Below are 144179 nucleotides of genomic sequence, written 5' to 3'. Positions count from 1 at the left end.
CAAATTAATACCGGAGTAGAAGGATGCAGTATACTAATATCTACTATAACTAAAGTGTACATATATTCACTATTAACACAATATATATTTCACTTACTTACGTTCAAACGTTCACTGACATTTTTGGTTCCCAGTTGCTTGCAATCGGTTTCATTATAGTCAAAGACCACGGTACAAGCTTGAAAGAGCACCTGATTTTTCATTATGGTACCTTTATAAGAAAGGTATTATTAAAAATAGTGATCATTTACAATTTTAATTTTTACTGGAATGCTATGCTATATCAATTACATACCCGATAAGCTCATAGAAAACACAAGAGCAAAAACGATGGGTTCTATATAAAACATATTGAATATTTTGTGCCATTCCAATTTTTTCAGGCGTTCCAAACCAACATTTTTTACAATTTCCACCATTTTTAAACTGTGATTTATATATATATGTTATTATTTATATATTTATATATTTATTTAAAATATAAATTCTTTTAAAGATCAGGAACTAAACTTATTATTCTCACTTTAAATGCTTATAACATTTGTTCTATTTGTTTTAATGGTTTAATTGATTTATATATTACATATATCTTTATTGCATTTTATAAAATTCAATTTATTTAATTTGTCAAAAATTAGTCCCGTGCTGACACGTAACGGACTCTGGTAATTTATTCATTCCGATTGAAGTTCCACTCACGAATAGTTTGTGCTTCTACTGAAACGCACATAACCGTCAAAAATCACAACTATTGAATAACTAACTTCATTGTGTTCTCTATCGGCGCAAAGATCGTCTATTGAAGTACGTATATATACATTATTTTATCTGTTCGGATGTGAGTATGAAATTAATATATGTTTGTTATGGATTCACTAGTGCGGCAAATCAATAATTATTTGCATTAATTTTTTTACATTTAAGTATTTATTTGTTTTTATTCACAATCGTTTGTATATATTTTAATACAAAAAGTTATAGTTTTCTATGAATCTCAGCTGAAATGAAAGCTGAGCTCTGTTGTTACTTTGAACCGTGTCTCTTCGACACTAGTTGTAGACTAAAAGAGCTGTTGGATTTTATGTTGATATAATTTATCTTTTTTTAAACATTTTTGGGGAATAACCAGAAGTGTAATTCAATACCAGTTGGTATGTTTACCAATTTAAAAATTATTTATAAATTTAATATTTGATAAAGATATTCAGTTAAAAACCAAAATAATTGTTTACGCATTAACCATAAATAAACAGATAAACAGAAGATAATAATGTTTAAAAAAATATTTTGGAATAACTCCCAGATGTTAATGATGATTACTTTTATGATCACAAAACCTAACACTTATAACTTATAACATCAATGAAACATATTAAAAGTCAATGAGTATACATACATTATTATAATTTTTGTTTAAAGATTTTATATATATATAACAGAATCTAAGCCTACCATTAATTATATAGCTTGTTTGGCTTTTTCTAGTAATGGAAATTAATAGTTATCTAATAAGATATTACTAGATATTATCTTATTATCGATAAGATCTATATATATTATCTATAAGATACCAATCCTTAACCATCACTTTGAAATAGACTTCTGAATCTATCATCACTGAATTTTAAATTTCACCTTATTTGTCTCTATTTTTAACACAGATTTTTTCTAGAACATGCTGTTTAAGAATCTATTGTTTTATGCTATATCAACAGAATAACAAAAATTATTAAGATATGCTCGTATACTGGCTAGTTTTCTAGAATATAAAAATTTGTGACATCATATTATCTTAAGTCTTAATAAAATCTCTTCTCAATTAATTACTCCGAACAGTATTCAGATATTCAATCAGATATTGTTTTCTATTTGGTACCTAATTTGTTTTATCTAAAAACATTAATATGTCATAAGCCAACTAAAAGCGTAAACTAAACTTAAAGCTCTGAATCTACTTGTGATTAAGAAGAAATAGAATTAATATTATATTCCTTCTAAATCCAAAACTATCACATTGCACTAGACTCCGAGATGATTTTGACTTACTCCACAATTTTGTTATTTAACTCCGACTAAAACTTCTTATCTCTTATCTCTTATCAATAGTTCACATGTCGTAATCGACATAATCAGTAAGATATATCAAGACCTTTAAAGAAATACTGACAACTTGAGAATAATATCCCAACAACTATTTTCACCACAGAATACTAAAGGTATCATTCCGTTGATATTGAAAACAATCCGTGATGTTAAATACTAGCTGATATATGCTACTAATAAATTACATAGGTTAATATATGTTATAATTAATGTATGTTATTTATAATATAGGTTAGGTTAGGTTGAAGTGGTAATCTTCTACACCAAATTCCACTAGAGCTCGAATAATGGCTCGTTCTGACATCACGTGGCGTTGTCCATACCCAGACCAAAACATATACAAAAGAAGTGCAGTGATTAGCGTACAAACAACGCTAAATATACTAACCTCTCAAGCCTATAAACTTAACCACGTCCCTAATTTGATAGGATGACAGGTCAATAAAAAATGGTACCCCAAAGATTTTTATCTTCTATCGGCCAAAGATCCACACTGATAAAGAATGTGAATCACGGATTCCTTCTCTTCTTCAATACAAAAATTGCCATAAATGTTGTTATGGAGTAGATCAAATCTTATGAGATGACATGTCTTCCTTGTCCGCAGTAACCTATCAGCACCAAGACTGTAGTGATGTTGGTTAGTAGGTGTAATTAGTATTGATGAAAATTGGAAAGCTGGATAGATGTAGACACCGCATCCACATACAGAAACTGCGTAGTTGTTTACAGGTTACTTTAAACCAATCAATCTAATCTTAGAATCCCAATGTAAAATGTTCGTAACAACTTTAAACTTTTAGTTTTTATTATTATAATTATTTATTTTTCAAAAAGCGTTTTTAAATTTTGTTTATATAAATATTTTTTTTATCTATCTTAAGCCAATGTTTCTACAGCATTCATAATATTGTTTTGGGAATCATCGAGTTATCTGACTATTCTCGTCTAGAATATTATAAGATTTCTTTTATAAATCTGATATAAAATAAAATCACTTATAATTATCTTATATTATTTCAAACTGACCTCATCGATAAAATGCTTAAAGGGATACAATCTTACGAATATGATCAGTCAAATATTTGCAAATATGACCTATTTTAACAATTTTTTTTAAATACTTTGTAACATATATCCCTTCTAAAAGAGTTAATTTTTTTACTCATATAATTAAATGATGATCTCACGTATTAAATTAATAACCTGTACCAATTTTTTTTGTGGTGTAGATTAATTTAATTTAAAATTAATCATATAATTGTTAATAATTATGTATTTAAAAATTGTATGTACTACAATATCACTAATATAATAGGCAATAGGGTTATATTTGCTTTCTACATTGCAGACAGTTTATATATTAACCATGGGCTCTTTCACTTTGTCAATACTCACTGTCTCTCGAAGAAAACAAACAAGACGCACTATAAATTTTAATAATTTTTTAAACAAATTTTGGGTAGTTCGTAAAAAAATTAGGTAAAATACATATTAAAAATTAATTTCACAGAGCAATAAAAATACAATGACTTGCATGTTTTTTTTTAGATTTTAGATGATCAAAATAGTATACCTAAAATGTCTGGCAGTGCCATCCAAATTTATTTAAATTTCGTTTAATTGGAATAAAATTACTTATTAATTTAGTAAACATCAATTTCTGGATTAAGGTATAATAATTTGATAATTATTAATAATATATTACTAATTTTTTTAAAGATATGTTGTGATTATGTTGTTTGACATATTGAATGATTACTCATCTGTCATTAAAACATACTAAAAGCGATTATATCAAAATTATATCAAAATTTTATTATAGATAGATATATAAATAGAATCTAAAACATTGATATATTTATAAATATTATGGCTGACTTATACGAGTTGGTGTCAATCGGGACCGGTGTTCTAATTTGTTATTGGACTTGTTAGTTTCTCACTGGAAATGTGAAATGATTTCATTATTTCTGTGGACCTACTTAAATCTTTCTATTTAAAGTTAATGGGTGTAAACGTAAATTTAGTCGGGTTAGTGTTGTATTAAGTACACAATTTAAAATTTAAGCTAAATATAATGGTTTGACTTCTAATTTTTCAGCTAAATTAACGGAAAATAGCATCCCAAAACAATATTTTGAGGATAATCTTTAAAAGTAAGTTATATTAAAATAATGGTATGAATAGTAATCAAATTTTTAGGTTATTCAAAATACGTGATTGAAAAATCTTTTAAAACTCGTATCCACGTTCTAACACATGAAAAATTGAATAAAAAAACATAAAATTATTATAAATTTTATAATAGTGAATTAGACCATCTTAAATATTTTAGAATTAAAAAAATTTTAATATTTATAAATATATCTATAAAATCAAAAATGTGATTATAATTATAGAACGTTTCTCTACAGAACGTATAGAAAGGTTCTCTATAAAATGTATAGAAAGGTTCTCTATAAAATGTATAGAAAGATTCTCTATAGGACATATAGAAAGGTTCTCTACAGAACGTACAGAAAGGTTCTCTACAGAACGTATAACGTAAAAACGTAAAAAAAAATTAATGTTCATAAATACATCTATAAAATCAAAAATGTGATTATAATTATAGAAAGGTTCTCTATATAATGTATAAAAAGGTTCTCTACAGAACGTATAGAATGATTCTCTGCAGAACGTATAGAAAAGTTCTCTACGGAACGAATAGATAGCTTCTCTATAGAACGTATGGAAAAATTTTCTATAGAACGTATAGAAAGGTTCTCTACAGAACGTATAAAATGATTCTCTGCAGAACGTATAGAAAAGTTTTCTATAGAACATATAAAAAGGTTTTCTATAGAACGTATAAAAAGATTCTCTACAGAATGTATAGAAAGGTTCTCTATAGAATTCATAGAAATATAGAATTCATAGAAAGATTCTTTAAAATTGAAAAAACGTAGTGTTTAAATAAAATTCGTTGCAGAAAAGCCTTCGCTAAAATGGAGTTTGTAATAGAGAAGTAAGATATATAAGAATTATATATCAGGTTATTTAAAAACTCATTATTTGAATAGAATAAAACTTATTTTAACTTTAAATGAATTTCGAATTTCGTGCTTTACAAAAACTTGAAATCACATTTTAATTAGCACGTGACATGTGTTTCTAATAACCTGACAAAAAAAAATTTAACAATCGAAATTTGGATTAAAATAAAACAAAAAACAAAATATTAATTAAATTAAAAACATTTATTCAAAAAAAAAGTAATTTTATTTCTAATAATTCTAGTAATCTAAAATAATTAAGTTGATATCGTTTCGTAATGCGCAGGAAAGCTTTGTTGTTTACGCAAAATTAAGCTGAAAATAAATTTTTTTTATTGAAAATTATTCAAATATTTTAAATAAATTTAACAAAATAATAGCACTTAAATACTTACAGTAAAAATGCAATTGCTAAAATAAACATAAAAGCGCTGATTAAATTGAAAAAGCCTGGAAAAGTTGCCAATGTGATGCTATAAATAATTGTGTAAATGGGGGAAGCTACAAATGGTACTAAAGACTGCAAAACACTATTTAAAGCAAAAATTTTGCCTAAAATTAAAAATAAAATTTAATTAATTTTATAATCAAATGTATCATTTCATAATAAATTTTTTTAAAAATGTGAATATATTTATCATTAGCTTAGAGAGGTAGGTAGGTAGGTTGAAGTAGCGGCCTTGTTTACCAAGAAAGCCCACTTGAGCACAAATAATGGCCCGTTGTGGTACCACAAGGAAAAAGCGATGTTCGTATATAGACAAGGTGATCAGTATACAACCAAAGCCCAGCAGAGAGAAAGGCTCTTTAAATGGTGAACCTCTATAACATTTTGTTAGAGAAAAGAGGCCCAAAGGTCTTTCTTCCATGGGCCAAAGGTCTTTCTTCCATATTATTCTTCCAGAATAATATTTACAGTATTAAAATGCAAAACTCACCTAATTCCTCTGCTGGTACGACTGATGCGAGTATCGTCCTACACATTGGATTAGCCATAGATTTGAGTGCCCCAAACCCGATTGCTAAATAAATTTGTAGATTGCTTAAGGCAAATGCTTTCATGAAGCTACTGCCGACTTGACTTAGAAATGCTAATATACCAATTGTAATGACTGACAGTTGTAGGCACTAAAAATATTTGTAATTAAAAAATTAATATCTATATTTAATTTAAACTTAAATAAAGCTTTTGAAAGTATATTTTAAATAGAAAGATTTTAAACAATAGTGAATTTTATTTTAATTTATCGCGGAAAAGTTTAACTTTTCTGTAATAATAATGTAACGAACTATAGTTAAGATAATAAATATATGCATAAATATAAAGACTCTATAAAAACAATAGTACCAAATTCTAAGAACAATAACTATAATCAGTTTATTCAATTTTCAATTTCTTTCTAACATTCTCGTAATACAGCAAGTGAACTTGTTAATGAACATTTCCGACTAAAAATTGGTAAAGAATAACCGTCACAGTGACCATACCTGATAAGGGTAAGTTATGGAATATAGCAAGGCGTTAATCGGTCCATGCAGTTTTCTTCTTTCAAACGTTTAATCTTTTTAGAACACGGACCTTGTAAGATATAATAGCCAGATTTTCAATAAAAAATGGTATACTACTCCCTGATTACGACCGTATGCAAAACTGTTATCAGAGATATATCACAAAACCCTTTTTTGCTTCTAATTTGGAACGTGTATAACTTTCTGAGCTCGTGAATTAAATCAACGGTTATATATTCGTCATTTAAAATTCATACAACAGATACGGCAATTATTTTTTAATCCGGGGCAGAATACATATTATCATAGTTATCATAGTCAGACTTAAAAACCTGATGCATACTGGATAAAGAAAAATTAATCCGATTTTTAAATGCATGCTGACCATAATTTATTATGGTTTGATTATCAAGACCAAATCAGGGATAGGTTCTGGTCTTATTAAAATTATAATTATGATGCCTATTTTTATAATTATAATAACCTGAACAATATAATTCAGTTCAGAATCTTAATTTTAGTACTATTTTCCAGATACGTTTAGTTTGAAAGTATTATCTTTACTTTAAATTCGATAAGATTTGAGTTCAAACCCTAGTACTTGTTGTCTACAAAATTATTTAGGAATAATAAAATCTAAAAAATATTTGGAAAAACTACTGGTTGTTTAGAAATTTAAAAAAACAGTCATTTGCTTAGCCATACAATTAATTCAATTAATCAAAAGTAATGTTTTGTTATTGTATTTCACTACTGTTCCAAACTTTTCTAATTAAAATTAAACTAAACTTAAATATTGTAATATTGTACATACTTTTCGTAAGAACCAAATACCCAGTAGATTACCCAAAATTGGTACTAAAATACTGATGGTTTCATACATTGTAAATTCTTTAACAGTCCAATGAAACTGTTCCCTTATAAAAAGATAAAAAACTGTAGTCGAACCTCCTGTAATTAATATTTAACATTTTTAATATGCAAGTTATAATTATAAACATAAAAAATACTTTATGTTATTTACCCACTACAAATACTGTTATCTGCAAACAGCAAATCGTTAACCATATAATGCCGAGATTATTGAAAGGTCTTTCTTTAAAACATGTTGTCCACATATCTTTAAAATGGCTTAATTCAAACAGTTTGTTTGTATTTGATTCGTGAGCTGTATTATCTTCCGTCCTTTCAACTATAGGCTGTGCTTGGCGCAAGTTTAAACTCTCTGGTATAAAGATTAAGAGAATTACAGTAGCAAAAGCAATGGAGCTAGCCGATACTGTAAAAACAATAGTTGAATTAGTCGCTTCGTATAAAAATCCGGCAGTAAAAGAGCCCAACATTAATCCAATATATATAGCAGCTTCATATATTGTCATACTGTAAATATATACATAAAATAATCATATTAATATTATAGAAATTTACTAACCGATAGGGCCTTTCTTCCGCTGTGGAAACGTCAGAAATGAAACAAATTGCCGCCACATTGTAAGTTACACTGCCTCCTAAAATTGAATGCGGCAAAACTGCTAATAGATAATACCAAGGGCTAAGTAACGACATTGTTGATATATAACAAACAATTGCTATTACCGCATAATACAGAGTATACCCTTATGATGAAATATAAGTTTTAAATAGTAAATATAAATATTAAAATATGTTTAATACCTGTGAATGCAGTTACCAGTAAAGGTTTTCGACCAAAACGATCGGACCATGATCCTATGAAAGAACCACATAAAGCTGGCACAATACATTCTATGACAGTTGTTGTCATAAATATTCGTGCTGCGTATGGTTGAACAATTGTTTCAATTTGCTAATAAATATATATATAAAATGTAATTTTTATAAATTCAATATTAATAATAATTATATATTATATATATAATAATTATATATAAAGTAATTTATTTCGTAGGAAAAATTTTATTTTCTAAGGTTATCAAATTTTTATAATATGGCGTTAACGTCCTTCATAGACACATTGACTAGTTGCTTACACTTCCCATTATATATTTTAGATATTTAAAAAACGTTAATAATTAAAATTTAAGTTTATTATGAAAAATAGATTAAATCTGATGAGTTTCTAATATAAGATGACAATAAAAGGTACTATCTACTTATCCTCCTACTGGCTTATATCAAAACAAGACATGCATAAAGAATATGTATGTCCAAACGTCACATCCGCTTTAAAGCAGGAATGACGTACTATAAACTCAAACAGACTTATCTCGTACTACTATATTAGAAGTGATCATGACTTAACGTGAAGTTGGGAATCTTCTAAGTAAGATCGCTAGACGTTTCTCTAGTGTATCATTTTAGTAGTTCCGTCTTTTGGTTTATATACAGATTTTGATGAAAAAATTTATAAAGGACAAGCTAATTGCACAATTAAAGTCTACAAAATTATATCATTAACTACATGTCTTCTACTTAATTTCAGGAATTATTTTCATCGTCTCTAGTATGACTTATCAGACTTTGGCTTACTAATAGCAACAGCGTGTCATATCAGTCCATCAACTGTATCGACTAGAATTTCCAGACAAAAAGATTTAACTATTCGAAATGTAATGTATTTAGTTATTGCTTATAACCAGCCAAAATAATTGATGTTAAAACTCTTATTTGTTTACGATTATTTCACGTAATACTTGGGGATGTACTAAGACAAATTTTAACTATAAAAAAAATAAAATACATATTCCGTAACACTGAGATTTTTGTTAATGATGTTAATTGATGGCTGGCGGTATTTTTTGCCATGATGAGAAGATAATACTTAAACCACTGGTATTTTAAATCAATATTATTCTGGAATTATTGTAATTACTAATATTTTTAATTAAACTGAATTATATATTTTTTAAACATATATATATGAATATATATATATAAATTAATAGTATGTCAATAAAACTAATTGTTTATAAAAAATTAGATTTTATCAATACTAACTACTTACACCTGTAATATAATTGCTTCAATTTATTGTTATTTTAATAGATGAAGATTATACGTGATAAATTATACACAATTTTCTACATTAATCGCAACGTTTTTATTATTCATTTGGATAAATAATTTCTAGCCTAAATTTTCAACTACGCTTAAAGCTAAAATATACTAAAAAATAATTACTTTTTGCCTTTATCAGTATCAAATTTTTTTCTTTGAAATGCATTGGAAGTATACGCATGATACGAGGGCAGTTTGATAAGTCAGTGACTTTTTGAATTTCCCGCGCAGTTACTCCAACAAAGTTAATGCAACAGTGCTGCCGTCAGCTGTAATCTACCAGTGGGCAACTTTCAACGTCGTTCAGTTGGTGTTTGATAGCCGTTCAAAGCAGACAACCTAGTGAATTTTTACGAAAAAGTGAATTTCGTGTGCTGATTAAGCATTCACGAATTGGGATACGAACTGCTACCCCATCCAGCATATTCTCCAGATTTAGCCCCCTGCGACTATTTTCTGATTCCAAACCTAAAGAAATGGCTGGGCCGTAAGAGATTTGAGTCGAATGAAGAAGTCATTATCGAAACAAACGCATATTTTGAGACCTTTGAGAAAACCTATTATATGGAGGTAATAAGAAAATTAGAAAAACGCTGGACTAAATGTATCGAGCTAAAAGGTGATTATGTAGAAAAATAAAATGTTTATTTGCCGAAAAATTTTGTTTTATTCAAAAAGTCACTGACTTATCAAACCGTCCTCGTACAAAATTAGTACATACAAACAAAATCATAAAATGGCATTAATTATTATTATAATTTATCATTATAAATAATAAAAATAAACACAAAGTTCTTAATGTAGCCTATTACAAAAAAAAAATTATTGGAAGTGCTTCACACGATAAACCGAAGAACCGCATCGCTTTCATTGTCCATCCTTCTTCCCCCATTTATACCTATGATGCTTTAAGCGCTTACTCCAATTACTTGATATAACATACAGTCGGTCGAACTTATAGCTCTTTAAAAGTGGCCACTGACTATTAGGTGGTGGTTGAAGAAAAGGTATGTAACTATAGTATAAGATATCTTGAACGATGAAGTGATCATATTAATAATCCAGCCACTTGCCTTTTAGATGTAGATTTTATACTTTAAGTGATAAGTACTTAGATTAGATTAGATTATGTTGGCAGACCAAAAAGGCCACGCATAAACCATTAAGGCCCATCGCCTTATATCCTAAGTGCATCACTTAGGATATGCGTTTCATTAGCAAATTTTATAAGGATTCCAACAGAAACCTCAGGTATGTGCTCCAGTCCTGTAAAACTGACAGCCCCCAAATAATTTTGACAAGTTCTCGAGAGAGCCGGGCAATTACATAGATAGTACTTAATAACAAATGAATTTATTTTAAATTAATTATGATTAATTTAAAGTTATTCATTATTTCATATATTAGTTATCATTTTCACTTATTATTATTTGTAGATTACAAGTAAAAAATAAAAAATAATAAAAAAATAATTACATGTTATTACTTTTTTTATTTTTCGCTGTTTTATTGCCAAAAAAACATAAAATTATCTCAGTTCTTAAAAGTTATCAAAGCAAATAAATATTTATTTTATCAAAGCGGAAATAAGTCAAAGAAGTTCAATGTTATGTGAAAGATGCTCATATCTAGATCACAAATATTAATTATTTTTATATCATCATATTTGTTTTTTATGTAAATATACATATTATCATTTTTCTATACTAAATCTATGTAATTATAAAGGTAAATATAAACATACTTAATATATTTTTGTACGAAATCATAATATAATGTGAAAGCTAAGCGAATGCATTGCCAGAAAAACCTTCAAATGAAATCTATAGATTTCACTTACAGGTCAGAAAAGATATCACAAATGCAGAGAAAAATAACCAACGCAGCAGGACCAGGCTGAAGATACTGGGAAGCACTGGTAAAAAAAATGCAACCATCTTTCAAGCGGAAATATACGCGATAGATAGATGCGCCAGTTTCAACCTTGAACGTAACTAATGGAACCGTAAAATCACAATACTGACTGACAGCCAGCTAGCTATAATGGCATTCATATCCTACCAGGTAACATCCAAACTAGTATGGAAGTGCATTGATAAGCTGAACATACTCGGCTGGAACAATTAGGTACACCTAATATGGATTAGGGGACATACTGGTATTCAAGGCAATAATATTGCAGATAAACTTGCAACTCACAATCTAAAATGCAGTTAGGGACTTATAATCTAAAACGCTTTAAAGAATGCATAGCACAATCAAAAAATAACCTAAGAATTATTACGGGATTATTGACCGGTCACTGTAGAATGAATAATCACCTATCGAAATTAGGAATTCAATCCAGCTAAGACTGCAAATACTGTAGAGAAGAAAGAGAAACAGCATACCATGTGCTTGGGGAGTGCCCGGCACTGATGCACAAGCGGAAGAAACACATAGGAGGGTATTTTATGGATCATTAGGATTCAAGACTAGGAAATATATAGGCTCTATACTGTTTTTCATTAAAGAAATCGGGCTTGGAGAAACACTCTAACCAGTGTAAGGGAAACAATAGATCTTTTTTTCAAAGATCTATTGTAGAAACTTGTAGAACCTTAGCAGGTAAATAAATAATCAAGTATTTCTTCATCAGTATACCTGATTTGCTTTTCACAAGAAATAGATTTTTAAGATAACACATTGTTAAACTGATCATCGGTAAGAATAAACAATCTGTTATCTTAATTTGACAGTATGGATCTTGTTTCTATCTCTATGACTCTTGTGAGATATGTTTTAGTAAAACGAGAAATAATCGCTTATTAGAAAAACAATGCAAGGATATCTGTTAATCTGTCACTAGAACCAACTAGTCAAATAGGTGAGGAAATTAGGTATGATATTTTAGATGTCCTTAGTATTTCAGCTGTATTTTATATTTCGAATCATTAAATTAACTTCTGTTTAAGTCATATCTATGAATGTATATTAAGCAGTCTTTCAATTTTAATTCATATAAAAGTCATATTTTTAATATATACGAAACTTTACGAAAATACTCATTTTTAGAATGTCGGTGCGATATATCCACATGCATATTCTCATGAAGTCTGTCGTTTTTGTGATTATTTCTAATATCAAAACAGATTAAGTATTATTAAAATGGACTTCTAATGTAGAATTTAACTATCACAAAACGAATTGTTTGTATAATAGCACTCGATCACTATCAAAGGCACAAATAACCCAAATGTTTAGATTTCACATCGTATGTACACAAACTCTCTAAAATGTTTGTGATATATATGTAAATTAGTGTGATATGGTTTAATTTGTTAAATATTATAATATACTTTATGTAGTGTTAAAAAAAAAATTATAAAATTATTTTATATACAATACCTTTGTATGTTCACTTGCATTTTTGGTTGAAAGCAGTTTGCAATCGGTATCATTATATAAAAATACAGCTGTGCATGTCTGATAAATAATTTGGTTTTTTAAAATTGTCGCTAGAAGCAAAAAATATCAATATTACAATAATTTTATAAAATACTTTGAAATACTAACATGACAAATTATATGCAAACAGCAATATTAATACCATTGGCTCTATCAAGTAAAACTTTAAACGGCTCCATCTAAATGTATGAACCTCGTCTGTAGAATCTTCCACTTCTGAATCGCTATGTGCATCTCCATTAGCATTTGAATTGGAGGAGGTATTACTTTGTTGGTCATCTGTATCAGTTTCTTCGACATCACTTTCTTCTAAATCTTTTGTTGAATTTTTTGCTATTAGAGTCGTACGTTCATTGGGACTATCAAACATTTTTAAATAAACTTAGCGCTCGATATATTAAAACGAATGAAACACTTACTATAACTGAACTAAATCATTTCATAGAAAATTCTTTATGCAAACTGAAACCGAAGTGATACTTTATCGTCAATAAATGTCGCCTGACTCATTTCAGAGTGACTCAAGCCAACACAAGCAAATATGTTGAGCTACTGATGGCATCTTTAAAAACAAATAAGATATTCAGTCAAGACTTCCTTATGGTTTCTTATAAAATAAGAATATTGCGAATATGACAAACGTACAGCCCCTCAAAGTCTCTATGTAATCTTATTTTATGATTGTTTGCTAATATTAAAAAAAATGTTATTCTTTTTAACGCAACGTGGGGACTCACATCAGAGCTCAATAAATTGTCAACGACTGAAGAAAATGTGTAGTAATTTTCTGGGTACTTTTTTGCCATTTTTTTTTATAGGGGCAAAAAAAAAAGATACAAAAATTATTTAACATTACATTAATAATACATTAGTTTTGAATTTTACATATATTTTTATATTTTATACATTTTATTTTTATAAAATATATATTGTTGCCACTCCACTAAAGTTGTATTCGACAAAATTCCATAAAAATTTTTCTTATGGTGTTCTATTAGGCTAATTACTAGCCTAATTGGTCAATTACTACAAACTATTACTATAGTAATATCTAAAAATTGCTAAAGTTCTCTTTTAGTTACGATTTCTCTCTTTATATCTTTATATATAAGTAGTTATATAAAATAGCGTATAAAAGTATATATAATAGAAGTACATAGAAGTAGTTTTCCTTTGCAAAACATCTCGCATCATCTACGCAATAATCCTTATTTTCAGTAGTATTGTTGTTGTTTTCAACAGCAATGGACTTATAATTAAATTTATAATTAATTAATAATTGAGTTTAAAATTTTCTTTGCAGTAGTGTTGTTGTCATTTTTTTAACCCCTCATGAGTTAACTGGTTTTTCGATGAAGGTTGTTGGCGATTATTAGTCACTCGAGCCTCTATCTAACCGCTCTTAGGCAAGGTTTTGTTGTTTCTGTACATCAAGAAACATGAATGGATTTCAAGTCGTGTTAGTGAGTTAGGTTGTGGTGTGGAGGTAGGTAAAAGAAGGAAATCCTCTTAGATTATCTTAAGTAGTATAAAATTAAACTAGTTAAAGCTTAATTGTTCCAAATCAATTTAATGTTTATATGTATGTAATTCATGTTTATGTTGAGTCTTTTCCGAGTTAGTACATCTAGGCACTTTTACTCTTTAATAGCTGGGGGGTTTCTGCAGAGTCCCACCATTCTCACTAACAAATTTATGTATTCCTTAAAAACTTCATGATTATTCGATGACTGTTGTAAGATCTACGGCTAGAGATTATTCTGAGATTAGATAGTACTAAGTAGAGCAGCCTATCAGTTTTGGCGAATAGCTTCATATATGTAATTAGAGAATATAATTTTAATTCTATTTTAATAATAGAATATTATTTACAGCATAATATAGTTAAATTCAACGATATGCTAAGCGCTTTTAGAAACAGCTGATTATACGTGTCATAGCTACAGATCCTGGTCACTCCATCTAACAGCAAGAAGATTATCTATTTGTTTACAATAATGTCTCATATGCAAAGAGAGTTTTATTTTTTATATGGTTAAATAGTCTAATAATAAAGTCGCAGAATTGATGTGACAAGTTAAAAAAGTACTTAAGTTAACAATTTTCACATTAGGGTTATGAAATTACAGCAAATCTTAAGTCAAAACAATGTTTCTTTTTTTTTCTAAATTGTTTTATAACACAATAGCATTAATAATGATATTGGTAATATTAGCTTGAACTCTAGTACCGTCAGTGCAGCTGATTCCAACTTGAAAAAACTTTGAAGCTGAAGAGTTTTTATGTAAACTAATAGAGAAAGAAGTACTCTCTGTCAACAAACATCAACAAATCTCTTTAACATCTTACAAATGATATATGTATGTTACTATATGTTAAGTTCGAAATTGTGAGCCTTGAGACTGACTCACGACAAGTAAAAATCACGCTCCATAAGTCCCTTATAATGCCTGTCATGCTTAAACAAAAAACAAAAGATAAGTAGATATTAGGACCATTCTATAAGATATATTTCGAAAGGTTTATAGCCCCGTATAGTTTGATAATGAGTATTGAATTAAAAGGAACGATGAGCTGAATTAAGCTGAACCGCAAATTTGATATAGTTAAGCTTTTTAATTAATTATTGTTTGAACAATAAACAAAACTGATGACAAGGTATTAGGAGCATTATAGAAAAAAATTTTTCAAAAGACATAGTGTCCCGAACCTTTGGCAACGAACTTCGAATTAAATGCAACAATCAACTAATAAGTTACACCGCAAAATTGTATAGTTAAGCGTTTTAAGACTAAGTAGCTTTACTGATTTGTAGGTGTCTGCTAATCGAGGAAAATGTTCTAACTGGAAAAGTGTTTGGTTCGGTACCCGCTAGTAGAAAACGCGGTAGAGACCGGCAAACTGCTGATGGGCTGAGTGACGGAGACTACTAGACGTGTTCAGGAACGAAAAACATCTTTAAAGGACAACTAAATGAGTTACTAGTAGTTTAGGTTGGAGTGGCGGCGTTATATCCAACGCTCACTTAAGCTCAAATAAGTAAATAAATAAGTAACACTGAATTAGCGTTTGCACATACGTAGGCTAGAGGTTAGCATATGAGCAATGTAAAAGGCACGACTTCCCCATTACCAACCTGACAATTTCATAAACATGGCTAAGTCTCTAATTATGCTAAGTCCCTAATTCTTATAACATCTCGGTAAGGGCGGTAAGAAAAAGGGTTCCGAAGATTTCAGATCGTCTCCTAGCCAAAGATGGACATTGACACACGAGGTGTACACAGTGTACTCTTTATCCGCAGAGCCACAACCTCGACAAAACACATTACAAGGTGGACCCAGTTTCGTGCATGACTTCCTATTACGCAGTGACTCGTCGGCACTGATACCGTAGTTGGCAAATTACGCGTTGGTTAAAGCAGATGTGGCCTAGGTTATTCTAGAAAACTGACAACAGGATGCGTCTACCCAATATTACTTGAAATTCTCAGATATTTTTATTTAATTACTAGTTAAGTGTTGCAAGTGCGACGCCAATATCTGAGAAGTGTAACCGAGAAGTGTTTGTCAGGGAGCAGAGTGCCTACCTTGGTAAGTTCGTCTGCCCTTCAATTACCCGAGATATCCCTTTGTGCAGGAAACCATGTGAGTTGAACATTGACATAACTAGCCATCTCATTAATGTATGCCCGGCATTCTCAAACTATTAGAGATTTGACTGCAGAATAAGTAATAACAAAATAAACAAACTAATTTATATTAAAGTAATTTTATTGAAACGTTCAACGTTCAATTTTAAAAGAAAAGATACTTACTTTCATGCAACAAATTTGTTATAGTTTATTACATAAATAATTTTAAATACTTCTCTGTGATATTATATTTTGGGCATTAGAACTTTTATAATTAACCATATCGATAATAGATGGTTAAACTTAACAAATACTATAATATTCTGTGAAATCCACAAATTCAGATTTTATTATTTTTAATATCCAATTAATATTTTTGCACATTTCTTTTTTTTTTTTTTTTGTTTTAACAATTACAACAATTTCAACAACAAAAGTCAATACTTTATATAGCACGAATAAATAGTAACTGAAGCTTTGCTTTAAATGTAAAATTTAAAATATATTTGCTAATATATCTACGTTAAAAATATTTAATTTCGAAAACAATTCTATCTCGCATTATATCATAGAAATAAATATATATGTAGGAAACATAAATATAACTTAAAATTTAAAATAAATCTAAATAAAAATAAATAAAATTAAACTAAAATACATTATTGTGCAGTTAAAGAGTTATGAAATGAATTTATAACAATTAAAATATTTTTTATTTTTGTTTTAGTTGTTATTTGTTGAATTGCATGAATTCTTTTAACTTAAAATTAGAATATAGTCGAGTTAAAAGTTATTTCAACTCTATATGTTAGATATCTAATTCGAATGCTGAAAACGTAAAAACTCATCAGATGTGCTGTGATAAATGTTTTTTTTTTGTTTATTATAACTGTCCTTGTTGATAAAACTGGCATATATTGCCTCTTTGGGATGCCAATAGCTTTCTTTATTGCTTAAGCAACAGCATCTGTAGCACATTCTTCTTCGACAGTGATGTACATACCCTCTTCCTCGTATGCAGAATCATGCTTAGCTAAGATTCTTAAGAGAGGACGTAATTTAAGCCACCATTGTGCTTTAGGAATACGTTGCCTAAAATTAGAAAAAATCATTATTTAAAAAAAAAGAAACAAAAAAGCATTTCTTATAATTACTCGAAATTAGTTTCAGCAATTAAATCTGCCAATGGAGTGAATCTATATTGACGACGTACAATACCGAGCAGGCAAGCAGAATCGTTAGTTTCACATTTAATTGTACCATCAGGTCTAGTATTCTTTTTGAATTGATCAATTATCCAATCAACACATTTAGCTGCCATTTTTGTGCCCATATTACGATCAAATGGTGTTGGTGAGCCACCTTGTTGCATATGACCTATACAAATATAGAAATTAGTTATTAAAGCTAAACAATTAAAGAAAAATTTTTGAGAGACATACCTAAAATATTCATACGGCAAGAGAATAATCCTTTGCCCTCTTCTGAATATAAGCGGTGTATAAAATCGGTGTTATAATTCTCAGATGCTTTCTCATTGCGCAAGATAAGACCACGTTGTACACCTTCTGCCATTTTTGAGGCCATATGATAAACATCCTGCTGCAAATCTTTAATAGAGAACTTCTCTTCATAAATATAGGCAGCATCAGCACCACCAGCCAAACCAGCTAATGTTGCCAAGTAACCACAATAGCCACCCATAGTTTCAATAACAAAAACGCGACGTTTAGTACCCTGTGCAGATTGACGTATACGATCACAAATTTCAGTGATTTCATTTAAGCCAGTATCACAACCAAGTGAGAACTCAGTGCCAGGAACATTATTCGAAATTGTTGATGGTATAACAACTAATGGTATACAAAACTCTGGATAATTGGCACGTTGATCAGAAATTTGTCCAAGTGCATGATATGATTCAAAGCCACCAATAACAAGCAAACCCTGAATTCTAAATTCTTTAAGACGAGCAGCAATTTGCTTAAATTTGCCTTCTGGGAGTGTACGTTTCGTACCAAGAAAAGCACCACCTTGTCCTACCCAACCAGTTACATCGGACCTAAAATATATTAATATTAATAATAAAAGAAATAATTTATATTAGAGAATAATCTACCAGCCCATTTCTTTAATATTGCCAGCAATTAAACCTTCAATGCCATCATGTATGCCAAATACTGTGTCACCACGATAAATGCAATTACGCACAAAACTACGTACAGCAGCATTCATACCACATGCTGGAGCACCAATATGCATAACGGCAAGACGATAACCTTCCTATATTTCAAATTAATATTAGTTAAAATATGACTAAATTATATATAATAATATAATGAACTTACCACTCCTCTACCTTCAGCATCAAATGATTCCTTTGGTGGCTTCAAACGAGTCAACATTTTGTAAGTTTCCAAATTACGTTCAAAAGAGCGGCCACGCAATTTTACAGCCAATTCCCAATTCTTTTCAGCCATGGCTGCAGCAACAGCTTTTGTACGTTCAACACACTCCATTAGTGGTACACGTACAGCTTGATTACCATCCAACGAAACGACAACTGGTACAGTATCAGGTGTGGCTTCCATAAGCGCTAAAGTAGCTTCAGCACCCATACGACAACCCTAAGATAATTAAAAAACATGTTTAATTAAATATTTTTATTGCTTTTTTTATGTGCATATCTTAGTTTATTTACCAAAACACGATCAAATGCGCTAGGGTTACCACCACGTTGTACATGACCCAAAACAGTGATACGAGTATCTTGTTGTAATCTATCCACCACAACTTTCTTCACATCTTCAGCTGTAATAGGTTTACCTTCACGATCGATAGCACCTTCAGCGACGATAATAATATTTAAGCGTTGACCTGCATTACGCTCCTGTTTATTTTATTTTATAAAGATTAAAAAATGTATTTAATTTTATTAATATATTTATTATTTATTTTTTTTTGTTTATTAATATAAACATATATATGTAACAATTTTAAGCTTCATTATTTCATTTTTTTGCAATACATTTTTTTTAAACATAAATCCTGTGTTATATTCACTATAAGTTTAAAGAATATTTAAAAATCGAAACTTTTTCTATAATAAAATCGGTATTATTAGTACTAACTAATTATGTTAAGTACGAAACCTTGATCAGGGTCTTTTAATCTATATGTGTGATTCACAAGAGTAATTTATATCAATTATCTATATGGTGAAGATATTGTTATGTACGAATTTCTTTAACTTAATACCCTTATTAAATAAAAAAAAACCCATTAAATAATTACGAGTTACTCTTGCATGGTTATTATATATATGTATGTATGTATGTATATAGTTGACTACATTAAAAATAGTGAATTAATTACGAAATGTAATAAATTACTGGACTTTAAATAGAAAGCTAAACTGATAAATACACAATACATAATATAGATAATGATTACTAAAGATATTTTAATTATTATTAATTATTACATATTTGTAAAATGGGTGCACTGGGGAATGGGTATGATATAAAAATTCATTTGTGAATGGATTTGTTTACAATAAGAGCTTAATAATAATAAATGTAAATGAGAGGCATTTAAACTATTTGAAAAAAATTATTGCTCAGTACTAGCTGGCAGCTCTATATGAAACCAGCATTGTATTCAAGATATATTAGATATGGGTTCCGGGTGACTATGAGAGCAAACTGCAATATCAGACTAATTAGCCAGATGGTAAATTAATCTTAAACTAGGCACAGACGAAAGTCCAAAAATTCATTTAAGTGACCAACAGGTCTCGAATAAATAAAGAATCTAGACAAATAAAGCCAAATATAGCCGAAACTCCTAAAGTGAATATCTATAATATTATAACTTGTATAACCGATATCTTACTATTTGGCAAGCATGGCATCAACCTAGAGGTACCCACTCATGAATGCTATAAAAGTTGTGTGAAAGAGTAAGGAGACGAAACAGTAAAATACTTCTTCCGTAGATGCCCAGTTTTGGTTACTAGTAGAGCGGGTATAATTTTAATTAGGAAATTAAATACATTTTGTACTTTATTAGGGTTATTACTTAAAGTTTTATTAGTAAGGACAGTGAAGATACCACAATGGAACCTCAGTGTCTAAGCGAGTTGGTTAACTTGACCGACTGCCAAAATAAAACCTAACCTATAGCTATAGCTATATACGGCATTTCACGGTATTGGTGCTCATAGATCAATATCTCACTACCACAAAGGCATATTATAAAATTTGATCTGTACTCTAACGGTTTTTATTGGAATTGCGGATGAGGAGGAAACTATACACCACCTCATGTAGAAGGTGGTGTTATTTTCTAAGAAAAGTTTAAAATTCTTTGGAGCCCCATTTTACACTGACCGGACAAAACTGTCAGTCTTTAAAATTAAGAACATAGTCAAGATTGAACACTTAGCTGGCTGTGTCCCTTTTACTTTAATGGGAAATAACCACCCGACAATTTCAATGGAAACGTTATATGTTGGACGTTTCGGACTATTACCTTTAAGGTGGTCTGTATCTCAGCCGTAATATTACAACAGGTTAATATTTGTGCTGAAGTGAGCTTTGGTATACAAGTCTACCACTTTGATCTAACATATTCTAACATATGATAAACATAATTTTGTATATATCAATTTATATACTTATCTATCCTACATCAAAGAAATTTGTTTTGTTTTTTCGAAAAAAATTTCATTCAGACTCAACCAGGTTTGACTTCAATAAAATTTTTTTATATAAATTTAATATAATATCCATTCGATATTGGAAATATAAAAAATAATTATAGTGAAATGCAGTAATGGTTTTTCGGGTATTAAAGGATATATCAGTTCGATTGAAAATATGTATTTTAAGCATAAAATTGTATTAGTTTGCCCATATGAATCTCATTTTTAAAACATAGGTATATACCACAACATTTTATTAAAAATATATTTATAATTTCTACAGTTTTTACTCTATTTCGGACTCTATAAATGCTTGCAAAAAATGAAACAACGACTCAAATTTTAAAGTTTCATAAAAAGATGGAGAAATAATAAATTTGCATAAATGAGATTGTGTATCGGTAGAATAATGTAAGCTGAGAGTTTTATGTTAAACCAATTAATGTATGTCTCGTTTAGCAATGATTTTTAACAGAACTAAAAATATAAATAATTACAACTATATGAATGACTTATATGTATATATAGTGTATGATTTTTATACAATGAGTAAGAAATTACAAATGATATATTTATTATTATGTATATACTTTGTATATAAGACCATATGATAAAAATGAAAATATAGAAGCGAAAATATATAATTGAATACAATGAATGACAACAGACAATATATGCTCTGAAAGATGTATGAAATCAATAAATGAATGTTGCTCTATAACTGATTTTCCAGAATACACCTATTGTCAATAAGTCGTTAAAACTTAGCAAATATATATCGTACGATTTTATAGACTTACGATATATTTAAAAATTTTAATAACTTTTGAACTTTTACTATAGAATTACAAAATCAAAAATAAAGTGTTATCATGCATCGAAAAGCTAAAATAATATCAAATGAAATGACTACAACACCATTATGACACCAATTTTTTATATATATATATAAGGAACAAGATAAATCCAAAAATATTTAATTATTAATTATTAAATCGAAATCATATTTACATACAATATTTGCCAATTATGTTAATTGCTTTGAGATCTGATAAAGAGCATTAGAAACCATAAATTTTGTTTTTTTTTTTGTGTTTTGAAATACAAATATAAAGAAAAAAATTAAATATATATAACCCATAAGCTTTAGAACAACTATATTGCTCAATATATGTTAATTAGATTTTCTATATAATTAAATATTTAAATTAACGTTTAAATAAATGCACAATATTAATTATTTTAAAGTAAAGAGAGACTGCATTCTGACCTGCAGTAGTTTTTTGCACAACTTATCGGGCCAATTAATGGCGGCAGGACATTCGGGTATAAACATAAAATCAGCCTCACTGGCTAAAGCTGCTGCAATACCTAAGTAACTAAAATTATAAAAACATTAAATATTTAACATTAAAAACATTTAAGTGGAAAATTAGCACACAGTTGAAGAGTTGCTATGTAGCTAAAGTATATGTACGTTAGATTACCAAATACAAAAAAAAATTTTAGATAAACACTAGATATATAGATAGATTACGAAACGATAGATAGAAAATTAGAAACAAAACAAAAGAATGTTAAAAACGTATACAAATATACACAATACTGGTATATAAAACATATACATATATAGATATTACCTTGGGGTAATTTGGTAAAAGAAATATTTATATATAGGATCCCTATTAACGGCTATATGAAAATCGAAACACTATATCACAATTATACGAAAACACTGTATTACAGAATATTTGTAATCTTTTAATGATCATACAAATGAGTGCGAATAGACGATTTTTGTGTAAACTTGAGTGCGACGAAGATGATTTTTGTGTTCAATGATGATTTCAGCTGAAAAACTGAAAATAATTAAAGTCAGCATATAAAAGCAAATACAATACATTTTAAAAAAGGCAGCCAATGATGTAAAAAAAAAATCTCACTTAATTATAAAATTATATTTTACTATAACCAATTTAAAATAATGAATTTTTTTTTAAATTTTGTGAATTCCGTTTCTTCTTGCCTGACTTAATTGCTGACAAATTCTTTCGGGCCAATCGGTTTTAGGTGGAGCTTCAGGTATAAAAATATAATCAGCTTCACTTGATAAACCAGCTACAAGAGCCAAATAACTGTAAAAAACAAGCATTTTTAATTTAACAATTCAAATCATATATAAAAATTGGCAACTTTAAAACGGGACATATTCCTTTAAGTAAAAAAAATTAAATAAAAAATGTTTTGTTTAAATATTTTTTTTTAAGTTTTTCGTAAATTATACAGAGTAACTTCGACTCATACGACATAATTTTGGAAAATTATACCTCAGTCAAAGAAGCGAGTGAGAACAATCATGTTAGGGAAAGAAGATAGATAGGATACCAAAAAAATGTTCACTTGAAAAAATATTTAGTCAAGATACGATCTAACATCTTAAAAACTTTTCAAGTCAATAACTTAAGTTATACATCAGTTTTTAGTCCATTCTACATACTTTTATATGATGTCTACAATATCGTTCTAATTAAATGGGTTCGAAAGCTAAGCTGACATTATATTGCATTATATTGCATTATAAAAAAATTAGGCAATTTAATATAAAATAATTTATATAAATACAATAATATATATTAAAATAATAAAATATACTCTAATCATTTTTTATACAGTTCTTTTAAAAGTATGATTTTCTATTATTTCAAACTCCATTAGGAGCTTAAGGACTCAACAAAAGTTTTCCAAGAATTTCTATTTCGTGCTATTTATCATAATTCATTAAACGATTTACAAGTTTCATGAAGTATTGTTTTCCTCTAGGTTATTTTAGGTCTGCCTGTATGTCGTATTTTTTGAGAATTCTGGGTTAACGCAGTGTGCGTGATGTCATCATAGAATTTAAGTAATATATATTTTCGTTTTCATATATCATCGTCTATATATATTTGGCCTGTAAGTCTCCAATAGTATGATTAGTTTTCGATTATTTTTGCAAAAGACCTCATTTATCTCAAAACTTTTTATTTTTTGTTCAATTTTCCATATAATAGTAGTAGTTGTAACTTCCTGGGGCCTGCTTAGGAAGTGCCATTGGGAGGTATAAAAAGTTACTTGGGTGTCGCTTGTGAAGTGTGGTTCGAGGGCGTAGACCCAACTGTTCTTGGAGACAATATATAAATTAAATTTGGTGAACAATTTTCACTAAAGAATTTTTCTTCTAGTAAGCATAATTTTCTTGCAATCATCCTTTGAAGCTAAATACCTAATTCTATTTTCTTTAAGCGGTTCGAGTGTTTTCAATTATTTGGAAGTATACGATCCAAATTCTCGAATTCGAATGAAATCGATCTGTTTGAGCACCATAAAACTCAAATACTTTGAAGCACTACTTAACACTAATAAGTTGTAACAAATTAGTGCAATTTTTGTTAAAAAAACTGTTATACATAAGCAGCAGAAAAAAACTTAATTAACCAGAAATTAAAAGAAAAATATAAGCATCACAACAAAAAAGTAGTGGACTAAAAACTGATATATAACCTAAGTTGTTATAATGAAATGCTTTTGAAGGGTTCGAAGACTATTCGTTTTTCAAGGTAGATTTTTTTGGCACTCTATATCTATACCGACAATGCACCTTACCCTTATGTACATTTCTTCCCTCGTTTCTTTAATCCAAGGTTTATACCGTAAGGTATGTATGTAGCTTGAATCGGAAATACTCTGCAGAGAAACTGTTTACTTCTGAAGCCTAGTTTGAAAGAAACACTTGCATACAACAAATATATATATAAAACAAGAGCTAAGTAACTAAATTTAGTTTAAAAACAAACTGGTCTATACCTCAGGGCTACTCATTATCACTACTATGCAGTTTTCATCGTTTAATTGTTCGGAAGTATAACAAATCAAGCACGCTTTCCCTACGTACTGAGAAACTACTCGAACTATAACAACAAAGCCAAATTTTTTCAAAGCAAAGTATACTCTCAATAATTCGAACACTTTTCGAATTATTCGGACTTTGCAGTAGTCGAAACATTTATCGTCACTGTAATCTTTAGATATAAAGCATAGAAAATCCTGCCTCAAAACTTTTTTACTTGATAATAATTTAATTTACTATTTATTTTATAAGTTTATTAATATTTTATCAAATAATTTCCTACTTTAGCTAATAATATAGAGTTATGTTTGTATGTTTTTTCAAAGTTCGTTTGCAAGAATGATAGGTACATATATATATAATATATATACGTACAATATAAACTACCGTTTTTTACATTATCGGTTGATATAAGCAATCTTTGGAACTAATTGTTTATATTATCTAGAGTATAATGAATTACAATATTTTTTTTTGTATACATTTTATCAACGTCATTCATTATGTTTCTTTCAAACTAGGTCATAAAGAATATTACCTGTAAGCAAAATAATATATACTAGCATATATGTTTAATATTCATGGCAAGATGTTTCCATTTTCTGTTTGCTATCGTATTGTGAATTGTGGTGTAATGGAACTGTTAACAGTAAACAGCTATCGCCTTTACTTTCTATCGATCGGTGCGCCTCATTTGATCTACACTGGAAGAACCTAATAATCTACATCTGTTTTTATTGTTAAGTATCTCTTTTTTTATTGTGAAGTATCTCTTTTTTATTGCAAAGTATTTTTTTTTTTATTGTAGAGTATCTCAAGTATATATACCATACTTTCTGACATACCAGAGATGTTTGAAAAATCTTCTTTAGAGTGCTGTTTGGAACTTTTAGGATACCTAGTTGCTATCGAATTAGCTAGATTTATTGATGCTTTTAATATTTATTAAAATCTAATAATTTAAATTTTTATATGAATTTAAAACAAATTTCTCTATAAAAAATTCTACAACTTTATCAACATAAATTCTTCTGATAGTTGGTTAAAGCTAATAACTTTTTACAAACTATGACAAATATTTGAGTTTTCAATAAGATACTTTTGCTAAGATGTATAAATATTATAACTATTACGAAAGTATCGAACTTTCAATAAGATATATTTGCTCAGATATATACTTTTGCTAAGAAATAAAGATACTAAATTGTTGAAGACAAAAAATATTTAAGATTTTTGTTGGCATTAGAAAATATTCAAATCATGGAATAAGGCAAAGAAATCAAATGGAAAAAAATTCAACCTTTTCTTTAAAACCTACTAAAGGTAATGAGAAGATACAAAAAACGTTAAGTTTAGATATGGTAAATTGACGATAATATATACATATGGTAAATATTATCTTTCTTCAGATAATATCCTCACTAAATCTAAAATATGAATCTTTAAAATAAAGTATATAGAAACATTTTATGTACTATATTATTTAGTTTGAGTTAAATTCTGTATTTTGTATCCTTGCACCTATAAATTTTTTATTTATCTATATAAGATAAAAAAATCTGTAAAAATAAAATATTTTTGTTTAAGCACTCATAGTTGGACTTTAAAAAACTAAATAATAGCAATATTTTTTTCATTTTTTAGTATACATATAAGTACAGAAACAATTACTTTCATAACATAAAAAAATTATTATAAACAAATTTGTTGGTTTGTTTAGAAATAATGTATATATGTACACTTGGTCAACATATTGAAACATGCCTTATTCACCTAACAATTACATACATTTAATATACACATATTATCGTATAAACTTATGTTTAGGTAATGCTTTTCATAGAAAATAAATTAATTATTTCTAAGCCTGGATATACAACTTAAATGAAATCTAGCCAATGGTTATGAGACTATAGTTTGAAAAAAAAAAACAAATAAATTAGCTAAATAAAATAGACTTTAAAGGAAACTAGCACTCATTAGGCAATTTTATGCTTAGGTGCGTGAATCATTTGGATTATTTAAAAATTAAATAAAATTTTGAGAGCTGAAATGAAACAAATATGAAAACTTGTGGCGTAGTAGTGCCAAAAATGTTTGAGAACATATCGAGAACAATTGTCACAAAGAATAGATACAACAAATTCTTGCCTGTATTAATTTATTGCATAGCTTTTCTGGCCAATCGAGTGGTGGAGGTGCTTCAGGGCAAAATACATAGTCAGCTTCGGAAACGATACCGGTGACTACAGGCAAGTAACTGCAGATAAATTATGAAAATAAACGCAGTGATAGTGAAACATTATGATAACCAAAAATTCTCATATTCAATTAATTTCAAAATATAAATTTTCATTTTAGCCAATTTTTAAAGGTGAATATCACAATGAATGGCGAATTCATATTTGTGTAGCTTTTAAAACTACACAATTTTACTTTAAGAGTAAAATACCACATTATATTACCACTTTAATACATGAATCCGCCACTAATTTATAAAACTAATACATTTTTTTCACAATTTTGAACCTTATTAATTCATAATCTTACCCACAATGACGACCCATCACTTCCATAATAAATGTACGTTGATGAGAATAAGCAGTACTAACAATAGCATCAATAGCTTCAATAATACGATGCAAAGCTGAATCAGTACCAATAGTCATATCAGTACCACAAAAATCATTATCGATTGAACCAACCTATTAAGTAAATACAATTTTAGTATTTATTTTAATTATATATTATAAGATAACGTAAATACCATGCCAACAATATGCAAAACATCGAATTTGTGCCTTTGCTCTTGAGTTATTTTTCCCGTTTGTAGAAGTTCATCTAACAAAGAGGACCATTCCTGACGAAACAGATTAGCACCAGTAAGTGAGCCATCACCACCAATCACAACTAAATTGGAAATTCCTCTTTGAATAAGATTGCAAGCTGCCTTTAGACGGCCAGCACGTTCACGGAAATCGGCACAACGTGCAGAACCAATAACAGTACCACCACGATGAATAATTGAAGACACGGATGCCCAATTAGCTTCAACAATATTGTCTCCACCATCGACCATGCCTTGATAACCTTCTCGTATGAAGTAAGCCTGGAAATTAAAAGAATTAAAATTATTCATTATTATCATTAACTATAATATAAAACTGGTTTATTATATTAACAAATTAATGTAAATTAGCTTACATTTATAAAACAAATTTATAGGCATTTATTGAACAATTCAAAAAAGATGAAGTCAAGTTACTTTATATAAACAGATAAAGTCAAATGCTAAGAAACCGGAATAAAACTATTTTAAAAAAAAGTAACTTAGCGTTTAGGTACCACATAAACTGATTCGAAAATATATAATGGACCCAATTCTACACCAATGCAACCAATTAAAACTCATTGAAACTAGAGTTAACCAACAAAGTTGAGTACCTAATCAAATAAACTAGCATTATAGGCTAATTGAAGATATGCACTTAAAGTAAGTTGAAGTTTGTTGCAGTGGAGGGAGAAACGATTCCTCCTCAATTAGCTAATAAAACCGTTTTAAATCCACAATACCTTGTAATAGTGGGTAGAAGGTCGAACTAGAACTAGCCAGAAGCATTTATAGAGATGGGAATCTGACCAATGCTAATACTGGAGATATCGCTGAGTGTGTTAAAAAAGGGACCCGTAAAAAAACTATTTAATTATGTCCTCAACATATTCGAAATTGAAAATAAAAGTTTATAACAAATACCTCGTGTTTTGTTTAAGAAAAAATAAAACACGTTCAAAGTTCATAAAACGTTTCATTATTTAAATAATAAACAAACAATGCTAGTAAAATAACAATTAATTATTCACTCTTATGATAATTTGTCATAAATTGCATTTTTTTTACTTATATAGATTTTAATCCATATAACGACAAGAAAACGATATACAATAAAAAAAAATATATTAACAATACATTTACGTTTCAACCGAATTTGTGTATTTATAGAAATTTTAATTTAAAATAAATGAGAATTATAATTTAAATAAATAACTATTAAACTTGGTATAACTATCTATAACTATTTTATAGAAATTCTATGTTATAAGAATCATAATTTATTTGCAACAAAGATGCGTTAAAGATGTGTATAAATTAAATCTAAATTAATTATTTAAATAATATTTTCAACAATTTTAATTTAATTTACTTTAAATTGAAAGTATTGTGTACAGAAATAAATACATGTAGGTATATAATATGTAAGCTATATTGAAAATATAGTCAAATAATAGCCAAAAATGTAAATAATTTTCATATTAACAAACACTAACTGTTAATTATAGTTAATAAATAGTTAAATATAAACAAATGAAACAGTAAAGATCGATGCGGTAAGTTTTAAGTGAACACTTTTTATTCGGTTTGTTCTTTAGATTCTAAATAAAATATTAAAGAATTTCTACTCTATTAATGTATTATTCGGTTTGTTCTTTACATTCTAATTAAAATATTAAAGAATTTCTACTCTATTAATGTATTGTTCGATTTGTTCTTTAGATTCTAATTAAAATATTAAAGAATTTCTACTCTATTAATGTAGTCACTATATGTAACTTCGATGTTAACAGTACTTTTGCAACTAAATGTCTCAAACATAGAAAAAAGCCACATTAAGATAGACAATTCTTCTATGTTTCGAATTCTTCCAATGTTAAAGTTTCCCTCCATATTTTCTTGCAAGCATAATAATAAGGAGATTTATAGTAAATAAAATTATACACCTTATATTTTTTATAATTTAATTAAATTTTGAAAGTTTAAAAACCTCAATATTTTATTTAATAAATGTCTAAATACTTTTATCGAATCAATAATCGTTCTCTGATAGCAGAATATTTGGCAGCATAGTGCCAGAATGTTAGACACATGTTGCTAGACATTTGGTGATATTTCACATGTTAAAAAAAGTTCAATTAAATGCAAAAACAAATTATTTTTAAATATTTTTTTTTAATATTTTATATTTTTTAGCTTACGCTTTTTAAAGAAGTTGTATAAAGAAGTTGTAGTATAGTATAAAACTTCAAAAAAATGCTTTATAAATCTTTCATATATATATTTAAACATATAGAGTTCATTAAAATTCAAATAATATATAATGTATTTATATTATATAAATAAATTATGAAATTGCCTTAATAAATTGTACTTTATATAAATTATATAAATTATAAATTGTATAAATAAAAATTATAAATAAATTGTTAAAAAATGATGTAAATAAAATTTATATTTATTTAATAAACATATATATTTATTTATATATATATATTAATTTATATATTTATTTAATAAATATATTATTGATATCGATAATTTCCTACTATAATATAATATATCAATGCAAAATTGTTAATTTTATAACAAATATTATAAAATAATAGTATACAAATTTTATAACATATTATATATGTAATAATATTTATGTATGTATAACATATTATATATATATATATATATATATATATACCATATATTATTTTAAACCGCACTTTGTTAGGTGCTTCTGTGCATACATCGTTCCATGTGTAGTGCGCTTCTGTCATTCTCTTTGTCTTTCTCCAAGTTAAAGCGGGTACACCAGGGCATCTGCTACTTTGTGAAAGCTTGTGGTGGAATATATTTATTTGGTCGTCGGATAGTATCCAATTCCTATATAATTCCATTTTCGCATTTTTATTTCGGTTACAGTAGCTTTCTGATTTGTTTGGAGAAAAACTTATGCATTTGATATGTGGTTAGGCCACCATATTTCTAGGATTTTTCGCAGGCCTTTATTTACTAATCTTTGTATATATATGTACATATATATAAATCTAATACAAACCTATATACAAACTTAAATATATTAACATGATATCAAATTTTAATTGCTTTTGCCTCAATTTATATAAAAGCAGATGTCGCCTGCCAATAAAAAAGTAATAAAAAATAAACTATACAAACTAAATAAAAATTAAGCACATAAATACAATAAATAATAAAAAAATATATATTGGTTAAATTAATACAAATAAAGAAACCGAAAACTAAACTATAAAAAGGCATTGTCCAATGATTTTTTTTATATATTGTTTACTAATTGTATTTAATTACAAATTCGTCGCAAAAAATAAAAAAAATACGATAACATTTTTCGACCAGTTTTAATGGACATACGAGTAAAATAGATTCAAAGTAAAAATGTATGAGTAATGTTATAAAGAGGAAATGATTAACTAATTTAAATATTTATATATGTATAATGATAAATAAATATGTATATATTTATTATGAATTTTATATTAAAAGATAAAATAATAGAATAGAATAACGTATATGTATATATGCCATGATAAATATGATTTATTAATACCAATTCATTGAATAATTTTTAACACCAATGCATTTGAATAATTTCACTTCTAAGATAATTAATTTATTATTGCAAAATGTATTAATGATTATTTTACATAAAAGCATTATGTATATATTTGTTGTTAGTTATTATATAAGAATTCTTAATATATGTTCTATTATACCTTCAATATAATAAATATAATTATATAAATAAATATAAATATATAATATAAATATTATTATAATTGTTAAGTACATAATTATAAAAAAATTTTGTTAATGTTTAATTCCTGATACTAAAAATATATTAAAAATTAATCTAAAAAATTTAAAAATTATTTAAGGAGTTTTGAAATATTTAATTATATTCAAAGACCACATATATTCATTCAATTTAAAAACAAGTTATCTTGTTGCCATTTAGACATTAAGATTAACTTAATTCAATTAATTTATTTAAATTAAATTTAAATTTGTTTCAAAATTTTATTTTATTTTCTATTTATTTTAAATTTAAATTAACATAATAAATTTAATTTTTAAACTGAATTATGAAAAAAGAAATATAATTTAAATTTATAATAAATTTAATCTAATATAATAAATTGAATTTTCAAAGTTATCTTTAGAAATATAATTTAATTTAATTATTATATTTAATTTAATATAATACGTTTAATTTTAAGTCTAATGACGAAGGACATATAATGCAATTTATTTTAAATTAATTAAACTAAATTTTATTTAAATTAAATAGTTTTATTTTATTTAAATTGTTTTAACTTAATTTTATTTAAATTAATTAAAATTTATTGAATTCAAATTGTTTTAATTTAATTTATTTTAAATTAATTAAATTTTGTTAATTCAAATTGTTTTAATTTAATTTGAAAAAATATTTTAATTGTTTTAATTTAGTAATAATTTTTAAGCTTCATATTTTAGCCTAGTAACAAAATAACAAAATACATTGTAAAACCGGTTTCAACCATTTAGAATGTAATTTTGCTGTTCCATGGCCTTTCTTAATAAAATGGACTATCATTTTAAACAATTACAAAGCCTACTTAAATAATTGATTTATTGCTAATAAAAATATTTTTAAAATATACTTTTTATGGATATATAACATCACAATGGGATTTATAATTAAAAAAAACCCCTATGACTAAATAAATAGACCTCTTAGTTTTCTGATAAAATGAATCGTTTTTATATACAAAAGAAAACTTGTTTTATTGAGAAAAAGGAAAAAAATAAAAAGTATTTTTCCAGGGATGTGACAAGTCTTCTTCATTATACCAGTCAGAAAGTTACTTATCACGTCTTTCTAGAATGTGTGCCTCAACTCTAGGTATTTGCATAACATTGACTTATTACTGCGTCCAACTGAGGTGACTATAATTTTTCACATTTATGCGTGTTATATTCGAATTGCCATTCAAATACCCAATTTTGTTTCCTTTTTTCCCATATATATTACCAGTCAGTTCTTTTTTCCAATCCGAACTCAAGTTAATGTCTTGTCTATTTATTTTTAGAACATTGTAAGAACAATAACGACGACGTAAGAAAGAGAAATTTCACTTTTATATAGAAGACAATATAAAATATATTTAACCAAACGTCAGAGAACTCAGCAGTAGCTTCTCGCACTTGTGCAAATATATCTCTTGCTTCAATAATACAACCTTTATGGACAAGCACTGCACCAACAATGCCATAAGTTGCCCATATATTCCGAGGATCGTTACGTAGAACTTGCTTATATATGAACAAAGCTTTTTCCTGATGCTTTCTTTCTTATATCTTTGTCTTTTATAGATTGATCACATACCGAATACATTTTTAATATTAAACAATCTCTTCTCGTCTCACACTACCATCACCTACCCGTATTCTAATTCATCACCAAAAAAATGTCTCTACCTTGATACTGGTTAACTTCAATTTAAATTCCACCCGTACCCAATCCCTTCTTACTCCTAAGCAAATTCCCTCATTTTAACACTACCATCACCTACCCACATCCTAACCCATGTGTGCATCGTTGTAATTTATTTCTTGTTACTTGCTTGATAGATCTCTGTGGGTTACAACAACAACAACATGGTTAGGTTATAGCCAATAAACCGAATGATCCACCACTTAGGCCTATTGTCCGCTTGTGTTAATAATATATGAAACTATGATGTAATTTAAAAAGAAATTGTAATAATACATATTTACATCATGAAATTATTCATGAGTTCATATACCGATAAAATAGGGAACCGATAAGAATAATTTCTATGCTAGCACCTGATAATAAGTCGTTAAGGTGTAATAGATTTATTATCGAAAAGAGATATTATTATGGTAAGTATACCATATATGTGTATATTAGCTAATAATAAATTTTTTTTTAGCTAAAAATATGAGAGTTGTATAAAAATTATTTAATATTTTTATTATCAATTAATTGATACAACAACCACTCAAAAGTGAGAATAACAATAAAATTCTATAAACAATGTAATTTGACTTGCACTTGAACCTATTAAACAGATTATTGAAATAAAATTTATATCGATTTTAATTAAACAATCTGCTGTAAGCGCCTTATCATCTCAATTACACCGAATAAACAATTTCACTTTCTTGGGCGGCCGCAACAAAGCAAGCCCCGCATACCGATTATATGCCTGATATACATTTGTGTGAAGTATGTGTGCACATAGTAGAAGCATGGTGTGTATACATACATATTTTATTAATTACACGATAAGAGTGAAGAAATGCTTTCATTCGTTTAAGAAACTAAAATGTGTACCACTAAAATAAACTCAATGTCACGGTTCGTTAAAAATAAATCATTTAAAAAACTTTATCAAAAAACAAATAAAATTCTTCAAGTACCAAAAAAGAAAAGAAAAAATGAAAAAAAACTTGTAGCACTTATATTTTAAATTATATAAAAATTCATTAATTTTATTAAAATATAATATATACATATATGCAATAAGCAATAAAACTTACCTTGCATCCTAGATAAATGGCCATACGTACACAGGCACGTACGGCGGCATTCATACCCTGTGAATCACCACCACTGGTGAAAACGGCAAGTCCTTTGTCCTTATGAGACCCGCGCTCAATAAAACGTTGCTTCAATTCAGTCGGCATTTTTATAAAGCACTTTCTACACTTTTATACAGTAATAGCAATAATGCTTAATAATGAATAAATAGATTTAAAATATTTTAAACAAGACTCCGTTATAACGTATTGAGTATTTAACACACACTTCTCACACTGCTCGCTACCAACAAACAAAGCAAATGTTTGTTGCGTACTGATCGCAAGAGATTTTTCAGTTATGACAGTAACTGGATATATGTGTACGCACCCAACTGCTGGAGTTTTTATTTTAATGAAAAACTCTTGCAATTTTTCTCAAATTTTGCGAAATTTAATTTGGAAGAACTCTACTCACTGTGTGTCTGTACTCGCCAAGGTGACACACTTTGACGTTTCAAGGTGACCTTTATCGATTGCAGCAAAGTATACAAAAATTTTGACAGCTGTGCGTTTGTTGTGCTTGGCAGAGTATACGTAAACATTTTCACTGGATATACAACCGGTTATTTATCAATGAAAATATAAAGGAAATTAATAATCATTATGTCCATTTAAAGCACTAGCAATTAATTTATTTATTTTAAATGGACAATTATATTTAACAATTATTTTCATTATTTTGTTTAACAATTTTCACAGCTAAAATTCAGCCCGTTTTGTTTACATTAAACAGCTGGCATTTTCAGCTGCTGTGAGGTTCTGTTCGTTTGGGCATAATAAGTACACTGACAACAATTTCGTGCAATAAAATATGTGTGTGCAATATGTTGTGTGTTGAGCTATAACAAATAGCAATTGAATTGAATGGTTATATATATATTATATTAAGCCAATTATAAATATTTACAACTCTTCCATATAATATATTTTTTAATGGTAATTTATTTTATATATTTCTTTGAAAATAATTTAAAAAATTGCGTTTTATTTCACTAATTGACCAATTAAACAGCTCAAAAATATATATAAACATTTGATAATTATAAAAATATTATGATATTTATTATAAATAAAAAAATAATATTTTTAATTATAATATTAGTAATAAATAAATACAAATAGTATTTATTGTATATATATTACTGTATAATATTAATAAATTGTATTATGATCAGTATTCAATACGTTTTTTTATTATTACTGGGCTTAGATCGTTAATTTACCACATAATAATTAAAAATGTTTTTTTTTTAAATAAAAATAACACTTATATTAATATTAATTATTATTAATTATATTAATATATTATTATTATATATTATAATATTATACAAATATTAATTATTGTTAATTATTGATATGCAATTAAATATTGAACACATATATATAAGTGTAATTTGTATATAAAAAAGCATTTTTAATTTTTATGTGTTAGATTAACGACCTAAGCTCAGTAATAATAAAAAAAACGTACTGTATAATATTATTTTTATAATTATATTATTATTTATTATTATATTATTATTATTATATTATTATTATATTATTTTATATAATTATTAGCTGAAAACTGAAGTTTTTAAATTAAGCAAACAAAAACTATAACTTATTATTACTTTAACTGAGTTAATAAACAGAATTCAGTAAATATATAAAATAATTTACGTTAATTTATCGTTTTACTTTTTTATTTATGCTATTTAATTTCATATAGTGTAAAAATTAATAAAATTTGCAAATAAATGCTTTACAAATTAAATTTCAAAAAAAAAATAATACAAATACGTAAAAGTACATATTAAAAACTTAAATAATGAATGCAGATATATTGTACATAATTGGATTAGCACTATATATAAATCCATAAACAACGCCTCTAATCAGAGGATAGCATTCCTAAATCGTCATTACATTACAACATGCGTTTATTATAGTTACGTTAGCCTTCATCATGAAAGCGCATAAAAAGGGCATAAAAATCTACATAAATGAAGAACCAACCTAAAATCAAGAGGGATATCACTACTACAGAAATCGCTTTAATATAATATGTTTAACCAAACAGGAAAAGATTCAATTAGTTATTAAGTAACTAAAGACTAAAATTCATTTGAATTTGTTATCATTACCAGCTCCAATATTAGCTGGAGGTAATAAAGGAGCTTAAATAAAGCGGTATATCTAAAACCGTACTCTTTATCCTTAAAAGCTTAAAAAGTTTAAGAGACAAAAATCTTACTTAAAATTACCGAATAATTAAATTCACAAAAATCCAGGAAATTTTAGATTCTTAATTATCACTTCAGAATGACTACAACTGTTATCTTAAGAATTTTTAATTAAAATTTAAATTAAAATTACTCCTTTAATATGAATAAATAATAAAATAAATAATAAAACTGAAAGCGGCATAATAAACCGCCGTTTTCACATATAAAAATAAACAAAAAAACATCTCTTTGTCTCTCTCCATTTTTCTCCAAACTGTTAATAATAAAATTAAAATTTTTAATTCAAATTTATATGTACTTCTCATGCCCCGTAGAGATATATCTTATGGTAGGTTTACTCTGACCTGTGTCACTGCAAACTCGGCAACCATGCTAGAAGATTAAATCTCCCTTTCAGCCATACCAGTCGCAGTTGTAGGGAAAACGCTGAGAGTGCATCTCATCTAATCTCTTTTTGCCCAGCTCATCCACGGCGGCGACTCAACATTTTACAAGCCCCCACTCTTGAGGATCTTGATCAATTACACTAAATAGCCACTAATAGCAGTTAAAGCTACGCCATAGATTCTATGTGGTATTAAACAATGAATTTTCCTCTATACAGTAATACAATGAGACAATAGGCCTAAGTAGATCCCCTAAGGATTGCCAGTATAACCTAACCAAACGTTTATATTGTATTTCTCACAGCTACTATGACAGTTTTATAATAGTTTGCGCCATACCATATCTATATACCATATTCGAAAACTTTAAAAATCACTAAGTAAAAAAATATCGACACAATTATCATATTCATTTTGTTAACGTCTTCGACACAGTATAATGCTACCGGATCTATCAAGTGTAGCTTATCAGGCATGTAGCCAAGGCGGGTGGGCTTAAAAGGCTAAAGCCCCCGAAAAGAATGGAGGGTTCATTGTGTATTTAAAATAAATGCACCATTGAATCCATTGTGTGATAATTAAAATAATAGTAACCCCTTTTTTCAAAGTTAATTTCTGGTTACTGTTTACTGGAGACAATATCAACAAAAAAACTTGTTATAATAATAATAAATATACAATGAAATAATCTGTTTTTAGTTTATTTATTAATTTTTTTTTTAATTAAGAAACTGTAATTTCAATAAACTTAAATAATTCATCAATCTTCACCTCCTTGTTTTTTTTTATGAAAAATGTTCATACAAATCATATTTTTTTATTTTATGAATTTGTATAAATTTAACATAAATTTAGTTTTAGTTTTCATGTTTTAATTTTTGCATATTATGTGTTTTTTTTTTATTCTTGTTTGGACAATAATATTATTATAAATATAGAAATTTTATACACTTTATCATCATATCAGAAAGTTTTAAATAGCATTTTAATAAAAATTTTATACTGTATTGCGTATAACTTTATCTTTTTTAAATAAAATAAAATATATATTAAATTTTCTCATTCAGTTATGCAAAAATTAATTATTTTTGTTTATATATTATTATACATAAATATTCTTTATTATATGTATATATAATTCTTTTTTTATTATAAGTTGGGAAGCAGTTGTATTGCTGTTTGAGATTTTAAGTTTTAGAATTTGAAATATTTAATTCATAAATATTAAAGAATATGAAATGTTTAAAAATAAAAATAAATGTTTTATTTTAAAAATTGTTAAGCGTATATATAGGCGTAACTAAATAAAACTGATATATTTTATTTAAGCTTATAGATAAGATAAAAAAATAAATTAAATGTTTATTGCGAAATGCATGCAAAATTGATTTAAAAAAATTAAAATAATTAAAAATTTTTTTTTCAGTTACTTACCAATTAAAAGTTAAACATTTCTTAAACTTTCATCATATAGAGTTTAATAAATATTTAACTTTTTTACTACCAAATTTTCTTTTTATGTTTTTATCCTTAGACTTGGAAACCTTTTTATACTTCAAAGTTTTGAAAATTATGTAAATTGTTTAAACAATTTAATTAAACAATTCTTTTCTTTTTTTTTTAATAATTAAATAATGCACATTTACATTACACACACACAACATATACACATATATGTAATAAAATATATATATATATATCTAAATATATATACATATATATATATTAAGTTGTTAATTTAATTTTATATTAATATGAATAAAATTAGCCATGTTGAGTAAAAAGTATGTTGAGTTCTTACACATTTAACACTTAGAAAAAATGAACATGAACAATTCAGTGAGATTTTGGATTTGATTTTGCATTTAGGGGATTTTATTATTATATAATGCTCTTCTCTATACATATAAAAAAAATTGCATATTCTTTAACTATATTTGAAATTTTAACTAATATTTTTAGTGCTATTTAAAAAAAACAGCGCTCTTTTTAATATATTTATTTAGCCGTTTTCTGTCAACAATCAATCACACTAATAAAATTATTATTTAAATATAAGGAATTTATGAACGCAATACACATTTAAAAAAAAAACTGCTTTTATATATATATAATTAAATTAATTATATTATTCTTTATAAAAACAATACCCACAGGGACATTTGTTTTAGAATTTTAAATAATGTTTTAGATACCATCTCAGTATTTGGTTACTAATTTTAAATAAATAAAAATAAAATATATACCATACCTATATACCATAAGCATTTGGTTAGTAAATTTAAATAAATAAAAATAAAAGTATATATACCAAATAACAAAGCCGTCAATCTATCAAAGTACAAATTGGACAATATATCGGAAAGGAATTATATTTGTCATTTTATTTTTATATTTTCTAAATCAATCCCACAGTGCTGATTAACGAGTATAATTAAATTGTTATATATAAAAATAAATGAAAAAATAAAATTAAAAAATAATTTGTTGTTTTAAAAATATAAAAATAATTATTTTAAAAATATAAATAAAATAAAAATATAAATATTTTTGTTTTAAAAAAGAAAAATTTTTTATTACTGATTTTAAATGCCTTTAAGACCACAATACATAAAATTGCAAATATTAATGAAATAAAGTAACTAATTATACTTAAAAACTTTGAAAGTGTTTATAAGAATATTAAAAAATTTTTTACAATTTACTTATTAATATTATAATTACTAATAAGTAATTAAAACAATATATAAATCACAAAATAATAATTCTTTATAAACCTTTAAGTATGTAGAAATGTTATGCAAAAATTTTAAAATGTCTTTAATTTAATTTTTAAGCATGTAAAAGTTAATTTTAAAATTCTAAAATTTCTATAATTAAATTTTTAATAAATAATAAAATCTAATAAAATGTGATATAATTTATTAAAACTTTAATAGGTTTGAAAATTGCACTTAATTATTTTGAAATACGTGGAAGAAAACCCTCTTGACACTTATATATTCAAATTTTTAATTAAATTATTATTAAAATATAAGTATTACACTCTTGTCGATATTATCAAGTTTAAAGATCAACTATAGATTCATTTATAGAAAATAGATAAATTCTTCAACTTTTATTTTTTACCCAAAACTGGTTGTAATACAAAATTTAAATGATGAATATCATGGGTGTAGCCAGAGAGGCTATAGGCGCCAATGGGAAACTCTGCTTATAATTAACATACAGTACTTCGGAAAAATCTAAATGTAAAAAATACACACAGAATCATTAACCTTTTAATAGCAAACAAATATTGAATTAATGTCAAGTACAATATAATATTGAACACATTTTTTGTGCTTATAACCTTTCAGACAGTTATTCAACTTCTATAACTATTATATGAAAACTTTTTAAAATTATTTTAAAACTACATATACAGGAATAGACCAAGAGTATCCTGAAAATGACTATAGACTACAAATGAAAAATTGTTATTACAATATATTTTTTAAAAATAATTTAAAAAGTTATGTATTATTTAAACAATTAACCAACCAGCCCATTGAAATATATTAGAATAAATACAAATCTAAATATTTAAATGATACTTTTTTTTAAAAATAAATATTTTTTTAAAAAAATAAGTATTTTTAAAAAAAAATTGTTTTAAAAATTTTTTTTAAAAATAAGCATTTCTTTAAACATGAATAATAATAATTAAGTACAAAACAGGTAACAATGCCATTATAATAGTATCACTAATAGTAGTAATAATAATAATAATATTAAAAATAATAATAAGTAGTAATAATAATAATAAGTAACAACAATAATAATAAGTAATAATAATAATAAGTAATAAAACTAATAAGTAATAATAATTAGTAATAATAATAATAAGTAGCAATAATTGTAAGTAGTAATAATAAATAATAATATTTATTAATAATAATAATAATAAGTAATAATAATTATTACTAATAATAATAATTACTAATAATAATAATTTCTGATAATAATTACTGATAATAATTACTAATAATAATAATTACGAATAATTATAATTACTAATAATAATAATTACTATTAATAATAATTACCATTAATAATAATTACCATTAATAATAATTACTAATAATAATAATTACTAATAATAATAATAGATAATAAGTAATAATAATAGTCACTACTAATAATAATAGATAATAAGTAATAATAATAGTCACTAATAATAATAATTACTACTAATGACAATAGGTTAATAATTATTATTACTAATAATAATAATAGATAATAAGAAATAATAATAATAGATAATAAGAAATAATAATAATTACTAATATTAATGGTGATAAGTAATATTAATTGTATATAGCAGTAATAATAAATAACAATAAGTACGATACAAATATAAAAAATTAATGAATATTTCCAAATATTTATGTTTAACATCAATTTTTCAAAATTGTCTCTATACGTCAAAGTAGTTATTAAGATCTAAAAGCTTTGCATAACCCTAAAAAATTAAGCATTTTCCCTTGAAATGGTTTTTACCAAGTTAAAGTACAAACTTATAGAAATAGGGGTTCCCTTTAGACCGAACTAGATAAGGATTCTAAAATATAAGTGGTGTTCAAATTGATCTTAATATTCGATAACTTTTTACATATGATCTGTTTTTGTTAGATTATATTACATAAATTACCTAAACATAGAAGTTAAAAGAATACTGACTTCGACCTGAATACCACCCATTAACAGTTTAGAATGTTCTCCTTAAAACAACGTGTAACCATTCAACTATGGAATTGAATTATACAATTATATATGAGCGAATAAGTCTAAACATTTAAATGGCAAACAATATTCAATTATACTAACATCTCAATTACGAAAAATATTTCTAATATTTTTAATGTATGAATATATTAAAAATTTTTTCGTTTTTTATAATCTTAAATTAAATAGTTTATATTTGATTATCAATTCCTAATCTGTGTCAGTATTATCTTGAAATATGTTTAAATATTATATTATTGCTTTTAACAAGGTACTTGGCAAGTGTTCTTATATAAAATATATGTACTTATATATTATTATGTATATTTTCCATACATAATGTCGAAGTTGTAGAAAGTATTAAAGGTATAAGAAAATTATTAAATGTATGTATACATGTGTGGATGCTTTTATGAATATAGAAGCATTAAGTGTTTCCTTTGTTAGAATTAACTAATTGAGAGAGCACTATACTAACATAAATAGGTTAAAATATAAAGAAGAAAAATATATATAGGAATATAAAACATTTACATTTATTTGCATAATATTTATTGAACCAATAAAAATAATTAGCATAATTTTTTTTGTTATATTAAACCAAAGCTTAAATTCACGATTATTTTTTTTTTTTTGTAATTTATTAAACAAGTATTTAGGATTGGAAATTTTGTCGGAATAAATAAAAAAAAAAAACTTTCTTAAGCAGCAGCATAAAAAAGTTTACATTAATAAAAGTATTTTTTTTACATTTATTTAAATAATACCTTTCAAAAATAAATTTTGATATATAGGTTATAGCATAAAATTCACAGAATTTTAAAATTTTCTTTCGAATACACATAACACAACAACAAAATACAACAACATTGTATACACAAAATTCATGCCGATCGCACTAAATTTGGGTAACTTAGGGCTAATTTACAAAGCACACTTAAGTGCCGCTTTGACACCAAAGCGATATTTATTTAAATTATTTAAATAAATATTAAACAAATATTAATATTTAAATATTATTATTTAAATTTTTAGTGTACACTAGTTTAGTGTACACTATTGTTTACATAAGAATTACTTGACTTAAGTGTGTATTGTAAAATGACCCTTAAACATTTAAAAGTATAAGACGAATTTTCTAAGTATGGAATGGAATATATGCAACCCTGTTTCTGCTTTAAAAAAGCACAAAAACCAAAAAAAATTATGAAAGGAAAGAAGAGTAGAAATTTGTTAAAAATTTAAAACATTCGAGGCATTTTAATAATATACATGAATAAAACAAAATAAATTTTAATAAAATATATTTTATTAAAAAAATAAATAAATTTATTTTCACTTTTGTTTTCGTGTGGAAACATAAAAAAAAATGTTCAAGGTATAGTTTTTCTTTTTTTTTTTGAATTTACCAATTTTTATATTGAATCGAATCCATCATTTTCTCTTAATGGCATGCGTCCACAAAGCCAAACATAACTGGTAGATGGTAATTTTTAATTATACAACAACTTAAATGATGAAAAAAAAACACACTTTTTATGAATAAAGAAAAAAAATTGACTTGGTTAATGTAAAAAAAAAACAAAATTAAATTATTTATTAAAAAAATAATAAATAATATAATGTTTTTGCCTAACAAAAAATAATTTTAAATTTTTATTGAATTTGCAAACAAAGAATTATTAACTTTCCTGCCTTTACTCAAATATATGATTATTCTTAAAAGAATAGTTCGAAAAAAATTTACAAACAAAATTTTATACAATTTCCAAAAGGAAAAAACAAATTGTGTGCCATTATTTAAAAAATCTAAAACAAGCAAAGCATAATCTCATCTCTCTAGCAGCGTTTTAAACTTTTGATAGTCTCCAAAATGTGTCTTACATTATAAATTAATATAAGTCACATAGTGTAAACACTCAAGATTTCAAGTTATAAAAAAAATTTCATTTTGAATAGATAAATATTTTCTTGCTTTTTGATTTTAGTAACACACACACATATTTTTAGCTTTGATTTTGCTCTTGGCACAATTAACATATTTTTCTCTTTTAAATAAATAAGAAAAAACAAAAAAAAAACAAACTTAAATATTTTTTCCTTTTGGAAATTTTACAGTACTGAAATTTAAATATATTTTAAAAGCAATTCTTTGTTTCTTCTCTGTATTTTCTTCTTCTCGTAGTTAAGAATATATATTTTGCTTCTGTTCTGCTTTAAATTTTGTTTTTATATTGATTTGTTAAATTTTGATGTTTAATTAATATTTGCATAGTCAAAAGGAAACAGTTTAGTTTGGTTAGTTATCACCACCCTCCTGTGGTTCATCTCCGTCCCCTTGCGTGTCGGACGTCCAGAGTGTAAGGTTATCTCTCAACAATTGCATAATAAGTGTTGAGTCTTTATAGGAGTCCTCATTGAGTGTATCCAGCTCAGCTATCGCATCATCGAAAGCCTATATACAGAATGAGAAACACAATGTTAAAAAAAATATGTTAGTTTTTATATTAATATATATACTATATATATTATATATTTATTTATATATAACATTTAAGCATTTCTTTTTCATATTAAAACAATTAAAACACATTAGCAATTATTGTCGTTTTTATTTAGACTTTTAGTTTTAGTGTATAAAAAATGTATAAAATTAAAATTCAGTATCAAAATAAAAATAAAAGAACACGTTACATCATCATTATCAATCAATCAATCAATATTTGACAGAATAACCAAGCAATTAGAGCTTGAAGCATGGTCATCAACATGTCAAAAAGCATACTTTTTATGGTTAACGTAAAACAATCAAAAATGCAGTTCGATATCGTAAAAAAAGGTGAGATATTTTTGTATGAACGTAAATAATGTTGAAGAACGAACATACAATTTTTTTTTTGTTTTTGTGTTCTGGAACTGGAAATTTATTATAAATTACTACCAGCAAGGACTACTAAAAATGTTAAAATACTAATTGTTATAAATAAAATATATGTTATAATTTTTTAGGTTTCTTATTAGTAACTGCAAAGCTCGCGGCAATAACTAAATATGTTAGTAATACTTTTTAGCATAGATATATATTACCTAAAGATATTTAATTAATTTAATTACTTATGCATACTGAGTAATCTTACATTTGACCCACTATTGTATTAAAAATATTTTATTATTTTTGCTAAGGATGAAGTTTTTATGTAAATATAATTTAGAAATAATCTGAGAATTATAACAAAATAACAATGACAAAAGACATTTTATTTTAGAAATGAATTAAAAAGCATTTTCTATGTAATTGGTTATTAAAAATTTATAAACTTCATTGAAATATCTTTAACTAACGTTTCAAATAATTTAAGCAAAATTAAAATAATAATATTATAATTAAATAATTAATTGGAAATTTAATAATCGATTTTCGATCGAATGCATTTATACACTAAATTTTTTATCGTAAATATACGGTATTTGAATTCGCTTTGATATGTTGGCGGCGAATTACCTTTAAAAGAGCGTGCAATAACAACTAAGCCAACATAGTTAAAAGATAAGACCTAATATTTTTTTGGCTTCATCTCTATTAATCGGAGATAGCCTTACAACAATCCTTTCTTTTTATAAATATTTATTATAACATACATATATAATCTCTTTTAAATTGTTGATAAAATGCAAAACTACTTGTGTTTGCTGAATAAAATGAAATTTAACTTCAACAGTAATTTTGTATAGATTTGGAGATTCAAATGCAGCAAATATTTCAGAACTCATAAACGCTATTGGAATTAAGCTTCTATTAGACAAATTTCAGTTCAAATTACTGGACTATTGTCATTACATTCATTACTAGCTTAATTCAATAGACCAAAAAGCTGTGATTCTAAAAGTAGAATACTTTAACGTACTTCGTACTTCCTAATCTATTTCTAATTCAATTCTAATTCAATTCTAATTCAATATCTTAATACTATTTATTAATTTATTTAATTGAGGTTACAAACTTTACATGGGATAGGAGACATTGTTAATTTGTATATATACATATATCACGTCAAATTTAAAAAATAAAATAGAACTTAAGTTTCCAGGATATGGCGGCATAGCACACAAATGGTTTGTATTATTGTTAGTATATACAGAATTGAAATAGGTATATGCAAGCATATATATATTTATATATATAGTCAACATTTAATATTAGTTTCATATATGTTAAAAAGTATCTGGATTTATATACAGCACAAAAATTTTTGAACACATTATGGAGGTCATAGCAGAGCACAATTTAATAATAAAAAAAAAATTGCAATTATTATTTGATTTATATTAAATAGCGTGTGAGTAATTGATATAACGCTTATTTAACAAACATTTTTAATATCGTATATAAAAAAAAAACTAAACCTGTTTAGCTAAATGACAAGCCCTCGCTGGTGAATTGATAATTTCATAATAGAACACAGAGAAGTTGAGTGCAAGACCTAATCTGATTGGATGTGTTGGCTGCATTTTGGTTTTGGCAATATCGAAAGCTTCCTGATATGCCTTTTTCGAATCCTCAACCACGGCTATAATATTTATTTGATGATTATCCAACAAAATTTTTTCATATGATAGCAATTCATGTTGTAAATTTGATATGATATGTATTGGATGAACCACGTTTAATTGTTAATATCATACAAAAATCATACAAAAAATAAATTAGATTTTAAAATGAGCAAATGTACTTAATATTAATATTAAAAAAAGTAATAAATCTAATCATTTTCTATTTAAAAACAAAAAAAAAATGTATAATAAATCAAGAAATCTTTCAAAGAGTTCTGCTGAATTCACTATATACATCAGATACATATTTTGCACAACCTAACCACCACCAACTAAATCTATTTTCTTTGTAGTTAATGTCTAATAACTAAATTAACTCTAATCAATATTAGCCTGTATCAGCGTTAAAGAAATGTTAATATTTCAAAAACTGATTTAGGTCTGATGTCATTTTTATCTTTTATTCACCTTTCCAAATATCATTGGAAGTTTAAAACGTTGCAGTGGATGATGTCACGTGTTTTTTTTATATTTACTTTTACTACTATTTGTTTTTATACATTAATAATTTTGAATTATTAAGAGTTTTATTTATTTTTAAAGAAATACTTAATTTTTTTTTGCATTAATTATTGATTTTTATATTAACCTGTTTGGCCAACTGACAGGCCTTGTCTGGTGAGTTCAAAATCTCATAATAGAAGACAGAGAAATTAAGTGCAAGACCCAATCTGATTGGATGTGTTGGTTGCATTTTACCCTTGCTAATTTCAAATGCATCCTGGTAAGCTGTTTGAGAGTCGTCTACAACAGCTACAATTTTGTATATTTAAATTAATTATTTGAACAAGGATTGTATAAAAAAAAAATTTATTTAAATTATTATATATATTCTCGAAGTTAGATAACGGAACGGAATTAATTTTATAAAAATTTAAAAAAAAATACTTACTATTGCGTGCGTCTCCTGTGGCCACCTCAGCTAAATACCTGTAATAATCTCCTTTCATTTTCAGGTAGAAAACCTTGCTCTCTGGATTGCTGGCTTTTGGAATAAGGTATTTGTCGAGAAGACCCTAAAATAAAAATAAACAAAAAATAAATTAATAATATATTTAAATATTTAAACAATATATTGTAAATGGAAAAAAAATGTACATATATATAAATAAATATAGTTATTGGTATATAATAATTTATTATTTGTGCCTATTGTTTAAAATTTAATAACAAAAACATGTATACATCACAAATTTGGTAGAATGGTTTTAAACTACTAGTTTCTATTAAATATAATAGTCACTTCCGCAATAACTGACGTTAAATTAAAACCTATATTAAAAATATAAAATATATATAAAATATATATAAAATATTTATAAAATATATATAAAATATTTATAAAATATATATAAGATATATATAAAGTACTAAAAATATAAAATATATATAAAATATTAATTTTCTTTGAATTTCTTAAACTTATTTGCAGTTGTTGTTGTAGTTTGCAAGAATCTATAAAGCAGGGATAGCTCAAGATAATGTTAAAGGGGAGCTGATTATTTAGGAGTAAGAACAGATTGGGGGATAGATGGAATTTAAATTTAAGCCAACCACGATCTTGGTGGAGAAACATAGCCACTATTATGAGGCGAGTCCAAAGATCTATTGGACTAATTTTGTGTGTGCGTTGGAGCAACAAAAAAGATAAGCGACATCATGAAGGTAAAGCTGCAGTTAGAGCACACGTTAAAAATAACTATTTACCACTTGGCGGCTCTCAATTCAATAGGATTGTTCTTGCTAACCAAGGAAGGTTTGTATTGCCTATTGAGAATTTCGTTGCAGTTCCACCTTGGTCTTGAAGATTATTACACATGTATGTTTATAACTGTTTTCTATTTTATCCATACAATGAAAATGACAATGGCAAGTTTTTAAATGTATACTCCCACAAACGGTTCTATTCCGTAGTTTTTATTTATCACACAGTGTATGTTCTTTTAAACGAATTGTTGAACTCGAAATTGAGTTGAATTTATGAGTTACTTAGACATTCATTAAAAAGTTATTAATACAAAGAAATGTATAAATTATAAACAATTTGTTGTAAATAATAATTTAAGTTAGTTTTGTGGTTTTTGTGTTGAATTAGATAAAACTAGACTTTGAAGTACTAAACCTCTTGGTCTCAGCTCCTTCCCGTAACTACTGGAATGAAGTTTTCACATTACCTTTCGAGGTAACGGTGGAAATCTTCTTCATTCAATGCTAAGAAGTGGCTTTAGTAGATCAAATACCTATATAAATTGTGTTACAGGCTCCTCGGGGAGATATGCAGATCTGAGGTCAATTATAATCTAGTGAAGGTGTAAAGAGGGGAATATACCTCGAGTTAAAAAAGAGTATAAATGCTTAAGTGCACTAGCTCAAAACAGCATCAACATAATTAACATAAAATGAAATATTTTTTATTATTCATATTTTTTGTCCTATTAAATGAAAATTTCATTTTTCAAATTTTTTAATTTTTAGCATAAATATTTCAAAAATCTTAAAATTTTACTTTCTGATATTGTGTTGATTTATTAAGAATATTTTTTGTCAAAGTCAAATTAAAATTTGTCATAAACACATCAAAGCGCCCCAAGGCAAATAATAACTGACATACACACATATGGTAGTATGTAAATTTGAATTTCCATTAAACTGTAACACACAAACGCACTGAATACAAAAAGTTATACTTATTTATAAACACTCAGCATGTGAAGCGTTTAAGCAGAATATATGTATCCTGACGAGGACATTTTAATAACATGATTGACAACGCATGTAAGATAAGGCAGTTATTCTGTACTATGATTTATCGCTATTGAAGCATTTATAATTTAATAGCTATATGTTACAAAACATACGTACAGACATATTGTGACATTTTTTTTTTGCTCTACAAACGTTTATATGAATATTAATATTATATTTATATATATACAAACGAGATAATCTATACGGTTTACAAGCACTCCCACGTTTAAACTTTATTCATATGCTCATAGCATGTAGGCCACCAGCAAACATTTATTTTAAGTACAAAAATAAAAAGAAAGTGTGTTCTGCTGTGGTTACACGAAAGGGGCAACATTTTACCAGATGTGACCAATAAGTAACAGTTATGAAAAAAAAAAAGTTTTACACTTTATTGACGATCAAAGGCAAATTAATTCTTCATTAACATTAAAAATATAGGTCGACATAATATAGGCGGATACATCCTCTGATTATGTTTATGAATTTAAATATTTGTATATGTTATTTTTTAATTTTTAGTTATTTAATAACAAAAATATTTACACATATACAAATATATTTAAAAATGTAAAAATTATATTGAAGAAAAAATTAATATACATAAAATACATACTTTGCACCACCTTAACAACCCCCACGGGATAAAATAAAAAAAAAAACATTTAAAAGGAAAGCGAACAAAATTTAATATTCGGAAATGCTACTACTACCCCCCCAGTATTTAAATACCACTTTTTGCCAAAAGCTTTACTAAAAATGGTACACAAAATTGATTTAAAAATATATATTGATTAAATGGTACTGTAAGTATATAGAACATTAATATTTAAAATGTGTCATACATATTGACGTCTAAAAGTTATCAAATGAAGTGATTTTGCGCTGTTGTGACATTACTCAGCTTTTTATATTTAATTCATTGTAATAAACAATAAGAAGTACACATTGTAGTAACACCACCAAATGGCATTTATAATATAAATCCTTTTATAAATATGAAACGTACCGTCGTGCTGTCTGTAAAATTATGTACCTGTAGAGAATAATTTGAAATTTTGACAGCTTAATTTGGGCCCTTCAGATTTAAATAACAGAATATTGAATTATTTTATGTTCTCCTATATAGACAAAATTTATTTATTCAAACGAATTTAACAAGTTAAAACATGACAACTGATTTATAACAATTAATTATAATTATATTCAATTTATTAATATTTTTTTTTTTTTTGGATGAATATTTATAAAAAAATGTTATATGTTAATAGGTAGCTCAGCAACTAAGTAATCTGTGAAATAATAATGATTTAAAATAAGGAACTTATAACACACTTCAAAATTTTCCTCTGTAAAGTAGTAGATGCAAGAAAGTGCTATATAAATGCAAGAAAGTGCTTTATTTACTTTTTTTTTAATCATAATTTTATAATTATAATTTTATTTTTAATTATAATATAAAATGTGTTTAACTGAATACCGAAGAGATTATCACAAAAAAAATATTTAATATATATTTTTATTTTCTTTTTAATACTTACCAACACTTCATAACAAATTTCCCTAAGCTCCTTCTCCACGCGTTCTCTGTACTCGCGGGCGAGCTGTTGTTTTCTGGCGGAGGCTTCGGTTTTTTGTTCAATGGATGAAATTACTCTCCATGATGATCTATAATTTATGTTATATATATAAATATATAATTCAATTATATATATTAAATATAAATATATACCTGCGGGCACCGACAACATTTTTGTAAGCAACTGAAAGCAGATTTCTTTCTTCATTTGATAGTTCTACACCAGTTTCTGTGACTGATTTCATAGCCTGAGCCATGTCATCATACCTATAAAATAATAAAAAAAAAAATAAAAATTAAATTCAACATTTAAAATATTTTAAAAAGTATATATAAATATATTTACCTTTCTGATTGTTCGGCAAGTTTTGCCTTCTGAACTAATTCCTCTTTATCGACTGTTGACATTTTGATGTGTAATTTGTTTTCAGAATATTAAAGAAAAAATGGAGTTGGGTTCCTTTTCAACCGCCGTAAGAGATTATAATGTAAGGAATCTAAAACTGATTACGTCGCTCACAGTATGACTATCTAAAATTAAACAAGAAAAAATTGAGAACATTAATAATTATAAAAATATGTTAATTAAAAATATTTTCTTATTATTATTAATAAAGGTATATTTATTTAACATAAATACACTTCAACTAATAATTATATATCTAAAAGAAAAAATGGTTTATATTTCCCCAGAGTATAAGAATTAATTATCCTCCACAAAAGTTAGCAAACACAATTTATGGTTGAACAACAACACTAAATGAGTACAAAGTGTAATAAGAATAATTAGAAAATATAAATGGAATAAAAGTTAAAGCTCCTTGATGATATTAAGAAATCCTGCTGAGCAGCATAAATCCTTCAACAACAAAAAAAAAAAAAGGTGCGCTAATTAAAATGTTGCTGCAAAATATTTAACCTAATTAGGGCAGTAATTCAGTAAAGCAAATTAATTCATTTGAATTGTACAAATAAGTTTGATACATAATTAACCTGTAATTTCAATTTAAAATTAAATATATTGCATTAAAAAGCTGACTAATTTAATTATCGCTTAAATAATATTAAGCAAAATGAAATAATCAAATTTTTTTTCAATTGCTATTTCATAAAAATTTGATAAGAAATTTTTAAAATGATTTTGAATTTTTAATTTGTATTTGTCATGTTAACTATCGTTGGTATATGGTATAGATGATATTAAAAATATATAAGCAAACTAACAAATTTGTTATCTTTAACAAAAACAATACGTTAAAGCAATTGATAAGCTAATTTTATGGAGAAAAAAAAATAACATACTGGTATTAAATATAAAATACATTTGCTAATCCCACAAAATATGTCAAATTATTTAATTACAACCAAAAAAAAATGTTCATTAATTGAATTTTTAGCTGACCCACTGTCAGCTGTTTCGAGAATTGTCAAGTAACTAGCTTTAGTTGTCTTTGGAATTAATTTTTTGGGTTTGGATTTTTTTTCGAACTTTGCCCTGCCAAATTTTAAGCGCAGTGTCAGCACTTTTATTTCATATTTGATATTTGATTTATTTTTCACATAATTATATTTACATGGATAATTTAACTTTATGATTTCGCCACACAATTAAAGTGATACACGGTATATCTCAAACGAATAGAATTAACTCCAACAGGAATTGAGAGTAAGTAAAATAGGGCAGCTTAATCATTAGGCAGACAGCCCGAGAATTATTAACTATATCATCCTAACCACAACTTTCAACAATAGTTATGAAATAGTAGATATATATATAGTAAATAGTAGAGAGTGGGTCATAATTATGAACTATGAAGTGGTTTATTCTTGGTCACTATAAATTATTCAATTAACTTCAGACTATGTTACTTAGTCATCAATGAGACAACTTGGACGGTAAGGTGTGATAAAATATTGTATAACTATATGTGTTCTTTCACGAAAAGATAGCGCAGCTGTCATCAAATCAATAGCAACTAGTTTGGACGCTGTAATGTTAAGTACTCACAAGAAACGATTAAATATTTATTGTTATTGTCTGCCTCTTTCCAGACTTCTTATGAAAATTGACATAATATAATTCTTGAGTTTATAAAATTTTTGGGGTTTATTATTAAAAGTTCATCTTATTTTACTCAAACGATTCTAATGGTTTTACAAATTTTAAGCGTTCTTTATAACTTTATGCAAAATTAGTTTTATTTTTAAGTAACAAAAAATACTAACACATGGAGTCGTTCAATGAAAAAAATTATTAAAATATTTTAAACAGTAAAATCCAACTGTTGATTTACAGCATAACATTTTACAATGCAGTTTAAAGCATAAAAATGATAAAAACGGAAAAATGTTGTCGCCATTAAATATCTGCTTTGTGTATTCGGAAGCAAAACTTTTCAAACTCTCTCCGTATAAAAATTATGGTTATTTGATATTTTATTTACTGTTCATCAAATCGCATAATTCAAATATTTGTGGTTTTGAAATGGAACGTCGTTTAATTGATCTTTTAAAAAAAAACAACAACATCTCAATTCCTATCTTACTTTATATGAATTAATATGAAAAACAATAAATAGAAAAATGAATAATAAAAAACAAAAGCAGGTTGACAAATTTATATATAGTTATTTGTGTGATGTATGAATGTTTTCATATATACTCCTTTTGATATAGTACATGAACAGATCAACTGAAATTTGTTGAATTACTATATTAGTCAAACGATTTCTCTTTATGTAAATTTTGCATACATATTTTCAATAGAAAATAATTTCAGAGAGTTAAATTTACTACTGCATGAGTATTGTGACGCACTATTAATGTGTGACTATTTTTGAATTGTTTGCTATGTGATGATGTCATACTTTTGGATATTTAATCTATGAACCTAACCTAATCTATGAAACATTTCATACAAATACTGGTCGTGTAATATATCTATATATAAATACTTGATAACACCTTTTCTCGAAATAAGGTTAATAAATATTAACATTAAAATTTTTTAAAATACGAGTCATAAAATGTTGATCTCTTAGTAGTCCATTAAATAGTAATATTAGAGTAATCAACTTGTTGTCATTTTAATAGCACTATTGCAAACATACTTTAATAGCTGATTTTGTATAACAAAACAACTAAGTAATGATAATAAAGATTTTAAGCCCTTAGAGAAATCTGATAACAAAATTATAATATAGTCTTTTATTATATTACCACATTAGTAAAAGTCAAAGGCAACAAAATTAATTAGTAATTAATTAATTTTAATACATTATTGTTGTGACAATGAACTCAGCAAGAAAATTATACACTTGCCGGTGCCCGCAGGTACATATTTATATTTAATATATATTGACCATAGAAAGCGAGAGGTTTTAGAAGGACGACCCCTCTCTTTGTCCATTGAATAATGAAACTCTTTTGTTTAAGACTAGGCTTAGACACCTTTATAAAAATATACATACATATATACTTGACAAATATTCTGTCAATATTGAATGAGAATGATAGACCAAATTAAACTACTGGAAGCTAAATTTTCGCAATGAGGTGAATGTGTTTATAAAACTATATGTGGTAAATTTATATTGAACAAAAAGCAAATATTTTAAACATTTTAATTAAGCCAATATGAAACTCTTAATTTCTGAAACCAGCATTGAAGTCGTAAGTAAATTACTTATAATCTATTTTTCTTGTTTGCGATACATGCAAATTTTTATGAATATTCTACAAGTCCTTTTGCGAGATATCGAACGGCAATTTGTCTTCGCTGCCAACGAGCGGCTCCGAAACGTATACCCGGTGGTTGTTGGGACCAATATTCTATATCGTGTTTTGGTATTTATTTTTTCAAAAATTGACTACATTGCATTTTTGAACAAAACTGACTTAACCAAAAATTGCTTTAGGTTTTTAGAGGCATTTGTACTATATTCTTCGACAAGTCTGCAAACGTTGCCTTAATTTGATAAGGCGTTTCCAGTTTCGAAAAAAATCACCACATACCTCTTGAAATGGATTGTTTTAAAAATTCTATAATGTGGTAATAAATTACTAGATATATATATATATTGTTACTTACTACCGATTAACTTTTCCACTTTTAGTTTAAAAATATAATGAATTTTCTATAGAGACTTCCCTGTCCTTTCTACATACAAAATCAATTATTATTATTAAGTCAACATTTGGATACATATTCTATTATGTACTTCTGATTGACCTTTCTATCAGCGACTGTGAATAACAAATTGAATTTAAGGGAATTATTTTTTAATTTTATCAATTAGACCTTGCTAGAATTATATCCTAACACGGATCTGATTTTAATTATTAGCTCTTAATCCTTAAATAACTCTTACATTGATCTCCTTTTCTTGTTAGACTATATAGTATATTTTTTATTTACAATCCAAATGATTTGCTTAATTTAGCAGGCTAAAATACATTCAATGTTTACTGAAAAATTATAATGGTGTGTCTTTTTTATGAGTTACGTATATTCTACAAAACATATAAAGGAATTTTTTGCAGTTTTTAGAAAGGGCAAAATCATATATTCCTGTTATATCCTGTTAAAGCTTCAAAAAGGACGGACAGACGAGCAAAAGTCCAATAAAAACTCCATTAAATCACTTCAACCATAAAATTCTTTAATTAAAAAGTAAAATCACTACTTTTTTCTTATGAAGTAATTAAATATGTATGCTGTACATACAAAAATACCTTCAATTCAAACAAACTTTGATCAACAATACAAAGTATAAATCCTGTTATATTTTATGACTTATTTAAATACAATGAACGAAGTTCAGAGTAATAAAAAGAAATCCACATTATATCAAAAGATATTACACATCTTAAAGTAGCTACACACATCAGTCACTATATTGCCATTAAATAATGGCTGTCAGAAAAAACCGTTTGAAGCAAAAGAAGAAGAAGAAGTAAATGTTATAAATATGTATCGTACGGTAGTACACTGTTAGTTAGAGAAGTCATTAAACAGCACAAGATACTCTATAAAAAATGAAGACTGTAGATACAATAGTACATTTTATTTACAGAAATAGCAAATAAAAAGTGCTAAGTTCAAAAGGTTATATATAAAAATACAAAACTGACTAAATAGCGTATATGAATTCAAGCGATGTCTAATGGATGGTAAATGTAGAATATAAAAATAACTTTACTTTGACCAATATATAAAGGCAGACAGGCATATAGCAACCAATGCCCTGCAGTAATTTTAAAAACAACTGCAAAATACTTTTAAAATACTTTTAAAAAACAAAGAGTACTTTTTATGCATTTTATAGTAACCAAAATACTAAAGCAATATTTACTGCAAAAACGAAAACTACTACGAAGTAGAAATATATTTCTAAACTCAAAAGTGATGAACTAGTATCACATTTTAAATGAAGAAAGCCTTTTGAGGGCAAGAAATGAACGCATATAAAACTTGGCATACTAAAATAGACGGCCAAGTATAATTACAATACCAGTATAGAGGGCCAACCAGAGCCATGACGTTGTTAGTCAGTAAAGCAGCAGATATATGTACACAATTTATATATAAATTATATAAAACATATGTATGAAGAGAAAACATGAAAGTAAAGTAGTAGTAATGAGATAGAAATGTGACTGCAAACTGAAATGCAGTTTTACTAGAAAAACAAAAACAAAAACAAAAACAAAAAAAAAATTAAATAAATAATAAGAATAAAATAAGAAAACTGAATCGGCAGCATTGCAGCTGTGTGACTCATAGGCGATTGAAAATATCTCCACAAAACACAACTAACATAGCAACTATAAAGCAAAAAACGGCAATGGATGCAGAATTCTTCTCATTAAAATTAAAATGAAAAAAAAATATAATAATAAAAATACTAATAAAAATAAAATATGTGCATAATGAAAAACTTTGTTCTGCTCAGTTATTTGAGAGAATAGACGACTAAATATAAAACTACAGACTAATTACAAAAATATTTTTATGCAGTCTTTATATGATGACTACTCTCAAAGATGAAAATGTGGATAGAATACGTGTGAAGTAGAGCTAGAGCTGTTGTTTCCAAATAATTAAAAATTATATATGTCACTGCTGTTTGTTGTAAGTAGACTCATTTAGCACACACTAAAATAACCATAAATTAACTGAATAATAAATAGCATTTTAAAAGCATTTTTCTAATTTACACCCATTAATTTTAGAAGTTGAAAGTTTAAGAATAAAAGGCAGTTAGTTAATTAGATGGTTATTCAAAATCGTAAGCGTTAAAACAACAAAAAAAAACATTAAAAAAACTGGGAATGTTAACTACTGTTACTGTTTTATATTCGTAGAAAAAAAAACCACAAAGACTATATTTAATTACACTGGAAATTGTCTGAATAAAAGTTTATAAAGTCAACAACTTATTTTTTGTAACAATCACATAAATTTAAAAAAATTTTAAAAAAATGCAAAAAAAGGAAATAAATAAAAATTTAATAAACAAAAAACAAAATAAAATAAATAAACATTTAAAAAAAATTTTAAAATTCAAAAAAAAATTAAACATAATATTAAAAAACTAAAACGTAAAAAGGAAAATAAATTCAAAAAAGAAAATACATTTTTAAAAGAATATAAATTTGATAAAGAAAATAAATTTAATAAAGAAAATAAATTTAAAAAAGAATTAATTTAAAAAATAAAATAAATGTACAAAAATAAAATGCAAAAAATAAAAAAAATATAAATACAGAAAAAAAAAGTTTATTTATGTAAAAATAAAAATTTGTAATTAGAGATATACATGTATTTACTCGTAAGTGAATTGTTTCTGTTATAAAATAAACACAAAAAATACGAATAAAAAATTATGAAAATATTCTGCAAAATATTTTATATTAAAAAAAAAAACGCTTAAATTAAGTCAACTTTTTCATTGACATCAAAAATTAAAAGTTAAGTTCATTGGCTTAAAAAATATTTTTATTCGAAACGATTAATTTGCTTATAAAGCAATAATTTATATTTTTATTAAAATGAAATAACTTTTAAAAACAAGTAACTGCGCTTGCAATTAAATTCAAAACAATTGCATTTAAATTGTAAAAAAAAAATAAAAATACTTTTAAATAACTAATGTTTTAAAACAATTAAAACCTTCGACACTTAAATTCGGGTTCAGAAGTGATAAAAGTTACTGCTAACATGCTATTAAAAATATACATCTGAAACTAATCTTTCCAGATTAGTATGAGCTATTTAACTCATACATATTATATATAGTTTTATATCCTATGTTGCATCTCTGAACAAGAAAAGTAGACACAAAAACGTCTTTCAGATATCAAGACTATCATAACAACTGCATAGTTATCAAATAAATCACCACATGTTGGCGCGGCTTTAAATTATATCAGTTATTCTCTAGGTATTCACATTTATATGAATATATCTAATATATATATTCATATCTGTAAATATCTGTTTATATAGGATGGTTGATAAAGTACAAAGTAGTCACAAAACAAGACCTTTTGCACCAAGATTTGTCACCTATACACTAATCTAAAACTGGACAACTAAATAACTAAATAAGTAGCAGCACAGAAACTGTTAATATTGTCTTCATTGTAACCTATTATTGCCTAATAGTAACGTACACAAAAAGATTTATATTTTTAACTGACGATTTTTAACTAGTTCTGTAAAGAGGAATAAAACAAACCATGAAGCTTTTATGTTGCACAGGACTATGCCAAGGACTGTGGCTATAGTTACTGAAACACGCTTTCTGGAAGACCCTAAAGAAAGATCAAAAAGTGATATCAAAAGCTATCACTATAAGAAATAAACGTATGCCAAAAAAAATTCTTTACACATGAGACTTTTTTCAAAGACCCCAAAGAACTATGAAAAAGTGTTACCAAAAGTTTTACAAAATTCAGAAATAGACGTATACCAAAAATTTTTTTTAATAAAAATAAATAACTAATTATTTTGAATAATAATTAGATATATAAATATAATATAATCATAATTATTTATAAATTATAAATAAAAATAAATATTTATATTTTTCATCAATTTAAAGGGGATATCATAACAACGTGCATGGTCTTCAAAAAATTATTTATAAATAAATGAAACGTTCTTTAATTAATTAGAGATATACATAATGTATTAAAAATGCAAAATAATTGAGGTGTGTTTACTATGAAATTTTACATAAACTGACAAAGAACTAAAGTAAACTCACAAATGCATTTAAAGTAATTAATCTCACGGTTAAGTCTAATATATTAGTAATGATACTAATATTATTATCTAGATATTTTTCCCATGCAAAGTCAACTTACTGACATAAAAACTATAAGATATATAATACATTCATCGGTAATTATATATTTTTTTTATATTATAAAATATATAGTAATTGAAATAAAATACTTTAAAATACTTTTACCTTTGACAAAACTTAAACCGATGAGTTCAGTCAATAAATTTAATTATATTTTAAAAATCCGACAAAATTTATAAATTTTATCATACGAACTATTTGTGTCAAATAAAACATTACAATCATTTATATATTAATGAATCATTTGTTCGCAAAACAGAATAATTTTCTCATAGCGAACGTTAGAAATGTATAAAGTTGATAAGAACAAAATCTAAATCTATCCAAATTTACGCAAATTTATTTAATCTGACACCTCAGAACAAACACCCAAAACTTCAAACAAACGTTAAAGGATAAACAAAATTAAATATAATATTAATATCGTACTTAGAAGTTAAAAAGTTCAAATTCCAAAAGGTTTAAATATTTACTTCTCAAGTTTTCTTTTTTTTTTTTTTTCATCGTGTACACACACATTTATATTGAAATCGATTCTTCATCCTTCCAAATAAAATATTCTTTAAAATAAAAACTTCTGTGTGTGATAAGTCCTGCGATGAGAACTTTGTACCATATCAAATTAATGGATTTATTTCCAAGAGGAAATTGAAATAATATTAAAAAATTCTTTGTTATTGAATGATATTAAAATGTAATGGATAGAGAATAGAGTAATTCGGAGAGCTTAACATGTTTAAAAAATGTTTAATTATTGTTAATGGATTAAAGCCACAAGTTTTGTGGTTTTGAGAATAACCCTTACTATTATTGTAGTTCAGGACATTCAAAAAGGTCACTAAACCATAATAAATTACATACTTAAAAATAACCGAAAATGATTTTATAATATATATTGTTGCTGAGTCATATTCTCTTTTACTACTGATATTGACTATATTATTTTAACAGCATATTTAATATATATATGTATGCAAGTACATATATGAATGTAAGTAAATATCCAGATTATCTTCAGTAGTATATATATTATTTTTGATTTAATTCTTGGAAGGATTTGATACCAATTTAACTTTCGACAAATTTAATTTATTTTAATTCATTTTTAATGTTTCATTTAATTACTTTAGAAAATGGTTCAGAAAATTGAACTTTACTATATATATTAAACTTAACTCTAAGAATACTAAAGTGTAAAATTAAATGAAATACTTAAAAGGACTTTATAATTACAAAAAAAAAAAAAATAATAATAATAATTAATATTTTTATGCGACTGACCTTCACCGTAATAATCAATCCAAGTCTACAGTTGGAAAGTTCAGTACACTATGATGACTACATAAATTAAATACACATGACAGAAAATCTTGTGATAATCATTTAAATTGCTTCTTGACTTTGTATTATAAAATTATCTTCACATATTTTTTTAGTATATCTTATTGTGGCTGATATGTATAATATGGGGAAAAAATAAATGTATACTTGACATTCAATTTTACAGATATGCGTTCATTTTATTCCTCGGTATAATATATACAAAAGAATATAAAAAATATAAAATTCTAAAAATTTCAACTGAAAATAGCAAATAATTAAAAAGAAAATCCAAGTTATATTGACAATAAACGCAAAAAGTCTCTGACGCGTGTTAAAAATGTGATAAAATGTGAAAATCCTAAGAGTGAAAATGAAAGTTCAACAAATTTTGGGGGAAAATTTGTTTGTCGCTATAATAAAAAAAAAATTGCAATAAATTGGCAAATGAAAAGCTTTTCAGATATAATTAAATTAAATGCAAAGGTGAATGTAGAGAAGGAAAAGCTTTTGATTTTCATAATAGAATAAAATTCTGTCGTCAAGGGAATTGGCAACATAAAAAGAAAAAATAAATTATTTCCAAATTACATTGTATCTTTTGTTATATACGTACTACTTGGTTTTCAATTTACACATTATAACAAAATTATTTTTGTGATACTACGACTTTCTGATTAAAAAATTAAAAATAAAAAAATTAAACAAAATAAAACAAAAGATACATAAATTTTAATTATTATATAAAAGTAAGTAACACAATTGAAAACTTCTCGTTTCACTGAGATACAAAGAAGGATCTTTGCCAAAATTAATTACAAGTTAAGTAAGAAAACCGAAATACATCATTTAATAAACGAGTACATTGTAAGGTAAAATAATACGAACGCATTTCATAATGGGCGTGAGGGTTTACTTGAGATAAAAGTACATACAACAAGTAACAAAATGAACGTAATTTAATTTAGTGTAGGAAGACATGAACTTTGCTATACATAAATGTAAAATACAATAAAAAAATTATCATAAAAAAATTTAAAAGGCAAATAAACAAAAGAAAATAATAACATATGCAAAATATAAATAAAATAAAAATAATAAAATTTAATAAAAATAATATTAAAAAATATGAATAAAAAAACATATAAAAAAAACATAAATAAAAAAAAAACATAAACAAAAAAAAAACATAAACAAAAAAAAAACATATAAATAAAAAAAACATATAAACAAAAAACAACATATAAATAAAAAAACAACATATAAATAAAAAAACAACATATAAATAAAAAAAAACATATAAAGAAAAAAACACATATACATAAAAAAAACATATAAACAAAAAACAACATAAATAAAATAAAAATAATTTTAATAAAGAAAAATAATTTTAATAAAGAAAAATAATTTGAATAAAGAAAAATAATTTTAATAAAGAAAAATAATTTTAATAAAATGAAATTTTATTATTTCATATTTTTTTTTATTTTATAACATTTTATTTTTGTAACATATTTTTATTTTATACCATTTTTTTTATTTGATAACATTTTTTTATTTCATATTTTTTTATTTTATAACATTTTTTATTTTATAACATTTTTTATCGTATAACATTTTTTTATTTTATGACATTTTTTTATTGTATAACATTTTTTTATTTTATAACTTTCTTTTTATAATATATTTTTATAACATTTTTTATTTTACAAACTTTTTTTATTTTATAACCTTTTTTTATTATATTTTTATTTTATATATTTTTTTTTATTTTATATTATATTTTTATTATTTTATAATATATTTTTTTAATTTTATATTATATTTTCTTTAATATGTTTTTGTTTAATTTAATTATAATTTTGTTTATAATTTATATAAATTTTTATTCTGATTTTTTATTTATACAAATAGTTATATATATAATTAATATATACTTATCAGGTAATCAAAAATGCAATCAGTACTTAGTTTATGCATATGCATTAAAATAAGTAATATGAATAAATTCATATAGTATCATCGTTTTTGTTGCAAATTTATATTCAAATATACACATTACGCAGCACATAAAAATAAACTAAAATAAGAAAATAAGAAAATAATAAAAGTTCCATTCGGTTTAAAAGTATCTGTAGAAAACCTATATTGACATTTTCAATAAATAAAAATACGATAATTTGCAAATTGTATATGTGTAAAAGAAAAAATTGCATTTGTATTTTTTTATATGTTATTTTGTGGCTTATTTTTGTTTTTATAAAGGTTATAAGGTTAGAAATATCAATTTAATAATTTACTAGATGCAATTTATTTTATTTTTATTTTATTAGTTAAATTCCTTATGCATTCAAACGATTTTTTCCCTTATCTCATTAAAAAAAACTAATTATGAAAATATTTTATTTCTATATTAATAATACCATAATACCATAATACTTAAAGTAGCTTATACTCGCTCGTACACATATTATATACGGAATCTATTGTATCAAAAAGCGTAGGTTTAAGCATATTTAAGTTCGCCTACATAGACTTGTAGTCATACAAACAATTATATATGACATAAAGAATACAGAATAACCAAAAAATAAATAGCCAACTAATTTTTCTGCAAAATTTTGCTTTTTTATAATACTGTACTTCTGTACTTATTATGTTATAGATACAGTTCCGTTGCATATTCAAATTATGTAGGCGGTTTTTACATACAAATGCAAATGCAGTTTGATTGATATATGAAAATGTTGCGAGTAGTTTATAAATTTAAATATATTTTTTTAAGGAATAACAAACCTGGAAATGCAATAGTTAAGTTGTAAAATACTTTATATATAATATATATATACGACTCAGATTTTTACTTCTGGATATAAAAAATTATTATTTTATTCTAAAGTCTATTATTGATATTAAATTAATTTAAATTTTAAATTCAGTTATATAAATAAATATATCTATTTCATATATATTATAAACCAATTTATAAGATATTAAAAAAACTATTATATATAACAACAGAACTTACAAAACAGTTAAAACAATAACGAAAATAAAAAAAATAAAGCAACAGTTAATAATCGTTGTGGTGTTTGATAAAACTTAAGTGTGTATCTACTAAATCGCTTTTACTCAATAATGACTAAATAAAAAATAATTAAAAAAATAATAGTTTATTATCATAATGACACTTTTACTCAATAAGAGTAAGGTGTTTGATAAAATGTGGCTTCTTACTATCCAAAGCAGTTTTAATCAATAATGACTGTGATCATTTGGCAGATCCACTGTAATTACTATATGTTCCATTAAAACAGAAATAATATTTATAGAAGTATATCTTGAATATAGATTGCGCTTATTTTAGAGTGTGTAATGCGATGTTAGCTTTAGTTAATATTAAATAAAACAGTAAATAATAACATTAAAACAATAATTAAACTCAAAAAAAAAATTAATATAATTACGATAACGCTGTAATTTAAAAAATTATAAAATATAAGTGTAATTTAGTATAAATATTTATATTTAAAACTGAGTCACTGAAGTGCTAATGGAAATAAGTTGTTAAAAATAATATATTAAAAAGAAAACATATGAATATTAATAAAGAATTATAAATAAAATTATATTTTATTATATATTTTTAATGTTAATCTGAAGCTGTGGTTTGAAGAGCAGTTCATATCTTAAAAATATTCTACTTAACTGGCACAATTAAAATTAAAACTTATGATAATTAAAGAAACTGACTCACTATTTTTAAGCTGTTTTATCCCTACATTAATGGAAAAAAGTAATTAAGAAAATAACACAATGAGAGTTCAAGTAAAACAATTTTAAAATTTGTAACTCTATTATAATAATGCTGATTTCAAAGAAAATTTTTAATTAATTATATACACATATATATATATATACAAGTTTTTTCTTTTTTCTGTACTCTAATATAATAATTTTTTCTTAATTTAATAATAATAACCTGTGTATTTTGAGTTCAAATAAAAAAATTTATCCGTTAGAATATTCTTTCCTTTCCAATTTTATGTATTTGAATAACATTCCACATAAATATTTTATTTAAATTTAATTTTATTACATTACATTTTCACAGCGTGCAAAGATCTGAAAATAATCACTAAAGAGTATTTGCAAAAATAGAAATCTATTAGCGGTTTATTAAAAAAAAAATTACATCAATTATGGAATACGTAGAAGTGTTCTAAAAACGCACAATTTATTTAATCAAATTATAAATAAATTTATTTTGGATTGAGAAAAATGTAATTTTAATAAAAAAAAGAAGTGATTTTCAAAGGCCAGACCAACAACCACACACGCACGTACGCATTTGTAGAGTTACGACTTATAACAATTATTGGCAACGTTTACTACTAAACCGACTGGGACAAGACTAAAATATCAACTAAAGCCAATAACGTGAGCAGTAGAAGAAATACTCCACTTCTAGTTCGACTGCGTCAATGTGAAATGGAATAGAATGGCAAAGCATGGCATGGTATGGTATGGCATAGTTTGGTATGAAATAAAATGAAAGTTGCGCCACAGCCAGAACAGATACAGCGCAAATCAGTTCAACTTGAGCATACCAAAAAAAAAATAAAAACAAAAAAATTTATAAAAAAAAAAAAAAAATAGGGATGATGTGAGGAGTCTCAACGCTGGCTATGCAAAATTGGCGGTAACACATACTGCAGATTTGCAGATACAGATACAGACGAAGCAAGTAAAGTAAGCAGCAATTTGGAGACCAAGTCAGAGACCAGGTCGGTGAAAAGGCAGGCGACAGGCAAGCACCAGTCTGGTAAAAAGTGTTGTAAATCTGAAAACAACTACAAATTTAGCGACTGTAAATACACACAATGAAGTGGTATACGAGAAGAAAAGATGAGAATATACTACGTGACAATAAAGTTGTACAGACTTCAAGCAGCAACACATGAACATAGATTCACACTTATATTTCCAGAAATTGACAGCATGATATATACTAATTTATGTGAGATTCTAGTATAAATGTAATTGGGTAGATAGCTAGCTAGCTAATATAATGACTTCTTAGAGAAAATACTTTAATGTGAATTGCACACTAAAGGTGTTATTCATTATATATGTATATATACACGTCAAACACTTCACTTATGTCTCTAATGATGTCTGGCAGTAGAGTAGTATAGTAAGTAGTTCGTGCCCCAACATATACTTGTAAGCAATGTTATAAAAAGAAAGCATTGCATACTGTGTATTTACTGTATTCAGAATTTATGAAAGGAGAGCACTTTTAAAAGTTATTCTTAGAACTGTAACAAACTGAAAATTGTCTAGAAGAAAATAAGCTAACTTACTTGACTAACCATTAATAATTATTGCACAAAGAAATACTTTTTATTTTATACCAAGTTAAGATTTATTAAAAATACACACTTACTTGCTATAGTTTCAAGCCAATGTGAATTTATCAAGCCCTTCATTCAGTATTATTTAAAAGTAATATATTTAAATTCAAAAACCTTTAAAATTATTTAAAAGATTTTACAGAAATTGAAAATGACTTTTAATTCAAACTGAGTTCTGTTTTTACTAGATAAAATTAAATATAAAACAAGAAATTTATTCTTCAGTGAACTTGGTTTTTATTGAAATTCATATTTGATATTCTATACAATACAACAGCAATTACAGATAGCTCAAAACCTGGCTTTAAGAAAACTGTTTAAGATTCCATGGTATATTAGATCAACAGACATACATAGAGATCTTAGGATTGACTCAGTGAACAAATATATCAGAGACAGAGCTCTAAAATTATTCACTAAAGTTGATACGCTAATTAACCCCGCCCTAACAATCCTCAAGTCCACTTCTGGACTCTCAGGAAGATATGCTGATTTAAGGTCCGTCATCAACTAAAAGACAAATAAATGATATGATTTTTTTTTTAGCCTAGTTAAAGCCTAGCGTAATAACACTAACTCAAGAAGAAGAAGAATCAAGAAGCAATAAAAATATTAATAATGGATATTTTATCTTTTAAATTAAGTTATTATAAATTCGCATTGGAAACAACATCAACGTTTTTACTCCTTATCTACTTTCAGTAAACATATATCTTATAAATAATATCATATTTACGGGAGTGGGAAGATAGTGAAAAAATATTATCCATTTTTAAGTAAGATTGGCCAAGATATAAATATTAAGTAAGATTATTTAAAGTCTAGTTCATGAACCTCAATTAATCTTGTTTGGGCAATTTTCTAATAAAAATTTTCTTACTAATTATAAGGGTGTTTGAGCTAGCTATTGAGTCCTAGTTACGGCTTATTTTCAGGATCTCATTAATCTTCAGATTAACTTTTAGGTTCTTGTAGATAGTTGTACTTTTTATATACCAGAGAGTTCTGCAGATATTTCTTAATGTTTTTGTCTGCAATCTTTGGATTTTTTCTAGAACTTAGTTAAAAGAAGTGTCCCATAGTTATAACGCGTAGATCCACAAATACCGTTTTATCTTTGTGTTATAATCATTTAATTAATTATTTATTACTTACTTATTATTTATTTATTAATTTATTTATTTATTAATTTATTTATTTAGTATTTATTTGGAATAAAGCAGAGTTTGGAACAACTTTTATGTTATTGTCCTCCATTTTGCTCCACAATTCAAAAAGATGAAGATAAAACATTTCTTAGATTTACAAAAAATCGTGATAACCTACACAATGTCTACTATAAATATAAAACATTTGTTGGGGATGAAAAGTGAATTAGTGATAAATACACATAGACGTCTTACTTCAACTGGTACCGCTAGGGACCAGCAACCAGTCAATGTGTGGCTTACGAACAGCCAGGTTAATCTAAAATAACCTGGCAAATATATTGTGTTGTAATTATGAGATATTGATTGTATTAAAAATTAATATTGCAAAACTAATTAATTATAATCAATTATTTAAAAAAAAAATAATATATTAAAATATATGTATATTAAAAAACTGAATATAGTCACTGATACACATTTATCAGTATATGTTAGTAAAAATATAAATAATTATAGTTTCTCCACAACACGTTTTTCTTTTTATTTTAATATGTATTTTTATAGCAAAATTTCAGTGTCTTCAAATTGGAGTCGCTCTTATTAACAAATTATAATTAAAAATATTTTATGTTTAAAATTATCACTGGCCAATACTCAATTTTATTCGTAAAAGTAGCAAATATTAACAGATTTACAAAATTAATTGAATTTTCAAAAAATTAATGGATTGTTGTTGCTCGCCGATACTTTCAATTTTTTTTTTTTTTGAATGCAAAATAACAGTTCGTTCCACAGAATACTATCTGAAATCGCTACTGTGCTCCACTGCTGTTTAATTTTGGGTTCAATGAGTCGATACAATTTTTTCCATACCATGGCGTATATGGGTGGGAAGCATTATGTGAAAGCAATGTGCTTAATATTGTAGGTAAATATATTTTGTATCTCTATAAATGTTCAATGTATTTTGTCTGAACATGAAAGGGTATTTAAATGAACAATTTTGTGTATTAAGGGTTTGAAGGGAAAAGACTTAATTAAAAGTTGCACTAGCGTACATAAATAAAACGATATCAGTATCAGTATAGCAAAGTAGAGAAGCAAAACAGCAAGCCAATGAAGTGAAACAATCGGTTACTTAATAGAATAGAAGAGCTGCTAACAAAAGGTGGTAATGTAATAGAAGCAACAACCTTTAATAGGTGCGGTAAAAATAACTTGGTTTCTAGTGTTTTTATAATTAAAACACTTATTGAATTAAAAACTAATATATAAAGGCTTACTTAAATTAATTTATATCGCTTATTTAGTTTTCACTTGAATAAAATTATTTCTGCTCTACAAACACACTTCGACAAGGTCTTAACTATTGGAAAACATTATTTTAAACATTTATTTTAAATCTTTTTTTTCGTTGTTTCTGTTTTTTGTATTTTTATAGAACTAGATAATATGAATTGGTATTTGTTCTATGAGAAAAACTTTTAATTTTTATGTTTAGTTATTTTAGAAAGTATTTAATAATTTTCAGACCATGTAATCTTAACAGACATTTTTTTAATAAATCGTACTTTAATTATTTGCTCACCGGCGACTCTGTAACCTCTTTAGAAAAGCATCCCCAGATGGCAGATAAATGAAACCCTCCCGTAGATGGTTGATAAGAGGAGAATTGAAACAAAACACCTACCAAGGAATGCATAGACGTCAATCAACAAACCAAAAATCTAGTAACTTCTTTACAAAAAAAGGTTAGGTTTATCTTCCGGAGCCATTCGTCATTGACGATGAAGTACTGAGCAAAACAGCTATCGGAACTTCATATAGAAAGCGATTCAAATAGGCTACTCTAAAAGTGAAGAAGCTATGCTCACATTATATAAATTTTGCTTTATTGTCTTTAATTACAAAAAATATATATGATAATTTTATAGTTTCACATATAAAAAAAAATATAACAAATTGAAAATACAACTTAAGGAAAACTATAAAAATGGTATTATTGATACATATAAAAATTTTTTTTTATAAATTCACTTCCATTAGCAACAACATCCTTATTATCCAAGAACTATTTTTTTTTATTTTATAAATTAGTAAGATCCTTTTTCAAATGTTCGTAGTTTGTTCGCTCTAATTTTCTTCCTATTCCCATTTCAACCTTTCCCTCTATAATAGAATTACAACTTTTTCTTAGTGTTGGTTGAAGAAATATCTTAGAAAGTGGAAATCAAATAGAGCAAACCAATTTGTTTCTACCGGATATGGTTTAAATGTACTCATACAAGTAAACACAAGTTGACTAAACTTTTAACGAAACAGAAAAATATTTTAAGTATATAAATGTGAAAATTTGTATGGTGGGGTGACGTAAAAGTGAATCTATGTCATACATGTTATATTTTATATATAGTTACGTACAAAATAAGGTCAAGTAAATTCAAAATACACAAAAAAAAAAACTGCAATAAAATAAATATTTCATTTATAACACAGTTCCATCCAATGTTATATTATGTGTACTAAATAATTTATAAGAAAACATTTTTGTATTTAACATTTATAACTACTTGTATGGACAAAAGCACTTACTCTAACAGAATTTGGCGTATTAATAAAAACAAAAAATCAAACAACATTTGCTACATGTACAGTACAAATAATATTATGTTTCACTGTGAAATACAATTAAATTGATATAGAAATATCAAATGCGCAGCTACACTTTTCAAAGGTTAGATGTAAGAAATTTGAAAAATAATGAAAGCTTGCAAGCAAAATTGGCATTTTCATTTTCATTTTAATTTCATTTTTTTTATACATAAAAACAATTTTTTTTTTATTTGTAGATACCCATACCACACACTATGTGCTTAGGAAAAAAATTTAGTAATGCTAGCAATTGTTAAGGACAAGGTCTCAATTGTAAACAAAAAAACAAACTACTTATCCTTATATATACACAAGACTGCATGGCAACAATATTTATTTTTCTATGAAAAATCTCTTAATAGTGTTGGTCAACAAGACACTTGTTGTACCCTAAACATTTCTAATAATCCAAATACTTACAATAAAACAAAGAAATAAAAATATCATAATGACTTATTATATTATCACTTCATATTTGTATACTGAAATATAACTATTTTTTCAAAATAAGTGTTTCAATGTTATTCTTTTCGATTTATTATGATAAGCAAAACATACGCTTTTGTTTTGGTCTTCCTTTACTTCATTATACATACGAACTCATAATGTCTCATCACTACTAATCAATACCGCCCAGTATTTTATTTAAAATAAATCTAGTAATATAATTATTGTAATAGTTAATATGGGTGTTTGTGAGAATAAGTGAATTGCATTTATCATAAAATATATTACAATAAGTACATTTATTATAATAAACAACATTTGTTATATACATACATACCATTTATTATAATAAATTGCAATGCATATATGCAATACAATTTTTTTTTAACCAATGGCATTTTTTACATACATATATATATACCAACAACCATTTATTGTAATAAATAATATTTTAAACATACATGTTATACCATTTATTGCAATAAGTTTCTATTTTTTTATATGCACACAATATCATTTATTGAAATAAATTGCATTATTTTGCATACATATAATAACATATAAATAACATTTTTTACATATATATAATACAATTTATTGTCATAAATAACACTTTTTACATATATATTTAATATAACTTATTGTAAAACAGGTCATTTTTCACATACATATAATATAATTTATTGTAACAAGAGTTATTTTTTACATATATACAATAACATATATAGTAATAAATCGTATTCTCAACATGAATTTATTATAATACCATTTATTATAATAAATGATTTATTTAGAACATTTTATGTCAGAATGTACTTCACACAATAGATCATTCAGGTTACAGCATTTTTTAATGGAAATACTGGGCTTAAATTTGTGCTTAAGAATTAAAAATAACTTAAGGTAATACTTAATAAACTTTTTCAATATAAAAATTAATTTGATTAATCAAAAAAAAATTAAAAATTATGTTCTATTACATATTACAAACGTATTATGTACGTTTGATATTAATGGAAAAATGTACGTGTATAAAAGAACTCAATATTAAACTTATGAATATTGATATGAAGTATGATATATACTTCATATATCATATTTGGATATAATTTTATTTAAGTTTTCGTTATTTTGTCTCTTTATTCTAAGAAGTCTACCTAATAATAAGAAATATATTATTTCCTCTAAACATTTTTAAATCTGAAACTAAATAAATACACTGGTTTTAATTGGTTCTTAAGGCAATAATCTAAATCCAATAGCTTAGCTTACCAACAAAAAGAAACGATTTGTACTAACGACCTACAAACATATAAAGATACATACATGCATGCATATCATTTCATATGAATTTACGAGCCAACTCGCACATATATACATCCTATTACATTCTTTGCAATTTTATATGTTTGCATTCAATAATCCTTTTTAACCCTATACTACACAATATCATACTTGATACCACATCTTCCACACACAGCCCAACTAGCAAACCTTTAAATTACACCCAATTCCGATAAAATCGTGGGCATTGCAATGAGCTGGATAAGAATAATGATGTTATAAAATAAAATCAATAACGTGTCCTTGCGCAATTTCATAATTTTTTTTATTCCATTTTTTTAAGAGAGAGCACATACAACAAGAACCTGAGAGAATGACAACACACAACCACTTGCTTTCTGGGGTATGATGAGTGAGTAGATGGATTGAAGCAAACCAACCTTGCAAACGAGGAATTTTTTTTGTAATATTTTTACTCGTGTTTTGAGCTCTATCTCCGTAAACTGTATATAAATATCATGTGTTCCAATGACGACGATGACAAGGAAAGCAAAATTGCCTGGTATAGCATTTGGCATAAGCTCTTGATAAATAAAACACTTTTTTGTATACAGAGACGGTTAAATAGTATTACAACAGCTTAAAATTTCAATTTATACCAAAAATAAGTTGTACTTCTTAAAAATGTTGTAAAGGTTTAAGCAAAATCTCTATATTTATATTTGTTCAATATTTGAAATATAGAAAAATGGAACTTCAAAGGATTGAAATTGTGTATGTATGTGTGTTATAAATTTAAAGGATTATATTTAGATTGAATGCCTTAAGGTAGATAACTAATTATAGCTAGATTTTACTATTAATTCCATTCAAATAACTTCGAAATAGCAGAAATATATGTAACATTAAATTAGACATACCTACATATGTATGCTTCTTAAAAAATTTAGTAAAGAAAAATAATTTAAGAATATTTGAATAGTAATAAAAGTCACACAAAACAAGTGTTTTGTGTTCTCGCGGTACAAAACTCCACTTCTCGAAATAATCTGATAAGAGCAAATTTCTACCAAATCCCAGAACGTCCTTTAAACAAGACGAATAAAAGCTACATATGAAATAGACAGAAACATCCTTAAATATTTTTGGAGAATGTCCTGCTCTTACACAATATAGAAGAAGAATTTTCGACAATGAATTGATCTAGAAAAGTTGAAGACTTCTTTGAATACAGCTGAAGTGAGAGAAATCCCTCGGTAATGTTGGATAGGACAGGACACAATATCCACCAAAATACACTACCTCTACTTCAGATAGGATTTGGATTTTTTGTGATAATATTGTTTTTTAGTTGATTTTTGAACTTTGATCAGTCAGTATATCTGCTCTCTGAAATCCAGTTGCGGTGTTTATTTAAAATGCTGAGAATAAAGTTGAGATAATCAATTCGATTGGCGAAACTTTCAACGGTACTTTCTTCAATAAAAATATATATAAATTGTTCCTTCTACATGAGTATGAGTAATCTTATACTATTACTAGTTGACATAAATAAATTATTGGAAAAAAAAAGATGTATTTTACTTGTAAAGCATTTACACAAATAGTAAGCAATAATTTAATTTTAGTAGTCAACATTAATCATTGGCGTTACAGTTCACGAAAGAACGCAACCTTACTTCACGATATATTTCCATTTATTTTTGAAGTAATAGTAATAAATTAGTATGTAATGGAACGGAAGCTATCCAAATTTACAGTGCGTCAATAATGTGTGACAATTCATTTCAATCAGATTTTAACACGCAAATATAACAAAACATATATCTACTGAATATCTTTTCTTTAACGATATATTAGTTAATATAAATTAAGAATTGTAACAAATTGACATCTACAGACAAAGGCATGACACATCGAAAGAGAATATTTGAAGTAATTAAAACAATTTTTAAAAGAGTGGATGTGTTTTTTATTCATTTGACATCGAAAAATTAAATCACTTCCTTCCTACGACCCTTCGAATAGTGAAATAAACAAAACAATTACAAACATTTAGTAATTATTATTACCATCACGGTTAATTTTTAAGATTTAATACAACAAAATTATTTCTTCACAGATGTATCTTTTTGCTTTAACTTATCTATATATAATATAATTACATACATACATGTGCTTATATATGCAATTCAGTTTGTATACATATTCACTGTGTGTTTACATTTCGAACACTTGGTATACTTGTAAAATGGCATGTTAAGACGACAAGTTGCTGTCTGTCAACAACATTTTATACATATTTTAGTTTAATTATTGTAAAATTTAAATACACATGTTTAGTTTAGTATAGAGAGGCAGCAAATAAAAGTACTTGAATAGTCATGCACCTGTGGAACCATTGCGTGACAGTCTCGCATTCACATTTGTTATCCTTATTGCTGTTCGTTTTTATTTATACGAGTACGGCAATTGTTTTATTAACATCATTAAGCATAAATTTAAAATAAATTATTTTACTGCTCTGAAAAAAATTATTATAATTTTTTTCTTTATTATTATTTTCAATTTATACTACAGACATTAACCCAGAAGCTATATTCAGACGAAGTAGTTATAAACCATTTCAGAAATTTTGCCGTCTTTAATGTGAAAGATTTAATTGATAAACAATTATCTTGATCTACAAGATAATCCCAACAAGTAAAAACTTCCCAAAGGGAAGTACATTTATATGGTAGCAATAAAACTTTAATTAAAAAAAATATTTATAATATGGTTAAGCATATCTCAGTAATTAAATGATATATTTAGAAAGATTGCTTTACTTAGAAACATACTATTAGTATCATAACAATGTATAGTAATGTAAAGTACAATGTATAGTAACATGAAGAGTATAGAGTATTAATTACCAAGGCTGTATTAAGTAACCAGCGTGTATGGGTCTGGCGTTATAAGATTCTCAGTGACCTTATCTAACTAGAGTTCTAAAAGATCGTACCAATTAATACATAATATTTACTCAAATTGTTGCTTAAAGTGTTGTAATATTTTATATGTTATATTTGTTGTGTTCGCTAAATCTGTACTGACTTCTAAATAAAATAATGTTTTGACATTGAAATTAACTGACATTATTGCCTGTAGGTGTGAAACTACTTGATCCAAAATCGTTTCATAAATCAAAACTAAATGTGTGATTAATATTTAAAAAGAAAGCTATGTTCATTAAGCATTTCACAACAAAATCATACTAATGTTATCTTCGTTTAATATACAAGCCTTATTTCAAAGTTATGATGACTTAGTTAGTACATGTTAAATGATTTACCTAACATAGCAATTGTTTTTATATATAATGTGATTGTAATTGTTTCTTTTAATTAGGGTAGTGTAAAAAAATAATTGGCTTTATTAACAAATTAGTTTATTTTTTTGTAGCAATTGAAAAAATTTATTTATATTAATTATCTTATGCATTGCTTGAAATTCCACATTTTTGCTAACCAATCAATCACATTTTAAGCATATATATTAACAATTTTTTATCCTACAAATCCTTTGATGAATGTCTCATTTTGAAAACAAAAGGTTAATTGAGAACAATAAAACTTTTTCAAAATAAATTATCAGTATAAATTTTATATAATTTATACATAAATATAAAAATTTCCCTGTCAAGAATATCTTTCTTTCCTACATACCAAAAAAAAAAGTAAAAAAAAAAAATTTTGAATACTAAAATATATTATCAATAATAAAATAATAATACTGATATATTACGAAATAGCAATAGATATATTGCTATTGCTTTTGAATACTAATTTTAAAAAAAAGTAAATAATTAGTTGACTTTTACCTTTTTTCAATAAACGCTTAAGTGTTTACATTTTATTTATCTATGAGATGAAAGGGATATAACTATATACGCTTAATGAACAAAAACGCAGATAGAAAATCAAATAGATAAATTCATCGCAAAGCCCTTTTTGCAAAGTGTTAATATAACATCTGAGTTTGATCTGAGTTTAATGAAAATTCTTAAGCCATCAGAACTTACATTTTTTTTACTCAGCTCTAATAAACACACATAGTTTGACATGAGTTTAATTAAAATTTTTTATCCATTAGAACTACATTTTTTACTCAGTACTATGTAGTTCGCGATATGAATCATCTTGGAAGCCAATTGATAAGTGCTACCAATAATATAGAAATAAAATTTCTTTTACGTACATGATTAAGGTATAACTTAACTTAAGATATAACTTAAGCGATTCATTATTATTTTATTTTTTTATAATAATAAACGATTCATATACACATTATTATATATATCACATTAATATAAATATAATAGTAAATATAATTTATAAAAATCATATATTGTTATTCAGTAAATGGACGCAAATCATCTACTCTTCATATCTACTCTTTGAACTAAGTGAATAACCGAACCGCCAGGTCAACGTCCTGGAACCAAATGTCTATGTAAACTAATCATTTGTCGCTCACGGCTTCTATAAGATTCCTGTCACTTGAAATTTATCTGTCTGGGCTATTACACGTACAAGGTATATCAGTGAAGAATGTACTGAATAATAATAGGTACCAATTAATACGTCTCATTGTAAACATTTTATTAGAAGGATAAAATTTTAAAAGACTTTAAAATTTCTACAATTTACAAAATATTTAGAAATATTTGCGAATCTCGCAACGAATACATGCACATAGAAATATTAAATTTAATATTAATAAAGTTTAAAAATAACTTTTGAAGTTCAAAATCATTGCCAATATCAATGTTTAATTTATTAAGTTAATAAATTTATTCCCATTTACAATTATGTAGAACTTATTTATATGCCGATATATATATATGTACATATGTATTTTATACATAAAATTTGTTCATGTGTCGCTCCGAGTTTTACTAAATTTTAGCCGTAGCAACAGGCACATTTAGAATCAACTTTTCTTTTATTAATAAATAATGAATAATAGCCAATTTAAAAAATAATGAATAAAACTGTAGAATCAAAAAAAAAAAAAACGATAATTGAAAGTACACAGAGCGTTTATATATTTCTGCCTTCAAAATTACGTTGTAAACAAATCACATTTATTTCATTTACGTGATTCACAAAAAATATGCACCTTATATGTAAATTAAACAAGGTCACTCACTGTTCAGTTCAAAATATATCAACTCACTATATATAAGAATGATAAATAAAATTAATTTATAAATGCTAAATAAAACAAACAAAGAACTAAATATGCTTAAAAATACAGCAAAAAAATAACATCATAAAAAAATGATTCATTACGGCATTCAATACAAGAGTTCGGAATATATCAATGATAAAATATTCAATAAAGAGAAGTTTAAAAAAAAGTTAATTTTACATTCCAAATATTTAACTATTTTTGTAGTAAAATATTTTAATTAGTTATTAGAGAAGTTCTACAAGAGCTATGTGGGCATTCATTAAACATAGAATATATAAATTTGTATTTATTTTTATATTGTTATATTTTTAATCTGTTTTAAAATAAATTATTATTCATTTCGTTATAAATAAATAATTTTTTAAACTTTATTATTACATATAGATATTCTTGATTCTTGATTCTTCTTCTTCTTCTTGAGTTAGTGCTATTACGCACTTTTACTCTATAATGGCTGGGGGGCTTATCTCTACCCCACACTAGGCTTTAACTAGGCTAAAAAAAATCATATCATTTATTTGCCTTTTAGTTGATAACGGACCTTAAATCAGAATATCTTCCTGAGAGTCCAGAAGTGGACTTGAGGATTGTTAGGGCGGGGTTAATTAGCGTATCAACTTTAGTGAATAATTTTAGAGCTCTGTCTCTGATATATTTTTTCACTGAGTCAATCCTAAGATCTCTATGTATGTCTGTTGATCTAGTATACCATGGAATCTTAAACAGTTTACTTAAAGCCAGGTTTTGAGCTATCTGTAATTGCTTTAAGGTAGTATTTGAGGCTTTGCTATATGTAACACATCCGTACAATATTTAAAAATATATGTATCAGAAAGTATTGTTATATTTTTAATTTATTTTAAAATAAATTATTATTTATTTTGTCATAAATAAATAATTTTTTAAACTTTATTATTACATATAGATATTAAAAATATTTTATATCAGAATATATATATCAGAAAGTAAAAACATTTATATTTCATACATAGATTGAACCGAACCCAATAACTATTATAAGTTTCGAACTGGTGGTAACACTGTTTTTGTTAATATTTCGTTTATGGTGAGATTTAGCAATAGTAGCGTCTTAGTGAAGAAGAACTGGATTCTCAGTTATTCATAGCAGTCATAAAAAATTCGAAAAAGAGAAGCTTTCCCCGATATTTGAAAGAAAACTAAGCCCAATCACTTAATATCATTATTTGTAATAAGAAAAGTTCTTGATACGAAATATTCTATAGATCTAGATTGGCACAAAAAATTTCAGAGAATTGTCTACCCAATAAAAACTGTTCTGCAGTAATCAATAAAAATTCGAGAGGTTCCTGTCAACACGTGAGTATATTGCTTATATCAAAAATTTGAATAAATTAATAGTTTCCCAACATTTTTTCAATACCATTCAATTTCAAATGAAAAAAATACTTCTTGAAAATTCTTGAAAATTTGCAGTTCAGAATTACGTGCGTAAATCTAAAGAAAATGCGTCAAAATATTGCATTACTTAATTAAACAAACAACAATTTTAACTGATTTAATTCGATATGAAATTGTGAAATTCGACTTCTGGGGGGAAAAGGTCATTTCTAAATACTACGACTATTGATCAATCCAAAATATATATAATTTTAAGTATATGAAAAAAATATTTTTTATTCTCTTGAAAAAATTCAGTTTTATGATTTTTGCGTTATACTGCAATTTGTCGATTATATTGCGTCAGCATTGTTAGATATTAAAGTATTTTTAGACCAAATTATATTTGATTAGTTGTAATACGCGAACTTAATTTGTAGAAAAGTGTAATTTAAAACTACACTCTAGACTCAGAACTTAACACTTTTTTTATTTAATCGTTTAAATATGTATATGGATTCCATAAGAACAGAATATTTGATTTATTCTAGTCTTATATTAAGGTTTTTCCGAGTTACTGCAACTGGACACTTTAACTTTTTCTTATCTGCCGGGCTTTTACAGAGTTCCTCCCTTCTCTTTAACTAATTTATGTATTCTTCACAAACACCACTGATCGATTCGATGACTGATCTAAGATTTGCATACCGCCCTGTACGGCTAGTGATTGCTCTGAGATTAGATAGTGATATGTAGGGCAGCCTGTCAGTTTTATTCTGATAAATTTATTAAACTATTTTTTTAAGTACAACATATCTTTCTTAATATAAATTAGATTATTCCTCTTTTATGAAAATGTAATAAGGTATAAGGAATAGGATCCACAGAATCAAACAATTTTTTTAATGAAATTTTTAATACCTTTAAATCATTCAAAAGGTTCATTCATTCAAATTTTATACAATATCCAAAAGTTTTGGATCATTTCTTGGTTCATTTGTTGTATATGAAGATTTATATCACTGTTTTATTTATGTGAAATGAATGTTAGTACTAGATTTTATTTAAGAGGAGAAGTAAATAACTTCCCTATTAGTTCTGTCAACCAGTTTGGTTCTTCAACATGAATAGTACTTCGCTATTTATTGATTCATTCAATGTTCAAGCTCAAAAGCCATCATATTTTTGTCAACTATACATTTATAGTATTGTCTGCTTTATATAGCATATATTGTTTTATTAGATTTGAATTTGCAAATTAATTTAAAAAAAAATTACTATAAGATATCACATACTTTCAAAAAGTTCAATAACCACATTAAAATATTTTTATATGTAGAATCTGGTCGTAATTTTAATATAATTCATAATTCTATTAGATGTAATTTTCAACAAAAAATAATACACACTGAATTTACAAAATATAAAATTGTTTAAGTGAGTAGTATGACTAAAAGCATTAAGTCTTTCAGTAACCAAAATCGCATTTTATTACAAGAAAAAAAAAATCAAAAGATAGAAGACAATACATATATCTGAAAATAATTCATCACATTGATTGAATGTGCTATGACTCTTAAATAATACAAGTTTTTACATTTATATGAAGTAATTCCTCTCATCTATAGAGTACCGATCAAAAGAAAATGTTGAACTAAGTATATTGACGGCAAAGTTAAAAATAAACTATTAGTAAACGAATGAACAAACATATAAAAAGAGAAATACCACATCTATAAAAAAAAGCTATAATCTTTAAGTTAGTACGACAAAAATAAAAAAAATATATAATGAATTGTATGAAGAAAGAAAAGACAAGAAAGCAAGACACTAACCAAGCAACTAAAAAAAAAATCTTCATTCTTTTTCTTACAATTCTTCTTCTTTACGTTCAGTTTAAGGTTCATTGAAAAAATACCGGCTAATTTAAATGAAATGAGGAACGAATACGAGTGTAGTAGATATATATATATATACAGTTAAAGAAAAATATATTATTTTATGGTATTTTTGTATATTTGTAGTTTTGTCGCGTCTTTAAAATGCGATCAAAAAATATTGCTTGATCACTTTTTATTAAAAAAATAAATAAAAAAATAACGCAGAGAAAAACGAATTTTTATTAACAAAAAAAAAAAAAAAATTAATCATGAACAATTCTTAATAATTTATTTTTCTACAAAAGCCGCACATCAAATTTTGGCGCGTCAATTTGTTTATTGCCCATTACAAAGCCGTTGTAGCTTATATAGGCCTATGATATTATAATCGTAATTTAAGTATCGTATACCTATAATGACAGTACATCATAATTTTGAATATTTATTTGCAATACAAACGGTGTTATTGACTTTATTACTTTAAGATAAATTAATTATTATTAATTACACATGTTAAGTACTTATGTATTTTATTACAAGTATTAACGCAAAATACCTATAATTTTACATTTGAAGTGAAAAGCCTGTTACAATAAATTTGCATTTTCTTTTCTACAACTCTTATATATAGTAGCAAATTTATATTAATATTTTATTACACTCTTTGAATACTTCTCCACATTATACTCATAATAGTACCTCCCATTCATTTAAGAAAAATTTATCTAAACAATTATTTTACTATAATTTATGACAAAAGAAAAATCAAATTAGCACTTCCACGTCAAATAGATATGAAAATACTATATAATATTAACTTAGCACTCGTGCATAAACAAATTGAATAATTATCAATTATGAAGTCTGTTATTAAAGTATTATTAATAAATACAATAAAAGTACAAAAGTTTGTATATTAAAAAATTGTAATTTGAGTTGCTATAATTACTTTTATATATATGAAAAGTAAAAGTACTAAATTCTCAAATTGAGTTATGTTTGTTGAAGACATTAATCATTGAGCACGTTGAAATAATATTTTTTGGGTTCCGCGTTTTACTACAACAATAATTTATTGGAATTACGCCCTATGCTTTGATTATTGTAGCACGTGTCACTCCGCCAAAAGTTGGAACAATGAAACTTTAATAGAAGTGGTGTGTGGCTGTGTTTTAGCACTAGGTTGTTTAGTAGAAAAGGACATCAAAGCGTATACCCAAAACTTATATTCTATCTGAGAGAACTTACATAGGTATCTGATACGCAAATATATCTTAAAAAATAAAGAAAATAAAGAAAAAAAATATATATATACAAAATAAAAAAAATAAAATATATAAATAAAAAAAATAAAAAATATAAAAAATATAAATAAAAAATATAAATAAAAAATATAAATAAAAAATATAAATAAAAAATATAAATAAAAAATATAAATAAAAAATATAAATAAAAAATTTAAAAAAAATATAAATTAAAAAAAAATAAAAATTTAAATAAAAACATATAAATAAAAAATATAATAAAAAATAAAAAAATTTAAATAAAAAACTTCAAAAAATATATATAAAAAATAAAAAATATATGTAAAAAAATTTAAAATATTTATAAAAAAATAAAAAAATATATACAAAAAATAAAAATATATATTACAAAAAAATAAATTATATTATAAAAAAGTAAAAAAATATATATAAAAAATAAAAAAATAATATAGAAAATAAAAAAGTATATATAAAAAAACATATATATATAAAAAAATAAATATATATTAAAAAAAGTAATAAATATATATAATAAAAATAAAATATATATAAAAAAATAAAATATATATATAAAAAATAATAAATATATACAAAAAATAAAATATATATATAAAAAATAATATATATATACAAAAAATAATATAAATATATACAAAAAATAAAATATATATATAAAAAATAATAAATATATAGAAAAAATAATATAAATATATACAAAAAATAATATATATATACAACAAAATAAAAAACAAAAATAAATAAAAAATAAACGTTAAAAAATAAATAAAAGAAAAAAATAAATAAATAAAAAATAAAAGAAAAAAACAAATAAATAAAAAATAAAAAATAAACGTTAAAAAATAAATAAAAGAAAAAAATAAAATATAAAAGAAAAAAATAAATAAATAAAAAATAAAAGAAAAAAACAAATAAATAAAAAATAAAAGAAAAAAACAAATAAATAAAAAATAAAAGAAGAAGATAAATAAATAAAAAATAACCACAATCAAGACAGTACTAGCAGGAGATTGATGAAGAAATGTAGTGGAACATTATTTAAGAAAACCTCTGCAAAAACTTTTACAATGTTAAAAGAAAAAGTTTTATAATATATAACACAATGAAAAGTAAATTATATTTAAATATATTAATAATTAAATAATCGCATTTCGGTATACTATTTAAATTTAGGAATTTTTCAAATAACCTACGATTTTACTGGAAAACCGAAGTAACTATGGAAATTTGCAAAGCTTATTTTTATGTTAATTTTTTTTTCTGCCTTTTGTGAAATGATATGCAAATTTTCATATATAGATTATTTTTTTTACATTACAATTAAAGAACCAGTTGAAGTGTCTATCTCTTGGGTTAATTTACACAGCACAGATTGAAGACAAAAAAAAAAAAAGAAAACCTTTCGACACATTGTTAAATTTTAATACTCAACAGGGACTACATATTATGTCCTAATAACATATTATATGTATTTACACATATATTATGATTACATTACATTAAATAGTAGTAATTTTTCAGACACTGAACTCTAATCACTAGCATCATAAACTGTTGTAGTTGTAAAGCTTTTGTCACCAAAAATCAAATAAAAAATAAATAAATAGAAAAAAAAAACTATCCCAAAAAAAATTGACATAATTCATAAGATAGTGCAAATTGCTTGGAAATTAAGGAATTTATTTAATGTGTGCGACATACAACAGTGGTAATTATGTATATAGCTCCAACGATTTCAGACGAAATAAAGTAACTACACCCATTCAAAATAAACATGCGCAGTGGTGTTTATTCGAAATTGTTCAAAGCAATCGCCAGCTAGAGCCAGAATATACCAAAGCAGAACAACGAAACACCGCCGGAGAGCGAGAGCAAGAGAGAGAAAGAGAGAGAATAATACACAGACTCAAATTTAAAAGTTCTGCTCAAGCACAAATGTTACTAGTAGAGGAGACAAATAATATGCGGACTGTTGCCTGCAGTCGGTAGCAGCATGCTTACTATATGAAATGTATACGTTAAGTCTGGCATACAAATAAGCATGAGAAGTAGATGAGAAGTACAAGAGAAGAGTACAATTTTGTACACAGAACCTTGCATAAACGAAACGAAATGAAACGAAAAGTATCGCGAGCCAGGCAACATGCCGCTACACACCACCGTTAACTACGTACCAAGCGAACAGCAGCAGCACACTTTGTGCCTACAACGAATATAAAAACGGAATAGTAAGCTCCACCGTAAGTCAAAAGAATAAAACGACGAGCGAGAATAGATGGATATAATAAAATTTATCGAAAACAAAAAAAAAAAAACAAATGAAAAAACAACAAAAAAAATATGAATAAAGAAATACTCGAATGACGACTTGTAGCTGGCTGCTTGCTTGCTTGACTATTTAACCGACAAATACAAATTCACAACTACATATAAACACTAATAAAATATACACACATATATATACAAGCGCAATACAGACAGTATTGCGCGACTACAAAAAGTGCAAAATGAATATATTAGGAATAGTGTAAAAAGCATGAAAATATATATGTATGTATGTATATTTTCCTTTAATTATTCTATTAAAAATCTAAAACTAATTTCCAATTTACTAAAAACTGAATAGTAAATTTTAATTTATTTTTTTATTAAAATTGTAAGAGGAATGCACTTTTTCATTTTGCTTCAATCGTTTCTTCTACGGTTTATTAAAAACGAAAAAAGTGCCGCACAATTAAAGCACAGCAGCAGCAACTTGAACTACTTAAAAGCACATTTTTCTACTTCACATTTTTCACAAGAAAATTCTAATAAGAATTTTATTTTTATCCATAATCGAATAGCGATTAGCAACGCAACCATAACCCAAAAAGGTGGAGGCCGTGGCGTGCTTGTCTTCTTTTTACCGAACAATGTTCACATTGTAAGTGACGAATAGAATTTTTTTCATAATTTAACATTTTGCGTAGTATTTTATCGATCGCATTGAAAATATTTTTTTTTACTAATCAAATATTCTTAGCAACATTTAAACACATTAGCAGCACATTTTTCACTTGAATCAAATATAAATTACATAAAACGGTTTTTGAGTTCATATACAAAAAAAAATTTAATTTGTTGAATTTTTTTTATTTAAATTATTCCAATTTCAAGTAGGTAAAAAATTTTTACTTACTTTTGCCTCAATTGAAATGACAACGACGACTACAACGAAGACGAACGACTAAAATCGACGGCCACCGCATACACCCGAGGAGACTCTAAAAAAACGTACAGCAATGGTGCGGAGAAAAAAAAATCAAATCAGAAAGAATAGAAAAATACACTTATCTCAACTGTAGATGGCAACTAAAATTATTGAAAATAAGAGCGCACACAAATTCTTATTATAAAGACACACTGCTGCATTCAAAAAATGAGAGAGAGTGAAAATTTGAACTGAAGTTAAATGAAGCAAATGGGGGGAAAGAGCATATTGGAGCTTTAAAAATAAAATCGAAGCATTGGATGGATGGATGTGTTAAACAAGCTACACAGTTTAAGATAAACGATACTAAAACTCATTACCGCAAAGCAATGACTTTGGAGACCATTGGAGAAATTTAAATGGAGAGTTTTTAAAAATTGCTTCATTCATATACCGGCAGACAGTATAATTATTAGTTTCTGCAATTGTTGTGTTTGTAGCGGATTGGAAAGCAAATGAAATAAATTATAATAATTTATTAACTAAGCTAAATCACCGAGATATATTTTTAAAAACTTATATAGCATAATCTTATCAAAAATGTATGATAAGGGCTTGTCTGATAAGTACATTTAAGCAAAAGCATTTAAATTGGTAAGAATACTATCATGTCAGGTTTGTTAACGATTTGTAGAACCTTTAAAGAGAATAAAATTATTATACAAAAGTATGTGGCATAGTACTTTTTACAAACTAATGACACAGTATATAATTATTTTTATATTAAAATCAGCCAAAAATTTAATTAATTAAAAATAATAATACATATTAAAAAAAAAATATACATAGATTCTTTGTCAAAATATTTTATTCTTTTTTTGTGAAAACTCAGTTTCCCTGAAGATGACTATCGAAGATATTCGAAATATCGGAATATTTTAATAAAATATAATTTATTTAAACATAAATAAATTATAGTTTTTATTTTGTATTTAAATTGACCAATTAGTCCGCTCAAACAAATTATTATATTATTTTTATTTTATGTAAGGTAATTATAATTTCAAATAATAACGTCTATTAATGTGACCTGAGTCGCTAATTCCTTTTTTAAACATCACGTATTATAGATGCAAGATGGTTTTAGCCCTTGGGGTTGTAATAATACGGTAGCATAATGGACCTATAGCCCTAAGTGAATCCCCCTGCGATCGCCGGTATAACCTAACCGAACCTATTACAAATGAAGTTGATAAGAGGCATAAGTGAAATCGGTTGCAAGTTTTATAAAAAAAAACGTCGCCTTTATATTTAATAGCACATGACCAGGGTTATCAATCCTTGAACTATAAAAATTTTCAAAATTCCCAGAAAACTCTCTTATTAAATACGATATATTTGCCATCAGGAAGATATTCTTGAGTTCACACTATACTTTTGTGAAATCAGCTGATTAAGTCATTATTATAATTTAAAGAAAATCTTGTTACAATAAGTCACTCAAGTGGACGCAGACACTATTAAATGAGAATGCTTAAGAGACTAAGTCGTGCGCTTTATCAAGCAATGGAAGAAATATAATATATTTAATTTATCTAACAATCTAACCATTCATTTTTTTAAAAAATATTTGTAAACTATTTTAATAAAAATTAGAATAGATGGGTAAAGGATATTTCAGTCTTTATTTTTTATAAGTAATGCTTAAAAAATATTTTGAATAGACTTACTTCTAAATACCGTTACTAAATTATTTATTTAGTCGTATGTATCCATAAGAAATTCCAGGCAAACTTGTCAGAAAGAGACAAAATACATAAACGAAAAATATATTTATATGGATATCATATATCGGGTAAAGAAACAAGACTAAAAATATGTGCAGAAATCAGACTTGGAGAAACACTTAATATATGAAGAGGTCTAATAGATCTCTTGGATAAAGTTATAAATCCCCCCAACATAATAATTTACTCAATATAATACTTTATGTAACAGAATAATGTATCTAGCATAATAATTTGTTCAACATAATTTATCATACAATAATTTATCCAGCATTAGTGTTCAATAATGTATGTTTACATAGTGGTGCTTTATAAGACAATGAATATCAGTTAGAATAAAGGAAACGATCCATTATACATGGGTGTATATTAATCTGAAAACTGCACTATTTATGGACTGGTGACATAATTCGACCATACTAAACAAGACTTGGGATGACACCCTCAATAGTGTCATGACCAAACTATACTTCTCTGGATAGCCCTTGATTTTAACGAGACGGTTACTATGTTTATGAGAAAGCGAGATAATATTTAACTCTTAAAAATACTTCTGTCGCTGTAACAGTCACTTCTGCCAACTAGCGTGTTTGAGAGTAACTCTCAAGTTGCCTAAGTTGTTTATATTGTTTAAAAAAATTATTCAGCAATATTTATTCATGAAAATAATTTGTAAATAAATATCAAATTCACTATCATATATTTAAAAATTTGAGGATATCGTAAAATATTAAGTCGTTTCCGGTGGAATTGTTATGATTGGCATTTTCACAGCAACCTTGGGAACTACAAGATTTATAGTGGATTTCGTTCGCACAAACATAGAAATCAGAGAAATTAACAAATTATTAAAACAATCATTCGATGACTATATTGTCTCCAGAAATGAACTTGTGACGTGACTTTTTAGGTCCTATAATTTGCCGTGGTGGAACTTTTATTATCAAAAAATTAAAGTAATTGGTTTACACACCCGAATATTGTTGCAGTTTCTAAATAATACCTTCACTACTAAATGGATCTGATTTGTTGACATAAATGCTACATTGCTCACATTTTGACATTGTGTTTGATTTCAATTTAAAATGGTAAACCACTAAAAAAAACACCCTATATTTAAAAATTAAAACATATGATTGAAAATAATTTGTAGACTAATTAAATTAATATATCAGATTTATTTTTAAATCGCGTATAATAATTTTAATTAATACGTTTTGATATTTAAACCTGTGAACTTGATACCACGTGATTTAAAACGTCGTTAAACCCTATTACGATTACGACAAATCCCACAAAAAAAAATTAAGTAAACAATATATAGCAAACAAAAGTACATGAAATTAAGATATTGCAAAATATAACATGTTTTCATAAAAATAAATAAATGTTTATGACGCATAAAGCAAATTATTTTATTAAATAATTAACAACGATTTATATTTGCACATAATTAAGAAGTTTGCTACTTCATTTAAAATACCTATAATATTTATAAAGTATTAACAACAACAACTATACACTAATATATTTTTGTAAAAATAATTTGAAATATTTAATGAGGTTGTTGTCTTCTTTAATCAGGAAATTGTTTAATATTACAACAAACAACATCTATGGAAATGGGGGGTAGGCACTGACAGCAGTACATATATCCAGTAATTTAATTACGCAGCAAGAAACACTATGATTTTCATATTTAGTTTAATTAAATCTATTTTATCTATATACCTGCACATTTCAAGTGCTTATCAGTTTTAGATTAGTTCGTCTTATCAGTCAAGTTAACCTTACAGAACCATTTCCATGACGGTTCGGTCGGTCGGTTCTTATGAAATAATTTTCGTAGTCAACACTTTATAAATATGTGAAAAAGCTTTATATTTCGTTCAAAATAAAATAGCTACAAATATAACGAAGTATTGTCAATATTAAAGCTTTTAGAATTAAAATTAATTAGAATATAGTTTGAAGACCCGATCACAACAGCTCAAAAGAAATCAAGAGAAAACGAAAAACAATAACTGGAAGTAAACCGGCTAAAATGACTGTGATAAATTGTGTTTAACTACTGAAACTAAATAGAGGCTGAGTTATATAGAACATACTTTGTCAAGGTCTAATATCTAGTCTAATATTCTTAAGTTAAAAAAAAACATTAGTTGTTACAGTGCAATATAGATATAAATTTTAGATATAAATTTTATTAATATTAATCTTAGATCCTGATGCTGATGATGACTCTTAAGGAAAGTCGAAATATAGAATATATCAAAAAATATTAAACAAACAATGAATTTTAATTTTAACAAAAAGTGACATATAGCCGGATAAAAAATATATAAAAACCATTATTAAAAAATAATTAGTTAATGTGCATTATAGTTTATGGCTTAAAAATCTATAAAAATAAAATAATGATTTTATATTGAAAATTACTACAAAAAAGGTGAAAAATGTTATAGGGACTAAAAAACTATAAGAATATATGAATATTTTACTAAGTGAATTTTACTTTCTATTAACAAGTTCTAGATCACCTATAATACAATAAATCAATTTTAGATATATACAGTAGCTTAATTTAATCAGAAATATTGTGTACAGATAACTTGATAATATATATACAAAATTTAAAGTCTTTAAACTATATTAAACTAAATATATACTATACAAAACTACATATTAAGGGCACGGGCATTTAAATATTTGTGTTTAGACGATTCTTCATAAATAGCAGTTAATAGCTGATATTACAATATAATTCGAAATTAATTTACAAAAGGCTTTCAGTAAGATATTTCCTAATTCATTATCTTAAAGAGTGACCTTTACACTTAACACATACAAAAAATAGTATACGAGAAAGTTCTGGACGAAAAGTATCTGAATGGAAAAATAAGAAAAACAACTTGAAACTTGTGGACTTCAGTCAAAGAAGTTCCTTTACTTTTATTGCGTTTGATATTCTACTTTTTTCTTTTAAGATTACAGAAGAATTCTCACAGAATAAAGCAAATATAACTTCAAACTTATGGACTTCAGTAGTAAAAATTCCTTTACATTCGCTATTATTAATATTCTACTATTTTATTTTATTTAATTTATGTATACTTAAATCCCCGCTTATAGCTTAAATAATAAATAAGATAAGATGAGAACTTTAATTTATTTTTTCTAATAAGAATTTTAAAAAAAAATAGTTAAAAGGATTAATTTTATCTAAACTTAATTAACTAAGCTAATTAGTTGGTGGGTGAGCGCAAATTATCTATAATATATATATGGTTAAACATCATTATAATTTTGAGTCTTATGATATATCTACTGAAATCCGACTGGAAAATTTTAGGTATATTTATTTTCAATTCAACATTTATTTACTTCTGCTTCTAAACTTAGAGTGGTAACAGAAGGAGGTTTGTAATGTATACTTATAGTTAGGTTTAAGAGGTAAGCGATAAAAACAAAAAGGTTATAAATAGTAGGAAAATAATTATATATATAAATATATCTACAAAAAATTTTTAGGGAAAAGCAAATCTTATTCGTTTATAATAAATGATATGATTTTAAGCTTATTTAATATATATGAGAGTATTGCCTTAGTTGACTGCGGATCAGTGCAGTTGAAAATTTGAGATTTATTGTCTCTAAAGACTGTAAGTAAAAAACTAAGATGGTGATTTCGTACTGAGAAGTAAATGGGCCAAATTTTAGGTATAAAAGTTCAACAGACCTAAATTCAGTGCCGTAAGAGAGTAAATTGATTAATTTGAAGATGTCATATTAAATATTAAGGATTTTAATGAATTTTTATATATAGTTATATAAAATATATTGTTTGGGTTATTCCCCCCATTTCTTAAGAGACAGGACGGTGTAGAAAAATTCACATAGGGTAAGAGCAAGTATAGTTTCTGATAAGTTCTATGTTGTATGTATAGAAAAGAATATTTATGTTAGGTCAATATCGGCCTTAATAAGGGGTCGAATACCAGTAAAAATAAAAGTAAAATATTTAAATATTTTTAAATTTTTGATTCATATGATTCATAAACCGCACAACTGATTCAGCACTTTTACTTAACTCACCAATTTAAATCTAACCATAAACGTCAATTTTGCACTAATATCTCTAATTATTTATTTAATAAGCTTAATTATTTAGTTACTGGAATTTAATGTCACAATCGGCATTACGTCATCCCAGCGTCATAGACGCCAATCGTTGCACCAATACATTTAAAGATATTTTTCTAACCAAAAATCCACTGAATTTTCGGAATAAAAGTATGAAAGCATAATGCATAACATTTATACTAAATAACCGTTAGAGAAATAAAAACTGTAATAGAATTGAAAATCTAAACAGTTTTATATTTTCACTGAATATGTGTTAATTATAAATGCGCATTTTTCACTGCTAAATATTCCGGCGTGCAATTTTTTTTTTTTTATTCTTTTTTAACGGCATTAATCTTCTTGCTGCCTACTTTCTTCTGAGTTCTCGAATAAATTTTTGCAATTGTATTTCAACACCAATATTTATATTCACAAATAAAGTATTGTCATTTATTTATTTTTATTAATTATAAGTAAAATACTTTATAGCAATATCAAACTTACCAGTCTAAAATAGAATACTTTTATCCCAAAAAATTGATTTGCAAAAATTTATGGAGCTTCAGGTTCACACACCACTTCAACCGAGTAAATACAAAAACGAATGAGTAATAACCAACAATAAAAGAAAATTTTTCAGATTTATTTTTTCACCTAAAATAAATAATTGACAAACGCAACTAAGTTAACTCGATGGTGAATTGTCATGCACGTGGTAACATAAAGTGATGTACAAACGCAACGATTTTGCCAAACATTGTTGGAGACTTGCTATGCATGAATAAAAATTTGATTTGTCCACTAATCAAAATTGTACAATAATATTTTAATATGCAATTCAGTTTATATATATTTGAGTCTCATTGGTTTCAGATATTTATATGTACTCCCTAACATTTGCATAAATAGTTATTTATTTAAATAAAAAAATTCATTATCAAAAGGACAAGTCTCTAAAAATGCTTTGTAACCGTCTATAGTGTACTTAATATTAAAATGTGTACTAAATTTATTTGAAGTATAAATATATAAAAAAAATGTAATTATTATTATTAGATTATAAATTAAAACGATATATGTTTATTTATGTATTATAAGTTCGAGTAAATTGCTGGAAATTGTTAATTATGTCAGTAAGGGAGCGAATGTTGGTTTTTACCAGAACTTTGAATAGAGTAGGTAAATTAAATGTTACCATTGTGAAAATTTGATAAGATATTTAATAAATAAATTTGAAAACTTTTAATCAAAAATAATAAATAAGGGCAATAAAGAAATAATAAAATATTTACATAAGTGCAGTGCAAAAAATCTCTAGGAAATTTTAGTTTATTTACCTCAATTTACTCGAACTCGCACACTAAGCCGTGTGCGAACTAGGCCGTTCATTTAATTTTTAATAAACTTTCAGTTATTAAATTTTTTAACTTAAAATTTTTTGTAATATTTACTATGTTTCTTCTGGCTTCCGTTTTTTGCCATTTATTAATCTAATTGTAGAAGCATATAAACTGTAAAATTATTATAATTGTAAATAAATTAAAATTTCCTAGAGATTATTTGCACTGCACTTCTGCAAATATTTTTTTGTTTATTTATTGCACTCATTCCTTATTTTTGTTTAAAATTTTTTTAATTTGTTTATTTATTTAATAAACATTCTACAAAATGTTCATAATGGTAACACCTTATTTACCTAATTTTTATCTAATTTACTACTCGAAATTCTGGTAAATACCAATATTCGCTGCCATACCGATATAATTTACTATTTCCCCCAATATACCATCAACATTTATTTTACTGATATCTTTTTATTTTTTGATTTCTGTGCGAAAACATAAAAACTTCTTTAATTACGTGGCAGCACAAACTATTATCTTTACTCAGTGTGTTGACATTTTGGTACGTTTCGTTTTTGCATTTCACATTGTTGCTTTCGTAGCGCACGTGTTGTGCCTTTTATTGTGTTTCGTTTCAAAATATAAAGCTGTAATAAAAACTCTGCATTAAATATGCCGCGTTCAAAAAGGGATAAGAAAAGTAAATAATTATTATTAAGTTAGATTTGCAATTATGACAAGTTTAATTTTAATTATTTTTTTTTATTAGTTTCCCTTACGAAAACTGATCGTAAAGGTCTTGCTTGGAAACAACGTATTATAGAAGATATACGAAAATGTGTAGGAATTTACACAAATATATTCGTGTTTCAAGTACAAAATATGAGAAATAATTTACTGAAAGACTTACGACATGAATGGAAGGAAAATTCAAGATTTTTCTTTGGCAAGAATCGAATTATGCAGATTGGACTTGGTCGCACAGAAGCAGAAGAAATTGAACCAGGTTTACATGAAGTATGTTTAAACTATAATATATAAAAAATTTATTATGTAATTAAAACCCTAATTACAGGTATCAAAGCGTTTAAATGGCCAAGTTGGTCTTTTATTTACCACAAAATCCAAAAAGGAAGTTTTAGATTGGGCAGAAAGCTATTGGGCGGTTGAATATGCACGCAGTGGTTTCGTCGCTACAGAAACAGTCACATTACCGGAAGGTCCACTAGAAGAATTCACACATTCTATGGAGCCACATTTAAGATCACACATTTAAATAGTAGATGTTTTTACAGTTCACTGATAATAATAATAATTATTTCAAGGGCGTCGTAACATTGTACAGTGCGTATACAGTCTGTGAAGAAGGTAAAATCTTAACGCCTGAACAAGCAAGAATTCTTAAGCTTATTGCAAATCCAATGGCCAAATTCAGGCTAGCAATTAAATGTTCTTGGAGTAAAGACGATGGATTTGAATTACACATAAAAAACGAAGTGGAGGGCGATAGTGGCCATGGTGATGATGCTGAAGATGATGCCATGGAACAAGATGAGAATGAAGATACGGATGAGTAGATTAAGTTTTAAATATAAAACTGTACAATATTTATTAAGTAAATAATTTTATATTTAAGAAATTAATTGTTATATTATTTATTGCTTATGCTGATGAAACACTTCCACTTCCGCCGTTGCTTCCTTTCTTTGTTGGTCTATATGTAATGACATAACGTTGAGCCACCCGTAGCGGTTCTGTATAGCCATCTGAAAATGAGGAATCCTCAAATAGTACTTCATAGTCATCCTTTGCTGTCTCTGGCAATTTATGTACAATTGCATTGTAGAAACACGTAGTCCGAGGATATAGTGCCAAAACTAAAAAATTAAAATTAGTTTTAATTATAATTATTTTACCAGATATAATTAATATTGCATTATATACCCATTGTTCCTTTGGAAAATAGTGCATGACCATCAGTTTCTGGATTAGCTCGCATTAATGGTAAGGGTATAATATTACGCTTACTCAGAACATGTCTATCTTTTTGTTCTTCAAAGATATCAATAACATCATATTTATTTTGTCTTGTTAAAAATTGCACTACTTCAGCCAATATCCAATTTTCTTCCTCGTCCACGCTTTTAACTAATGCTGCTACATTATCTCCGACTTTTGCTATGTAACTACTATCCGCTGGTATAGCTCCGCAGAGCGGAGGAACTTTTTCACCAGGTTTACTTACGAAGAGTGGCAATGTTTGTGCAGATATTTGTACCATCTTCATATGTGCTCGCGACATGGTGATGATGCTGACAATAAGGATTATATTTTATAATGTATATATGATGATGGTGATGATGCTGACAATAAGGATTATATTTTATAATGTATATATGATTACGGTAAAAGTAACCAAAATTCAATATGTTAATGAAAAATTTGTAAAAAAAAACAACAATAAAAAAAATTTTTTTTTTATATTCTTCCGTTCTATATATATATATAAAACTAGTCAACAATCAGATTTTCAACTCAGGTGAATTGATCGCCATTTTAAGGGTCTTTTACCCCACTGTGCGTCGTATGGCCTCCTTGTTGCCGGCATCCCGTGCCTGTATACGACGTTCATTGCGAATGTTACGTATTTCTTGTATTTTCTCAAGTGCTGTTCTTGTGCTAGCTTCCTCTTGTATGGCATCTTGCAAACCTGATTTATACAATGCTTTTAATTTCGGTGGTGCTAAATTAGCTTGTTGACCACGAAAATGCGTAAATACCACGTAAATGCTACATTGCTCACATTTTGACATTGTGTTTGATATCAATTTAAAATGGTAAACCACTAAAAAAAACACCCTATATTTAAAAATTAAAACATATGATTGAAAATAATTTGTAGACTAATTAAATTAATATATCAGATTTATTTTTAAATCGCGTATAATAATTTTAATTAATACGTTTTGATATTTAAACCTGTGAACTTGATACCACGTGATTTAAAACGTCGTTAAACCCTATTACGATTACGACAAATCCCACAAAAAAAAATTAAGTAAACAATATATAGCAAACAAAAGTACATGAAATTAAGATATTGCAAAATATAACATGTTTTCATAAAAATAAATAAATGTTTATGACGCATAAAGCAAATTATTTTATTAAATAATTAACAACGATTTATATTTGCACATAATTAAGAAGTTTGCTACTTCATTTAAAATACCTATAATATTTATAAAGTATTAACAACAACAACTATACACTAATATATTTTTGTAAAAATAATTTGAAATATTTAATGAGGTTGTTGTCTTCTTTAATCAGGAAATTGTTTAATATTACAACAAACAACATCTATGGAAATGGGGGGTAGGCACTGACAGCAGTACATATATCCAGTAATTTAATTACGCAGCAAGAAACACTATGATTTTCATATTTAGTTTAATTAAATCTATTTTATCTATATACCTGCACATTTCAAGTGCTTATCAGTTTTAGATTAGTTCGTCTTATCAGTCAAGTTAACCTTACAGAACCATTTCCATGACGGTTCGGTCGGTCGGTTCTTATGAAATAATTTTCGTAGTCAACACTTTATAAATATGTGAAAAAGCTTTATATTTCGTTCAAAATAAAATAGCTACAAATATAACGAAGTATTGTCAATATTAAAGCTTTTAGAATTAAAATTAATTAGAATATAGTTTGAAGACCCGATCACAACAGCTCAAAAGAAATCAAGAGGAAACGAAAAACAATAACTGGAAGTAAACCGGCTAAAATGACTGTGATAAATTGTGTTTAACTACTGAAACTAAATAGAGGCTGAGTTATATAGAACATACTTTGTCAATGTCTAATATCTAGTCTAAAATTCTTAAGTTAAAAAAAAAATTAGTTGTTACAGTGCAATATAGATATAAATTTTATTAATATTAATATTTATATTAGATCCTGATCCTGATGATGACTCTTAAGGAAAGTCGAAATATAGAATATATCAAAAAATATTAAACAAACAATGAATTTTAATTTTAACAAAAAGTGACATATAGCCGGATAAAAAATATATAAAAACCATTATTAAAAAATAATTAGTTAATGTGCATTATAGTTTATGGCTTAAAAATCTATAAAAATAAAATAATGATTTTATATTGAAAATTACTACAAAAAAGGTGAAAAATGTTATAGGGACTAAAAAACTATAAGAATATATGAATATTTTACTAAGTGAATTTTACTTTCTATTAACAAGTTCTAGATCACCTATAATACAATAAATCAATTTTAGATATATACAGTAGCTTAATTTAATCAGAAATATTGTGTACAGATAACTTGATAATATATATACAAAATTTAAAGTCTTTAAACTATATTAAACTAAATATATACTATACAAAACTACATATTAAGGGCACGGGCATTTAAATATTTGTGTTTAGACGATTCTTCATAAATAGCAGTTAATAGCTGATATTACAATATAATTCGAAATTAATTTACAAAAGGTTTTCAGTAAGATATTTTCTAATTCACTATCTTAAAGAGTGACCTTTACACTTAACACATGCAAAAAATAAGATACGAGAAAGTTCTGGACGAAAAGTATCTGAATGGAAAAATAAGAAAAACAACTTGGAACTTGTGGACTTCAGTCAAAGAAGTTCCTTTACTTTTATTGCGTTTGATATTCTACTTTTTTCTTTTAAGATTACAGAAGAATTCTCATAGAATAAAGCAAATATAACTTCAAACTTATTGACTTCAGTAGTAAAAATTCCTTTACATTCGCTATTATTAATATTCTATTTTATTTTATTTAATTTATGTATACTTAGATCGCCGCTTATAACTTAAATAAATAATAAGATAAGATGAGAACTTTAATTTATTTTTTTTAATAAGAATTTAAAAAAATAGTTAAAAGGATTAATTTTATCTAAGCTCAATTAGCTAAGCTAATTAGTTAAATAAGTTCAGGATGATTATTCAAGCCACATGGTGGGTGAGCGCAAATAATATATAATATATATATGGTTAAACATCATTATAATTTTGAGTCTTATGATATATCTACTGAAATCCAACTGGAACTTAGAGTTGTAACAGAAGGAGGTTTGATGTATACTTATAGTTAGGTTTAAGAGGTAAGCGATAAAAACAAAAAGGTTATAAATAGTAGGAAAATAATTATATATATAAATATATCTACAAAAAATTTTTAGGGAAAAGCAAATCTTATTCGTTTATAATAAATGATCTGATTTTAAGACTATTTAATATATATGAGAGTATTGCCTTAGTTGACTGCGGATCAGTGCAGTTGAAAATTTGAGATTTATTGTCTCTAAAGACTGTAAGTAAAAAACTAAGATGGTGATTTCGTACTGAGGAGTAAATGGGGCAAATTTTAGGTATAAAAGTTCAACAGACCTAAATTTAGTGCCGTAAGAGAGTAAATTGATTAATTTTAAGATGTCATATTATATATTAAGGATTTTAATGAATTTTTATATATAATTATATAAAATATATTGTTTGGGTTATTCCCCCCATTTCTTAAGAGACAGGACGGTGTAGAAAAATTCACATAGAGCAGGTATAGTTTCTGATAAGTTCTATGTTGTACGTATATAAAAGAATATTTATGTTAAGTCAATATCGGCCTTAATAAGGGGTGGGTCGAATAAGAGTAAAAATAAAAGTAAAATATTTAAATATTTTTAAATTTTTGATTCATATGATTCATAAACCGCACAACTGATTCATTCAGCACTTTTACTTAACTCACCAATTTAAATCTAACCATAAACGTCAATTTTGCACTAATATCTCTAATTATTTATTTAATAAGCTTAATTATTTAGTTACTGGAATTTAATGTCACAATCGGCATTACGTCATCCCAGCGTCATAGACGCCAATCGTTGCACCAATACATTTAAAGATATTTTTCTAACCAAAAATCCACTGAATTTTCGGAATAAAAGTATGAAAGCATAATGCATAACATTTATACTAAATAACCGTTAGAGAAATAAAAACTGTAATAGAACTGAAAATCTAAAGTTTTATATTTTCACCGAATATGTGTTAATTATAAATGCGCATTTTTCACTGCTAAATATTCCGGCGTGCAATTTTTTTTTTTTTTATTCTTTTTTAACGGCATTAGTCTTCTTGCTGCCTACTTTCTTCTGAGTTCTCGAATAAATTTTTGCAATTGTATTTCAACACCAATATTTATATTCACAAATAGAGTATTGTCATTTACTTATTTATATTAATTATAAGTAAAATAATTTATAGCAATATCAAACTTACCAGTCTAAAATAGAATACTTTTATCCCAAAAAATTGATTTGCAAAAATTTATGGAGCTTCAGGTTCACACACCACTTCAACCGAGTAAATACAAAAACGAATGAGTAATAACCAACAATAAAAGAAAATTTTTCAGATTTATTTTTTCACCTAAAATAAATAATTGACAAACGCAACTAAGTTAACTCGATGGTGAATTGTCATGCACGTGGTAACATAAAGTGATGTACAAACGCAACGATTTTGCCAAACATTGTTGGAGACTTGCTACGCATGAATAAAAATTTGATTTGTCCACTAATCAAAATTGTACAATAATATTTTAATATGCAATTCAGTTTATATATATTTGAGTTTCATTGGTTTCTGATATTTATATGTACTCCTTAACATTTGCATAAATAGTTATTTATTTAAATTAAAAAATTCATTATAAAAAAGACAAGTCTCTAAAAATGGTTTGTAACCGTCTGTAGTGTACTTAATATTAAAATGTGTACTAAATTTATTTGAAGTATAAATATATAAAAAAAATGTAATTATTATTAGATTATAAATTAAAACGATATATGTTTATTTATGTATTATGAGTTCGAGTAAATTGATGGAAATAGTTAATTATGTCAGTATGGGAGCGAATTTTGGTTTTTACCAGAACTTCGAATAGCGCAAATTAGATAAAACGTAGATAAATTAGGTGTTATCATTGTGTATCATCATTCCTTTGCCTTTTCAATGTTTTCGTCGGTGGTAGAGGTCGAAGGTCGTCCAGAACGCGGCATGTCTTCGACGGTCGTACGACCGTCCTGAAAGGCTTTGTACCACTCATAAACTTGAGTTTTCGATAAAACTGATTCCCCATAATCCTTTTGTAGCATTCGCAACGATTCTGCACACGAAATTTCGTTCGAAACACAAAATTTGATGCAAACTCTTTGTTCAATATTTTTTTCCATTGTTTTTTTCGCAACGCACTACTGAGGTGAACTGGTTTCAACAGCTGCCGTAAACGATGATCTATAATACAATAAATCAATTTTAGATATATACAGTAGCTTAATTTAGTCAGAAATATTGTGTACAGATAACTTGATAATATATATACAAAATTTAAAGTCTTTAAACTATATTAAACTAAATATATACTATACAAAACTACATATTAAGGGCACGGGCATTTAAATATTTGTGTTTAGACGATTCTTCATAAATAGCAGTTAATAGCTGATATTACAATATAATTCGAAATTAATTTACAAAAGGTTTTCAGTAAGATATTTTCTAATTCACTATCTTAAAGAGTGACCTTTACACTTAACACATGCAAAAAATAAGATACGAGAAAGTTCTGGACGAAAAGTATCTGAATGGAAAAATAAGAAAAACAACTTGGAACTTGTGGACTTCAGTCAAAGAAGTTCCTTTACTTTTATTGCGTTTGATATTCTACTTTTTTCTTTTAAGATTACAGAAGAATTCTCATAGAATAAAGCAAATATAACTTCAAACTTATTGACTTCAGTAGTAAAAATTCCTTTACATTCGCTATTATTAATATTCTATTTTATTTTATTTAATTTATGTATACTTAGATCGCCGCTTATAACTTAAATAAATAATAAGATAAGATGAGAACTTTAATTTATTTTTTTTAATAAGAATTTAAAAAAATAGTTAAAAGGATTAATTTTATCTAAGCTCAATTAGCTAAGCTAATTAGTTAAATAAGTTCAGGATGATTATTCAAGCCACATGGTGGGTGAGCGCAAATAATATATAATATATATATGGTTAAACATCATTATAATTTTGAGTCTTATGATATATCTACTGAAATCCAACTGGAACTTAGAGTTGTAACAGAAGGAGGTTTGATGTATACTTATAGTTAGGTTTAAGAGGTAAGCGATAAAAACAAAAAGGTTATAAATAGTAGGAAAATAATTATATATATAAATATATCTACAAAAAATTTTTAGGGAAAAGCAAATCTTATTCGTTTATAATAAATGATCTGATTTTAAGACTATTTAATATATATGAGAGTATTGCCTTAGTTGACTGCGGATCAGTGCAGTTGAAAATTTGAGATTTATTGTCTCTAAAGACTGTAAGTAAAAAACTAAGATGGTGATTTCGTACTGAGGAGTAAATGGGGCAAATTTTAGGTATAAAAGTTCAACAGACCTAAATTTAGTGCCGTAAGAGAGTAAATTGATTAATTTTAAGATGTCATATTATATATTAAGGATTTTAATGAATTTTTATATATAATTATATAAAATATATTGTTTGGGTTATTCCCCCCATTTCTTAAGAGACAGGACGGTGTAGAAAAATTCACATAGAGCAGGTATAGTTTCTGATAAGTTCTATGTTGTACGTATATAAAAGAATATTTATGTTAAGTCAATATCGGCCTTAATAAGGGGTGGGTCGAATAAGAGTAAAAATAAAAGTAAAATATTTAAATATTTTTAAATTTTTGATTCATATGATTCATAAACCGCACAACTGATTCATTCAGCACTTTTACTTAACTCACCAATTTAAATCTAACCATAAACGTCAATTTTGCACTAATATCTCTAATTATTTATTTAATAAGCTTAATTATTTAGTTACTGGAATTTAATGTCACAATCGGCATTACGTCATCCCAGCGTCATAGACGCCAATCGTTGCACCAATACATTTAAAGATATTTTTCTAACCAAAAATCCACTGAATTTTCGGAATAAAAGTATGAAAGCATAATGCATAACATTTATACTAAATAACCGTTAGAGAAATAAAAACTGTAATAGAACTGAAAATCTAAAGTTTTATATTTTCACCGAATATGTGTTAATTATAAATGCGCATTTTTCACTGCTAAATATTCCGGCGTGCAATTTTTTTTTTTTTTATTCTTTTTTAACGGCATTAGTCTTCTTGCTGCCTACTTTCTTCTGAGTTCTCGAATAAATTTTTGCAATTGTATTTCAACACCAATATTTATATTCACAAATAGAGTATTGTCATTTACTTATTTATATTAATTATAAGTAAAATAATTTATAGCAATATCAAACTTACCAGTCTAAAATAGAATACTTTTATCCCAAAAAATTGATTTGCAAAAATTTATGGAGCTTCAGGTTCACACACCACTTCAACCGAGTAAATACAAAAACGAATGAGTAATAACCAACAATAAAAGAAAATTTTTCAGATTTATTTTTTCACCTAAAATAAATAATTGACAAACGCAACTAAGTTAACTCGATGGTGAATTGTCATGCACGTGGTAACATAAAGTGATGTACAAACGCAACGATTTTGCCAAACATTGTTGGAGACTTGCTACGCATGAATAAAAATTTGATTTGTCCACTAATCAAAATTGTACAATAATATTTTAATATGCAATTCAGTTTATATATATTTGAGTTTCATTGGTTTCTGATATTTATATGTACTCCTTAACATTTGCATAAATAGTTATTTATTTAAATTAAAAAATTCATTATAAAAAAGACAAGTCTCTAAAAATGGTTTGTAACCGTCTGTAGTGTACTTAATATTAAAATGTGTACTAAATTTATTTGAAGTATAAATATATAAAAAAAATGTAATTATTATTAGATTATAAATTAAAACGATATATGTTTATTTATGTATTATGAGTTCGAGTAAATTGATGGAAATAGTTAATTATGTCAGTATGGGAGCGAATTTTGGTTTTTACCAGAACTTCGAATAGCGCAAATTAGATAAAACGTAGATAAATTAGGTGTTATCATTGTGAAAATTGGATAAGGTAATTATTAAATAAATTTGAAAACTTTTAACCAAAAATAATAAATAAGGGCAATAAATAAATAATAAAATATTTACATAAGTGCAGTGCATAAAATCCCTAAGAAATTTTAGTTTATTTACCTCAATTTACTCGAATTCGCACACTAAGCCGTGTGCGAACTAGGCCGTTCATTTAATTTTTAATGAAATTTCAGTTATTAAATTTTTTAACTTAAAATTTTTTGTAATATTTATAATTTTTCCTCTGGTTTCCGTTTTTTGTTATTTATTAATCTAATTGTAGAAGCATATAAACTGTAAAATTATTACAATTATGGCCATGAGCGAGTTCCAGTAAACTGAGGTAAATAAATTAAAATTTCCTAGAGATTATTTGCACTGCACTTCTGCAAATATTTTTTTGTTTATTTATTGCACTCATTCCTTATTTTTGTTTAAAATTTTTTTAATTTGTTTATTTATTTAATAAACATTCTACAAAATGTTCACAATGGTAACACCTTATTTACCTAATTTTTATCTAATTTACTACTCGAAATTCTGGTAAATACCAATATTCGCTGCCATACCGACATAATTTACTATTTCTGCCAATATACCATCAACATTTATTTTACTGATATCTTTTTATTTTTTGATTTCTTTGTGAAAACATAAAAACTTCTTTAATTACGTGGCAGCACAAACTATTATCTTTACTCAGTGTTTTGACATTTTGGTACGTTTCGTTTTTGCATTTCACATTGTTGCTTCAGTAGCGCACGTGTTGTGCCTTTTATTGTGTTTCATTTCAAAATATAAAGCTTTAGTAAAAACTCTGCATTAAATATGCCGCGTTCAAAAAGGGATAAGAAAAGTAAATAATTATTATTAAGTTAGATTTGCAATTATGGCAAGTTTAATTTTATTTATTTTTTTTTATTAGTTTCCCTTACGAAAACTGATCGTAAAGGTCTTGCTTGGAAACAACGTATTATAGAAGATATACGAAAATGTGTAGGAATTTACACAAATATATTCGTGTTTCAAGTACAAAATATGAGAAATAATCTACTGAAAGATTTACGACATGAATGGAAGGAAAATTCAAGATTTTTCTTTGGCAAGAATCGAATTATGCAGATTGGACTTGGTCGCACAGAAGCAGAAGAAATTGAACCAGGTTTACATGAAGTATGTTTAAACTATAATATATAAAAAATTTATTATGTAACTAAAACCCTAAACCCTAATTACAGGTATCAAAGCGTTTAAATGGCCAAGTTGGTCTTTTATTTACCACAAAATCCAAAAAGGAAGTTTTAGATTGGGCAGAAAGCTATTGGGCGGTTGAATATGCACGCAGTGGTTTCGTCGCTACAGAAACAGTCACATTACCGGAAGGTCCACTAGAAGAATTCACACATTCTATGGAGCCACATTTAAGATCACTCGGTATGCCAGTTAAACTACAGAAGGTAAATATTTAAATATTAGATGTTTTTACAGTTCACTGATAATAATAATAATTATTTCTAGGGCGTCGTAACATTGTACAGTGCGTATACAGTCTGTGAAGAAGGTAAAATCTTAACGCCTGAACAAGCAAGAATTCTTAAGCTTATTGCAAATCCAATGGCCAAATTCAGGCTAGCAATTAAATGTTCTTGGAGTAAAGACGATGGATTTGAATTACACATAAAAGACGAAGTGGAGGGCGATAGTGGCCATGGTGATGATGCTGAAGATGATGCCATGGAACAAGATGAGAATGAAGATACGGATGAGTAGATTAAGTTTTAAATATAAAACTGTACAATATTTATTAAGTAAATAATTTTATATTTAAGAAATTAATTGTTATATTATTTATTGCTTATGCTGATGAAACACTTCCACTTCCGCCGTTGCTTCCTTTCTTTGTTGGTCTATATGTAATGACATAACGTTGAGCCACCGGTAGCGGTTCTGCATAGCCATCTGAATATGAAGAATCCTCAAATAGTACTTCATAGTCATCCTTTGCAGTCTCTGGCAATTTATGTACAATTGCATTGTAGAAACACGTAGTCCGGGGATATAGTGCCAAAACTTTAAAATTAAAATTAGTTTTAATTATAATTATTTTACCAGATATAATTAATATTGCATTATATACCCATTGTTCCTTTGGAAAATAGTGCATGACCATCAGTTTCTGGATTAGCTCGCATTAATGGTAAGGGTATAATATTACGCTTACTCAGAACATGTCTATCTTTTTGTTCTTCATCGATATCAATAACATCATATTTATTTTGTCTTGTTAAAAATTGCACTACTTCAGCCAATATCCAATTTTCTTCCTCGTCCACGCTTTTAACTAATGCTGCCACATTATCTCCGACTTTTGCTATATAACTACTATCCGCTGGTATTGCTCCGCAGAGCGGAGGAACTTTTTCACCAGGTTTACTTACGAAGAGTGGCAATGTTTGTGCAGATATTTGTACCATCTTCATATGTGCTCCACGTCGTATGGCCTCCTTGTTGCCGGCATCCCGTGCCTGTATACGACGTTCATTGCGAATGTTACGTATTTCTTGTATTTTCTCAAGTGCTGTTCTTGTGCTAGCTTCCTCTTGTATGGCATCTTGCAAACCTGATTTATACAATGCTTTTAATTTCGGTGGTGCTAAATTAGCTTGTTGACCACGAATTATATTGTTAATATCATTTTCTGACCGACGACGATCATCTTCAATTTGATGAATTAATCGGCGCAATTCTTTTAAGCGTTCCTAAAAAATGTTCACAATTAAAGTATAATATAAAATAAATATAAAATATATATCTACCTCAATTTGTTGCGTTGCGCTTTCTGCAGTAAGTGGCATTATTTACTTATTTTTTTAATTAAAAATTTATTTAGCACTAAAATGACAATTTCACACTCTTCGATTTGTTTACTTTTATTGAATTCTACACAATTTTTTGTTTTTGTTATTCAAACAGCGAAATATGTATTTCATACACTGAAAAAAAAATGACCTTTATTAAAAATGAATGTTACTATGTAAAAATGTGACACAGTAATAAATCTTATAGTACATTCACAGTATTCTATTTAGGTACTTGCTCATTTATATTAATGAGAAAATGTTCACAATATAATTATTATTATATGGTGACAACTAATTTACCTAATATTTATCTAATTTACCCTACTCAAAATTCCCGTAAATACCAATATTCGCTGCCATGCCGACATAATTTACTATTTCCCCCAATTTACCATCAATTTACTCGAACTCGCACATAGGCTAATTAATTTATAAACATTTCATATATCAATTACATATTCAATTAATAAAAACAAACATTTTATTAAATACTTACTTCCTCAGTGTCTTTGCTTACAGCTCAGCTATTGTTTGTTTACATTTCACATGTGAAATATATGGCAAATATTAAAACTACTGGTAATTTCCCTAATAGGTAATTTATTTTTAGGCGCTGTTTTCGTCAATTTCCGCCCTTAATAAACTGATTTATTGATAATGAGCTCATTTATATGAATGATTTTTGTATGCTAAATTATCATAATTGGTTATAACGAGCAAAACCGCCTAAATGAGACAGTGTGAATGTACTATTACTCAATTTTAATTTTGTTTTTCATTTCTATTTATACAATTGTGCTCATAAGTAAAAATGCTAAAAATCACAATATTCAATTTTATTAGACTTATTAAGTTTATAAAAATTACTTTCAATATCGCTATACAATTGCGCTATTGTGAATAACGATTTTAATTTCAATTTAATTTTATACAAATTACAATTTAATTTTAAATATTTTTTAAAATATTTTCGACGTAACAACTCAAAAAAATAAAAACAAAATTATACAATTTAATTATAATTGTACAAAAATATTATAGTATAAATTTAATAAAAAGTTTTATAACAAAAATTTAACAGACCTTATATACAGAACTATTATTGAACAAATTTAACAAAAAATTTCACACTTCGGCATTTTCAAATTTTCATTGTTTATTTTGAATAAATTTTGACATTTCTCTTGTAATTCTTCTAGTATCATAAAAAATCTACGATATTAAGACATTTACAGAGTTGCACAGAAAAATAATCACCATTTCTAAGAAGATTAAAAATTAATCTCGACTTTAATGAGATTAACTTTTGTCTTAAAAGTAGATTATTGCTTTAATCTACTTTTAATCTCACAATTTAAACGCCGTATTATGCTACGTTTACATACATACATTATACATACATACTACATTGGCAATACTGATGTGACAGTCTGCAAATTTATTTTGCCGCATAACATGGCCCTTAAAAAGCAATCATACGAAATAAATATATCTCGCTGCCTATTTGACAGGTGAAAAGAACTCGAAAAAATTACTGTTAAAAATATGATTCGGAAATAAAAAGTTAGAATATAACATAAGATCTACGATATACATAAAAAATAAAACGATCTGGCAGCATTTCAACGATATCTTTCCCTTAAAAAGCAGCCAAAAATTATGAGCGTTCAGTATAGGTTAAAGAGAGAAAGTAGTGTTATCACAATTTGGGCAATTTAGGCGCAAAGCGATTATAGAATTCAGAGTTGATGGAAAATCGCTTAAATTCTTATTGCTTCAGTTAGCTTAAAAAGTAAAACTAAATGCTTAAAAGCAAAATGTTTTCATAGGTTTTATTAACAATTTCATATACCCGTATATTTAACGAAATGTTTTTGTAAGCAAAAATTGCACAAAAGCGTTAGAGCCTTGCGTCCAACTCTTCATATAATTCTTAAAATAGCAATATAAACTTAATAATAATTTATCAATTAAATTTCCAACTTATGCTTTTAAGAACTATTTATTAATATGAGCAAAAATGCACCCTGTTCGGCCAGTGAAAATTAATAACAGTTATGAATCGGAACCATCATCTGGAAGCGGGGTATGTGAAATTTTATATTAAAAATTCAAATAAACTTAATCATATTTTTTTTGGCAAATTCTATTTATTTGTAGTCTTCGTTAAGTGAACCCAATGATTATTGCAACTCATTTGCTATTGATGCTATTAATTTCCAGCAAATACTTAAACCGCCGTCTTACAGCAACGAAGTTACAGTTATAACAACAGAAAACCCAAGTTCGTCGAATAGTTGCAAGTCATACGAAGAGAAAACGTGTTTACAATATGAAAAGCAATCCAGTTATATATCTACTATATACTCTGGCGAGGAATCACCATTCAAAGGATTTGACGATAGTACATATGGCAAGAAAAAAGTGGATTTTTGCGCATTTAATTCAAAAAAGTTGGACATAATTCAAGAAGGTATATCGAAAGGAAGATCACTATTACCAAATTTTTTTGACACGCTTATTGAAGAAAATAGCTGCAATGCAGTGGACATGCAATTACCTAATGAAAACATTTCGCAAAATAGTTATTTCCCAAGAAATGATAGTATTGATATGGAGAAGAAAATATCTCAATCAAGTGATACAAATTTATCTTCTGAGTTATCTTTTAATGGAAAAATTAAAAACTTAACAGCAAACATAGTAACTCTGGATGATGTAGAAAACCAACTGCCACAAAGAAAAACAGACCACACTCCGTCATTACCAAGATTAGAAACACCTGTAATATCCTCGCAACATAATCAATCTTTTATATTAAAAAAATATAGCAACGAAAAATCACCGGACTTATTTGGTGAAGATGATGATGATGATGATGATGATTCCAATACCAGTGTAGATAATAGTGATGAGCAATCATTTAAAGATAATAGTCTGGAATTAAGTAAAGTTGAAAGTCTGACGAATAATAAATCTAATGCAATTTCATTTACGGAAGAAATAGAAACAAAATATGAAATAGATACAAGCATAAATAAATCTTTGAACTGCCCAACAGAGTCGAGTTTTGCCGATGATACAATTTTCGATGAGACTACACAAAATGGTAATGATGCACAAACTATGTTTCATAATAATTGTAAGCGTGAAAGAGAACTACTTAAACGTACGCGTAAGAGTCTTGCAGGTCTGCCACCTCCACCGTCTCTTACAATACCACAATTGGATCTATTTACAGCTGTGCTAAATAATAAAAAGAACATTTTAAACTTTTTTAAATCGCCAATAGCAGAAGAAAGCGATTCCAATTCAGTAAATAGTCTTTTGAAACCAACACATACATTAGAAGCAGCTAAATCAATTACTTGGAGAGATATTTTAGGTGTAAGATATCATGGCTTATGGTAAGCAATTTTTTTTATACATAATAAAATTATAATATAACTTGAAATTCCAAATATTTGCAGTTATAACTTAAATAAATCATCTGAAAGTAATGAATATTTAAGTTTGGCAGTTATTGAACGTTATATTGGAGCAGAAACTAAGTCATCGTTCAGAAATTCACCGTCAAGCGCTAAAAAACGTAATTTGCGCATGAAGTATGTTTGTATAAAATTAATGAAATGAACTTACATTAACTTACAAAAAAAAATAAATTTCATTCTTAATTAGATTATTGCCACAATCACCAGGCAATCGACTTAGTCATTTAGCAAAAAGGAGAGCGATATTTTCATCAGCTAATCTAGCAACAACTTCACAAAAATCAAACACTTCTCTGGGACCACAAATAGTAATAAATAAAGAGTGAGTTTCTTTGACAATGTTTTTTTTTATATAAAGGATGCTTCTTTGCAATAAATAAGAATGTGAATCCTTAATGTCTTGGTAGAAATATAAAATATAAAACAAGATATAGAAGAATATCAGAATATCATATTAAAAAGATCATGCTTTTTCCTGGCAATTAAATGAGTATTACAATGGAGAAAGGCTGAGTGTAAGGGCCATTATACATACCACATTTCAATGTAAAATAATTGAAAGCATTGAAAAATTTAGTGAGTAATTAATCGTTTGCATAACGTGGACCTAAGTGTTGATACACGCATAAACACGCGCATTTTAAACCTAACCTAACCTAGGAAGATTATTATCAATTTTAACCAAATTGATAGATTGTTTTAAAATAATTTAAATAACTAGTAATTTTAATATCGCACACATGAAGACAGGTTTATTGAGCAAAACTCACTTGAGCACAAACAATAGCCCATTGTAATACCACGGTTAGTTAATTTAGACTAGAAAATATTTTTGTTCAAAACTATGACAAAGTTTTGCAAAGTATACCAAGTATATTAAATCTTATTTGAGCACAAATACTGACCCAATGTACTACCAAGTTTCATAAATTTAGACTCGACTTGGTTTTTGTTAAAAACTTATAATTCTTTTTTCGTTTCTTAAAACAATGAATCTCATCTGTAATTTAATACAACTTAATTCAAATTATTTGGTGTCAAATATAATGCGAAACATTCCTTTTTTTTCATACAATAGTAAACATAAAAAAAGACGAAAGGCAACTCCTAAACGTATGACAATCAATAACACATGTAAGTTTCAAATTCAAATTTTTTTCTTAAGCATATATATAAAATCTATATTTAATTCTATAATTATGTTTAAGATCGAAAAACACCTACTTCTTCAGCTCGCAAACGCTTATACCATGATCTCATGAAACCAGTACCATCACGTGAAACTTCGAAAAGAGCACTATTTCAAAGTCCTGCCAAAAAATCTGTACCTAAAAATATTATACAAAAACTGCCAATAAAACCTGAAATTGCAAATCGCGTGGAGAAATCTAAACGTGCGCTCTTTTCTCCAGAAACGTCAGGAAAATCCTCTGTAAGTGATCAAAGTGATATTTTCAAATCTTTACCTTGCAAAAACACGCAATTTGAATCGGTACTTAAACGTAAACGCATTGAAGATGATGATAATGATGCTGTCGATGCAATGGAATTTTCAACTCAAAGAAATAAACAGTTTCGCAGTAGTGCTGAAAATTTAACACCGCGTGCTTTGAAAATTAAAAGTCAGAGTTTTTGTATTGGAGCTGGTTCCTCCTTTACCTCTTCAACCGCTACAACTACATTTAACAGCACTTCACTGACAGAAAGTGAGAAAACCGGCTTATCCAATAACTCTAGTCGTATTTGTTTAGCAACAAATTCAAAAATACAACGAGCTCATTCTGATATGGTAATGCCAAGTAACTCCCTTACAGAAAACCAACGAAAGGTTAGTAATTATGATGTTAACAATAATTGTAATAAATTATTTTTTTTTTATTTTTTATAATAAAAATGTATAGAAATTGCTTTGGGCTGTTTCACAAGCACTGCAAGAGAAGAAAATTACTGCTCAACATACAAGCTTCAAACAATTTGCTTCAGTTTTAGCTAGGGTTGTAAGAAGGATTTTCCAAGAATTCTATCAGAAGAGCAGTACGAGCAATAGCGAAACAATGTTACGGTAAGATATTGTAAAAAGTTTATGTTTAAATTTTAGGTGAAGAAAATCTCCAATAAAATAAAAATACAATTAACAATTAATGGTGGGAAACCATTATTAGTTAGACACTCATCTAAATGTCCAACCATATTATTTATATTATATTTATATTATTATTATTGCTGAGTCTACTATCCAAAAGCTACAAGTTGCTCAAAGTTATGCTCTCCGAAGGCTCTTCAAAGTACGATGGTACATTCGCACGAATGGCATGCTAAGAGATCTTAGAATAGATACGATCAAAAAATACATACGGGATAGAACTCTGAAGCTATATGCGAAAACCAATAGGCTGCCCTACTTAGCACTGTCTAATCTCAGAGTAATCACTAACCGCACGCAGCCGTACGCAGATCTTAGATCAATCATTGATTAATAATGAAGATTATCAGGAATACTCAAATTAGTCAGTGAGATGAGCGGGACTATGCATAATCCCCCCAGCTATCATAGAGTAAAAGTGCCTAGAAGCACTAACTCGGAAAAGGCTTAACATAACACAACTATTATTATATATTATTTATATTTATATTATTTATATTTATATTATTTATATTTATATTATTTATATTAATATTATTTATATTAATATTATTAATATTATTACTACTGTTATATTATTTATAGTTATTTCATTATATTAATATAATTTATTGGTAATACTTGTTGCTTCAGAGACAACTTATCTCCCTTTTCCACTCGAATAAGCTGTTATCCGGCTTTCGGATTACGCGACAAACCAATCTTATACGTTGCATTTTTACAAAAGAATGAATACTATCACTGTTGAGTAAATTTTGTATATATAATCATGATGATTTTATACATTATTTTCATGTTTTCGTCAGTAAAAATTATTAAATAATGTTAATTTGTTTGCAAACTATTCTTACCTAGTATTTGGATAAGAACAAAAGTTAAACATATGATTTAAATGAATACATTTTTTCCAAACGAGTTCTTTTATTGGCCCTTAAAGCTTTTTAAGTTTATAAGGTGGATGATATTTTGTTCATTTCTATTTCGTATTATTCACTCTTACAGTACTGAGAACCTGAAAAATCTTTATTCAAGTATGTTGAATTATGGAATAGAATTATTCACGTGACGTCTAGACTTCGTTTCTAATTTAAAATCATTATTAAAAATTTCCTTTAAGATTTATTTAAAACAAATTCCAACACTTTATATCTATTTTAAATATCTATAATATATGATATTAAAGAAATTAATTTATTAATAAAATTTTTCAAATTTTACAGATTGGCTAAGAAATATGTTTATAATGTTGTATCTGGTAAAACTGCGGACGATATTTATTTTCACGCTAAAGCGCAAATTGATGATAATAAACGACTCTCTTGTAGTCGTCTTTCTGGATATATACCACCAGACGAGTATCAGCAACGTAAGAACTGTCAACAGAGCCAGCATGGTTCATTGCAAAATCTATTCAGTACAGAGACTTCAATAGATTCATTTAGCTTTAGTCACACTTCGTCTGGTTTTTATGAACACTCTACTTCACAATCCAATCTTTTAGAGATTATACCTCAAGACGATATAAATTATTCACAAAATTCAGTTGGATCGAGCAAGCTTTCTTCGCAAATATCGCAATCGAATTCTGCTTTACCAAATAGTTCATCCAAAAATAATCTTGGTGGCTTGGCATTGCGGGAAAACGTTGATTGTGAACTACGTAGGTCAGCACAGAAAAACTTCACAGGTAAGGATCAAAGAAATGTAAGTCCCTATGCAGACTCAAATTCTAATACAAATGTACGTGTCGGTTCTGGTCTTAAAACGCAATCGCAATTAGTGTCTGAATTCAATGCGAATTGCGCTAAAGCCAAACGTCAAATTAATTTTTAATTAATATAAATTCTACATTTAATTCAATATTTTTAATCCAATTTTCTAAAAAGAAGTTGAATTGTAATTATGAAACAAGCGCAACTTTTAACCACATTAAATGTAGTTATAAGAGCAGAACTAATGTTGAAACTGGAAGACATAAAAAGTTTGGGTTGTATTTTTAATAGTCTGATTCAGCTCATAATTTTAATAGAATTCTTTTTTAATTTTTTTTTTTGTGTAATTTTAATAAATATCCATCTTACATAAATTATTTAAATATTTAAAACATAATTATAAGTAAAGTAATTTTTAAAAATATATTCGTTTGTATATTAACAAATAAGATATTTTATGATATAGACTTATGATCTTTGAAACTACTACAAGCCTCCGAGATTATTTAGATAAATCCATAATTGCATTTATAAAATAGTTAATGAAATAGAGAAATAAAAAATTTTTAAGAAAAATCAGACACAATTACCACTGATACGCATAAACCTGTCTATGCATAAATATGTCACGTACTCCCATATATGTATATAGAAAATATATAATTTGCAAACCAAATATTGAACATTATTGAATTAATTAATTATTCGTGGTCTATTCTAAACATTATACAAATCTGCAATATATCTTAAAAAAAAATAAATAAAAATAGTAAAATTGTATTAAAAAATTTAGTTATTTATGTTAACAAATATAAATTCATTTTAATAAAATTGTGCGTAACACTGTGTATAATTAATTAAAATTAAAAAATTATGTAAAATTATTTATCTAGTAATCATCCGAATCGAATCCTTCATTGTTTACTGCTAGTCAAAAGCAAATACTCAGCTCTTTGAAGTTATCTCTCATGTTACAGATGTCGCCAAACTATAGCACTACTTCTCTACTCTCTATGGTTTCTCATTCAATTAAATTCCACCCATCAAATCCACTCCTTATACTCATTGCCCCTCCATCACTTCCAATCACTACCCATCTACTTCCCCACCCGATTACATGGGTCTTCGAAACTGGGTATACTTACGGATGCAAACTGTGGATTCTGTGAAGAGAATGAGGAGTCGGCCACACATGTGCTGTTAGAATGCCTTGCGCTAATGCACATACGAAATATTCTTACGGAAGAGGCAATACAACTCTGTAAAGTAGGTTCTATAGTACTTTTTATTGACGCTACAGGGGTTAAAGACCTACTCTAAGCCCAGAAGGGGGCACAATAGACCCGACGGTCGCAATGCTACATCCCCTAACAATAATAATAATAATACATGGGTCTTGCATATTCTTTCATGTTATCTGTTGGCAGGTCCCAGCGGGTTACAACAACAATATCAAGTGTCACTTCCACGACCGGTCTATGTCCTGGAGTCACCACAACGACCAAGTGCCGTTTACCATCCCCAAAGGATAATGACAAACTGATCCTAGCGGGTTAAAACAACAACAAGTATTAGCATATGCCTGTTTGGAATGGATAAGCGCACTTAGTCTTCTGTGCAGACAGGTGGCTCCAAGACGTAGTCCCTTCTACTACTGTAACCGTTCTGGATCAATGAAAGAAAGCTGCTTATTATAGTAATTAGTTTGTTATTTTCCTATCAGGAACAAGTGTTGGCCCATAAGATTACAGGCTACCTCAATATACTATTTAGAACTTTCGTAGCAAGGTGCCAAATATTTAGAAGACTAATGAACCATAAAATATTAATATAGCTGGTCCGCGATTTACGCTTTAAACAATTTTTTAATATCAATAATTATATTGTGTTGTTATGCGTGATAATTAGCGCGATTAGTACGTCTCCCACTCCTAAAATATTGAATCAATTCGGTCAACCAGCACCAGAGAACAGCCAAGCAATATCACAAATAGTACAGAATTAGGCGATTGAAGTGTAATCAATTATGGATGCACTGAAAAAAAGCCATTGTTAATGAAAGGACCAAAATACCGGAAGATCACATTCGTGAAGCATGCAACTAATTTATTAACGGTTTAAAGTCCATAGCCAAGATAAAGTGTGGCCACATCGAGCTAGAGTGATGTGGCCACATAGGTAACCACATAGGTAACATTTCAATCGCCTAACCCTGTAGTAGAGAAAAATATTTTGGAATATCTTCTAACACCCTATTTCATGGTAATATAGCACAACAATTTTCAATTTTTTAATTCTTCCAATAAATTACAAAAAAAAAAAACATATTACATTCATTTTTAAAAATATTGAAAAAGAATTATATTATACCGAACTAATCAAAATCTCCACTGCGATGTGTATTGAATCTTTTCTGGTAATTTGAGATGAGTTCATAAACATCGCTTTTAAATTCTCTAGCTAATTGCAAATCTTCTTCTGCCCACTCTCGACTATTAGAGGTTACGCAATTCCCCAGAACATCCCAAATATCATTTTTTGCAGCAGCAGTTGTTGTTTCCAAACCTCGCTTAATCACCTTTGTAACTTCGTTATCATCCTTTTCTATTCGACGTTGCTTAGGTAATGGTGTTGAAGTTGACGGTTCTGACTCAGTGTCATCCAATTCCAAATAAGCTTTCGTATCAGACTTGACGGTTTTATTAATTAAATTTGATGCTGTCGGTGCACTAATTTGCAATGTAGGCTCTAAAAATTTAAGGGATTTGTATACAGAATTTGGTGCAGACACTTTTCCATTTTTTTTTCGGCTCATTTTGTTGAAAGCTGCCTAAAATTGTATAATTTTAGTAACTTTTATAATCTATGTATTTTAAAAAATTACTCTAAACGAGCATCGAAGACTATTCCATTTTGACGAAACTTCAATTCGGGGCAGCCCCATGATATCCACCACTTCCTGCCATAGAGCTTCTCGTATATTTCTATCTTTATAGTCCTTCGAGAAAATATTCCACATACCTTCTCTAATTTTTACCTCCATTATAAATTTCTGGGTTAGCTCAGGATTCCAATTTAACTGCATTTTACGAATTCGTTTTTTGGTAACACTGGACTTTACCGATTTGTTTAAGATGGGAGTAAGTAAACTTTTGTCAGACATTTTAACTATGTTATTCTTTTTAAAATATTTCTAATCTTATTTATATTTTAATTATTATGTTTTATGTATTTAATTTATGACAATAACTTTCTTGATTTATCTAGTCACTTCAATTAAAATGTTGTCAATTCATTTTTACGTTGCTATACCGGTTGGCAAATTAAATTTTGTATGTTTTCACTTGAATGTTGATTGACTTAATATTGACTTGTCATGTCAATTCATTTTAAGTTGCCATATCGGTTGACAAATTAAATTTCGAATGTTTTCACTTGAATGTTAATTGACAATATTTACTTGTCATATCAATTCATTTTAAGTTGCCATATCAGTCGACAAATTAAATTTCGAATGTTTTCACTTGAATGTTGATTGACTTAATATTGACTTGTCATGTCAATTCATTTTAAGTTGCCATATCGGTTGACAAATTAAATTTCGAATGTTTTCACTTGAATGTTAATTGACAATATTTACTTGTCATATCAATTCATTTTAAGTTGCCATATCAGTCGACAAATTAAATTTCGAATGTTTTCACTTGAATGTTAATTGACAATATTGACTTGTCATGTCAATTCACTTTATGTTGCCATATCGGTTGACAAATCAAATTTTGAATGTTTTCATTTGAATGTTGATTGACTTAATATTTACTTGTCATGTCAATTCATACTAAGTTGCCATATCGGTTGGCAAATCAAATTTCGAATGTTTTCACTTGAATGTTGATTGACAATATTTATTTGTCATGTCAATTCATTTTATGTTGCCATATCGGTTGAAAAATCAAATTTCGAATGCTTTCACTTGAATGTTGATTGACTTAATATTTACTTGTCATGTCAATTCATTTTAAGTTGCCATATCGGTTGGCAAATTAAATTTCGTATGTTTTCACTTGAATGTTGATTGACTTAATATTGACTTGTCATGTCAATTCATTTTATGTTGCCATATCGGTTGACAAATCAAATTTCGAATGTTTTCACTTAAATGTTGATTGACTTAATATTTACTTGTCATGTCAATTCATTTTAAGTTGCCATATCGGTTGGCAAATTAAATTTCGTATGTTTTCACTTGAATGTTGATTGACTTAATATTGACTTGTCATGTCAATTCATTTTATGTTGCCATATCGGTTGACAAATCAAATTTCGAATGTTTTCACTTAAATGTTGATTGACTTAATATTTACTTGTCATGTCAATTCATTTTAAGTTGCCATATCGGTTGGCAAATTAAATTTCGAATGCTTTCACTTGAATGTTAATTGACAATATTTACTTGTCATGTCAATTCATTTTATGTTGCCATATCGGTTGAAAAATCAAATTTCGAATGTTTTCATTTGAGTGTTGATTGACTTAATATTTACTTGTCATGTCAATTCACTTTATGTGGCCATATCGGTTGAAAAATCAAATTTCGATTGCTTTTTTACTTAAATGTTAATTGGCGCAAAAATGACTTATGTTGTTTGTTTGCCATATCGATTGGAAAATTAAATTTCGACTCCTTTTACGTGAATGTAGATTGACTCAAAAATGCCAATTTGTCATGTTGTTAATTCATATTCTGTTGCCACATCGGCTTAAAATTGGATTTGGGCTGTTTTTTCCAGAATATTAATTGACTCAAAAGTTACTTGTCACATATATGGCAACAAAAGCATACGACATCGTTTCTTTACTCGTTTTTCATTAAATTGACAATATTTGACACTAAAAACGACATAATATAAAATAGGCATAATATATATATTTATTATAAATTATATTAAAACTAATAAGATAACAAACTTAAGTATAATTCTTTTGAATTTTGAAGCTATGTTTTCTTGTGAGTTCATAAAAAAAAAGGAATTTGGTAACTCCCAGTCTACTTTCGCCAATATTGAGCCAGTTTATGTATTTGCTCGACTAATGCCGGCATTACAGCGGTTATTGAGAAATCTAAAAGTCCCTGTAAATGTTGAACAGCTTCCTCATCAGTTAAACCCAATTGTAAATTTTCTTCAACTTTTTTTACAGCCTTGTCAGGTTCAAGCGCAATATCAGGAACTGAGGCATCAACCATAAGTGTGAATAAATTCAGCATAACATTAGCATGACGTCGTAAATGTAAAAATGCTGTATAACATTGTTTCCGAAACTCATGATGATGTTCTGAACTGACGCCGCCCATAGCTTCAACCATTTCTTTGCTTAATTTCATAGGCGGTGGCATTGGTTTCGGATCACGTCCCAATATATAGCCAAAATCAATATGGAATAATTTGCCATTTGTGGTGAGCAACAAATTGTCTAAATGTCTATCTCCAACTCCTAAAATAACACAAATGGAATGTGTTTGAGTTTATTTTAATAATATTAATTAATTAATTGCTAAACTTACCTAATAAATATGTTATAACACAATATCCAGCACAACTTTTAATGTAAGTATCCATAGTCTCGGATGTTATGCCATAAGGACCTGTTTCACAAGGATTGTGTTTGCGAAAGAAATTATGAATACTGCCTTCACGTGCCAAGACATCAGCAACTGTGTATGAGTCAATAAATTGCAAGAAACCGTGTTTAGAACTCGTGGCAAGCACTTTGTAGGGTGTCAATTTTAGGTCCAAATTCTCTCGACGTAGTAATTTATCCATAAGTGTTATCATTTGTAAGATAAGCTGATCTTGTCTCAAATCATCACCGTGTTTAAAAATCGCTACATATTCATGAGAGGCGATTGTTGTCACAAATGTTAATCTAAATTAAGAAAAATATAAATAAAGAAATGTGTAAATTAAGAAAAATATAAATTAAGAAAAATTTAAATTAAGAAAAATATTAAATTAAGAAAAAATTTAAATTAAGAAAAATATGAATTAATAAAAATATAAATTAAGAAAAATTTACATTAAGAAAAATATAAATTAATAAAAATATAAATTAAGAAAAATATAAATTGAGAAAAATGTAAATTATGAGAAATATAAATTAAGAAAAATGTAAATTAAGAAAAATATAAATTAAGAAAAATTTAAATTAAGTTAAATTTAAATTAAAAAAAATTTAAATCAAGAAAAATATAAATTAATAAAAATATAAATTAAGATAAATATAAATGATAGATATATACATTGTTATATATTATGTAGGAGAATATAAGTATATTATATTAATTATATAATATACTAATTAAAATATTTGTTTAAAAAATATATAGGTATTGTTTAGATAAGAAATAGTACTTTGAAGTATATAAAAGTTTCTCATAAACAAATTAAAAATAAAACTATTTTAGTTATTAACAATATATAAATGTAACCAAGTCAATTTTATAATATAATATACCATATAAATATTTTAATATATAAAAGAAATGTGTTTTAACGTACTTTGCAGGCATCAGCGCACTTTTGAAAAGCGATGTCTTATTTGGTACTATTTTTGTTATATGGATTTCTGGATCTAAAGGAAAGGGGATTTGGTCAAATTCGTTGAAATTTATTTTAAATTTGTCGTGCTCCGAGAGTAATTTCTGAAACTTCTCAGTTTTTTTATTACGATTGCCTGGTTCCTTAGCTACGATTTTAACCAATTTTACCAGCTCGTCTATGAAAAGTTTCTGCTTTTCGAGACTGCAATATATGTTCCGTAACTGAAAGCTGCCTGTTAATTTTAAATTATATATAATTAATGAAATATACAACATGCTATAGTAATAATAAAAATTTTATACCATTTTTTAGGACTTTTTGAAACATCTTCAACACCATAACATACATAACATGCACGCTTTCATCTTGTTTTCGTATCGATTCCTGATCTTCAACTTCAATCGATAAATACCAGTATAAATAATTAGCTAAAGTTGGATTTTTACATGCACGCTGTATAAGAAAGGTTGACAAATCCCCGTAAGTTGGCGTGGAAACATATGAACTAGGATTATCACATATTAGAGTATTTGATGTATCTGATGGTACTGATGCAATAGTGGTGGTGCTAACAACATTCATTTCATCATCTGCCACCGATGAATTAACAGAGATCGACATCGGTAGAGTTGATTTTTGTGTGACATTCACTTGTACTGCTGTGCGTTGCATAATGGAATTGGACGTATTTATGTTATCGCGATTCGTTGATGCGGCTATAACGGATGTTACATCAGCGCTATTACTTAAATCAGAGCACATAGAGCTCTGATCAAACGAACCGGATTTATCGTCTAATGAACGCACAATATCACGATCTGGAAAAATACGCTTATGCGATGCGGCAATATCATTAAAATTCTCATATTTAAGTGCCTGTACCAATTGCAGTAGATAGAGTAGTAAATCTTCGTCGGGTGCTTGAGCTAAACGGCTTATAGCATATTTGCGCACTTGATGATGTTTAAATGCCGGACTAAGCAATTCTAAAGCGTCTTCAACATCCATTGGTGCCCATTTTGCTAATAAAGATAATGCCTGCATAACTTCAGCGGGTGTTTCCCAATTAATACATTTAAGGAATTTTGTGAGCGCCTTTTTATGTGAGGATAAATAGAAGCGAAACTTCCATAGCAAATCCTGCTCTTCACTGCTCAACACATATGTAGGCGGATAGCGATAGACGATAGTGTGTAACTGATCTCGTATGCTAAGATAAAAACGTGTTTTAGTAAAAAATATATGTTTTACTAAAGAAAATAAAATAATATATATTACCTTGCTGTTGGTTTTGCATCTCTGTCAGATATGCGAGAACGTTCGGAACGTGCCAAACGATGATGCTTACGTTCCACTAAATTTTCCTGAATATAAGGAAAAATTTAAAATAAAAATTGTAAATATAAATGTAAATAAAAAAATTAGTTAGAGTTATTTATTAACAATCTAAGTGTTACCTAAGCCCTGTTAAAATCAAATATATTACAAAAATATTTTTAATCAACTAAATGAAGATTGTTCAGTTATTATAATCAAAAATATATGGTAAAAAATATTTATGTATATTAGTATATATATGGATAACCTGCAGAATTATCCATGAAGGGATGTAAATATAGTTTACATATGAATTAGAACCATAGGTCGGGTCAATTAAGCTCAGATCATGAGAATATGACAATTAAAGGAAAAGGCAAATGTGCAGAGTTTCTTTATTTTTACCATACAACAACAACAAACAATATTGCAGATGATGAGGACCTTAGAGGATTGATCGATGTCATTATAGTGCACTGATTGGCGTAACTACACGATTAAGATGGATAATATCACAATTTTAATACGTAAATTTTGTCCCTAGGATGTGAACAGCAAGAAACAAGAAAAACATTGAGATTAGTGGGTTATGATGTCCTCCACATGAACACTGTTCATGTTTTTTCTATCTCTATGTCTGTCTCGGTTACTGCATGATATTCTTAGTCATAAGGGAGACCATGAATGTTGAGATTTTGTGACTTATTTTTCTATTTAAATCATTTTCCCTGCTTTCTCTCCCACTTCTTATTTCTTCCACTTTGTGCTTGCGAACAATAATTCACTCGCTGAGTGCTCTTAAGTAAATCATTAACTTTTATTACTGTAGGAGAAGTCAAGCGGTCCTTATCAAAATTATCTTTAGATCCCTCATCTAAAATGATGTATCAGAAGACCTTGTTGGTTTTAATATTTTTTGTTACAAGAACAAAGTAGCTTTCAACATCTTCCAAAGGGACTTCACAAGTAGGTCCCAGCGGATTACAACAACAGTATTTTTGGCAGTAGAATATAGGTTTTAAGACTTACATACCGAAATAGTATTTTCTTCCAAACTATACATGCATTGCAATTTAGTTCTCAATGCAACTCGGTTTGATATTTCCAAAAAAACAAAAAGATAACTACTCCATGCAGTAAGAACTGTCCTGGTATAATTAAAGTCGGTATTAAATAGTTACTTGTGTCATTTGTTAAAAGGGTAACTTTGGTTATTGTGAATCCATATTAGTGGAAACACTTTTTTAATGCACAATATATTAATTAACTAACTTTATATGGAGAAAAGAGTAAATCCTGACGAATATTTTTATATAAAATTTATTACGATAGCTGGTCTGGTTCAAAAATTTTTTTCTATTCAAAATTTCCATTTAGCCCACTGATATTTCGTCATTTTCATTTTTAATTATTTAATCATTCCATTTTTCCTTTGGGAGTTCTTCCTTGCTAGGTTGTTTAAAGGAAGCTGGAGTGACATGGGTTACAAAATAATTTTCAAATTAATCATAATCATAAATATTGTGTGCTGTTACCCGAACACTTTGTATCCATTTTTTTAACCAACTTTTGCCATTTTCGTATTTTTTAACAATAATTTTGAATATATTAAAATGCGATAAACGCATTCTTCTCCTAATCGTGTTTACATTAGAACTGTTAATGGATTTACTGCTTTAACGGAACAATTTCGCTTAGAGGACGCATTTCAGTTGACCATGAGACATAATCGATTTTGGATTTATATTAAAAGTCAATAAACAGTGGGGTGTGTACTAGACTGCATGTCTCAGAGCTTTTATGTTTAAGCATTACCATTCACAACCAAATAAAAATAGGTTTTATGCAGATTTAAATACGCTCATACGGCATAAAATATGTGAAATATACTTTGTTAATGTTTGTGTAAATATAAACAACTGCTATAAAAATTTAAATAATACTGAATGATTTATTAAGTGGAACTTACCTGTAGTATTTCTGTATCTGGTACAGTGACAAGTTTTGGTTTAGATATAAATTTATAGTTTTTGTCACCTTCCGTTTCAAAATATACTATGGAATACTGCAAAATATAAAATATAAATATTTAAATGACATTTATTTATTATAATATTATTTAAAACGCTTACATTATAGTAATCGTCCACCACAATTGTTGGAAATTCAATCATTAAAAACATATAATCGGACAATCGTTTTTCACGTTCATTAATGACTTCTATTTCTCGGAAAGTCAACCGATCCAGCCAATCAACCTTTTGTATCTGACCATTACGATGCTTTTTAGCTAATTTTCCTAAACGTTGCATTTGTGACTTAGACGATTCTTTGCCTTTGCCAGGTGTGCAGCCATTACCATCACCCTCAATGCCCAACCATACCCGTAAATCGTACATACCCTGGCGAAACATACCATTTTTACCAAATAACGTTATGGATGTACCACCAATGATAGTAGTTTGTCCAGCGCCAGCACAATCAAGAATTGTCAATACAAGCAATGCAGTTCTTGGCAAATCTGAAAACTGCAGCGGTAATGTAATCCATTCATTCCAACTCCAACGTTTGGTAAATGATTTGTATGATGTGGTCACAGGTAGACAATACGGTCGACCTTTATTGAATATTTGCATGCGTACTTGAAATGCTGGATATTCTTCGGAATATAAACCAGAAAAACGTAAAATTGGTTCTTCCAGCAGTTTTTCATAATCCGGCTGTCGTTTCTTCCCCTCAAGCGTGCCACTAAAAAAGCATTAAGAAATATAATCTAAAACGCCTACTTTTTTGTTTATTTTTTCTTACACTTTTATCTGTACGAGTTCATGCAATGATGAACTATAAATGTAACGAAAGTGGTCATCCAACTGCTCCATGTCTAATTTTCTCTATACGCCAATATTATTAATAATACCGCATAATTTTCTATATTTATTTATTTTTATTTATTAATTTTTTATTACACTAAATAAAACGATAATCTTTCCAAGCGTATATATTTGTGTTTGATGGCCTGAATGAGTTTACAAATATTTTCACAAATAAACAAAACCTTTTCTTTTAGTTTATATTCTTTTATGATTTCATCCGTATCTCTTGCAAAACAGCTGACAATGAGATAACAGCTGCTGCAAAACTGGGTGCCACAACAAAACCTAAGCGTGCTCGAATTCGCTTGAAATAATGCAGTGAACACAATAGATATGTTCCACGAGCTACTCGTAGTAACTTTGAGTAACACTGTGTGTTCCAGCAAAATTTTTGTGTAAATGATATCATATGAGAGAGCGTAATACGGCGTTTACATTGGCCGAAAATGGCTCATTTTGGATGAGTCATTTGAAAGTGTTTACATTCGTTGTATTTCATTTTTTCTCATTTCATTTCATTTCTGTGCCAAAAAAATGTTACAGGAAGGTTAAATATACCTTCAAACCTTACAATATAAACTGAAAACTTGTTTCTAGATTCGATTTATTTATTTTTGGGAAGTAGAAGTTCCAAAAATTGGTGCATCATTTTAAAGAAAATGCAACCACCAAACATTTGTTTATCTTTTTTTTGTAAATATGTCAAAGCAGCTTTTTCAAACTGTCAAAATGCCATGAAGAGCTTTCATTTAGGGTATGTTCAATGGATTCCTTTGCATTTGGAACGTATGTGGAATGCATTCGAACGTCATTCATACAGAATGTGAGAAAATTGCTCATTTTTGTGCTTGAAATTTTATATGCAAGAATGAACCATTCGATACTCATTTTCGATTTTTGACCAAAATGAGCCATTTTCGGCCAATGTAAACGCCATATAACATCCCTGTCAAAATTTGAGAATGCTACACAGACCTTAATCGTACATTTTATTTCAAGTAAAATTTGTGTTGATGTCTGAATCAGCTGTTTTGGATTAAATTCAAATTTTTGTATTGTTTATTTACGTCAAAGCTGTTCTCACCAAAGCTGTTCCATGAAAATTTGTGTAAATAGTAAATAAAATAGTTCGTGGAACAAACCTAATTTGTCCAACTTCATACCAAAACATATTTATTTGAATTATCTGCTTTTTTTAGAGTAATTTATTATATACATGAGTATACCAACAAACATATCTATTTGTTTACAGCATAAAGGGTACTTCGAAATATTTGAACCTAATACCATGCTTCTACTGGTCCATTTTATTTAGGCAGTTTTGCTTATTATATCCGCTATTGACGATTATTTATCATACAAAACGCTTTCATATAAATGAACTCACAGACCGTGTGCGAGTTCGCATAAAATGGAGGAAAATAGTAAACTATGTCGGTATGGCAGCGAATGTTGGTATTTACCAGAATTTCGAGTAGGGTAAATTAGGTGTTACCATTGTGATATAAATTTATTATTAATAAATAAATAAATAAATTTGAAAACTTTTAACCAAAAATAATAAATAAGTGCAATAAATAAATAAATATATATTATAATCCCTAGATAATTTCAATTTAATCGAACGCGCATACGGCATATATATCAATGACAAATTCAATTAATAAAAACAAAGATTTTATTAAATACTAACTTCTTCAGCATCTTTGTTTACAGCTCAGCTGTTGTTTGTTTACATTTTACATATGAAATACATGACAAATATATTAACTTCTGGTAATTTTCCTAATGGGAAATTTATTTTTAGGGGTTGCATTCGACAATTTTCGCCTTGAATGACCTAATTTATTGATAATAATCTCATTTATATGAATGATTTTTGTATGCTAAATTATCCTCATTAGTGGTTATAATGAGCAAAACCGCCCAAATGAGACAATGTGAATGTGCTATTAGTCGTTTTGTTGGCAAAAATCTTAAAACTATACTAAGAAAATTAGTAAGTAGAATATTTAATTCTTTTATTTTTGACCAAAAATATAATATAGTAATTTATTAGTGAGCTAATTGGTCATTTATATAGAAATAAAAAAACTATAATTTATTATTTATATTTAAAAACAAATTATATTTGTTATATTTTGTAGTCCTTAAACAGAATCATTTTTTTTTATTTTAAGTTAGCAAAATACCAATTGTTTAATTTTGTTTTTTGCCAAAGAACCATTTTCGGTTAAAAATTAAACAAAAATTGTAGAGAACTACGTTTTCTGCTTAAATTGAGCTATATATAACTAAGAACTTATATAAAGTCTACTAATTTTTCGTTGTATTGTAGAAATTGAATATGACGATATTAGCATTTCACTAATTCCCGTGTCTGCTTGTATTTTAAAGTAATGTAGTCTAATCAACACATCATAATTTAACTAGTTATTAAAATATTGTACTACAGTTAAGTTATTTCAAAGCAGAATTGGCCTACAGGGCTAAGTGGATTCCCCTACAACATAATATCTGTAGCAAATATTATTATAAACATTTGTAACTCCGATTCCGATTATATATTGTAATGAAAATGAATAAGAATATTGGATCTATATAATAGATCCTATAAAGCACTCATATTAGCTTAAGGTCGGAAAATAAATATCATACATTGTATTTTATATGCTGAATCGCAAAACAATAAAATTAAATTAATTCACTGTGATTACTTAAAGTTAATCGTAAAAACAGATATGAACACATAAAACGATATAAAAACAAAAAATTCTTGTGAGAAGATTATTTTTAATAAAGATTACAGATTGTATATTGTGAGTAAATTATATACACAGCCGCTCTTTCACATATTTGTTAAAACTTAACTAGGTGTTTATAATATATATATTTGAGATATAAGGATCTAGGAGCGTCGCATATTAAGCATAGTATTTATTTCCCATATTATAATTCTGGTACGATCAATTATTTCGCGTAATTGACGATTCTTTAACTTGACCGTTTCAATTAATTCTTGATTTTCCTGTAAAGCCTTACGATATTCTTCACATTGTGTAGCTTCGTTGCGATGTTCCGGCTCATCTTTATATGGTATAAGACTTTCTACATGAGCATATTCCATTCCTTGTGAATAGCCATCATTACATTTTTCATATATAATACGTACACGTTTAAACAGAAGCCTTATTGTGCGAAAATGTTCTTGCACTTTTTTGACAGTAATTTCATCGCGATTTGCAGTTGGTTGAATTATTTTCAATGCACCAAATATTTCTTGAAAACGTGATGCGATATCTTGTACTGTTTCTTGCCCTAAACGTGATAGCGATACAATATTTATTTCTTTTGTCTGTGTTGGCATCTGTATTGAAGTTGCAGATGGACCTGGAGCTGCTTGATGATGATGTTGATGTAAATTCCCACCTGATAGTACTCCCATTGACGTTGTTTGTGGTGGTGGTTGCGGCTGCTGTTGTTGTTGTTGCTGCTGCTGTTGCATTTGCATTTGTTGATGCGGCATAATTTGTTGTGGCTAGGTAGTTACATATATTTTTATTGCTTTATACATTTATATAATAAACTAGTCAAACCCACCATTCCAACTGGATTCATCACACCCATTCCAGACATTGCATGTTGTTGTGTTTGTTGAATCATAGTATTTTGGTTGTAACCGGTCATGTTGGGCAACATACCACCTCCTTGCATGTTTGCACCAATATTCATTGGATGGTTTTGAGATAAGTTACCCATTTGCATTTGATTCATCGGATTAATCATTTGCTGTTGCTGATTAAATTGGTTTCGATGACTCGCACCAAGTGGGTTATTATAATTACTTGGATATTGACCGGACATTTTTACTTATTGCAGATGCAGCTTTTTTGTTTTAACTTCAAATGACAATATTCTGCCAGTGTTTAGAAATGACAAATAATACTGTTGCAGTTTCAATTGCTGCCACTTTATTAAATTTTTTTTAAAATGATTTACACATCACAACTTCTTAATGTTTTTCTGTATAATATTTTTTTGTGGTTTTATATATTTTATTAAGGACGTAAGTTGTGCCGATAATGTAGTGGTGTGTCGATACGTGTTGATAAATGGGTAAATGTGTGCAGTGCAAAAAACCCCAAAAAATCTTCAACTTAGCCTAACTCGCACAAGTCTTAAATATTAATATTAAATGGATACTAAACTGGCCAATTTGTTTATTAAAATGGGTTGCCAACATATTTTAGAGTTTGTAACTGATTTTTTATATATTTTGCAACATTGGCAAGGTGCGTAAGACAATTTCTCAAGCTTTTTGAAATAAAACTCAAATAAAACACAAGTAAGTACAAATCTTGTATCAGTTAATAGATACAAATCAAGTACTGTTCAATTGCATTGCATTTTTTGTGTGCGAAGTATTAGGTCACTAGATTGATTTGGTATTGGATGGGACTTATGCTGTTTTGCTTTGTGTGTCCTCAGCCATAACTATTGACATTTGCATTAGTCATAGGAAATCATTCATGATGAGGTGAAAATAAAGAGAAAGGTAAGAACCAATTGAATTTTAGTTTTCGTTGTGTTTCATTGTGTACTAAGTATCTGACGTAAACATAGCAGAAACCTTATATCAATTGATACAAACATATTGAGCAATTGCTTTGCTTTAATTTGTATGTCAAGTATTTGATCGAACTAAACTTTTGTTGCAAGTGTTTTTATACTATCTCATATTGTGTGTACTCTGTCATAACTAATGATTTTTTGATGCGTTCGCTATGCCTGCGATAAGTAATTCAGTCTTTGCGAATATTGAGACAAAAAAGCTTTGTAGTTTTTTTTTAACACTTGCCTCAGATAATATAATAGTAGGTTCTTACTGCCTTTGTTAAAGCAGTTTATTTGTTTAAGGTCAATAATAAAATAAATTTGATTAACCGTACAAAGTGTTCTTTAACTTAGTTAAGAATAAATTAAGGCAAATAACACAAAAATGTTGAATGCAACATAGCAAAATATATATCCCAAAAGGGGAAATGATCGAAATTTGCACTATTAGATACGTGAAATAAAATGTAAATAAACAAAAAACAAACAAGAGGTAAGAATTGTTTAAAATGTTTGTTTTTTGTATATAAAATATATATATAAATAGTTGATATATAAAAATATGTAAATGAGTTTGTATCAAACATATATTTAATATTATTGTACAATACGTATTTTATTTAATACATATTTTTTGGATATCAACTTAAATGTAAACAAACAGAAGGTCGTCTCAGACTTTTTGACACAAAAAAGCTCTTTCACATGCATCAATCAAGCAAATTTTAATTTCTTTAACATATGCTATTTTAGCTACAGTGGAAACCTGATATAATATCGAATGCATATTTTGTTATATGAAGTGAAAAGTGACTGCTTACAACACTGCACAATTTGTGATTCTGACTTAAGTTTAATATATTCCGCCGCTACATTGAATTTTGGCACTATTGAAAATGTTGAGCAATCGGGACGATATACTTCGAAATGTAAGTAAAAAAATAATTTAAAAATTGTGAATAAATTAAAAATGTAAATTTTAGGCGCTTGAAAAAAACCAAGATGAAACAACACGATGGGAGAAATATAAAAACGAACAGGAAATCGCAATTCAAAATCTGGAACAATTTTCCAAACGTTTAACAGTTGATGTTATGGTGGAAATGGGCAAGAAAGCGCTTATACCAGGAAAATTAATTCATACCAATGACGTTTTTGTTTCACATTTTGAAGGATATTTTTCCAACTGTTCGGCATTCCAAGCGAAACAAATTTGTGAAATGCGATTAAAGAAATCGGAAGAATACTTAGCAAAACTACAAGCAGAAGCCCAGATGTGGCAGTGAGTAAAATATTATATTAAAATACTTCCAAAGTTACGTTTTTTTTTTTTAAAATTAGAGACAGTCTGCATGCGCCTCACGATGAGGGCGTTTTTGCATCTGAAGGACAAGTTGATATTGTAGAGGAATATGATGAAGAAAAAGAGAAAGAATGGCGTGGATTGCATAGAAAACGTGTTAGAGAGTACAAAATGCGTGAAAAAAATAAACGCCGTGAAGAAGTGGTTAATGAAAATAAACAGATAGAGCAGTAAGTGATATATTGTAGAATTAATTTTATAAATGTTTTTGTTTACTCATTTAGAGATAGTCCTCAAGAGCACTATGACGATGAAGTATTTTCAAACGAAGTCCAAACAAGAAATTTACAATGTGATGATAAGATCAAAGGTGATGAAAACATACAAATGGAACAGTAAGTGAAAAATACTTAAATTAATATTATATTAATCTTTTGTGATCAAAAATATATAATAATCTGTTTTACTTGTATTTAAATTGACCAATTAACCCACACAAAAATGATTATAAATTTATATTGTTTAAAAGTATCAAATGTTTATTTCTTTAATTTAGAGATACCCAAGAGGTACCCCATGAGCAGATTTTGTCACTTGAAAAAATTCAACATCAAACAATAAGAAAGTTACAATCTAATGAAGAAGTCAAAAAAGAAAAATTACTTAATGAAAATGTACAAATGGAACAGTAAGTGTAGTATATTTAAATTAATATTGTTTAAATGTTTCAAATGTTTATTTTTTTAATTTAGACATATCCAAAAGGCACCTCATGAAGAGATTTTGCTACTTGAAAAAAGTAAAGACCTAGAGACAATATTTCATGATAATGCACAGAGAGAACATGAAGAAAATGAATTTGAGCTAATTAAAGATAACACCATAAGCTTTGACACGATTAAACAACTAATGGGTGACAACAATGTCACACAAAAAAAGCGTCGGGTTGCTCATGTTGCCAACACAGACGGCACGAAGAAAAATGATGTTAATGAAAGTGTCACTCTTAAAAATAAAGATTTAGTTTTAAATGAACAAGATGTTAACACTGAAATTATAGATGATGAAGAAAGTGAAATACATTCCGAAGTCAAGGATATAATACAGCAAGCCAAATCTCTACCTCTTCAGGATCAACTTAAATTTTTAAAAAAACACTTATTAATGTTCGAAGAAGAGCATTTAGAAATAAAAATAAAATCATCGGAGGACATAGAAAAAAAAATACATATACAAGAAATATGTCAACAATTATGGGATTTTATTTATTCATCAGAATTAATTAGTAATTACAAAACTGTATTAGACATTGATGAAAATACTGATGATGAAAATACTAATTCTGAAACAAAAATCGGTGAAAACCCTGCAGAAAAAAAACTTAAGAAAAGTGTATCATTTCCATTTGAAGATGAAGTATTAGAATATCAAAAAATTGATACAGTAGCAGATATGTTGAAATTTATAAAACCTTTAAACGTTGGAGAAAATACAAAAGTTGAAAATAGAAAAGAAAAAATTTCGAAAAAAGTTGAAGAAAATTTAAAGTATATTAGTGAAAATCAAAGCATACAAAATTGTAATTTAATCGATCAAATAATTACAGAGTCTACCAATGAAATTTATACATCGTACATACAAGTGAAGCATTCGTCAGCACCGACTTATAAAAATATTTCTACTGATAACAATAATCATGATGAAGTACCAACATCACCAGCTGATATTTATATAAATTATTTAAAAACTTGTGATGTAAATTCCAAAAATTGTGTAGAAGAACAAGAGCCTGACGTTAATGTACCTATTTTATGTGAAAAGGAAAGAATCCGAGCATTTAAAAGTCCAAAAGAAGAGGTAAATATAAAATAAATATACAATTGTAATATAAATATTACATTTATTTTTTTGTTTAGTTTTCAGTGCCAAAGAATAGTCAGATTACTAGCAGTTCATCCGAGGGAAAGGCATTAAAATCTATACTACGTAACAAAATCAATGTAGAGAATGAAAGACCACAGAACGAAAAGGCTCAAGTGAAACCAATGGATGTGCCTAATTGTAGGGGTATTTTCGACAAGGTGTGTTACACTAGATTTGTTAAATTATTTATTAAATTAAATTTGTTTTATTAAACTTGTTTTAGGTTGTAAAAGATGTGAAGGAACATAAAGAGCCAGATCCTTTACCAAAAGGAAAGTTTGTAAATGCACATGCCCCTAAGATAAGAATTAGTAATTTTAAGAGGGATCGCGAAAAAATAAAGCAAACCTGATTAATAACTTTCTACTGCTAAAAGAGAAAAACTGTTTTTCATTGTAATTACAATATACATGAATTAAATGTATTTCAAACAATAACAAATAAAACAAATGTACAGTAAAAAATACTAAATTAATATTATTTGCGGGTTTTAGTGGGAAGTTGCAATACATGAAATTGATTAAAACTAATATTGATAATTTAATTATCAAGTCCTAGAAACTCTCGTTCTAAGGCTGCTCCTATCATATGCCAACTTCCGTCGTCCTCATCGTTACTTTGATTTGAATCTGATCCTATATCTATGTCTGATGGTAAGTCTTCACCTAAGAAATAGTCTTTAAATAAGAAGAATGTGTTATATATTTATATATATACCTCTTCTAAACTTTGCGCCTGGCGTTTCATCGTCATCGTCTTCCTCTTCACTTGAACCTTCTTTTGTTGTATCAACTGTTGTGGAATCTATCATTAGCTCTTCTGCTGTTCGTGTGAAGAAACTGCGAGCTCGATCCTGCACACTCTCTTCTCTTTTACGTTTGAGAAGTGACTTATCAACAGGTGGATTTTCTTTTTTTAAATTAAAATAATAATAAGTTAGAAATTTTTGTCTTATAATATATATATTTATATGTTGTATATGTACCGAAATTGATATGTTCATCTTCACTAGAGGAATCACTCTCAAAAAATTGCGCAAATTCATTATTCATTTCAACTAAATCAGCATTTGAAAACGATAACAACGGATTTATTGTATTTACAAATTTTTCTTCGTGGAAGGTGGCATATAGTTGCGCATTACTTGAAGTAGAAATTTCCGATTTCTCACTATAATTTACTACATGCTCGGGACTATGGCAATGTGCAGGAGGCTGACGTTGCTTACTTTTGGTTTTACGATCAAGAGGATACAGTCTTTCATCAACTTTTTCCCAGCGTTCAGAACAGCACCAAAGCCAATTAGCATTGACAATTTTGATTTCAGGATTCTTTTTAGCTGCATTCACTTTGTAAGTTCCAGACGTAACAGCAACTAAATGAGTTGAATCTATAAATAATTTTAATGATTTTGTTAAATTAATTACCACTCTAATTCAATTTATTTAAAATGAAATGTAATGAAGAAATCAAGCTATGTGGTATATCCAAAGACAAGCACCAATAATATGGCATGACTAATGTGACTTGACTAATAAACCTATAGCTGATTCGACAAAATGATAGATCCGCAATTATCTTCTATGTATACTTCGTTGATTTTGGAGGTAAGGGGTAGAAAGCTAGGAAATTGGAACAATGTTTCACGGTGTTCTCTCACTGATTCTCTTTAGCATATATATGTCCAAACTTCGAGCCCTTCTGACAGTGTCAGTATCGCATCATATAGCGACAATTGCACGATTCTAATTACGGGTCAGGACCGTACATAATTGTGCAACAATAAAAATGCATACCTTTCTCATGTGGCTTCAATCTATGGTGATAAAAATCTTCACTTCTTATCAACAAAATTTTCTACCACCCTGACTAAAGAGTTATCCTGGACTCTGTCTAATAAAAAAGAATGTTAATGACTCTGTTCATTAACATCGATGAACTTAGTATTCTACTACCAAAAAACTAAAGATCCTAGGTGTCCTTCCAAACAGTATCTTGATCTTTTCTGCAGATGATATGATGATATGCAGACGTTTATATCTTAAACATTTATAAAAATCATTTTGCATGATCCGTATGACATACATAAGTCTATAGCTAACTCCATAAAGTTAATACAGTTTTCTATCTGTTAATAAATATTCGATATAACAAACATTCTAAATAACAATGATAGTTAAAATATTCTTTCTAAGTAATGAATGCTGCATATAAAATGCTAACGAAAGGGCTTGACATTATATTACTCGCTATACCGTTAGTTCAATGATTGATTGTTGCATTAACATAACACATCAATTTATTGTCATTTTAAATAACTTTTCTACATTACTCAATACGTTTCCCTCATTAATGAATCATAAAAACTCATTTGATATAATATCGGTGCAAAAGCCGATATTTAATATATAGAAATTTGTTGTTATTGTAACTCGTTGGGAGCAGCTTGTGCAGTCCCTTTGAGAGGTGTCGAACGGAACCTCACATGATCGTCGCTGGCTGCATTTGATTATTTAAATTTCACAGTCCGACATCTCTCCGAGTTTTTGCCAAAAAACCAAACGTAGGCGTTGCTTATTCATTTTAAAACACTAACTAACCATCGCAATTGTTGTACGATACTGACAGTGTAATAAATACATAATAAAATAGAACTCTATACATCATACGCAATTTTATAATTCTCATTAGTTTTGATTATACGTTTTAAGTAGTGATAGTTTACACAAATGAGCTGAATTTATATTTTGTAATAATTAATTGAATTACCTGGATCAATATTTTGTGATACATTTGCTCCTAAGCTTTTAGCAATGAAATATGCACGCGATTGTTCTAGTTTCATATTTGTAGGTACTAAGCCGGAAAATACCAAATTAAAACCTCGTAATACTTCCGAACGTATTTTTGGGACAATAATTTTTAAATCAGGTATATCATTAGTTTCATCATAAATAGAATAAAATCTAGAATGTATGTGTTTGAGGATTGTCTCTAAATACAAAAGGTAATCATCCGGATCTTCAATTTCTATTTGTTTATTTGCTTCTGTATTCATTTTTATTTTCGGTGATGCTACAGAGGTGCTGGGCTTATCATCTGCCTCATTTTCCTCTTCAATTTTTTCTTCACTTTTGTTTAAATCATTTTCTGTTGGTTGAACTGTATTATTGGTATTATCTTCTTCGTCATCTTTTTTGATATTATTTTCGTTGACGCTCTCCTCTGGAGTTTCAGTATTTTCTTTCGTATCAACCGAAGTTTCAATAGGTTTTTCTTTTTCATCTTCTGCAGCATTTTCGTTTTGATTATTGTCTGTATCTGTAGTTTCGTTTTTTGATACCTCTTTTGCTTCATTATCCTCATCTAAGTCTAAACAAAAATATCAAACAAAATTATGAATAATCTATAATTATTTTTAAAATTAAATTTAAACCTTTAAAATCGACACCCTCTCCATCCAATTCTGTTTTCGATAAACCGGGTGGAGCATTAATGTCACCAGTATGTTGAAAAAAATGATATGGCTTGACCTGAATTAAATTGGAAGCCATATTCCACACATCCTCACGATCATCAATTATGCAAACCATTGAATCGCCATTTGGAAATAAAGCTCTAGTAAATATAAAATTTATTTAATTTGCTTTTTTTTTTAAATTTATTTTTTATAAAGACTCACTTTAAATTATCCGTCTTACTAGTTGCATTGAAGCATTCGTCTCGTGAGAGTATGCGATGTGAAAAAAACTTTCCATCCGGATCCAAAAGTTGAGCAATCATATGTGCGTAATTCCTTGCACCGAAGGTGCAAATGTGAAGTTCGTAGAATTCGGATATGTTCTCCAGGAACTGTTTTGTACCTGGACGCAAGCGTGTATGATACCAAGGTGAATGTGGACCATATAGTTGGAAGTGATATATGCCTTTGATATAGTTCGGTACGTTATCATTGGTTGTATGTATGACAGTTTGATCTAAATCTACCAGAAGAACCAGTTTGTGATCCTCTAATAAGCGACGCGTGTCATCGTGACCAATTTTTTGTGCTAGTTTTTGCGTAACTTTCAAATCGGGAACGGAATGAATCATGGGCACAGAAGCCTCTATTGTTTTACTCTAAAAAAATTGTCATTAGGAAATTTAATTAAATATATTCTAAATTCAATAATAGTTCAATTTAGTATAAAAATTAAATGATTATTAAACTAGCTTATTATTTTTAATATAAAAATTTCTTCGTAAATTAATGTTATAGTAAGATACTGCACTTTGGAGTTTTTGTTTAAATTTAAGTTTAGTTTGAGATATCCTACATATCGTAAGGGAATATAGGGAGGTTGCTTCCTTGAAAGTATGTCCGAAGTAATATTTTTTTTTCTCTTTTCTTTAATGTGATTGATCGATAACATAAGTGTGTATTTGCTAGGAGCATCCCGATTTTAATGGGTCGTTAAAATATATGATTAATTATAAGTTGTACATTTTTCTGATAAGATAGTTTTTGATTTTACGTTTCAAAATATAAATAAAATGTATACAAGTCCCTTTTCTTATCCCACTTTAACGATTAGGCATTTATTGTACCAAATTTTGTATGAAGCCATAACAAAATCAAATAATCGAGCAACCCTCTCGACTTCACAATTTCAATAGACATTATTGTCGGTAAAAATCCTACTTATCCAGAGGTAGTATCTAACGTTGGAATGATTATAGGTCCTAGTAACCAAGTATATACCCTAAGTCTACATAAATTATTTGAAATCCGCCTTAATGGTATAAACTATTCCCTTGACGTTAACATACATTATTAAGCCGGTGGTCTGTAAATTTTTTCTTCTTTCACTACTTGATAACCAATTAAAAGGATACTTGCTCAATTTTAGTTGGGTAATTAGACATTTAATCACCCTTATGTTCTTCATGTTGTGGGCCCGTAATTTAATATAAAGTATTAAAGTAAATGCAGAGAAACTGTAGGCACTTATTAATCATTTTTGCATTCCTCATTCACTTATCATAGCGTATGTTTCTGTCTGCAAAAGTGTTATGGAAAAAGAACCATTGGAATTAACATTTTAATTTTTGCTCTATTTGTTGTCGTCCCTGTTCTATCATTTTTCCATTTTTGACCTATTCGTTTGAAATTGGTTCTGACGGCAGGTCTTGAAATTAATAGGATCTGTCTTTCGAACTTACGATCATTGGTAATTTTCCATGCCATTTCATTTCTAAAGAAAAATTTGTGTTGAGTATGACTATACATTATACTATGTACGTAAAATGATACTTGTTGGTTGAGGGTGTTCGGGACTTAAAATATATATACAAAAACAATTTCCAATGTTGGCAGTATTGTTTATTATTTTCATATCATTTTTAGCCGGATATGTCCTATGGGAGTTTGAAGTGCTCTGAGTTTAAGTATGTGAAATCCCTTATGTCCATACATTCAAAGGTCAAACATGATATACCTTCAATATTGGTAAATTAAGACTTTTAATATTAAAAATAGTTTATAGAGGTTTGCTATACAAAAATTTTGAATTATTTTTTCGTTTGTTTTAGTGTTGTTAGCTGGCATTTGTGTGAAATCTGTTTAATGAATGAATTTAATTTCATAGTGTGACTTATATTTAGTATTTGCCACTACTCCAGTGTAAGACTTGAACCCACTAAAAACACGTCTTAGGAATGTAAAATGTACAAATTCGTGCTATTGGACCGTTAAAATCAAAAGTTGAAACCCCATTCTAGTTATCAAGGGAAAGACAGAATACAGAAGAATTAGAATTTAGACAACGAATATACCTAAGCTAAATTTGTAAATAAGTGAGGGAAGGATACTAGAATGTTCTTGCTAGGTAGTAATTAGTAACTACGCAAAAACGCAATGCAAGAACAACATCTTGCCTTAATTGTAGAGCGAGATTACAAGCATTGTAGAGCGGGATTACAGGCATTGTAGAGCGGAATTACAGGCATTGTAGAGCCGGGTTATCGTCTAGATAAAAATCGAGAAATTGTGGAAGCATGTATTTCATATTATATAGCAGATCAATGAGAAAATAAGTTGGATGAAAAATATTAGTGGGAAGATTATGACGCCTGGTAAAGTGAACCGATATCTTATTGTGCTCCATTGAAAGATGTAACTTTTTGTTATTTTTATTTAACTCAATTATTGCATTAGAACATAAAAATATCCAATTTTGTATAACCTAATTTCTAAAGAGAATAATTTAAATATCATACTTTATAAAACTTGCTAATGATTTTAAAGATTATTATTGTTCTACACTGAATCTACCAATTTCTGAGAACTGTGGTTGATTCAGATGTTTATTGTGAAACCAAGAAATGGGTGGTAGTAGCGTAAAGAGATGCATAGATTTAGAAAAAGTTTTCAAAATTGGAATATACGTTGATTTATGTGCAGATTATATTTTAAAAGTTATTTGCCGTTTGAGTCTTGTTTATAGCATTCCATATACTTTTTAAGCTGAATGTACAGAAGACATATAATTTTATATATACTGTATTTAATACAATATTTAGTAAAACTCTTCTAATGGATACCCATCTTGGATAGATAATTTTTTCAAACTAAATTTTCAGATTACCGTTTAATATAAATTAATCCCTTTTGGTCGGACATCTCTTATTTTTCAAGTAATATAGTTTGCAGCTAAATTTTAATTTTTTGCATTATACGCACAATGATAAAGGTACAACGTCTATATATAATTTTTATATAAACTCCATGTAAAATATGCAGAGAATACTCTTTTAACAGGTAGTCTTCTTAGATGGACAATTTTTTTTAAATATTATTAAGGGCAGCATAACACCTATTAGTCGGACACAGTAAAAACTATGTCCCTTTTTATCGGATAACACTCTTAGATGGACAATTTTTTTAAATTAATTTTTTTTTATATCGTTGAGAACAAATAATAACTTTTGGTTGGATTCAAGTTGGCTTACAATGAGTCCATTAATGAAACTTGTCATTGTTATTTATTAACAAATTTTTAATCCAAACATTTTGTTATAATTGTAGTGTATTTTTTTTTATTGTAAATCAACTTCTGAAGCAGATATGTAAAAATTATAGTTTAGAAGAAACTGGTTGACAAACAGAGCAAGCATAGATAAAGATATTTTCTCCGTCTTATACCAAGTTAATTACAAATAAAATTCCACCCATCTCCAAGCTATTTTTACTTCTAAATAATCCCATGTTCTCTGACAATACCATAACCTACTCACATCTTAACCCATATATATGTATGCATAATTTTTTTCATGTTATCTGCTTGATAGATCATCGCAGGTTACAGCAACAAGATTGGTACTTAGTAAGGACCATATATATTTAAACAAAGTTCGCCACTTTTGTTTGTTTCGTTCCTATCAAATACACAAATGTGGTTGTATATGCATTTCGCTTTGACTTAAGTGCTTACGGTACGTGTCGACTAACTGAACCCTAATCTGCGAGACCCTATAGAACATAAATAAAAAGGGTTAATTTGTAAATGGATGGGATTGGATGTATAGTAAGGGAAAATGAGAAGATAGATTGTAAGGGATGCGGGTGTGAACTCTGTTACAATATTTCCCAAGTACTAATATAAGAATACATTAGAAATACTTAGACCGAACTCGATAAATCTGTTTCATTTTTTTAAAATTTATTATTATAAAATTAAAATTTTTATTTATTATTTTATTAAATCGAACTGAATACTGAATGTCAGTATTCAGTCTAAAAGCTCATACTATTCAATCAAAGGTTGGACCAATCGTTCTTATAATATATGTTAGCATAAACTAATGAATTACATAAGCAATATGTTAAATAAAATAGTAAGCAAAATTAAAAACAGAAATAAAAAATAAATAAATATTATTTTATCTTTCATACACTATTTATTACATAAGAATTATATATAATTTTGAAATTTTAAAAATATTGCTTTTATTTACTCTATGGTTTGATTAATAACTGAAAGAAGTGCAAACTTTTTTGTTTTGTTTTCTACTTTCACCAAACATTGTTCTGATATGCCCCCCCTCTGTGCCTACCCCACATTTTATACATTTCACTTACATGTTCATTTTGGCGCAAATCAGCGCCACAATCAGCACACATATCTTTTATAACAGTATTGTGGAGGCACTCTGATAATTCCATAATCGATTCCCTAAATAAAAAAGGACGAAATAATTAAATATTTTTTAAGAAAATTATTTTCACTAGCGTTTTTGTGTATATACGCAATTATTTGAAATACATACCCACTTTTAACAATATCACCTTCTTTAAATAAACATCTCTTAACTGTGCCCACCCTAACTGCCTTCAATTTCTGTATCACTTTATCCACTTCGCTCTCATTATTCACAATTTGATATAATAGTATAACTTGGTTTGCGGTAACCGGGAAACCCTCACGTACCCGCCATTTATTGATCCTTATTTGTGGATGTTCAATTGGTGCTGTTATATACGTACCTGTGCTGTCGTTATCCTTACTTGAACCGTAATTATCTGCCATTGCAATTATTATTCTTATTTACAGTGTCCAATATTTGGATACTGTTTTATAAATAAATAGCAACTTAATTCTTCGTAAGCACAATCAATTGTGCTTTCATTTCGTTTTACTATGTTTTGTTTATGCTGGTTTTTACTTGTATTCGTTTTAAGTTAAGCAGCCCATACGTCTTATTTAACTTTTAGCTTATTTTTAAGCTTTTTAAGTTCGTTTTGTTTTTATCAATTTTTATTGATTCGAAAATATTAACTATAGTGTAATAATAAATGTATAAATATACTAAATAATGTAGATGTGTATTTAAGCACATATAGATTATTTATTTTCAGATAATAAATTTTTAATATTTTGTACCTGAAAGAGTCGATGCTGTAAACATCATGTGAGAGACTACTCGACACAGTCAAGCACGACTCCTAACACCATATACTGGACAAAAATGCAATACAAAAGCTCAATGTTTGTGTCAGCTGTTTAAGATTTCTTCTATGTTTACATTAAATACTTTGCACAGAAAAAATATTGCAATGCAAAAGCTTAATGTTTGCATCAGCTGATAGAAGGTATTACCTATTTAATCCGAATCAAATAACTCGCCTATAAAGAAATGCAATGTAATTACTGAATTTTTTCTCAATAATTATGTGAACTGTTATAAGTTTACTTTTATGTTCGCCTCAAATACTTCGTGCATAAAAAAACGCAGTGCAAAAGCTTAATGTTTGTATTAGCTAATAAAAGGTTTCTCCTGCTTAACCCAATCACCAAATAATTCGCACACAAGAAATTTAATGCAATTACTTCATGTTTCTATCAGCTGTCACAATTGGTTCTTAGTTTTCTCCTTATTTTCACTCGGAACGAATAATCGAATATAGAAAGAAAACGCTTCTATTTCTCCATTGCCATGCTGCACACCAAATATTGTTTGACTTTATTTTTTTAATTTTGACAGTTAAATATGAATTCATTTTTTACAGATTTGCAGGCATTGCCAGAATATTCTATAAAATGAAATATATAAATAAATAGCCACTAATAAGGATGATTTACCATACATAATGTTTTTATATAAACGAGCTCATTATTAATAAATCAGCTCATTTAAAGCGAAAAATGTTAAATTTAACATTTAAAAATAAATTTCTGTCAAAGGAGATCACCAAAATTTGAAATATATGTAAACAAACAAGGAACAAGGATGACACTAAGGAAGTAAGTATATAATAAAGTCATTGTTTTTATTAATTGAATATGTAAATGTCATATAAAATGTATATAAATGATTTAATATATTAATTATATATATTTTTTTGTGTGATAAATTATTAAGTGGAGTTTATAAACCTTTATAAAAGTTCTATCAACTGCATAAAGGAGCTCATCATAATGTGAACGTTCACTCATTAATATAAATAAGCATAGTGTGAATGTACTAAATATCTGAAAAATATAAAAACTTTTATTATGTATGTATCTGCTGGGTAGTAAAACCACGCCATTATTATAAAATTTGTTATATTATGTTTACATTTAGGTTTATCGAATCTATTTACAATATATTAATATGAATTTTATATGAAAAATTTCATTTGTCAAGTTAATATAATAGTCTAAACACACCATTAAATTCCCTTTTGCAATACAAATTAACAAGGATTGTTCAGTTAAAATAAATGAACTAAAATAGTCACCGGTTAACTACTAATTTAAGCAGAGATTGGTGATAACTGTTAATGAAAAATCAGCCTTTAATGTGTTTAGCATTATTTTAGTTAATACATAATATATATTAGCTTTATTATTTATTTTGATATATATTATTTGTTTTGATTGTTTTATTTAATTCTTTGATATGTTTCAAGTGTTACGTGATATATTTTAGCAAATATTTAAATCTTCTACAACACTGTTAATAAAAATTAAATTTACTAACAATGCAAAACAGCTGATTTTAGTGACATGAAATATTGTTTACAAAAGTTTTAATAAAAAATAAAATTAATTAATATCTACTTTCATTATAAATTTTTTAAATAATGTCTACAGAAGAAATTGATAATACTTTAAAACGTGCTGCACCGAATGATAACAATTCAGATGAAGACGCTGACGATGGCGGTTGGATCGGTCCATTGCCATGTGAGCAGATTGAAAGTATTAAGCCGAAAAAAAAGAGAAGTAATTTATTATTTTCCAATACGTTAAGCACAATTTATGCATATTAATAATAATATTTTTTAAGTATTGCCATATGAACAAGTTTATTTGGAAAACTTACCAAATGCAGAAAGTTATGAGAAGAGTTATATGCACCGTGATGTTATAACCCACTTGGTTAGTACAAAAACAGATTTTATTATTACGGGCAGCATTGATGGACATATAAAGTTTTGGAAGAAAATGGAAGAAGGCATAGAATTTGTTAAACATTTTCGCAGTCATTTATGTAAATAAATTTTTTTTTGTTATATATAAATTTTTATTTATGAAATATGTGTATTAAATAATCTATTTCGAATTTAGTGCCATTACATTCTTTGACTGCAAACGCCAGTGGGACATTACTATGTTCTGCATCAGCTGATAAGTGTGCCAAAATATTTGATGTGGTTAATTTTGATATGATAAATATTATAAGATTAGGATTTATACCACTTACAACGGAATGGATACATTCACCTGGTGATGCTGTACACAGTTTGGCAATGTAAAATTTAAAAAATTATTAATATAATTAAGAATGCTTGATATAAATGTTTTTTGTTTTTAGTTCTGATACAGAAAGCAATAAAATATATATTTACGATGGCGAAGGAAATGGTGAAATTCTACACTGTTTGGATAAATTACATTCAGCACCGGTAATTGAAATGTGCTTTAATGTTGCAAAGGAAACAGTAATATCAGTGGATAAAAATGGTATATTAGAATATTGGCAGAATTCAAAGAATGACTATGCGTTTCCACAAAAATTGGTCAATTTTGATTCAAAGCTAGATACAAGTTAGTAAACTGTTGTTATTTTTTCTAAATATATTTTAAGCGATTATATTATTAATTAATGTAGGCTTATTTGAATTTGCGAAGAGTAAGACTTTGGTAACTGGACTGGCATGTACGCAAAATGGCAGGCGTTTTGCTGCAATTTCTACGGATCGTAAAGTCAGATTATTTAATTTTAATACTGGAAAATTGGTTAAAGTTTTCGATGAGGCTTTAACAACATTTACACAAATGCAACAAACTCCACATGCTTTACCAAATATGGAATTCGGGCGAAGGTACTAACTGTTACATTGTAATATATGGTAATACTGTATGAATATTATTATTTTTAGAATGGCAACAGAACGTGATTTGGAAAAATCAGAATTTAACACATACAGCAATATATTATTTGATGATAGTGGTTACTTTTTAATGTATCCAACAATGTTAGGTATTAAAGTGCTGAATATAGAAACAAATCGTTGTGTGTCGATTTTAGGTAAAACAGATAATATCCGTCCTATACAAATAACATTACTGCAAGTAAGCTATTTTGATACTTATTAGTAAAAATTAATTTTGACTTTTTGATTGTAACATTTTTAGGGAAAGTCAAAACGTACAAAAGCTGCTATAACATTGGAACAAGAAGCAAGCGATAATCCTGCTTTACAATCGATGATAACAGATCCAACTATATTTTGTACTGCTTATAAGTATTGATGATAAAAACTTTTTGTGTAATTATATAATATATTACTGTTTTTTTTAGAAAACAACGGTTCTTTCTGTATAGTCGACGATTACCATCGGATCTACAAGATGTTGACAGAGATGTTTTTAATGAGAAACCTTCAAAAGAAGATATAATTGCTGTACCTGAGGGTCAAGGTTTGTATTTGAATTCAATGATTTATCATAGCTTTTTGATACATTGAATCTATAATTTTTAAATTTTTTGTCTTTCATGATAAACTCAAGATTATGAAGAAGGTTTTATCTTTTTAAATTTCATACCAAGCATATTTATTAGAAAGTTACAATTTTAGGTATGCAAAGGTTGTACGAAAATGTTATTTTACATACAACAATGGGTGATATACATATGAAATTATTTCCCAAAGAATGTCCAAAATCTGTGGAGAACTTTTGTGTACATGCGAAAAATGGGTAAAACAATTATTAATAAAAAATTAATCATTTTAAACATTAATCGAGTATATACTTTCTTATAGTTACTACAATAGTCATATATTCCATCGTGTCATAAAAGGTTTTATGATACAAACGGGTGATCCAACTGGCACTGGTACTGGTGGTAAATCAATTTGGGGACACGATTTTAAAGATGAATTTGTGTCAAGTTTAAAACATGATCGTCCTTACACAGTTAGCATGGCAAATGCTGGTCCGAATACAAATGGCAGTCAGTTTTTTATAACAGTTTTACCAACGGTATGTGCTTATTGGTAACTTATTAATCAAGTAATATACACACCTAATTAAAAATTTATTTGTGAAATATTTTAGCCTTGGTTAGATAATAAACACACTGTGTTTGGAAGAGTTCTACGTGGTATGGAAGTTGTGCAAAATATATGTGCTGCTAAAACTAATCCAAAAACGGATAAACCTTATGAGGATATTAAAATTA

General features: G+C 27.0%; 14 protein-coding genes and 1 pseudogene across 23 annotated transcripts in view; 5 read left to right on the top strand and 10 right to left on the bottom strand.

Annotated features, from left to right (window-relative positions):
- The window catches only part of LOC119684778 (solute carrier family 46 member 3-like), a 9590-nt gene extending 9169 nt beyond the window's left edge, over positions 1-421 (bottom strand). Inside the window, exons 1-2 of one of the 2 annotated variants that reach the window (XM_038098897.1) lie at positions 296-421; positions 102-211 (exon numbers count right to left, since the gene is read on the bottom strand). In XM_038098897.1, coding sequence (XP_037954825.1) covers positions 102-211; positions 296-419 — 234 coding nt within the window. In that variant the 5' untranslated portion in view covers positions 420-421. Of the gene's footprint in view, positions 1-97; positions 212-295 lie in introns of those variants that run through there. The other variant, XM_038098898.1, reaches the window with a different exon arrangement.
- LOC119684777 (proton-coupled folate transporter-like) overlaps positions 1-13595 on the bottom strand; it is a 91551-nt gene extending 77956 nt beyond the window's left edge. The window contains exons 1-6 of the mRNA XM_038098896.1: positions 13242-13595; positions 13074-13183; positions 8325-8475; positions 8083-8266; positions 7675-8030; positions 7465-7601 (exon numbers count right to left, since the gene is read on the bottom strand). Coding sequence (XP_037954824.1) covers positions 7465-7601; positions 7675-8030; positions 8083-8266; positions 8325-8475; positions 13074-13183; positions 13242-13503 — 1200 coding nt within the window. The 5' untranslated portion in view covers positions 13504-13595. The remainder of the gene's footprint in view (positions 1-7464; positions 7602-7674; positions 8031-8082; positions 8267-8324; positions 8476-13073; positions 13184-13241) is intronic.
- Positions 13596-16950: 3355 nt separating this feature from the next.
- LOC119684776 (ATP-dependent 6-phosphofructokinase) lies at positions 16951-35273 on the bottom strand. 3 transcript variants are annotated; one of them, XM_038098895.1, is made up of 10 exons: positions 34771-35273; positions 28126-28467; positions 27909-28063; positions 27510-27618; positions 19469-19657; positions 19116-19394; positions 18887-19050; positions 18210-18829; positions 17922-18144; positions 16951-17859 (listed from the first exon to the last, which is right to left on the bottom strand). In XM_038098895.1, exons 1-10 carry the CDS (start codon positions 34915-34917, stop codon positions 17721-17723), a joined length of 2367 nt encoding a protein of 788 aa, XP_037954823.1. In that variant the 5' UTR covers positions 34918-35273; the 3' UTR covers positions 16951-17720. The 3 variants fall into 3 exon arrangements, with proteins under 3 accessions (XP_037954823.1, XP_037954821.1, XP_037954822.1); XM_038098893.1 differs by lacking the exon at positions 27510-27618 and adding an exon at positions 23499-23607; XM_038098894.1 differs by lacking the exon at positions 27510-27618 and adding an exon at positions 22743-22851.
- An 8313-nt stretch (positions 35274-43586) lies between these two features.
- On the bottom strand, positions 43587-91267 carry LOC119684775 (14-3-3 protein zeta). 4 transcript variants are annotated; one of them, XM_038098892.1, is made up of 7 exons: positions 91147-91267; positions 51481-51665; positions 51288-51401; positions 51097-51223; positions 47700-47823; positions 46601-46764; positions 43587-44651 (listed from the first exon to the last, which is right to left on the bottom strand). In XM_038098892.1, the coding sequence occupies exons 2-7, from the start codon at positions 51540-51542 to the stop codon at positions 44496-44498; spliced, it is 747 nt and encodes a 248-aa protein (XP_037954820.1). In that variant the 5' UTR covers positions 51543-51665; positions 91147-91267; the 3' UTR covers positions 43587-44495. The 4 variants fall into 4 exon arrangements, with proteins under 4 accessions (XP_037954820.1, XP_037954817.1, XP_037954818.1 ...); XM_038098889.1 differs by lacking the exon at positions 46601-46764 and adding an exon at positions 47397-47560 and having other exon boundaries at positions 91147-91261; XM_038098890.1 differs by lacking the exons at positions 46601-46764; positions 91147-91267 and adding exons at positions 47397-47560; positions 84719-84817.
- A 1243-nt stretch (positions 91268-92510) lies between these two features.
- LOC119684774 lies at positions 92511-93618 on the top strand (annotated as a pseudogene).
- On the bottom strand, positions 93578-98736 carry LOC119684773 (SAGA-associated factor 29-like). 2 transcript variants are annotated; one of them, XM_038098887.1, is made up of 3 exons: positions 98328-98736; positions 93930-94297; positions 93578-93862 (listed from the first exon to the last, which is right to left on the bottom strand). In XM_038098887.1, the coding sequence occupies exons 2-3, from the start codon at positions 94285-94287 to the stop codon at positions 93648-93650; spliced, it is 573 nt and encodes a 190-aa protein (XP_037954815.1). In that variant the 5' UTR covers positions 94288-94297; positions 98328-98736; the 3' UTR covers positions 93578-93647. The 2 variants fall into 2 exon arrangements, with proteins under 2 accessions (XP_037954815.1, XP_037954816.1); XM_038098888.1 differs by lacking the exon at positions 98328-98736 and adding an exon at positions 94376-94429 and having other exon boundaries at positions 93930-94324.
- Positions 98737-102856: 4120 nt separating this feature from the next.
- Positions 102857-103954, top strand: LOC119684772 (mRNA turnover protein 4 homolog). The gene is made up of 4 exons (XM_038098885.1): positions 102857-102987; positions 103057-103304; positions 103370-103588; positions 103650-103954. The coding sequence occupies exons 1-4, from the start codon at positions 102960-102962 to the stop codon at positions 103899-103901; spliced, it is 747 nt and encodes a 248-aa protein (XP_037954813.1). The 5' UTR covers positions 102857-102959; the 3' UTR covers positions 103902-103954.
- On the bottom strand, positions 103915-105080 carry LOC119684771 (SAGA-associated factor 29-like). Its single transcript, XM_038098884.1, has 3 exons — positions 104948-105080; positions 104269-104890; positions 103915-104201 (listed from the first exon to the last, which is right to left on the bottom strand). The coding sequence occupies exons 1-3, from the start codon at positions 104984-104986 to the stop codon at positions 103987-103989; spliced, it is 876 nt and encodes a 291-aa protein (XP_037954812.1). The 5' UTR covers positions 104987-105080; the 3' UTR covers positions 103915-103986.
- Positions 105081-106653: 1573 nt separating this feature from the next.
- Positions 106654-119336, top strand: LOC119685261. 2 transcript variants are annotated; one of them, XM_038099502.1, is made up of 9 exons: positions 106655-107078; positions 107153-108399; positions 108463-108597; positions 108671-108805; positions 109562-109617; positions 109692-110311; positions 110385-110545; positions 111847-112313; positions 119250-119336. In XM_038099502.1, exons 1-9 carry the CDS (start codon positions 107013-107015, stop codon positions 119276-119278), a joined length of 2916 nt encoding a protein of 971 aa, XP_037955430.1. In that variant the 5' UTR covers positions 106655-107012; the 3' UTR covers positions 119279-119336. The 2 variants fall into 2 exon arrangements, with proteins under 2 accessions (XP_037955429.1, XP_037955430.1); XM_038099501.1 differs by lacking the exon at positions 119250-119336 and having other exon boundaries at positions 106654-107078; positions 111847-112690.
- LOC119685264 lies at positions 114713-115599 on the bottom strand. Its single transcript, XM_038099504.1, has 2 exons — positions 115223-115599; positions 114713-115168 (listed from the first exon to the last, which is right to left on the bottom strand). Exons 1-2 carry the CDS (start codon positions 115499-115501, stop codon positions 114713-114715), a joined length of 735 nt encoding a protein of 244 aa, XP_037955432.1. The 5' UTR covers positions 115502-115599.
- On the bottom strand, positions 117318-123356 carry LOC119685263 (phosphatidylinositol 3-kinase catalytic subunit type 3). Its single transcript, XM_038099503.1, has 8 exons — positions 123063-123356; positions 122387-123002; positions 122224-122319; positions 120216-120301; positions 119240-120147; positions 118896-119169; positions 117902-118263; positions 117318-117831 (listed from the first exon to the last, which is right to left on the bottom strand). Exons 1-8 carry the CDS (start codon positions 123131-123133, stop codon positions 117386-117388), a joined length of 2859 nt encoding a protein of 952 aa, XP_037955431.1. The 5' UTR covers positions 123134-123356; the 3' UTR covers positions 117318-117385.
- A 2558-nt stretch (positions 123357-125914) lies between these two features.
- Positions 125915-127071, bottom strand: LOC119679799 (mediator of RNA polymerase II transcription subunit 30). The gene is made up of 2 exons (XM_038092344.1): positions 126728-127071; positions 125915-126665 (listed from the first exon to the last, which is right to left on the bottom strand). Exons 1-2 carry the CDS (start codon positions 126989-126991, stop codon positions 126036-126038), a joined length of 894 nt encoding a protein of 297 aa, XP_037948272.1. The 5' UTR covers positions 126992-127071; the 3' UTR covers positions 125915-126035.
- A 1446-nt stretch (positions 127072-128517) lies between these two features.
- On the top strand, positions 128518-131433 carry LOC119678273 (unconventional prefoldin RPB5 interactor-like protein). The gene is made up of 8 exons (XM_038090019.1): positions 128518-128670; positions 128725-129023; positions 129083-129274; positions 129329-129439; positions 129601-129732; positions 129797-130901; positions 130961-131125; positions 131191-131433. The coding sequence occupies exons 1-8, from the start codon at positions 128638-128640 to the stop codon at positions 131317-131319; spliced, it is 2166 nt and encodes a 721-aa protein (XP_037945947.1). The 5' UTR covers positions 128518-128637; the 3' UTR covers positions 131320-131433.
- On the bottom strand, positions 131425-139740 carry LOC119678272 (RNA polymerase II subunit A C-terminal domain phosphatase). The gene is made up of 8 exons (XM_038090018.1): positions 139275-139740; positions 139087-139180; positions 134650-135086; positions 134404-134585; positions 133737-134339; positions 131953-132357; positions 131685-131876; positions 131425-131632 (listed from the first exon to the last, which is right to left on the bottom strand). Exons 1-8 carry the CDS (start codon positions 139532-139534, stop codon positions 131508-131510), a joined length of 2298 nt encoding a protein of 765 aa, XP_037945946.1. The 5' UTR covers positions 139535-139740; the 3' UTR covers positions 131425-131507.
- A 1790-nt stretch (positions 139741-141530) lies between these two features.
- The window catches only part of LOC119682985 (peptidylprolyl isomerase domain and WD repeat-containing protein 1), a 2695-nt gene continuing 46 nt past the window's right edge, over positions 141531-144179 (top strand). The window contains exons 1-12 of one of the 2 annotated variants that reach the window (XM_038096569.1): positions 141531-141715; positions 141780-141983; positions 142061-142244; positions 142308-142540; positions 142605-142818; positions 142876-143068; positions 143132-143241; positions 143298-143416; positions 143507-143518; positions 143575-143695; positions 143761-143980; positions 144056-144179. The exon at positions 144056-144179 is cut by the window's right edge and continues 46 nt beyond it. In XM_038096569.1, the coding sequence (XP_037952497.1) occupies positions 141574-141715; positions 141780-141983; positions 142061-142244; positions 142308-142540; positions 142605-142818; positions 142876-143068; positions 143132-143241; positions 143298-143416; positions 143507-143518; positions 143575-143695; positions 143761-143980; positions 144056-144179 (1876 nt within the window). In that variant the 5' untranslated portion in view covers positions 141531-141573. The remainder of the gene's footprint in view (positions 141716-141779; positions 141984-142060; positions 142245-142307; positions 142541-142604; positions 142819-142875; positions 143069-143131; positions 143242-143297; positions 143417-143506; positions 143519-143574; positions 143696-143760; positions 143981-144055) is intronic. The other variant, XM_038096570.1, reaches the window with a different exon arrangement.

This window comes from Teleopsis dalmanni, chromosome 2 (genome assembly GCF_002237135.1).
Source record: "Teleopsis dalmanni isolate 2A chromosome 2, ASM223713v2, whole genome shotgun sequence".
Taxonomy (NCBI): Eukaryota; Metazoa; Arthropoda; class Insecta; order Diptera; family Diopsidae; genus Teleopsis; species Teleopsis dalmanni.
This window is presented reverse-complemented; position numbering and strand designations above follow the sequence as displayed.

Bases quoted from the DNA above. Each gene is read 5' to 3' on its own strand.
- LOC119684776 (XM_038098895.1), bottom strand. From the start codon at position 34,917: ATGCCGACTGAATTGAAGCAACGTTTTATTGAGCGCGGGTCTCATAAG. The intron at 19,395-19,468 runs GTAAATAAACTA...TAATTATCTTAG, and splicing joins GCGCATTTGATCGTGTTTTG to GGTTGTCGTATGGGTGCTGA. The intron at 19,051-19,115 runs GTAAGTTCATTA...TTTGAAATATAG, and splicing joins ATGCTGAAGGTAGAGGAGTG to GAAGGTTATCGTCTTGCCGT.
- LOC119684775 (XM_038098892.1), bottom strand. From the start codon at position 51,542: ATGTCAACAGTCGATAAAGAGGAATTAGTTCAGAAGGCAAAACTTGCC. The intron at 51,402-51,480 runs GTAAATATATTT...ATTATTTTATAG, and splicing joins CTTGCCGAACAATCAGAAAG to GTATGATGACATGGCTCAGG. The intron at 46,765-47,699 runs GTAAGTATTTTT...TAAATATTATAG, and splicing joins CACAGGAGACGCACGCAATA to CCGTGGTTGAGGATTCGAAA.
- LOC119684773 (XM_038098887.1), bottom strand. From the start codon at position 94,287: ATGTCGCGAGCACATATGAAGATGGTACAAATATCTGCACAAACATTG. The intron at 93,863-93,929 runs GTATATAATGCA...TTAATTTTTTAG, and splicing joins ATTTTCCAAAGGAACAATGG to TTTTGGCACTATATCCTCGG.
- LOC119684772 (XM_038098885.1), top strand. From the start codon at position 102,960: ATGCCGCGTTCAAAAAGGGATAAGAAAA. The intron at 102,988-103,056 runs GTAAATAATTAT...TTTTTTTATTAG, and splicing joins TTCAAAAAGGGATAAGAAAA to TTTCCCTTACGAAAACTGAT. The intron at 103,589-103,649 runs GTAAATATTTAA...AATTATTTCTAG, and splicing joins TGCCAGTTAAACTACAGAAG to GGCGTCGTAACATTGTACAG.
- LOC119684771 (XM_038098884.1), bottom strand. From the start codon at position 104,986: ATGCCACTTACTGCAGAAAGCGCAACGCAACAAATTGAG. The intron at 104,891-104,947 runs GTAGATATATAT...AACATTTTTTAG, and splicing joins GCGCAACGCAACAAATTGAG to GAACGCTTAAAAGAATTGCG. The intron at 104,202-104,268 runs GTATATAATGCA...TTAATTTTAAAG, and splicing joins ATTTTCCAAAGGAACAATGG to TTTTGGCACTATATCCCCGG.
- LOC119685261 (XM_038099501.1), top strand. From the start codon at position 107,013: ATGCACCCTGTTCGGCCAGTGAAAATTAATAACAGTTATGAATCGGAA. The intron at 108,598-108,670 runs GTATGTTTGTAT...ATTCTTAATTAG, and splicing joins AAACGTAATTTGCGCATGAA to ATTATTGCCACAATCACCAG. The intron at 108,806-109,561 runs GTGAGTTTCTTT...TTCATACAATAG, and splicing joins CAAATAGTAATAAATAAAGA to TAAACATAAAAAAAGACGAA.
- LOC119685264 (XM_038099504.1), bottom strand. From the start codon at position 115,501: ATGTCTGACAAAAGTTTACTTACTCCCATCTTAAACAAATCGGTAAAG. The intron at 115,169-115,222 runs GTAATTTTTTAA...ATACAATTTTAG, and splicing joins GTCTTCGATGCTCGTTTAGA to GCAGCTTTCAACAAAATGAG.
- LOC119685263 (XM_038099503.1), bottom strand. From the start codon at position 123,133: ATGGAGCAGTTGGATGACCACTTTCGTTACATTTATAGTTCATCATTG. The intron at 122,320-122,386 runs GTAAGCGTTTTA...TATATTTTGCAG, and splicing joins TGGTGGACGATTACTATAAT to TATTCCATAGTATATTTTGA. The intron at 119,170-119,239 runs GTATAAAATTTT...TAAAATTAACAG, and splicing joins TCAAAAAGTCCTAAAAAATG to GCAGCTTTCAGTTACGGAAC.
- LOC119679799 (XM_038092344.1), bottom strand. From the start codon at position 126,991: ATGTCCGGTCAATATCCAAGTAATTATAATAACCCACTTGGTGCGAGT. The intron at 126,666-126,727 runs GTGGGTTTGACT...GTAACTACCTAG, and splicing joins TGATGAATCCAGTTGGAATG to CCACAACAAATTATGCCGCA.
- LOC119678273 (XM_038090019.1), top strand. From the start codon at position 128,638: ATGTTGAGCAATCGGGACGATATACTTCGAAAT. The intron at 129,733-129,796 runs GTAAGTGTAGTA...TTTTTAATTTAG, and splicing joins GAAAATGTACAAATGGAACA to ACATATCCAAAAGGCACCTC. The intron at 131,126-131,190 runs GTGTGTTACACT...AACTTGTTTTAG, and splicing joins GTAGGGGTATTTTCGACAAG to GTTGTAAAAGATGTGAAGGA.
- LOC119678272 (XM_038090018.1), bottom strand. From the start codon at position 139,534: ATGGCAGATAATTACGGTTCAAGTAAGGATAACGACAGCACAGGTACG. The intron at 134,586-134,649 runs GTGAGTCTTTAT...TATATTTACTAG, and splicing joins AGTAAGACGGATAATTTAAA to AGCTTTATTTCCAAATGGCG. The intron at 131,633-131,684 runs GTATATATATAA...ACTATTTCTTAG, and splicing joins AGGCGCAAAGTTTAGAAGAG to GTGAAGACTTACCATCAGAC.